Source organism: Rhipicephalus microplus, chromosome 3, assembly GCF_043290135.1.
Source record: "Rhipicephalus microplus isolate Deutch F79 chromosome 3, USDA_Rmic, whole genome shotgun sequence".
Lineage (NCBI taxonomy): Eukaryota > Metazoa > Arthropoda > Arachnida > Ixodida > Ixodidae > Rhipicephalus > Rhipicephalus microplus.
Window position 1 is genome coordinate 120,891,393 of NC_134702.1, and position 144,179 is coordinate 121,035,571.

The 144,179-nt window shown below is 45.9% G+C and overlaps 2 protein-coding genes and 2 long non-coding RNA genes across 4 annotated transcripts; 3 read left to right on the forward strand and 1 right to left on the reverse strand.

Moving 5' to 3' along the window:
• Positions 1-8,508: 8,508 nt before the first annotated feature.
• Positions 8,509-56,326, forward strand: LOC142803319 (uncharacterized). The gene is made up of 3 exons (XR_012894054.1): positions 8,509-8,729; positions 9,124-9,186; positions 56,128-56,326. It is a non-coding gene; the product is annotated as an uncharacterized LOC142803319 (long non-coding RNA).
• On the reverse strand, positions 16,952-20,814 carry LOC142803320 (uncharacterized). The gene is made up of 2 exons (XR_012894055.1): positions 20,621-20,814; positions 16,952-18,135 (listed from the first exon to the last, which is right to left on the reverse strand). It is a non-coding gene; the product is annotated as an uncharacterized LOC142803320 (long non-coding RNA).
• A 42,892-nt stretch (positions 56,327-99,218) lies between the features above and the next one.
• On the forward strand, positions 99,219-99,903 carry LOC142802931 (uncharacterized). The gene is made up of 2 exons (XM_075888015.1): positions 99,219-99,604; positions 99,663-99,903. Exons 1-2 carry the CDS (start codon positions 99,309-99,311, stop codon positions 99,901-99,903), a joined length of 537 nt encoding a protein of 178 aa, XP_075744130.1. The 5' UTR covers positions 99,219-99,308.
• Positions 99,904-100,138: 235 nt separating this feature from the next.
• On the forward strand, positions 100,139-101,472 carry LOC142803902 (uncharacterized). Its single transcript, XM_075890191.1, has 4 exons — positions 100,139-100,221; positions 100,303-100,344; positions 100,481-100,596; positions 101,035-101,472. The coding sequence occupies exons 1-4, from the start codon at positions 100,161-100,163 to the stop codon at positions 101,188-101,190; spliced, it is 375 nt and encodes a 124-aa protein (XP_075746306.1). The 5' UTR covers positions 100,139-100,160; the 3' UTR covers positions 101,191-101,472.
• Positions 101,473-144,179: the final 42,707 nt, after the last annotated feature.

The window sequence follows — 144,179 nt, forward strand, 5'->3', positions numbered from 1 at the left end:
TAACATCACTACATGCTACGCTCATGATGCGTTCGCGGCCGTTTCGCTGCTTCACATGTACCAAAATCGGTATTACGCGGCGCGAACGGACGACATAGGTAAATGACAGATCCAAACCTGATAATCACAATATGCGTGTCATGTAACAAATGACTACATGCCACACTCAGGATGCGCCCACGGCCGTTTCACTAGTTTCACATATGCCAAATTTCGTATTACGTCACGTCAATGGATGACGAAGGTATGTGAGTGGTGCAAACGTAATAATCATGAGATGCGATGCACGCCAACATGACTATGTAGTCAGGCCACAGCCAACGCGCCAATACATTTCGACGTGCACTTGCTCACTGGCGTTCCATTTCGACGCGTGTTGCCATCGTTGTCACGCCAGGCGCCAGTCCTGCCATGTACTAGCAGGCGCGCGCCGCGCTGCGTTGCTCTGACGCATGCGCGTTTCTGCGCGTCCAGCGTTTATCCATTACGAAATGAAGGAGACGCAATGTTTTTTTGGTGGTGGTGGTGGTAAAAACTTTATTTTACCAAGTGATTTGGGCACGTATGGCCCAGCATCCACGCACGACTCCACTGCTCTATGCGTTCATGAGTTTATGCGTGACTTCGGCGGCCCGGTCAGTGGCGGTCTTCTGCTTGACCGGGTCCATCGAGCGCCGCAGGGTCTCCCATTCCTCCTGTGTGGTTAGTGGCTGGGGGTCCCACGGCGAAGGGTCCACCGGGCATTCGAGGAGGATGTGGGTAAGAGAAGCGTCGGGGTGAGCGAATTAGCACAGGATGGGGAGGATGCTCCGTGGTTGATGCGGGAAAAAAAATAAGAGGAAAGAAGTACGTGGGTGTAGAGGCGACACCATACCATCTGGTGAAAATTGTCAGAGATCGGTGGGGTGGAGGGTATAGCTGGCGTTCAGGACGGTATACTTCAGTCGTCTCGCTGAAGGAATGCATGCGCTCCCTGGAAGAGCCCGACTGGGATTCTGCCGTCACCCGGTTGATGGGACCTCGGGCGTGGTCATTGGCGGCTTCGTTGCCGGGATTTCCAGAGTGAGCAGGCACACAGATCAGCTCCACATAGCGAGCTGAATGTTTGGGGGCGAGCTTAGTATACCGAAGGTGGTCTCATAGACTCAGCCTCACGCAAAATTTATAATTGCGGTTTTTGAGTCGGAAAGGACGTACCGGGAATCAGTGCAAGTGAGGGCAAGTGCGACCGCTGCTTCTTCCGAGGATTCCGGGTTGGATGCAGGCGTTATGCGGAGAGTTGTGATGGGCTGCAGTGTGCCATCAACGACTGCAACTTTCACGTCATCGCCCGTGTAAGATGCATTCATCCATACGGCATGCTCCTTCAAACCGCAGTATTTGTGGAGAGCTTTTGCGCGGGCCTTGCGGCGGGCCGGATGGTACGCCTGGTGAGTGTTTCTTGGGAGAGGCTTTATGGTGAACTGTGTTTGTGTGTCTAGTGACTGGTAGGAGTGAGGGGTCGGCTGCTGGTATGTGAATGTTGAGGGTGTCAAGTATGTGGCATCCAGTAAAAGTCTTAGCTAGACGAGTGTACTGGGCTTGTCTCTGGGCCTCTATCATTTCGTGTGTACTGTTATGAAGCCAAGTTGAAGAAGTGTAGTGGCTTGGGTGTTAGAAGGGAGATGTAAAGCCACCTTGTAATCATTTCGAAGCAAGGCATGTAGAGTGACTATTTCTTCTTGTCGAAGTAGGAGATATGGGACTGTATAAACGAAGCGCCTCAGTATGAAGACATCAATGAGTCGACACAAATTGTGTTCTTTCATGCCATAACGTGTGCCAGAAACACGGCGGACAATGTGGGAGAATGATTTCGTCACCTGCTCCAGTTTATTTATTATTTATTATTTATTTATTCCTTTATTTACTTATTGGTACTGCATTCCCCTGGAGGGATTTTAGCAGGTGGGTACAAAAGACGTAAACATCAGCATATAACACCAGGCAAACAGATAGAACAGCCTATCACATTTCACATAGTAGGCAGCCATATAACACAAGGCAAACAAATAACTATCACTTGCGTTTTACAACGTAAACAGACGTAAAAAATTTTTTACCGATGACACATCACTCTCATTTTAAGAAAAGAAAACAGAACTAGCACACAAGTAAAATTATTTTCTCTTTTGTTCAGACCAACGGCAAAGGACGTTAAAGACTGTGTTGTGACTTGAAGGTTATTTAAACTATTCCAATCCTGCACAGTTCTGGGAAAAAAAAATATTTGAAGCAGTTAATGCGGGTACGTATGGGAGTTATTGCACGATCATGGCGTTGTCTGGTGGCGTAACCTGAAGAAAATGAAATAATTTTTCCAATATCTATTTTGTAATTCCCAATAATTATTTGATATAAAAATTTTATTCGGGATATGCGGTTTCTTTCTGAAAGTGAAAGTGAGTTAGCTCTTACTAACAGTTCATTTACCGAGGTTCGTCCATAACTGTTATATATGAAGCGAACGGCTTTTCTTTGTACCTTTTCGACTTTATGAATGTTAGTTTGAGTAAATGGATCCCAGATCACTGCAGCATAATCAAGTATGGGGAGGACTATCAATTTGTAAGCAAGAACACGGACAGGTGGAGGGGAGAGTTTCAAAGTCCTTCGTAAAAAGAACATTTTCTGATTAGCCTTGAAAGTTATTATGTCAATATGTTTTGTCCAGTTAAGATCAGTTGTTATCCATAACCCAAGATACTTGTAGGATTGAACCTCGGAAAGAATGGCATTGTTTGTAAAGTATTGAAAATTTAATTTGTTTTTTTTATGAGAAATGGACATGTACAATTTTTTTCAAAATTGATGGACATTTTTCAAGCCTCGCACCAGGAAACAACCCTGTTAAACGACTAGTTTAACAAAATTTGGTCCTCTGAAGATTCAATTTCAAAATAAATAACACAATCGTCCGCGTAGAGCCTCATATTTATAGGTATACCGTTTACTATGTCATTAATATACAAAATAAATAGAAAAGGACCCAGAACCGACACTTGGGGAACGCCAGAGTCAATGGAAACCTTGTGAGAGGAATGATTGTTAAAATCTACAAACTATTCTCTGTTTTTCAAGTAGGTTAATAACCATTTATTAAGTTGATCATTCCCGAGAACTTTTTCTAATTTGTATACTAATTTATTGTGCGAAACCTTGTCAAAAGCTTTTGAAAAATCCATAAAAATTGCATCTGTTTGTTTTCCATTAATAATTGAAGTAGCGAAGTCGTGTATTGTGGATACCAATTGTGTTCTTGAAAATCCCTTCCTGAATCCATGCTGATGTTGGTTTGAGATACTATGTTCGTCCAGAAAACATGAAATACTATTGTGTTTAATGTGTTCCAAAAGTTTACAAACGGTTGAAGTTAGCGAGATGGGGCGATAATTTTTGACACTCTGCTTGTTGCCCGATTTATGGATAGGCTTGACTCTAGCTGTTTTCCAGTCGTCTGGAACCTGGCCCTCACGCAGCAATTTTGTAATAAGAACATGGAGGTATTTCGACATCCATTCAGCGTATCTCTTAAGGAACACGTTAGTGATATTGTCCGGTTCAGAGGACTTTCTGATATTAGGGTTCACAAGCATGTTCAATATGCCCTATTCACTAACAACAATATCGAGCATTCGCGGCGAAACAGTTTCATAGATCGTTAATACAGAGTTGTCAAAAGAAAAAACTAATTTGAAGTGATTGTTGGAAGCATTTGCAATTCGAACAATATCGTGCGTAAGAATACCATCGACATTAACAACGTCACACTCTTTCGAAGCGGGCGAAATGCTCCTCCAAAATTTCTTGGAACACGAGGTCAAGTAATGCGGCAAGAATTCCCCGATTCCCCAAAATAACGCTGCTTTATCTGTTTGAATTAGATTTTTCAGTTTTACTGAAAGCTTAACTGTTTGTTCTGAATACGCTACGTTCAGACTTCGTTTTTTCTTTAGACGCTTTATTTGCCCTTTTAGCCTCAGTGTTATCCGAGAAATCCACGGATTTTATCGCTTCAATTTTTTAATTACCAGAGGCACAAATGATTCAATGCATTCTTTGACAATGTCCTTAAACCAGTTCCATAAACTATGTATATCAGTTTCATTATTCGCAAAGTTATCAAAGTTGAATGAAAGGAGATTTATAATAGCAGTATCATCTGCACGATCGAAATAAGGGAAAGTAAAACAGGGCAATGTCTTATGGAACACTGTGTAGCTTAAAGTAAAAAGCACTGCATGATGAACGGAAATTTCCGGATATATCTCAGTCGTTGCTTTAGGAGTAATTGCCTGGTTAACGAAGGAAAGGTCTAGGGTTGACTGAGTGGTCCCTTGAATTCTTGTGTAGCCTTCAACTAGCTGAAGGAGGTCAGAAATGTAGCAAATATCAAGCATAACTTCACCCGAAGGGTCACACTGCTTCAGGGCAAATTTTTTCCAATCTACATTAGGTAAATTATAATCGCCTGTCATTATAATCCAGTCATCATGCTTAATATTCAGTTTCAAATAGTTTTTCAATTCATTCAGTACGTCAACAGGAGCGTTCGGGGGCCTATAAACACCTCCTATAATGTAACCGACATCGTTGTGATAAGCCTCACAAAAATACCTTCTACTCCTGGCACATCAGCTATTCTACATTCTAAGGTTATTTTTGAAAAGTACACAAACGCCGCCGCCTTTACTAGCCCGGTCATTTCTGTATGTGCTGTAGCCAGACGGAACAAATTCACTATCAAAAACCGAGTCGCTTAGACACGTTTCCGTCAAGACAGCAATAGCAGGATCATGAGAAAGTATTAATGCCTCTAATTCAGTGGCCTTATTAAGAACGCTCCTAGAATTTACATTTAGTATTCTTAGTGCGCCATAGTGCTTGTTTTTGTGTCAATTAGATTTTTTTCTTCAGCCGATAGCGTGACCCCTTTCCTTCGTCCCATGCAAACAACACGTCATCGACCTTAAGCTTATCATAAACTAGCTTTGTCTTACAGCCACGCAGCCTTTTCTCGTCTGAACGTTTCCACAATGGCTTCCGTATTTCTCGAACTCGTTTGGAAAAGTCTTCAGACAGGGACAATGTGCTTCACTTTAATTTTATTGCACTTGACAAAACGTCAGTTTTTTCACGGTAATCAAAATATTTTATGATCACAGGTCGTGGCCCGGCCTTTGTTTTTTTGCCAAACCTGTGACATCTTTCAATGCCGGTTACCGTTATTTCCAACTTCTGCTGAAAAATATCTTCCTCTATTTTAGCTTTCAGGTCCTCATACTTCTCGTCAGGGGCCTCCTCTAACCCGTAAATGATTAAGTTATTTCTGCGGTTTCTATTCTCAAGGTCATCTACTTTGTCAATAAGTGTTGATACCTGTTCTTCAAGCTTCGATGTTGACACCTTCATATTCTTAATGTCGGTAGACAAACTGCTAAGTTCATTCAATTTCTGTTCGAGGCTGTCTATACGATCTGATAAACTTGAAATTCTTTTTTCAATATTTACTTGCTATTCCTTAACGCGTTCAACGGCACAAGTAAGCTTCTTTTGTCCTTCCAACAACAGTTCCTTCAATATATCTTCGTTAGGAGGGCCTGGGTTTGATTCAATTTTCCCTAATGCCCAAATATCTCTTGATAACAGAACAACACTGTTAAGAAAGCAATGAACACACAGTGGGCAAGGCAGCAGCGCTAAAATCGGTCATCATTACGTATACAATAAGCAAGATGGTGATGACTAACCTGAAGCACAAAGCAAAAAGGATTGCTCAGCATGTTGCCCGTTGTGCTGCAGCCATGCCCACTGATGGATGGTGAAAGTGTTACGGCCATTGTTTTGGATGTGAAGGCTCAAGATCCGTATTGTGCCAACCTCCGGGATAACATGGCCGGTCAGGGTAATGGTGATAGGAGAAGTAACGCATCAGTGCGTAATGCAGCATGTCGCATGTAGCGCCGGTTCCGCTCGGGCCGCCCCGATGGACGCTGGTTGCGCCATTCGCACTTGGCATCAGAATATAGAGTGCTCGCGTTTTGCTAACATGGCATGGCTGTGCCCAGAGCGCGCGCACGTCAACGCCAGATTGGAGTATGTTGGGCCCTTTATGATGCGCACGCGGCCGTTTTGCTAGCTCTACATATACCAAATTTGCTGTTACGTGGCGTCAATGGATGACGAAAGTATATGACGTGTGCAAACATGATAATCCTGACAAACTGACAACATACCACGCTCGTAGCGTGCTCGCGGTCGTTTCGCTAGCTCCACATATACTAAATATGGTATCACGTGACTTGAATAGGTGAGGAAGGTAAACGTGACATCCAAACATAATAATCATCACACGTAAGTCATATACTATATCATTTACCTCCAGCTAGTAACATTGGGCTTATTTTAAAGTGACATATCAATCTTTCTCATTCGTGCTTCCCATATCATTGATTCCCACTGTACGTGGGATCTGCCAATCTCTTTGGTTGAGTGGGATTTTCCCAGCGAGTATAGCAATTTTAATAAACATCATACTCATCATGAGAGCGTTATTCATTCACTAGTACCGCGTGTGTTCATTACCTTAAGCAGATATGTAGTGACTTCAAACATATATTTGGGAAAGAAACAAGTAACCTAAAGCCTGCACCGACAAGGTGCATTAAACCGAAGAGAGACGACACCACAGATAGTGTTAAAAATGACCTTGTGCTTTCAATTTTGGCCACAGCTTCGCTGTAGAATTAAATATTCAGATTTTTGTACCTCTGCCTCATACTTTAGTGAGTTTTTTATGTAACTTAAGATATCATGAACACTCGGGAACTTCACAAAATTCCTGCTTCTCCTGGGTTTCCATTGTTGTAATTATTGGCGTGTTAGCTGGCTAGCATCTAGCAAGTGTGATGCCGTATTCAAAAAGTTACAAGACGCAGAACAACTCGCGCTTGCAGTTTTTGGTTCGTCATTCGACGAAAGCAGAGAGGAGTAGCCCTTTGCCGCGACTAAGCCAACTTTCAAACGTAACACGCGTCAGTGAGTATCGGCACGCGCCGACGATGCGAGGATTACAACACTCTGGCGAGTCATGCATCCTTCACCTAGCGGTAAGGTAATAACAACCATTGAATTCGGAGGCTTTAGTTATGGCAATCTAGCCAGTTAGGAGGCTGTGACTCCCGAGTAGATTTGGTCACTGGTCGAGGTAGAGTGCAGCTTCAATAACAATTAAATGACCTCAAAATAGAGCGGTTGTTGCGCACCACGTAATAGGTGAAGCCAGTGGCTTCGAATCGGTGAGTCTGAATCTGCACCTCCACGTAGTACATCACGGCAAACGTACGAGTGCCTTCGGATGTTCTCACGGCTAGGTGAAGAAGCTCAGGCTGCTGTATCTGGAGTTGGATGGTCCTTGGCTACATTGAGGGGAAAACATTGGTGGGAAAACATGCTCTTCAGTTGCTCCGAGTGTGAGCGCCTGGGTTATCTGCCCGTTGCTAAATATCCGGTGCGGGGAATGTGCCCCACAGGCTAAACCAGCCCGAGTCTGCAAGTGGTGTGGAAAGCCAGCGTGCTCTTTTTAACTGCACGCGGCGAACGCTGATGCTTAAGACGGTCAGTCTAGCTGCGTATGGGGATCAGTCTGTCAGTCTAGTTACGTCCCTACAAAGAGCGGGTAAACAAGCGGACACGCTTAGCGGCAATGACTCATCTGAGCCCTAACAATCGGGTTCGCTTCATTCATGGCTCTAATGCGAATCAAGACTATATATGACCTTCGTGTATGCCCCCCTATGTGCTCTGCTTCTATGCACGAACGTTGCTCATTGAGAAGTGAACCACGGATCGGAAAACACGTCAGCTTCAGGAGCTTAACAATAGACGCCCACTTACAATTTGCTGTGTTGTGATTGGTACATCATCCCAAGTAAACTATGTCAGGACTGTCACAACTAGCCAGCCTATTGTAGTTTGTGCTGTTTATGCTGCTTCTTTTGTGGTTAGCTGTAGAGCAAAGCGGAAAAACTGTGTGTTGACGAGATTTGTCGTGGTTATTTCCACAGGAAGGCTAAAGGAGGATGAAATACTGTTTTAGCTTCAGTGTGCTGTTAGGAAGAACGTCTGTTCACGACACGTCTGATCAATTATGTTTTGAAGGGACTCACTTACCCACCACAATGATAGACTACTTCAAGCGTTTGTCATGGCAATTAGGCACAACGCAATTTTCGAAAAGAGCCTTGTGTAGAGGCCCAGCCAGCACGTCTACTTAAGAGCAAGTTGTTATTGTCATATGCAGGAAAGTCTTAACGGTTGCAATCGTTCATACACCTGCAGAAGTCTTAGACAGATCAAAACGATTTCATTTTGCACACGTGGATTATACATATCACCTGATGGAGCATGTTTTCTTCACTGCGTTGACATGATTCATTGTTCCAGCAACAAACGAAAGGATGACTTCGACTACGTTTTTCCAAATTGTGTGCAGCGACAACGACATGCCTGACACAGGTGTAGTGGAGAGGGCGATCGTGGCTGTGGTGAGATTTAGAAAGTTTTCAGGTTTTTCGGAGTTCACAAGACATAGCACGCGAGATACTTGCCGGCTCTTTTCACGGGATGTAGAGATTTAGCGGTGTGCAGCACAGAAAGAGAGCCGCGGCCAGCAGTTAGTGGATCAGCAAGTACGTAACCACCTTGTCCATCGCACGTTGTTGTACCATTATCGCAACGGTAACATCCATGAAGTGTCGCTTAGATTGCACTTGTCATTTGTAGAAAGAACACTCGCGACAGATTTGCTTTATGCGACGGTGTACCATAACAGTTACACTTCGTAACTATGTATTCTTGCTCGACGCATTTGTATATTGTCTCAAAGAGCCTCTTCGGGAGGTGGGTCAGCCATTACTTTATTAGTTAGCAAAGTAAATATTATACGCGTGGCCTATACTGCTGCGACATCATTGACATTTCTCACTTGAGTAATATTGCCGCTTTTGAGGCACCTCATGTTTTGATGTGTTTCTCAAAGGCTAAAGTTACAGATTAACAAGGCTCTCTGTCTTCCTTTCACAGTTCCTCTCACAGCCACTGCAGTCTATGTGGCAGCCTCTGCTTTTAAACGTGTGGGAGGCGCTCGTAAGTAGTTTTTGCAAGTGCTGCAGAAGCTTTAACGTGATTTTAGAAGGTGGTTGCGAGAAGCCAGCTAGGCCGGCTGAGCATTGTCTACACGAGTCAATGTTTTCAGAAGGATTCTAAATGCAATGCCAGTGCCTGCATCACAACTGGGCAAAGGTGTAGTTTCGTTGTAAAAAAAATTAGCCGATTCCATGTACACTGGGAATCGATAATATGTGAAGCGTGAATGAGGACGGTTGAAAAGTCATTCTAAAATCAGCACAATTTTTTGAGGCAGACGTAAACCATTCCCTACATGACTTCGTTGTCATAATTATCATCTTTGGACGTGTCATTTACCTTAGTCGTCTATTCACGGTCACGTTATACTAAATTTGGTATATGTGAAGCTAGCGAAACGGCCGCGAGTGCGCATTGAGCGTAGCATGTAGTCATACTTCAAACGACGCGCATATCATGAGTATCATGTTTAGATGCATCATTTACCTTTGTCGGCCATTCACGTCACGCAATACCAATTTTGGTATATATGGAGCTAGCGAAACAGCCACGAGCACTCTATGAGCGTAGCATGCAGTTATGGTTTGAATGAGAAGCGTAACATTATTATCATGTTTGGCTGTGTCATTTACCTTCGTCACCTATTCACGTCACATGATACCAAATTTGGTATATATGGAGCTTGCGAAACGGCCGCGAGTGCGCATTGAGCGTAGCATGTAGTCATACTTCACACGACGCGCATATAGTGACTATCATGTTTAGACGCAACATTTACCTTTGTCATCTGTTTACGTCACGCAATACCAAATTTGGTATATATGGAGCTAGCGAAACGGCCGCGAGTGTGCATTGAGCGTAGCCTGTAGTCATACTTCACATGACGCGCATGTCATGAGTATCATGTTTCGACGCATCATTTACCTTTGTCGTCCATTCACGTCACGCAATACCGAATTTGGTATATGTGGAGCTAGCGAAACGGCTGCGAGCACGCTATGAGCGTAGCATGCAGTTATGTTTTTAATGAGAAGCTTAACATTATTATCATGTTTGGCTGTGTCAGTTACCTTGGTCACCTATTCACGTCACATGATACCAAATTTGGTATAGATAGAGCTTGCGAAACGGCTGCGAGTGCGCATTGTGCGTAGCACGTATACATACTTCACACGACGCGCATATAGTGAGTATCATGTTTAGACGCAACATTTACCTTTGTCATCTATTCACGTCACGCAATACCGAATTTGGTATATGTGGAGCTAGCGAAATGGCCGTGAGTGCACATTGAGCGTAGCATGTAGTCATACTTCACACGACGCGCATATAGTCAGTATCATGTTTAGACGCAACATTTACCTTTGTCATCTATTCACGTCACGCAATACCAAATTTGGTATGTATGGAGCTAGCGAAACGGCCGCGAGTGTGCATTGAGCGTAGCATGTAGTAATACTTCACATGACGCGCATATCATGAGTATCATGTTTAGACGCATCATTTACCTTTGTCGTCCATTCACGTCACGCAATACCAAATTTGGTATATGTGGAGCTAGCGAAACAGCCGCGAGCACGCTATGAGCGTAGCATGCAGTTATGTTTTGAATGAGAAGCGTAACATTATTATCATGTTTGGCTGTGTCATTTACCTTGGTCACCTATTCACGTCACATGATACCAAATTTGGTATATATAGAGCTTGCGAAACGGCTGCGAGTGCGCATTGAGCGTAGCATGTAGTCATACTTCACACGACGCGCATATAGTGAGTATCATGTTTAGACGCAACATTTACCTTTGTCATCTATTCACGTCACGCAATACCGGATTTGGTATATGTGGAGCTAGCGAAACGGCCGCGAGTGCGCATTGAGCGTAGCATGTAGTCATACTTCACATGACGCGCATGTCATGAGTATCATGTTTAGACGCATCATTTACCTTTGTCGTCCATTCACGTCACGCAATACCAAATTTGGTATATGTGGAGCTAGCCAAACGGCCACGAGCACGCTATGAGCGTAGCATGCAGGTATGTTTTTAATGACATGCGTAACATTATTGTCATGTTTGGCTTTGTCATTTACCTTGGTCACCTATTCACGTCACATGATACCAAATTTGGTGTTTATGGAGCTAGTGAAACGGCCGCGAGTGCGCATTGAGCGTAGCATGTAGTCATATTTCACATGACGCGAATATAGTGAGTATCATGTTAGGACGCATCATTTACCTTTGTCGTCCATTCACGTCACGCAATACCAAATTTGGTATATGTGGAGCTAGCCAAACGGCCACGAGCACGCTATGAGCGTAGCATGCACTTATGTTTTTAATGACAAGCGTAACATTATTATCATGTTTGGCTTTGTCATTTACCTTGGTCACCTATTCACGTCACATGATACCAAATTTGGTATAGATAGAGCTTGCGAAACGGCTGCGAGTGCGCATTGAGCGTAGCATGTATACATACTTCACACGACGCGCATATATTGTGCATCATGTTTAGACGCAACATTTACCTTTGTCATCTATTCACGTCACGCAATACCGAATTTGGTATATGTGGAGCTAGCGAAACGGCCGTGAGTGCGCATTGAGCGTAGTATGTAGTCATACTTCACACGACGCGCATATAGTCAGTATCATGTTTAGACGCAACATTTACCTTTGTCATCTATTCACGTCACGCATACCAAATTTGGTATGTATGGAGCTAGCGAAACGGCCGCGAGTGTGCATTGAGCGTAGCATGTCGTCATACTTCACATGACGCGCACATCATGAGTATCATGTTTAGACGCATCATTTACCTTTGTCGTCCATTCACGTCACGCAATACCAAATTTGGTATATGTGGAGCTAGCCAAACGGCCACGAGCACGCTATGAGCGTAGCATGCACTTATGTTTTTAATGACAAGCGTAACATTATTAACATGTTTGGCTGTGTCATTAACCTTGGTCACCTATTCACGTCACATGATACCAAGTTTGTTATATAGAGAACTAGCGAAACGGCCGCGAGTGCGCATTGAGCGTAGCATGTAGTCATACTTCACATGACGCGCATATCATGAGTATCATGTTTAGACGCATCATTTACCTTTGTCGTCCATTCACGTCACGCAATACCAAATTTGGTAAATGTGGAGCTAGCCAAACGGCCACGAGCATGCTATGAGCGTAGCATGCAGTTATGTTTTTAATGACAAGCGTAACATTATTATCATGTTTGGCTGTGTCATTTACCTTGGTCACCTGATCATGTCAAATGATACCAAATTTGGTATATAAGGAGCTAGCGAAACGGCCACGAGTGCGCATTGAGCGTAGCATGTAGTCATACTTCACATGACGCGCATATCATGATTATCATGTTTAGACGCATCATTTACCTTTTTCGTCCATTCACGTCACCCAATACCAAATTTGGTATATGTAGAGCTAGCGAAACGGTCACGAGCACGCTATGAGCGTAGCATGCAGTTATGTTTTTAATGACAAGCGTAACATTATAATCATGTTTGGCTGTGTCATTTACCTTGGTCACCTATTCACGTCACATGATACCAAATTTGGTATTTATGGAGCTAGCGAAACGGCCGCGAGTGCCCATTGAGCGTAGCATGTAGTCATACTTCACATGACGCGCATATCATGATCATCATGTTTAGACGCATCATTTACCTTTGTCGTCCATTCACGTCACGCAATACCAAATTTGGTATATATGGAGCTAGCGAAACGGCCGCGAGTGTGCATTTAGCGTAGCATGTAGTCATACTTCACATGACGCGCATATCATGAGTATCATGTTTCGACGCATCATTTACCTTTGTCGTCCATTCACGTCACGCAATACCGAATTTGGTATATGTGGAGCTAGCGAAACGGCCGCGAGCACGCTATGAGCGTAGCACGCAGTTATGTTTTTATTGGGAAGCTTAACATTATTATCATGTTTGGCTGTGTCATTTACCTTGGTCACCTATTCACGTCACATGATACCAAATTTGGTATAGATAGAGCTTGCGAAACGGCTGCGAGTGCGCATTGAGCGTAGCATGTATACATACTTCACACGACGCGCATATAGTGAGTATCATGTTTAGACGCAACATTTACCTTTGTCATCTATTCACGTCACGCAATACCGAATTTGGTATATGTGGAGCTAGCGAAACGGCCGTGAGTGCGCATTGTGCGTAGTATGTAGTCATAATTCACACGACGCGCATATAGTCAGTATCATGTTTAGACGCAACATTTACCTTTGTCATCTATTCACGTCACGCAATACCAAATTTGGTATGTATGGAGCTAGCGAATCGGCCGCGAGTGTGCATTGAGCGTAGCATGTCGTCATACTTCACATGACGCGCATATCATGAGTATCATGTTTAGACGCATCATTTACCTTTGTCGTCCATTCACGTCACGCAATACCAAATTTGGTATATGTGGAGCTAGCGAAACGGCCGCGAGCACGCTATGAGCGTAGCATGCAGTTGTTTTTAATGAGAAGCTTAACATTATTATCATGTTTGGCTGTGTCATTTACCTTGGTCACCTATTCACGTCACATGATACCAAATTTAGTATAGATAGAGCTTGCGAAACGGCTGCGAGTGCGCATTGAGCGTAGCATGTATACATACTTCACACGACGCGCATATAGTGAGTATCATGTTTAGACGCAACAATTACCTTTGTCATCTATTCACGTCACGCAATACCGAATTTGGTATATGTGGAGCTAGCGAAACGGCCGCGAGTGCGCATTGAGCGTAGCATGTAGTCATACTTCACACGACGCGCATATCATGAGTATCATGTTTAGACGCATCATTTACCTTTGTCGTCCATTCACGTCACGCAATACCAAATTTGGTATATGTGGAGCTGGCATAACGGCCACGAGCACGCTATGAGCTTAGCATGCAGTTATGTTTTTAATGACAAGCGTAACATTATTATCATGTTTGGCTGTGTCATTTACCTTGGTCACCTATTCACGTCACATGATACCGAATTTGGTATATAAGAAGGTAGCGAAACGGCCGCGAGTGCGCATTTAGCGTAGCATGTAGTCATACTTCACATGACGCGCATATCATGATTATCATGTTTAGACGCATCATTTACCTTTGTCGTCCATTCACGTCACTCAATACCAAATTTGGTATATGTGGAGCTGGCAAAATGGCCACGAGCACGCTATGAGCGTAGCATGCAGTTATGTTTTTAATGACAAGCGTAACATTATTATCATGTTTGGCTGTGTCATTTCCCTTGGTCACCTATTCACGTCACATGATACCAAATTTGGTATATAAGGAGGTAGCGAAACGGCCGCGAGTGCGCATTGAGCGTAGCATGTAGTCATACTTCACATGACGCGCATAACATGATTATCATGTTTAGACGCATCATTTACATTTTTCGTCCTTTCATGTCACCCTATACCAAATTTGGTATATGTAGAGCTAGCGAAACGGCCACGAGCACGCTATGAGCATAGCATGCTGTTATGTTTTTAATGACAAGCGTAATATTATTATCATGTCTGGCTGTGTCATTTACCTTGGTCACCTATTCACGTCACATGATACCAAATTTGGTATATAAGGAGCTAGCGAAACGGCCGCGAGTGCGCATTGAGCGTAGCATGTAGTCATACTTCACATGACGCGCATATTATGATTATCATGTTAATACACTTCATTTACCTTTGTCGTCCATTCACGTCACGCAATACCAAATTTGGTATATGTCGAGCTAGCAAAACGGCCACGAACACGCTAAGAGCGTAGCACGCAGTAATGTTTTATATGACACGCGTAACTTGATTATCATGTTTGGCCGTGTCAGTCACCTTCGGCGCCTATTCACGTCACGTGATACCTAATTTAGTATATGTGGAGCTAGCGAAACGGCCGTGGGTGCGCCAGTCATGTTTTACATGGCATGCATGTCATGATCATCGTGTGTGGGCGTGTCGTTTACCTTCGTCTTGCATTCACGTCACGTAACACCAAATATCGTATACGTGAACCTAGCTAACTGGCCGTGACCGCATCATAAACGTTGGGTTGAGCATGGAACTGCAGAGTCGAACCAGGCCAGGAACTCCGATGGTTACAGTGGCTGTGTTGCGTCGCGCCTGTCTTGGCCAGCTGCAGCGCTAAAAAAGAAGAGAGCCGTGTGGCTCGCATAGTTTTTGAAATAAAGAGTTTTTTATGGTGTGCAGCACTGTAGGTACTGGCAAAAAATATGCATGCCGTAGTCTACTGCGTAAATTAGCAAGCTTGATCAGGAGTAGAAAAAATAAAAAATAAATCCTGGTTATTTTACCTTGAATACTTAGGGACTGATGCAAATTTCGTGTTACTTATTTTCTTGTGGCTCTGTGTCACGATGAATTAAGCAGTGCGAATATTTTTGTGTCATAATCTTGTCCAAGTTAAAAGTAATATACAGAAATTTTACGCATACTTGAAGACACGTTCTCTATGTCTACTTTTGTTCTGTAGTTGTGCAGTGGTGTTCTCTCACCGCAGCTTCTTTACAATTCACGCGCCCGTAATAAATTAAGGTGAAATCGGCTTAGAAAACCGGTAAATAATATATGCTTCTAGATACAGCCAATTTTTTTATACTTTGTAGCCACCCTTCATAGCCACCGTGTCACAAGAAGCAAGCTGCAGCGTAGTCTTGGTAATTATTGGTGTCACATCTAGTAGAACGCCTAATTGTCACTACTGCTCCAGCTGCGCATCCGCAGCAGCGAGACACAAGAATATTAGGTCGGGAAAAGGCAGAAAAATACATAACTAGAAGACACACTCCAAGGCAAAGGGTGATAAAAGGATGTGTGGTTCGTCTTTTCAGAAAGATTCAGGCTGCCACAGCCATTACTTTATTTAAGGCGTGACGGCACTTCGTCCCACAGTTAGTTCCCACAGACCACATCAAAGTGCAAACATTTACACTTTAGAAGCCCGTTAGTCCACACAGATCATTCAAGATGCTAACATTCACTCCTCACGTACATGCCTTCCCGAGCAGCCATCTTTCCCCGCAGTTCTCCTCAAGACATTAACATTTTGTCCCCTTATTTACGCCTTAGCGTGCATCCGTTAGTCTTCAAATTTGCACTTTGCTGGATGACTGGATGGTTCACTAAAAAATCACAGGATATCCACGGAGTGAATGATGCTGAGTGGGGCGATGTGTCCGTCAGTCAGTCCGTGCTCCCGTCCATCCACGCGACATCCGTTTGTCCATCCATGAATCCCTTCGTTCTTCCGTCCGTCCATTCGTACGTTTGCACGTCCATCCATCCATACGTCCATCTGCTAATCTGCCTGTCCGTCTGTCCATGTGTCCATCTAGTGAACCCTCCAAGTATTGCCATCTCCCATCTCGCATCCCCTGTGACACATACCCGCTCTAGAGAGGGTATGTACCACCGGTGGCTACCTACTGTTATACATTTATCAGATCATGTACATACCAACACCTTTAGGAGCTTCGCCCCTAAAATACTCGATTCGGATGTTTTTATCCGCAGTCCAATTGGATCCTGCATCCCCACCGATAACTTTCTTGATTTACTCTCCGCAAGGCTTAATAGTTTTTCACCTCTCTTTCTCCGCAGTAAGCAAAAAACGCGCTGAAAAGGATACGTGTAAAAATACTTACTCAGTCGTATGTCACTGCTTCCGCACTCAATGCAACATCAAAACACGAAAGTGAGACAATAAATCTATTTTATTTTTTGTATAGGTATGTTGTTTCTGCATTCTCTCAGTGAATTCGCGCTTATGTGTCCAATACAAGTCCACCCGCGTTGTCAGATGTTGCGCAGTCTTCCTTGTGATGCTGCTCCGACGGAAGCGATAGCTAGAACGTTTTAGTGAGAATGACTTGAAATCCGTCTAGGATTTCGGAGGCAGTAATTTTGAGGTTACGTTTAAGAGTAAGGTCGCGGTCGATCGCTTCTTAGCTGATTCCGCGACCATTAAGGTCAAAGGATCCAGTCGGTGCTGTTGCGAATGATGAAATCATGCCTTTCAAATATATCCATTATCATTCTTCCTGTTATGTCATAGTTCTCTCATCAAACACGGAAGTAACTACCACAGAATTTTTATATATAAACCACAATAGCTATTCTATTTCAATAAATGTTATTGGTGTCAGATTTGATACTCTGCAGCTTGGCATTCCAACACATGTTTATTTTCTGATCGAACTATCTCAGTTCCCACAGTGGCAGTTGAATGATTCATGTTTATAGTACCTCGAAGTTGTCTGAGCTCGTCTAGGGCACTCCCTTTACATTTATATTGTTGTGCAATGTGATTTTCGTTTGTGCATTTTGTCTCGTAATATATAAATCGACTGGGGGGCGAGCAGTCTATTACAGCATTGTTAGTGCATAGGAAGTCTCATCCCAGTATGATAACATGAGAACAGTGCAGAAGCACGATGAATTCGGCCGTATAAAAACATCTTCGATGACCACCCGTGCTGTACACGCAGCGTAAAGCCGAATGTGTTGCGCATCAGTTAAAGAGTTCTTGAAATGTCGCTCCTAAAACCACAGGGCAGAACTGCTGGCAGCCAGGCCCACTAACTAGGTGACGTGAAGTAAAGAAAGTAGACCTGCATGGAAGCCACAATGAGCTTATCGAGCATGGAGGCTTTGTTTCGATTAGCGTCCACGCTCGGTACTTTGGCGGACGTCACCTAGTTAGTAGGTGTAGCTGCCGGCGGCATTCTCTCAGTAATTCGCGCTCATGTGTCCAGTACAAGTCCATCTGCGTTGTCATATATCGTGCAGTCTTTCTTGTGATGCTGCTCCAACGGAAGCGATCGATGAGTGCCATTACACGCACCAGCACCCACAGCCTTCCGTACGTTTCAGACCATGACTGCACAAAAAGATAGAAAAAATTGTCACGCGTCACAGAGAGGATTATGCACGCAAAATACAAATAGCAAGGTCCAATAAAAATATAGATATAAAAACATGGCATAAAAATAATTTCACTACCATATCTTACATCGTCAAAGTCGCGATTCGAGCCATATAGCCTAACGGCTGAAGTACGGGAGCCCCCCCCCCCCCCCCCCGCCGACAAGTCGACGAGTTTTAAGCGGGCGACAGCAAGTCGAACAAGCAAACGCGAGATCAAACATGGCGCCTCATGCGAAGCGTCTGCGCCAGAACGAGCGTATCTTGAACAGAAGAGCAAGCAAAATATGACCCAGCTGGCCTGCCACCGTGAATGGCGCTGAGCTGCTTCGGAGCTAGCGCTACAGTGGCTAGAATAAGAAAGCGTGCTGAACGCGCCGGCTAGGGCGTAACGCTTTCGGAGAAAAGCGCCAGGTGGCGCTGGCACACGTTTGTACGTCCCCCAAGCTGGTGGTTCCCCCAATAGTACTTCCAATAGCAATTTATTATATCGGATTCAATGTCGGATATCAAGACATATTATGCTGCAGGGTATACAAATAAAGCGGAACTGCAAATATTAGCACGACCTAAACAAGAAATCAAGCTCATTTGGGTTGCGGGCCACTGTGACAACCCGAGAAAAGAGGCCGCTCACCAGACAGCCTGAAGGAACATAAAACAGGCAGTGGTGCGCTCCCAGGAACCAAATCAGAATGACCTGGCGCTGAGCTACAGAGACCGGCTCAGCCAGCACAGAGAACAAAGAAGGCTTTATCCACCTCCAGATGATGCATTAACCCAGACCTAAGCAACTACACTGCGAAGGACTCAGACTCATTGTATACTCAGCCCGAGGAGGCTGGCCGCAATAGTGAAATTAAAAGCCACACAAGTGCATTATTTGTGGCCTAGCGCAGGCAGGACAAGACCACGTGCTGTGGGGTCACCCCACCCGAGGAGCTCCTGGAGCCATCTCCCTCACCCGAAGCCTGGGAGAGGTCCTTAAGGAGCCTGAATTTGCATATACAGGCCAAGCTGGTCGGCTGGTCTGCTAGTGTTACGGCCCCTTAGGCCCCAATCTAGCCCCCGGGAAACTTGGTTTCCCCCATTTCCCCTTCCCTTTACGAATAATGAAATTTATTCCTCCTCCTCCTCCAAGCCGGCGGGGCGCTGCGCAGAGACAGGAATCAACCACGCGAGTGGGCAACGTGATGATTTTAAACAAATTCGTTGCTCATACATGGTTTCAAATGATGACCGAGAAAATATGTTAGGTAGATTATGATATTAAATGATGCCTACGCGGGTGCGCGACTGAACTAAAATATTGACAGGGTGCCGAAAGTGAGCGCGTGACGACACTGAAACATTTAATCGATGTGAACTGGTAGAAGAGTGGAATGATGAACTAAGTTGTGAGCCATTGCTTGCAACACCTTCCACGGCGAACCATCATTTCCTAAAGCAATAATCTGTGAATAAAGCCCAATCATTCGTAACGTTAAACTCAGAGACAAGAGTGACAGTGATATCTGGGTGAAAACTTTTTATCTTCAGCACCCTGGTCATACAACGCATTTCCGAGTAGTGACTCCCAATCTGTTTACAACCATGCATTCCTAATATTGGTCGCGCGTCTTTAAAAAAAATTATATTTCACAAGCGCCCCACAGAACATTGTTTCCCTTGTGCTGCGAGCCTAGGTGACGCGCCTAATCTTCAGCTACTTCCTCTTTTCACGGGAAGATGCTCGCTTCTTGTGGAGTGCCTTTGTCTAATTATGCAAATGGGTCAGCAGAAAAACTTTTTCCCTCGACTGATGAGGCTCGGACCATGTTGTGCGCAGCCCAGTGTGACATCTTTTCTTTTTTTTTTCAGTCAAGAAACAAGTTCTTTCAAGATGCCACTGTGAAGCTTGTTTTAGCTAAATCACTTTGAAAAAGGGATTTCATGGGCGTTTACAAGTGTGGCGCTTTGGGCAAGTTGGTATGACATTACGAGAGTGATAGCGCGAGAACAGAACGACGACAAGTGTACAAGACGGAGACGAGCTGCTTTTTGTCCCTTTGTAGTCGTTCTGTTCTCGCGCTATAACTATCGTCTTGGTCTCTACAAAGGCGAAGAGCTTCTCTCAAACACCTACCCATCGGCGTCCGCACGAGGGGGGCAGAAGAGGCGTGTGCCCCTCCCCCCATAGTCACCTAGGAGGGCGGGGGGGGCGCTAAAGCTAAATCTGCTTTATACATTGACGAGGTGGCGGGGCACTCTTTTAGCCATCTAAAAGAGGGGGCGTGCGAAATCTGCCCTGCCTCATACTCTGAAATAATAGCGAGGGGGTGCCCTGCGATGACACCCCCCCCCCCCCCCGAAACGTCAAGCACGCCTATGGGTCTACCCCTTTCAATACGGACAATTTTACCGTTCACAGGGAGCGCGAAGTACCGATAGAATAAATGTACCTCTCCTCGAAGTGCCGCTTGCACACAGCCAAGTTTTCTTGAAGCAGCTTGTCAGCGCGCAGGATCGATCTCCGCCGCTGCACACTCTGGAACCCCGAACAACCTTACTTGTAGCCTCTAGTGCTCCCCGGGACGAAGTAATGACTTTGTTTTCGTGCCATGAGAGTGCATACAGAAGCACTGGTGTGAGAGTGCCACCGCAATAAAAAAAACGAGGACGAATGCGCCCAACGAACCTGCCAGAAACGTGCAAACTACGTGCAAATGCCTACATGCGCCCCCACGCGGCTCCTCCGGATGAGTGCGCTTTGTAGGAGCCGCCTGCCGCTTATCACACTTCCCTATTCTAGCCACTGTACTTTTGCTGAAGCCTGCTGTGATGGCGGCCCTTTCCCACAAACTTCCTGAAGCGAGCACACAGTAAAGCGAGTGACGCCTACGGGCCGCCGCAAACGGCTGGCACCGAGCTGTTGGCAACTGACTCACGGGGAAAGCAAGTGTAATGGCGACCACTGAGTTCCGGGGCACTTTTTAAGTAGGCTAGCGAAAGACCCCACCAGCCCATGCCGGTGCATTTTAAGCGCGTGATTATAACTAAGCTCGTAACCGGCAACCGCAACGCCATTTGGATGAGTCGCAGCGCACCGGTGGGGTATCCGCCCTATATCACGAGCCCGCAGCTCATCACGGCGGCGAACACAGGTGAACAGTCGATAAGCAGCCGATCTGGGCATTCCAAGTAGCCGACGATAATTGCTTCAATTTTCAGGCAGTCACGCCCTCTTTTTTATCAATGCCAGCAAGATGCGCCTAATCACGCCGTCCACCGCCCTCTCTTCTAGCCATTTCCTTTTCGCCACCTTCGCCTAGCCTTCGCGAGTGTTTCGCGGTCATCGGGAGAGAGCCCGTCATGAGTGCCTCGCGACGAAAATCCCACGAATTAATTTTTTTTGTGTACACATCCGTTTGGTGGCATTTTGCATTCTTTATGTTCATAAAGCTAACTGTCACGCTGGCTCCGTAAAAGATACGGTGGTGGTTTGAAGTAGCATGTCTTTGTGTCTTTGTTTGTGGGACTATGCGGGCAACGAATAGGGAAGCGTCACTTACTGCACGCGCCGACATAACGAGCGCTGTGATTGTGGCTATGTTGCAGCGGCGGCGTTGCTTCGAGCCAGAAAGGGGGAGCCCGAAAGAAGAAATCTCACAGACGTATGATATTGGAGTGGGAACACGTCGATTGATCGATTGATTTACGGGGTTTAGCGTTCCAAAACCACCATATGATTATGAGAGACGCCGTAGTGGAGGGCTCCGGAAATTTCAACCACCTGGGGTTCTTTAACGTGCACCCAAATCCGGGCACATGGGCTTACAACATTTCCGCCTCCATCGAAAATGCAGCCGCCGCAGCCGGGATTTGAACCCGTGACCTGCGGGTCAGCAGCGGCCTTGTGCGCAACCTTAGCCACTAGACCACCGTGGCGGGGCGAATGGGAACACGTCTCTCGTATCTTTGGGTGAAGCGCTCAGTCGCATGTGCTACGCGAACAGCGCTACGTGAAGTAACTGTATATGCTACCTTTAGACAGAAGAGCGTACAGTTTTATTCCGATGCCGCTAGTAACCATGCACTGTGGGGAAGCTGGTGCACAGGCCGCACCCCCAAAAGCAGTCACCGTTCACCTGTAATCTATCAAGTGACCGTCGTGTGCTCTGTACCTCGTTAGCTACAAAAACGTGTTTTATTTGTTTTCAGCTGATGTTCATACCCAATGATGGCAAAGTATTTACTTGGATTTGGGACAAAAAAAAACATACTGAAATAATTAATGCTGATTTGATTGATTGATATGTAGGGTTTAACGTCCCAAAACCACCATACGATTATGAGAGACGCCGTAGTGGAGGGCTCCGGAAATTTCTACCACCTGGGGTTCTTTAACGTGCACCCAAATCAGAGCACACGGGTCTACACCATTTCCGCCTCCATCGGAAATGCAGCCGCCGTAGCCGGGATTCGAACCCGCGACCTGCGGTGCAGCAGCCGAGTACTTTAGCCACTAGACACCCGCGGCGGGGTTGAAATAATTAATGCTGTAGGCTCAGTGTTGTATTGCTTGAATATGGGAAGACCTATATTTTGTGTTTGTGACTTGTTGCTTGTCGTCCATAGCTCGCACGACTTAAATATGCGGCAGCCGCAGTGCATGTTATTCGGCACTATGCAACGGCTTTGAGCTTTGCGTTAGCGGGCAGACTAAAAAATGCTTTTAAACTTGCTTGGCAGAGCCCCTAAATCAAGTGTTTATTCTTCTTTCGCTTGCCGTCAATACGCCAGGCACAATGACTGGCGATCGGCGACAATCTTGGGCAAGATGCCTGCCAAAACAGAGTACGGCTTCATCGCGTAAGTATGGTTGCTAACCAGGCAAGATGGCGTACCTATGCGCTACTCTTCTTCCTTAGGGAGCACATAGTTACTTTAGTATTTTAGCGCCACATCGCGAACACTCCCGCAATTGAGGCGGTCTGACGGCTCTCGCTGGGAAGTACGCGTTTGCACTGGAATTGAAAGAAAAAATGGAGGCGGAGAGAAAGCACAGGGAAGCTCATGCCCAAGACTACCTTCGTGGTGCATTTCGTGGGCGATCGAGTAGGTTGCTGGCAAGCGCCATCCGTATCACACACGGGTCGTGTAATGCGACAGAAGAAAAAAAAATTTCTTACTTGTAAAAGAATCCAGTGCACATTTCTTCTGAGAGTCGGACTAAAATATTTGAGCCGATAGGCATTCTGTCTTCTGAGCCGCCATTCCCAACCGGTGACAACGCAAGCTTGCCGTGACCGTCGCAACTGCTCCAGGTATATGAAGCGCAGCGTCGTGATTGGTTCAGCCGTGCTGATGACTTCAAAGGTAGGGCGAAACGTAAAAGTGACAGTGCACGCTCATCTAGGCGTACGTGCTGTAAATGAAAAGCACCGCGGCGTAGTACCTAGATCGTCTAAATCCTCGAGCACGACGCAACGCCAACCGTGACTAGGAGTAGAAGTGCAAAGACTGAGCCAGGAGTGAGGTACCTGTCAAGCGGTTCATTAATTTGGAGATTACCTGGCTTGCACATGGCAGGCATTGGTGTGTGGTTACTTCTAAACGGTCAATCTATAGACATCGCCCGCTGTTATTGGGCTTTGTCATTTCTTTTAAATGCGAAGTATTTCCTGGCAAACTTTGGTGACTTTGAGAGTATCTATCTATCTATCTATCTATCTATCTATCTATCTATCTATCTATCTATCTATCTATCTATCTATCTATCTATCTATCTATCTATCTATCTATCTATCTATCTATCTATCTATCTATCTATCTATCTATCTATTTATCTATCTATCTATCTATCTATCTATTTATCTATCTATCTATCTATCTATCTATCTATCTATCTATCTATCTATCTATCTATCTATCTATCTAGCCTCTCACGTTTGCGTGCTTTTGTGGTTAACCCCTTAACTTGGCGTGAACCAAAATTAGCATGGGAGGTTAAGATTGTTTGATGAATATGACGCCCTGGTGAAGACAAAAATATAGTCACAATCCCGTCACGTACGTCGTCAAACACTTCCCGCCAGACAGTGGCACAGATATACGGTGCGAGTATGTGCCGCAGGTATGTGGATATGTGCCACAGGAGATAGACACTTAGTATCTACCCAGCATTTTACAACAGAGCTAGGCCAGGTCTCGGGACTACTTTTCAAATAGGCGCTAATCTTCGTGAAACTGCATTACTGGTTGCTGTGCCGCCTATCCAATTTTATAAACATTACATATTCCCAGGCTGTGTTGGTGGCAGAAGACGAGAGCGAATAAGTGAATGGCAGCTGTGGCGGAGTAAAAAGTCCTCCACGTCGACTTAATGTCTACCGCTTCCTCTCGCGACTGACTGGTGGACGTGCTGGGTACCGTAATGCAATGTCTTATGCCTGCTGGCCCTGAACCAGAAGCAACCAACGCCAGTGCACCAGGGTCTGCTGATATCCTACGAAGCAGCCGCCGCCTTCAAGGACTACCACCACAGTACGGCCCCTTGGCAAGTTCCGTGAGGACAATGTTTGCCACATCTGCAACCCAAACCGAGCATGACCCATTCGCTAGCGTACCCTGTATCATCAACACGCCTCGCACATCCAACTCATTCCATGGTGATGCCAGTGAGGATGTCGAAGACTGGCTTGACCATTTCGACCGGGTCGCTGCCATCAACGACTGGGATAATCGCCGTAAGATGAATAACGTGCATATCTCCCTCTTAGACGTGGCACGTGTGTGGTATAAAACCACGAAACTTCATTCACAAGTTGGCAGGAGTTTCATCAGCAGCTTCGCGAGCCATTCAGTAAGCCCGAACGAAAAGAGAGAGCGGAGCAGGTACTTTCTTCGCGGTTTCAAATGCCGAACGAGAGCGTCGCCATGTTTGTCGAAGAGATGTCGCGATTGTTTTGACGGGCTGAACCCCACATGCCAGAAGACAAGTACGCCTGCTAATGGGAGGCGTATAAGAGCAACTTTTCGCGGGCCTTGTGCGCAACCCTCCTGTGACTGTATCGGAGTTCACACGTGAGCCCACACTTATGGAGCGCATGCTTCGGCAGTGGTTGTAACAGTATGAGTGTCAGACGGCCATGTCCGCTGCGTGCTTGCTTGTACCAGAGCGGATAACAGAGAGGTCCTCACAGAAATCATACAGCAAGTTGTACGCGAAGAACTCCGGAAATTTCATGCAGCGTCCCCTCCCAGTAGCGCTGCTCTTACTGACGTAGTTCGTAATGAAATCAGGCAGTTCGTTCACTCCTCACCACCATCGCAAGTCAAACCACCCGCGCTTTCCTACAATATTGCCCTACGCGTCTCTACGCCGTAGACGGCAGTTTTGCTCATCCACCTGCTGGGACCCCCAGATGCTTTCTAAGTCCAGCTCATTGCCTGCTTTCTCAGGCCGATTTTTGTCCTGGCCCACGAAAGCCCTCCGTCTGGCGTGCACCCGACAATCGTCCTTTGTGCTACCATTGTGGCAAAGTTGGACACATGTAGCGCGACTGTAAGTACCTACGAATAGGCCTACGCGGATTCCACCCAGATGCACGTCGTCCACGCTATGATGAGCGCCCACAAGAAGCTGCGGAATACTTGGAAGGTAATCATCATGCTCTTGTCCCGCCGTGATGACAGTCACGATCACCATCACCCCGTCCCTTCGCATCAACGCACCGCGCCCGACTCGCCTATTGGTCCTCTGTTGTCAGTGGCACAAGCCCACGCCGGGGAAACTGAAAACGACGACCTTCGGAGGTGAGGCCGCTGTCACGCGAACCGAGAAATACCCTCCACCACTGCCTTACGACATGCCGTTAAAGCCTGTTTCTGAAACCACCAACAGAACGTCCGCTGCCATTACCGTTTCCGTAGACTGTTATTCGGTGACTGCGCTTGTAGACACGGGAGCTGATTACTCGGTGATGAGTGCTTCATTGGCCACCCGTCTACGCAAGGTGCTCACAAAGTGGGATGGCCTTCAACTAATCACCGCTGGAGGACACCTCGTATTTCCTATAGGAAGGTGCACCGCCAGGCTTGAGATTTGTGCGTCAGCTTTTGTAGCGTCATTCCTTGTACTGCCCAATCATTCTCGGCCGGTCATTTCGGGCATAGGTTTTCTGCAGGAGTAGGGAGCGATAAGTAATTTGCGTGATTTGTTCTCAGTTTGCTAACTGTATTTCTCTAGATTCCGACATCGAGAATCAACATCGTGGCGTGGCCTTACGCGTAGTCGATTATTGCGTCCCGTTGCTCCCTCGCAGTAGTATCTTCGTGCTTGTTAAGTGTCAACGGGAAAAGTCGATTACAGGCATCGCCGAACGTAACCTGACGTTATTTCTTGATCTGGAAGTCGCCATTGCTCGAAGTAACGGTGTTAGTTACGAACTTCAGTGGCGAACACAGGAAATTTTCGAAACGCACAACCATGGCTTACTTCGAGGCATTGAATGATTTGGATGCCTTCCCTTTGATTACGACGATCTCGACTGAGAAAGCTGCGATACTGAAGTGACTAGTCACCTCATCGTCAATCGCCAGTTAGAACCTAAGAGGGCAAGGCTCCTCAGTCTCCTCTCATCCTTTCGTGACTGTTTTGCCACTACTTCGAAAGTCCGGCAGATTCCTATAATGAAGCACAGAATTATCACTGAGCCGAACGTCAATTCCGTGCGCCAACATGCTTACCACGTGCCGCAGAAGGAGTAGGATGCTATCCGTCATCAAGTGAATCAAATGCTCTATGACGGCGTAATTCAACCATCGACTAGTCCTTGGGCGTCACCAGTTGTTCTGGTTAAAAAGAAAGATGGTGCATTACGATTCTGCGTCAACTACCGCAAACTCAAAAAGATAACAAAAAGAAGACGTATATCCTCTTCCTCGTATTGATGACTCGGTGGATCACCTGCGACATGCCTGTTACTTCTCTTCCATGGATCTCCGTAGTGGATATTGGCAGATTGAAGTACATTAACAGTACTGAGAAAAAACAGCGCTCATTACAACTGGTGGTCTCTATGAAATTAAAGTTCTCCCTTTTGGCCTGTGCTCTACTCCAGCCACATTCTATAGAATGATGGACACAGTTTTATGTGACTTGAAGTGGCACTCTTGCTCAGTGTATTTCGACGACGTAGTCGTTTTTTCTACGACTTTTGAGCAGCACAATGAGCGGCTTGAGGTGCTTATTCAGGATATTCGCACTGCCGGCCTCTCTCTGAAAACAGCAAAGTGTTATTTTGTATATGAGAAACTCAAATTTCTTGGCCACATTGTCAGCTGCAGTGGTAGTCGCCCCGATCCGGAGAAGGGCATGGCAAGGCTATGGCAGTTGCTTTGTTCCCGATACTGAGAACAAAGCGTAATGTACGGCGCTTTCTGGGACTTTGCGCCTATTACTGCCGCTTCGTGCCGAACTTCTGAAAAATCGCCGAACCTCTACAACAACTCGTCAAGGACGACGTCGCCTTCGTCTAGGGCCCCAAACAATCCGACGCTTTCCGCGACCTTCAACAACGCCTACAAACGCCACCGATCCTTGATCACTTTGACACCAAACCAGACACAAAAGGCCGCACTGACGCGAGCAACCTTGGCCTCGGAGCTATTCTCCTGTAATATCAAGATGACATGGAATGCGTCATCGCCTGCGATAGCAGCACGTTGTCGTCTGCAGACAAGAACTACTCGACGACTGAAAAAGAATGTCTGGTGGTTGTATGAGACATAACGAAATTCAGGCCCTACTTGTACGGACGCCCCTTCCGAATCGTCAGTGAACACCACTCTCTCTGCTGGCTAGCGAATATGAAAGATCCTTCGGGCCGTCTCGCAAGATAGAGCCTTTGGTTACAGGAATTCAACATAACGATGGTTTACAAGTCTGGCCAGAAACACAGTGACGCTGACTGTATTTCCCGCGCACCCGTCGCGGTCACTGCAGAAGGCAAGGATGAAGACTTCAGCTGCCTTGCTATTCTCGCATCACTGAACGTGGCTGAGCAGCAACGCGAAGACTTAGAATTACAGCCACTGATCGAATACTTCAAAGAACGTCACCCACAACCCCCGAGTCAGTTCGCGCGTGATTCGTCATCTTTCTGTCTACGCCAAGACGTCCTCTACAAGCGCAACTTTCATACAACGAAAACTGTTTACCTCGTCATTGCTCTTGCTCCTCTCGGCGATGATATTTTGCGTGCTTGTCACGACGAGCCATCGCCAGGGCATCTTGGCTTCGCGCGTGTTCTGGCGCGGATCAAGGACCATTACTACTGGCGAAAACTTACGAAAACTGTACGGTAGTACGTCAAGACATGCACAGCCTGTCAGCGCCTCGAAAATCCAACGATGAAATCAGCCGGCCTGCTTCAGCTTTTGCGACCCCCTTGTGCACCTTTTGAAACGGTCGGCATGGATTTAATTGGACCATTTCCGAAGTTTACGGCTCGTAACCACTGAACTGTGGTAGCCACTTACTACTTGACCGATACTGTGAAACACAAGTCGCCTAGCGAGCAACTGCTTCAGAGGTGGCTGACTTTTTCATCAAGAACATCGTTCTCCGCCACGGGGCTCCTGCTGTCGTCATCACAGATCGTGGTACTGCTTTTACGGCACCGTTGCTCTGAGAGATTCCGTTGCTGAGCGGGACGACGCACCGAACAGCAACTGCGTACCACTGGCAGACTAACTGGTTAATCGAACGCCTTGACAAAACCATTGCAGATATGCTTTCGATATATGTCGCCAAGGATCAGAAGAATTGGGATGAAGTCCTCCCGTATATAACATTTGCCTACAATACGGCCCTGCAGAAAACCACCGGCTTTGCTCCTTTTCGTCTAGTTTACGGCTGCGACGCCACCACAATGCTTGACACCATGCTGCAACCAACTCTGCTGGACAAGATTACCCCGGACGCAGATGTATTTGTTCAGCGTGCCGAAGACGCCCGGCAGCTGGCGCGCTTTCGCCTTTTATTGAGGCAAAATCAAGATGCTCGCCGGTACAACATCAACCACAGAGCAGTAATATACGAACCCAGTGACCTAGTCTGGGTTTGGACTCTCATACGTCAATGTCGACGCTCAGAAAAAAAATGTTATGTCGACACTTAGGACCCTTCCGAGTTTTTCATCGCCTCGACAAAGGGAACTACAGAGTTGTCCCAGCAGACACGTCACACTGTTTTCGTAGACTACGCTCCTCGGAGGTGGTTCACGTCTCCAGGATGAAGCCTTACAATTCGCGTTGACTGCAAATCAAGAACTTTGTGATCTGGCAATAGCCTTCAAGACCATTGTACATTTTTTCTTGCTTCTTGTCCTTTTTATTTTCAACGAACACAGACATTTTTGAATATTTTTCATTGTTTTTTGGAGCCGCGGCATTCATGCGATGTTTCCTTTTCTTTTTTCTTTGGGGAGAGGGTAACGCCGCGCTGTGTTGGTGGCAGAAGACGAGAGCGAAGAAGTGAATGACAGCTGTGGCCGAGTAAACAGTCCTCCACTTCGACTTCCTGTCTATCGTTTCCTCTCGCGACAGTATGTACTTCTTTGATACAGCCGTCACGTCGTGTTAATGTGAATTGTGGCCAGTTTCCATGCGCTGAATTAGATTTATGTAGCAGTGTCCAGGACTAGCATTCGCGGGAGCATTAGCGCTTCATATCAGGTTCTGGTGTTGCTAATACGCATATTTCAGTTGGCTCGGTGCGCAAGTGCAAACTACTGGTTATATAAACATCTGCAACTCTTCCACATATATCTGTGCGTGAAGTATTTGTGCGTATGTTTTGAGTCTTTTTATGGTGTCACTCATTAAAAAAATTGCAACACGGTGATCTTCCCTCTGCATACTTCACATAGCGTCGATTCCCAGGTAAGTGTAATTTGTCGAACTTATTTTCAAATAATTTTGCCCTGAAAAGCACTGCCGATCACCGTGTGTCGAATGCTCCATTGATGCTAGCTCCACGTCAGGATTCATTTTATACCAAAAATTGAGTACGAGCGGCATTGAAAAAATTATCGACATGTCGTTCATTGTCAGTCTTTGTTTGTGCTTACTCAAAAGGTAAATTTTAATTGCTTTGAAATCTTGCGACTCTTTCGGCTATTCGATATGTAAAGTACAAACTAAAGAGCGTGTTCGTGTGTTCACTTGTCATTTCTCTGGAAGCAGAGCGTGCCTCTTGTGGCGCATTTGTAAAGTACTCGATGAGTATCGGAAGGCGGGTTGTTCAAATTCTCTTGAGAGGAGTTTTTTTGTTTCATTCCACTCAATTGCTTTTTAACATTCCAATAATGTTTTCGGCATCGCATTCTACACTCATAAGGAAACTGTTAAGCACTCAAAGGCAGGGACAATGAAAAGGGCACCCGGAGCACAATTTCGAATTGACGTAAGCAGCGCATTTACTGTCATTTTCAATGTTCCTGTTTTCTTATGATTACAGGTTTCAGCTTGTCACTTCGTCAACTAGATCAAACCGAGCCTCAAATTCCACAATCCTAATTCTTTGTGGCCGAAAGGCACTGTGGTTTTAACACTGTAAAGACTTTTGCGGTCAGTCATAAATTATCAGCATCCATCGCATACTAGCCTAATACAGCATACATCAAATGCCACGATCCATAAAAATATTGCACCATTATGATGGATCGTGGAGTCTACCGATCCGAATGAGGCAGATACATTTACAAGGGCAGTGAAGCCATTTCAAAACTGCGACGTACCTAAAGAAACGTATGGGTCGGTCTGGAAGCTCATCTCAAAAACGTATTCCATGGTTTAGTCCCCGGTGAGAGTGGCTTTCGCGATGCTTTCCACTGCGTGCAGAAAAATTATTACTAAGGTGAGAACTACACTTTTATTTTGCGACTTTCACATCGAGGACACAAAGCACCGAATGCAGTTTCGCAATAAGGCACCTTTGCATTGTAATATACGTTTTTTATTGAGTATTAAGCTCTTTTGGACCTAGCATGTCAATCTGCTGAGAGACAGCAACAGAGCTATGTCTGTTTTACCACTACTAACGACTGCCAGCAGCCCTACAACGCCCTGTAGAGCATTTGACCTTTTCACCAGGTCTGTGGTGCACCCACGTAATTAGGTACAAGGTGTGTTTCTTGTTATTTTTTTGTGCTAAGCACGGATCATGAACAGATAAAAGAGCGGCAAGCGCGAGCTCACTGTCCTGTCTTATGTTTCTTGGTCAGAGCCTTATCAACGTCACGCAAATTTCACAATTAGCGCCCACGCATATATGCAGGTCATTTAGGCACCAGCTTCGTTTTCTGGCTCATTAAAAACAAGTATTGTTTGCCAATGACTTTGACGAACAAAACATATATATATATTGAATGAAAGTTATACGATTTGTTATGTTATTAACGCTAAATTTCTGAACGTTAACAGCACCTGAGATATTGTTGCGCAAAGACTACATCTGTACTCCAAAAATTGTTAAACAGGTGAAACGCCTGTTTGGAAATTTTGGCTCCAGCAACACGCACTGTTCCAGGCATATTCATAGAACAATTGTGATCACTTCCATAATTCGACACTTTATTCAGTTACAGTAGGGTGCTTGATCTGTGATCGATTGCAAACCAGAGATTAGGGGCAATGGTAGATGTTTAAGATATATTCATTGCGATAAACGGTATTCCTTGAAGCAGAAAACGAAAGAAAGTAAGTGAAGCAAAAGTTAAGCAGCCGATAACAATGTTAACAGTTGTGGCCCATAGACACTACAATATCACAGCTTTACTGAAGCAATAGAAAGGGCCTTTTGCACTGATAATAGTCTCTTTAAGGGAAGAAAAACAAACGAATATGTCTCACACTGGTTTTCGTATCCGCGTAGTTTCGAGGCGAGGTCGTAGGCCAGATATGTTGTTGCACCAAACTCTGCCAAAAACAGTACGTAGTCATTCAAGCCGTGATTCTCGGATGGCCATAAATCTTGTTGTTTGCTGTAGTCCATCTGGTTAATGAGCAGGTGTTGCAAAAGGCTGTTAGGAGTATAAGGCTGTGAGGACAGTACAATGCGTATTGCTTCGCTGCAACTGCGCGGAATCAGATCTGATAGCTACAACTTGTAATGTCAGGCGAAATAAGGCTATTAACTCGCACTCTCGTACTTAACTCACGTAACTCATACTCAATTAGTTGAAGCCGTAGAACTCCGTGCAGCACGCTGCTGAGGGAGACCTCAGCGATCAACACGTGCAAGTCTCCAACTATTAGCTCCCCCCCATGACTCTAATTTTCTTTTCGCACTCCATATTATCCTATAGTGTGCATCGCTATGTCATGCTTTTGTCGTCTCCCTTCCTCCACTCCAGGTGGTCAAAATTTCCGGAACCCTCTACGACGGCGTCTCTCATAATCATATGAAGACGTTAAATTCCACACATATGTAGTGCATGATCATCATCAGCATTTCTCGATCACCGCGCCGCGCCTCTCGCGTCGCTGAAGCTAGCTCGAGCTGCGCGAGCTGCGCGAGGATTAGAACGATCTAATACCAGTGACACACGGGCAAAAGTAAAGTACTTTGAAGTAAACCCCTTTTGTGGCCTAAGGGGACCATTTGCAGAAAGGAGTGGTGCTGATGACACACGGCAACGGACTACTGCTTTAGGCGGTGCCTCAGAAGAACGCTGCAGAAAAAATGGCACTGTTTGTGGAAGCAGCAAGATTGGAAATATTAAAAAGAATATGCGCATGTACATCACATTCAGTGACGCCGGAACATAAAACTGTTTTTTTTTTATTTTCTGGTGTCTTGTAATGCACACACCTGTAATTTTCCCTCGCTTTTTTTGCGTTTTCAGCAGCAACTTAAGTTCGTCTTGCAACTATGAACAGTCGGTGTTTTGCTGTTTTTGTTTATAGGGGCGAAGCTCCTTATGGCGTGACTTGGGCGTCCCTCGTATGTAACCACCAGTGGCACATACCCGAAATAGGTATAACACTTGACCTCCAAGGTGGTGCCAGTGAGAGATTTCTTCTGTGCGTTGTTTAACAATAAAAAATAGTGCTCAATGTACATGCCAATGGCTGCTAATGGAGAATGAGAGACATGAGCATTCGGCTTTTAGTCAACGCGCACGCTGCGATCCCCATTAGCAGCCATTGGCATGTACATTGAGCACTATCGGACAAGAAAGGGATGCTACATTATACTCGCTGGGTGTAACCTCCTTAGTTTTAGAAAGGTTTAGCGAGCGTTGAGCCGCAGTGCCATGAAGGCAATGAACTAGTATATACCATGAATGAACTCAAGGTGGTTAAAAATGAGAAGTAGATACGAAGCGCAAGCCGTAAGAAAGTAAAAGCCGAATTCTCCTGTCTCTCATTTCTCATTAGCAGCCATTGGCATGTAAATTGAGCCCTATCTGACAGGGAAAGGTTGCTACGTTATACTCGCTGGGTGTAACCTCCTTGGTTTTCGAAAGGTTTAGCGAGCGTTTGGTCGCAGTGCCATGAATACAGTGAACTAGAATATACCATGAACTCGAGGTGGCTAAAGGTGGGAAGTGGACCCAAAGCGCAGGCCGTAAGAAAGTGTGCGTGTGCCACCTCTCGTTTAGTCCTTGCAATGTCCGCTGGATGGCGGTGCTTCTATATGGGGAATATATGATAAAAAGATGCGAGATGGTGGGACTTGGAGTGTTGAATAGATGAACGAACGGACACACAAACAGATGCATGGATGGACGCAGGAACGGACGCAGGGGCGGATGCATGAAAGAACGCAGGGACGGACGCACAAACAGACGCATGGACGGTCACACAGACGGACGCATGGACGGACGAATGCTTCGCCCCACTCTCCATCATTCCCTCCGTGGATATGCTGCCATTATTTGTCATTCATTTTACATGGCTGCGTTCAGCTGGGTCAGTGACGGCGTGCCACGTTTTATCGTGATCCTGCGATGTCTCAGTGCAGAGACAGAGATAAAGCAACAGTTGAGGTGGGCCTGACTCTTGTCACCCTCGGCTTCATCGAAGATGAGCCAAACGCTGCGAAGGCAAGAGTGATCAGCCTCAAACAAAGACTTGTCATGAAAAGCTTCATTTTGACTGCTTCCGCACTGTCCCCCCGAGCCATCAACCGCGAAAGGTGGGCCTATGTCCGCAACGAACGCTGGTTCGAAGACACATTGCTGTTATTAGGCGACGGTCACTTTAAGCAGTGTTTTCGAGTGAGCCAGACACAGCAACTGCCGCTGCCAAGCCTAACATGATCGCGCTAGTGACGTAATGCAGGCGTTTGAGAGTATGGACAGACTATAGGCCTTCACTTTTCAACAAATCGCACTGCTGCTGAAAATGAAAACAATTTCTCAGTGCGAAAAAATACTGACAGGGCACTGCAGTGTTGCGACACGTTTTCTTCTATTGATAAATTATGCACACTGTATGCGACAGTACTCCCTTCATGTCAGAAAAGTAGATGCGGGATCTGTTTTTGCGAAAAGGATCTTCGCCAGAAAGGAGTTACTCCTTTGTCGTGTGTCACTGCGCCCGAACGCTTTTCCGGAAGATGTCCCCTTGTCTAAAGGACTTCAGGGTGCCCGTGTGTCAGGGGCATAACACACCTGGCGTGTCGGACGCTGGCAGCCGCCACGGCTCCGCTTCAGGCGTGAAATAAAGTGGCGAGAACGGCCGCCTTTGAAGTCATCTCACGTCTCCTCTTCCGTCTCACCGCTACAGTGGTGACCCGGAGAACGCGCCCTTCGACGCGCCATCAGCTGCCACGTTTCAGCGACTCTGCCCACCAGAGCCGCCATTCCAATCTACCTACCCCAAGGTATGATTTATACACCTCCACGCCGCTCTTACGGTGAATGGCATCACGGACCAGCCGCTGATGCACGCCATTCTTCTCGCCGCCCTTCCGGTAGAGCTGCGCCAATCTCGCTGCCACTTCAAACACCAGCCCGCAGCCTTACGATGCCCTCTGCACTGCGGTACTCGCCCACAACGGCCACACGTACCACCCGCTTCCGTTTACCCGCACCTGGCAGGTTTCCCAGGCGTGGCAGAGCAAGGTACGACCCGGCCAGCAGCCCTGCATTGACCGCTACCTCGGTACCCGGCTTCGACTATTTCTACGCCTGATCCGGTCGCAGAAACATCCACCCCTGCACCTGACCACGACCACGAGGTAGAAGACGCCCCCACTGCGACTGACCTCCCCTCCGAGAGGCACATTCCCTCAGAGCCCCCGTGCGCAGCTTCGTCGCACGTGCCTGCCACCTGCACGTCTTCCGTGACACCGGCGGCACGCGACACCGTGGCCCTACCCGACTCCAAGGTGGCTACCTGGCCGCACTCCTCGGAATCACGCGCAGACATCCTTCCACCCGCTATTCACCTCCCGGTTGCAAAACCTTCTTCATCCCTATTGTCTGAAGGGGACTCTCTACCAGCCTCAACGCTCTGCACGTCCTGCCAGCATCGCTCTCAGTCTCCTGCAGCTGAAGTTAAAGCCACCAGCCATCAACCACGGTCAAACTTCCGAGACGCTGCGAGTATGAGCGACGCTCCTGAGGACGACGTGCCTGGTCCGCCTATGTCACAGCAGACCTAACATCTCACGCCTGCCATACAGGCACCCATCTTCCATACCGACCTGCGCATGAACCCACGTGCGCCGACTACAGAAGGTGCTTCCCCAAAACCAAGTACGCCCACCGAGCGTCCTTCAGAGTTCACATCTGCTGCATCACATGATATGCCTCCTGCTGAGTTCTTGACGGAAACTGTAGGCCAGCTGGCAGGTAACTGGAATGTAGCCACACCCATTTACAAGCCACATACGTCATACACCTCTACCTGACGTGTACAAAGCTTCTTACCCATTGCCAACGTACGTGGTCAAGTCTACTCATATTCAAATACCTCTCAAGTCACGACAGCTGTGTACCGACATCGGCGCCGGCGCTGTACACGCCTGGGAAAGCCTCATCAAAGCCATTGCTTGTCGATGGGTGGTCTGCAAGACTTCACTACGCCACTTCTACTTGCTTCTCGCGCAGGGGCCAAATCGGATTTTGTACACCCGCCCTCGCCTCACCCTGAACACACCTCTACCTGCAATGCTCACTCGCGACACCCTGTGCGCTCTCAGCTGGCCCCAGCTGGTCATCCTGTCACCCACTTGCGTGCAAACACAGCGACCGAACACTTACTGCTTTGTCCACTGCGCAACTCCCAGTGTCGCCCACCAGAGACCAACTGGTTCCCGATGGCCACTACACGTTGACAAACTGGACTTCCCAAACGGACACCTTGAGGGTTGTCGCTCACGTATATAGTCTATTTCTTTTTCTTTGTTATATACACTTCAAATCGCGCGAAGCGCTAGGGGGGGGGGAGCCCTGTAGTGCAGGATCATCGCCATCATTTCTCGATCACCGCGCCGCGCCTCTCCCGCAGCTGATGCTAGCTCGAGCTGCGCGAGGATTAGAACATGCTCACGCGCCTGGCGGTTTGGACGTGGCAGCCGCTGCCGCTCCACTTCGGCAATCGAATAAAGCAGCGAGTTCGACACGACCACGTTGGCCACCGTCCTGTCTTCCTTTCTCGCTACATTTCAATCAATCAATCCCTTCCTCCTCAGCTTTTCACGAGTTTTTTACCTCTTTCCCATGAAAAGTATACCTGCTAAACAATGCCCTGTGCCCTCCCTCTTATTTTCATGTTCCTCATCCTCATTTCTTCTCTCCCCTCTTCCTCTTCCAAGCATCTACTACCCTCTGGAACAGCTTTCTGTGGCAATGAAGTTAAGATTACAGAATAAAAGTGGCTTGTGTCCCCGCTGAAGAACATAGTCCCACACATGCGCTTGTGCTTTTGGCGTGAAATCTTGTGATTTTGGCGTGAAAAAGAAGACTATTCGCTACGGGTGCTGTTGATAAAGAGATGCTGCATGAACCGAGGAGTTATTAGTATTTGTTTTGCTTTATGAAGTGTCCTTTCGCGTTTTTGCACTTCTGAAAACATAGCACGCTATAGGTACACATGAGAGTCCAAATGGCAGGTGAGTGGTCGTCGCCCTCCAGCTATTTAGACGACTCACCGAAGAAGCTTCTGACATATTTCAATCACAAACAGCTTTGTGAGCAGACGTAGCAAATTCAATGCAACGACATTGTTCGAACGCGGCCGTCATCCAAAACACGAGCCGAATAGAACTACCTTGCCGAGGAATAATGTGCAGTAGCTCCACCGCCACAGCTTTCTTTTGATTGCCACAGAATGTTGTCCCACAGCATAGGAACTTCGCACGCCCGATTGAGCCCTACTACCTGCCCCGATGCTCGCCTTCTCAGCTTGACCTTGTGTTTGTCCCCGGCCTCTTACTTGCCTCTCTGCTCCATTCTCCTCTGCTATGTATATTGTACTACTAACCTCCGTCTTCGTTTACCTCGTCACTCTCACAACACTCAAGCTAACTTCCTTTTCTAATCCGTCGGTAAGCGTAAATATACATGGCTATGCAACGTTTCACCTTTTCTCATCTTTTCCAAGCTCCTGAGCCTCACGTCACAACTCATCACTCTGAGTTCTCGTTAAAGGGCCACTCACCAGGTTTGACAATTTTGAGCTGACAAGCGCAATGCGTAGATGAGGCTTTCATGATTACGTCTGCCAAAATTTGCATTTCGACGCGCCGCCGAAATAAGTAAAATTTCAACATGAACACTGCTCTCCCTTCCTTTCGCGTGCGCGCGCCCCAAGAGTGAGGGCATGAATTGCACGTATGAATGGCCCTACGCACACGGCAATGCAGTGAAGTTGGTCCTCTACGTCGACAACTGTGCTCTGAAGTTGCAAACAGGGGCATTTGACATGGCGAAAACTATTGAACACGACAAGCGTTTATATGTATTTGTTGCTTGAAGAGAATAATAAATCTCTAAATAAACAATGGGACGCAGTAAGTGAGCGTGAGCGTTTTTTTCCCGAGAATCGCAACGAAATGCGGGGCTAATGTGCCGGCGTTTCACATACGTTTGTGTCCCCGTGGTTAGCCCATCGAGCAGACAACATAGGTGCAACGCTTCGGCGTGTTCGCGCACTCATTGTGCTCGCCTATTATACCGCATCGAACGCAGCGTTTCGAAACCATCCCACAGAAACAAGCAGTACACCAATATTTACGCTGGTCAAGAAAACAACGCCGCTCACATGCTCGTGGGTTCAGCTTGTTCGAGCACGTCATGTCCACATGACCTATTGGTCGGATACCAGAGATAGTAGGGAAGAGATTTGGCTTGCGAAGGCTACGCGGAGAAGCGGCAAGGGTTTCGAGCTCACCTCCTACCAACCGCGTTTCACACCGCTTGAAAAAAAAACTGTTTCGTCAGCTTGTAAGTAACCGATTCAAAAAATTTTTGCGGCAAAAGATCCTCATCCGACACCTAACAACCTACACTCTCCAACTTAAATTTGCTGTGGGGCCTGTTGAGTGGCCCTTCAGCAAACTTTGCAGTGTTATTCTGTTTATGGCTATGCAAAGCTCTACTGCCTTCCCATTTAGCCACCTTCAACATAGGCTAGAGACAATATGATTCACTCTCGTCTCTCCGACACACCAGTCTTCACTGCGCTGCTGACAACACTTCGCATGGCGTGTTATTCGGCTAGTTGGTTAATAGAAACAGAAGTGAAGAAAGAAGGCAAAACGTATCAACAGAGAATCATGCCAGACGGGAAACGCACCGCCCGTGTGCGTGTGTCAACGTTCGTATGAGTGTTCTCCGCGCAGCGTAAACTTGTCTGCCGAATGTTTGCACGAGTCCTCCACTACGGCGTCTCTCATAATCATATGGTGGTTTCGGGACGTTAAACCCCACTTATCAATCATCAAATGTTTGCATGAAACGTCCAAACGATGCTGCTCTCCTTGCATGTTTGTATTTCTGCATTTTTACGTGCTTCCGTATTCACCCAGTTCAAACTAGTCAGCCAAATCAATGAATGAACTAGCCCAACATATTTCTGTGTGTCTTGCGTGGACCATTTTCCAGTTCTTACATGCCCCATTAGTGAAGTTTTCAGTTGTCTGTTGAATCTCTGAACCAACTAGCCCAAAGACGAGACTTACAGAGGCGTATCCTGTATAGGCGTATTTCTATGTTCTTACAAGTGGCCTTCAATGCCCAGCTTAAAATTTTCGGCTGGACAATACCTCACCCATTAGAGCTCGGCTTTACCAGCTCTGCTGTAAAGGGCTGGTGTAGAAATGCTGCCGCCCAGCGAATAGTAAGCGAGTTTCATACAACATGATCCAAACTGCGCTTTTTGAACACAGCACGTAGAAGGGTGTAGTGATGCTTGTCAAGATAGCGCGCACACGACAGATCCGAACCGCGCCCTTCTGGTAAGCGTTTACACTCGCTTCTCAATGTACAGAGCAGCGCCCCCCCCCCCCCCCTTGTCTCTTCTAAGGCACCCATGCTCCATCACCCCTGGAATTACAGGCTGGATGATTCCTCCCTCAGATTCAAAAGCACTGGACGGCAGGCCTTGCACGGTGGAGGATGCCACATATGCCCTCTGCGCTAGGGCAACGGCCCACTCATGCCTCCGCTGCTTCAGCCGCATTTCTCACGCTGCTGACGCCCTTCCACTTAATATAGAAAACGCGACACCAGCAGGAGATTATCAACTTGACAAGAAATAGACGGCGGCCGTGACACTTATGGCAGGATCCTGTTAAGAGAGTTTTTATAATTACTTTCGATGAAAAGAACAGCTCTGCGTTTAACGCCACTCTCATGGGAGGGCTTCGCTCGATGGGTGGCAAGCAGAAATAGGGCGCACGGCGGGTATTACAATATTTTCGCGAAGTCGATGTCTCGCGGAAAGCTTTTTCTATTTCAGCTACAGCTGGAGTTCGTTCTTTGCCAGATGCTCTTGTTAGAGGCGCTATTTAACGACTTGTCTCGAGGAGGGCGTCTCGACGAATAACGAGAGTCTAAACCGAAAAAGCTGCTTCCGGTCAGTCCCCATGCTTTTCGTTCCGAACCAGGCACTGTGCCGTGTTCCTAACCGGGCTGCAGTAATTCAGTGCCATTATCCTCTTCTAACCACTACGAACACCACCGCAAACGAGCGAGTCGCCACTTGCGTCCTCCGGGGTAATCGGCGGCCGATATTTGAGCACTTGTGTGTGCGTCAAGGCCGCTATAGGGGAGACCCACGCCGAGGGAGGCGCTGCGGAGCGTGGCGCTGTCATTCAATGCGGGGAGAAAACTGGTTACTCGAGTCTTCGCCCCTCCGCTGTCTCAATGAACCTGCCTTGAAAACGCGTTTCTTTGCTCGCGCGCTGCACGCGTTCTGCACGTGCTTTTGAGAGTTTCGCATCGCGTGCGGTTACGATGTACACGCTTCTGTCCGCGTTTAAGAGGATCCCCGCAATTGAGAATTTTTTTCGTAGGAGCAATTTGCTAAAAGGGCAGCGTCTGCTCAGCCATGTAGCCGATGTGAAGCAAATTGTAGCAGACGACGCCGCCCTCGTCAGAGCGAAGGGCGTTTCGCAAGTGAAAGACGACGCTGTTTGCGACGTTAGAGGTGAATAAAACTTTCTGTGCGTTCTTAATTATATACCTGTTTTATTTGGTTTACTCTGTGCACTATGCACTATGTCTGTTACTGGATGCATGAGTAAGGCCGCTTCTCAGCTTTAGGTTAAGCGGTTCTTGCGCTGTGACTGCTATTAGTTGGGATACCTTAATTTACTAGCGACCCGCAGGGCGCGGGTTCGAATCCCGGCTGCGGCGGCTGCATTTCCGATGGAGGCGGAAATGTTGTAGGCCCGTGTGCTCAGATTTGGGTGCACGTTAAAGAACACCAGGTGGTCTAAATTTCCGGAGCCCTCCACTACGGCGTCTCTCATAATCATATAGTGGTTTTGGGACGTTAAACCCCACATATCAATCAATCAATTAATTTACTAGCACCCACCCAAGTTATCGTGCGGTATATACACAGCACTTCAAAAATAAATGGTCTATTTGGGGCTTCTTTCTGACCCACAACGAAAATTGACATCTATCTTGCGTGTCTTTCTTTGTATTATCACCGTTCTCATCGTGGGTACCTCGAGTTCACGAACAGCGTGCGTGCCATCATGATGAGCGCCCAGCTTTCAGAGAAACTTTTTTGTTTGTGTCTAATCTGCAGGGGAAGAGGGCATTGCTGTAAAGGCATTTTATCTTGGTCACGTATCAAAAATGCACCGTGTTGTTCGGGCTACCCCTGCACACTCAGTAACAACTAGTTCACTGTATCTGCCAACGGACGTGCAACAACAACTAATGCATTTTTTGTTTTTTGTTTCATAGCTGTCCAAGCTTTTAGCAACCACACACTTCCGTCGGCGCTGCGTAGATTTAAAAATATATCACAACACATTACCAATACAACATGTGCACACAGCTTCAACTACTACGTCCCCAACAATATCGAATAATAGTAGCAGCATAAAATTTTTCTTCACTATTTTTTAACAGTGCTCTAAAGACGGGCGTTGAAAATTTATACCTTTAAGATGGGGACGTGCATCTCCCAGTAACTCGATAGAATAGAGGAACGGTGACGCAAAAATTAACACCCGTAATTTTGAATGCATTGTGCGCGTGCTAATTTTTATGAAAAAAAATTGTTTACATACATTTTCGGCGCACTGCTTTAATCCATTTCTGTCGTCTGCTTGTTTCGATCCATCGTTTTGGGAATCGATAGAATTTCACTGGTGGAGTCGACCTCTTCGTGTTTGCATGGTTATTGTGACAGTTGACGACGCAGCAATGTCCCCCCCCCTTTTCTGGTGGGGTGACATCGCGGAATGAGGGCCGTTTCACGTGCAGCGCGTGCTTCGCAAATGCGTGGAAGCCAAACGGAGAGGAAGGGTCAGAAGACTCTACTGTTGTGCGCTTTTTCTGGCAGGGAAAGGCAAGCGCTGGCGTCGCCGGGCAAACTTGAGCGGGTCTCCCCTATAGAGAATGTGCCCCTTTCAAAAAGCTGCTACAGTTTTGTTGCGAGGCAGGCGTCACGCGACCATGAAAGCTCGTGTTGGGATTGGTTATCCTCGGCTTGCCTGATGGTCCACGCAGCCGTGGATGCTAGAAAACCCTATTTAGGCAGCAACTCGGGCCTTTTTTGTGGTGAGAGGACTCGGGGTGAACAGCGCATCTCACCACCGGAGAACAGTCATGCTAGCCGAGGAGTATGCCATCATTTTTCAAGTTTTGTATTTGTCACTTAGTGCATTGTGTAAATTTAAGTTGTGTTAGATAAATATGCCCCCATTGAGTGCTCCCCAAAATCATCGTGTCGACTTGTCATCGCCTGCCTGTGCGGAATTGCTCCGACACTTCTTCGTCTGGATGGTCATCAGATGTGTCTAGCTTAAAAAACCCCGCAGTTTCACTACAATATCCTGAAGTCGTTGGCGCCTAGACGACCTGCCGAAATGCACCCCGTTAACGATTTCCATGCTTGAGTGCAAGCCGAATAGCTCGAACAGCCATGGTATCAATCATGGAGGAAGGAAAAATATAGAAGACGCATTACGTCAGATTCGTGAAGCCGCCGCATCGCAAACACCCGCACTGCGTCTGAGCGGAGAAGCAGGTAAACACTTCGCGATTTCGGGCGACCAGCCGCTGCAGCGGCCTTGGAAGCGGTGTTCTCTCCCGACAGAAAGTCAATCCACGAGTTTTGCTTATTTTGCGTGTTTTTTTAAATCTGTGCGATGCCCGGCTGTAGTGTATACTCGGTGCGAATCGCGTGCACCACCGGATGTACGTGGTGGCACTTCTTACGTATGTTCGCTTCACTGTTCATCAATAATGCATGGTATTTGCATGTGAAGCTCTCCGCTGTAAGACACGTTGGTTCTTACTCATTGTGTCAACCGAAAACACACGCGAACTTTCGTTTTTACTGTTGTAGGCATCGTATCGCGTTCCTTGAAATTTTGTCGTTGAAACAGAGGGCAATAAACTTCTTTTTACCGGACCAAGTGTGCATGCATTGAACGGTGTGCGCTCGCTGCATGTTAGTTTGGTGCGCACTAGAAATACACACTTTACGTGCACGATCAAGTATACAATAAAGCTGTGCCTTCTTATCGACGTGAAGTACGTCAAGTACTAGGCTGGTGTTGCACAGAATTGCTACAAAGCAAGCTCTCAAAATCGTGCATTGCCACACTGACACTACATACGAGCAAAGAACTGCTAATTGGCCCATAGATCAAGAAATATGGCTAAAAGAGAGAGAGAGAGAGAGAAAAGGCCTTGCGACGAGCCGAATGCGTAAGTCACTGCCGGGCAAGTGTGAATACGATGATGCATGGGCTAAAGGATTTTCCTTCCGACACGTACCGGTTCCTTCTGTGCCGTTGCACAAAAACACTCCACGAAGTATTTCAGCATGTCGCACTCGGGCCTGCCACGCACGAACTGTCTGGGAGAAGTGTGCTCGCAACATTTTACTGCATGAAAACCATACAATACGCGTTATGTTAACGCGGGGGCTATATAAGCGAAACAGCGCCGAGAGCATTCCGCGGAGCGTCTGCTGTTTTGTTTGCCCCATACCGGTTTGTTTGCACCATAAGTTTGACGTCACTTCCGCCACAGTTGTAGCAGTGCATTGGGATAGGTTAGGTCCTCTCAGTTTTTCCTTCCTCCATGGCACCAATATTACGGCCCTATGGTTTACAAACACAAAACTTTGGCTAAGGACTGCTTTGACAGAAAAGAAATTTATTATTGTTAGAAGGTCGCACCATGATAAAGGGTGAATGTTCAATCATAGCATCTGTTATGCGGTTTAATTGTGGTACGTTAAAAAATCTTCTGGTAAAATTTCAGCGTAACTGGTAGATTGCATAGGTTCTAATTGAATATTTTGAGCCACGCGCAAGTGGCCGGAGAGTCGGGAAACGCTGGTCGACAGGGGAGCACTCACGTATCAGAGAACTAAATGTGCGAGGGTCTGTATTCCCGCCAATGTTAGTGTTAAGTAGTGGGCGGCACGTAAAATTCACATAATTATAGCTTTCTTTGGCTTGCCACCAGAGTTTGAATATGACGGCTAACCTAATTGCTGCAAATGAAGTCACACATGTCATGTCAATAGCGCGGTTGCCAGTTTTGGCGGGTTTCACAACCAGCGACTTCCGGGGCTCGTTTGCACTGACATATTCCTATATCACCCATCATTTAGACATTCGAATACCTTAGAGACACTTTGTTGCTAGTTATCAATGCAAACTGCAAACTGTTGAGCGAGCATGTAAGGCTCCCTTTAACAAATTGGCTAACAAGTGCTCCAAAATTGAAGCTTCAAAGTAACGAGAAAGTTTAATGAAACCCCAGTCGGAAGTTTCAAGGCCAATTTCACGCCAAGTATGATATAGCATTTGCTAAAATGCACCTACCGTTTGAAATTTGTGTAAGACTATATTCTACGGTGTAAGACTATATTCTACAAAACACAGTCAACACTCCCGATTTTCCTTGAATCACCTAAACATGGATGCGGCCTCGTTATCAGAGGTGTATGGGAGACAACGATAGTATGATTCTGCACCTGCATTAGTCTCTTTCCGTCCTGGAAAGCCTTATCGTGGAAGGTGATGGAGATAACAGCCTCCACACCGAGGTCAAGAGAGCCGCGAACCATCATCTCAACCGGATCGACTGTCTCGAGTGCCTTACTGTTGAGTAAGTCCAGGCTCAACGATTTCATCCAAGTGACGAGGTCGGACGTCTGCGATAGGAAAAGCGCAAATTAATATAAACTGAAACGCACTCTTAACTAACATTCCGTGCAAATCAACGTCTGCTATCCTTACTGAATAACGGAATTTCAGGAACCACTTGAAGACAGTTGTTAACGGTATTTAACACCAATGTGCAACATAAGTTTGTAGTGCCATATCTTATTCTATATACCAGTTGCAGCAATTTGGAGGCTTGTGGGGCTTGTCGCAAAAAATGCACTCGCATCCACAAACAGTTGGGGATTTTTCGCCGCACAAAATAATGAATCAAGGTGTTTGGTTTTTATACATAAGCAAGCACAATTTCAAAGCTATTGATGACATGGCGCGCATAACTTAACACTTGTTTCGTTTCTGGGGGCTATTTTGGATATTGTCCGATTCCCCCATGTTGTCAGATTCCGCCATTGATTGATGCTGATTGGTCAAGTGAGCTGCTACGACCTCTCTGATTGGCCTAAAATACCGCCATGTGAAATTTGACAATATGGTGGATTTAGACAGTGTCCAGAATAGCATCCTATATTAAGGTACTTATTTCGCAAATGACTGCGTCGTCTCACGCAAAAAGTCTTGTGGGCTTGCATGGGCACTTGCAAACGCGAAAGCCAAATGCGAGATGGGCGGAAATGCGTACTTTCTCGCATTCTTCGCAGCCCATTAAATGCATCCACAGTTTTCAACGAACCACCATAAAGGCCACTTCACGTAACTTCATTTACTTACTGGAATTCTGAAATGAAACTAAGCAGACTAAGAAGAAAACATCGAGCCGCGGCTCTAGAAAGCGAAAAAAAAAACGCAACTGTGGCAACTCACTTCTGGCGCAATTTTTTTCGCATATTCACACAAGTGGGCCGCACATTAATAAGCTGTTTTACTTATTTTGCAGAGAAGAACTTAGCAGAAAAAATTACTAAAGCACGCGAGAAGCTCAACAGCAGGGAGGGTCATGGCTGTTTGTGAACGTTTCGGCTCCTATATGGGTGCATCTCCAGGTCGTTCCGGCTCCTCGAAAAGACTCGAATGCTTGTCAAGCGATAGTGTCATACTATAAACACTGCGAAGTTGCTTAAAATGGCCTCGGACTAGCGTGAGTACCTCATACACACTAGTATAGCCTTCTGTGAGCTCAGCCCAATTGGAATACTCAAATTGGAATTGGCCATTAAGAAGACATTTCAACTCAGTGAACACCATACTGCTACGAAGGCACTCAGTCCACCCACTGGAGTCCTGTTTACGACACCGGCAAACTTCTGCTCAATTCCTACGCAAAGCAGTGGCATCGCCCAAAACAAGCCAACAACGTCATTATAGCTTTAAAGTGCTCGTAAAGCCACCAACGTGCTGCTTTCGAACAACCATCGAAAAACTTTGTTTCCTACTCCACCCTGAAATAACGCACAGGAATCAACTGCATAATTCATTTCAAGTGGCCTAAGCTAATAACACGAAAGTGTTTTATGCCAGCGTCTAGCATGGCTCCATGATGCATTTAGGTCACGGATGTGATGATGTAAAACATTTACTAACAAAGTGCAAAAAAATGAGAAAGAAAAGGTCGGCAGCAGGGCGTTGAACCACCCCTTCGAGCTTCTAAGCGTGCGACGCCAACCCTCGAGCCACAAGGCAACCATTCCGTAACATGTTAACGTCAGGCCATTTATTGGCACCATATACCGCTGGCGATCGTCAGAGCTCGGCAACTTGAGCGCGTTTTCGTAATCACTAGCGATATGGCACGACGCGCGCATTGGACGCAGGCGCTTACAGTCGGCTTGCCGCGCCACTCCGCTCATCGCTGTGTGCGCGCGCCTCCACATGACGTGGTCAAAGTGCGTAATGTTCTCTATCGTTCTGGCTCACACTCGTGCGCTTATCTCAGGATTAGGGTGCTTAGCACCTCTTATGCTTCTACGGCAAGTTTGCTTTGAAACTAGAGTCTATTTTGTAGGCCCGTATGTTGAGATTCGCGTGCACGTTAAAGAACCCCAGGGGGTCAAACTTTCCAGAGCCCTCCACTACGGCATCTTTCATAATCATATGGTGGTTTGGGGAGGTGAACCTCACATATCATCATCATCATTAAAGCCGCAAAAATGAGCAAAACTGAAGTCCTTTACGTCCGTGGCAATTCGCAACGCAACAGTAGCGTCGACTGCGTTAAGTTTTGCAGAGCGTGGAGCTGTTGCGTCTGCTCTGGTTCTCGCGTTCGTTTTGGTAAGTGAATCCGCTAGGCTAGCACTTGATGGTGGTTCAGTGACGCGTCCGACTAGTGGTTCAGTGACGCGTCCGACTAGTGAATAGAAATTCGCGGCTTTTTTATAAATGTTCAACGAGCAAAAACACCTAACATTCAGTTGAATATTTGTTTCGTGCGCTGTAGTTGCACCTGGTTGCGCAGGAAACTGCGCAGGGGAGTCGGTTTTTGCATTACTCAAAACAGCGTCGACAGGTGGCACTGCGTGTCCGCAAAACTCTAGAGTCTGACATGAGCACAACCAGTGCGCGAACGCGTAGAGGGGTTCTAAGGCTGTCGTCTGCTAGATGCGTAACAGCGGGGACACGAAAGCATGCGAAACGCGGGCACATTACCCCTTAATATCGCTGCAATGCACGGGAAAAAAATTAAGAAGAGAACGCTCACATTGTATTTTGCGTCTCATTATTATACTAGAGATTTATTATTCTCTTCAACTAAAAAATACATAAACTACGCATGTTGTGTCAAATTATTTTCGCCTTGTCACGTGCAACTGTTGGCAACGTGAGAGCAAAGTCGTCTACGTAGAGGGCCAACGTCGCTGCTTTGCCATGTGTGTAAGGCCATTCATACGCGCACGTCATGCCTTGATTCTCTGGGCGCGCTCCCGCAAAGGAAGAGGAGCAGCGTTCATCTTGAACTTTGACTCGTTTCCGCGGCACGTAGCGTTGGAAGTTTTCGCAAACGTGATAGACGGGATGAGACGTGATAGCGCACGCCTCATCTACACATTGCGCTTCTGAACTCAAAAGTGTCAAACCTGGTGAGTGGCTCTTATGTGTCGAGCTGTGACAGTTGTCTGTCCGCACTCGTCCTGTATATGCTAATTTTCTGCGTGATTGTTGCTTGAGGTGTGCGCTGCTTGCTGTTCACTCTTTCGTCCCAATGGCGAAACAATGTTCAATGAATGCTCAACTACCTCTTCGAGAACACGTTTCACTTTCATGTTATACCGATTCTTTAAAATAGGAATCAAACACACTTTTTATTGCTCTAGGGATATTGTGAGATAGATCACAGCCGAATTCAGTAGTATGAGATGTGAAGCAGTTCTTTGACTAATCTGTCAAAAGCTGCATGTCCGTGTCTCCGTGCCTATGTGCCGCACCGCACTCCTCTCGCCGCAGATGTTGGGGTGGTGCCAAGGAGGTCACGCTTTTTCTCGCAGTGCACGGTCACGTCACTTTCTTCCTCGCCTGCCACGCGCCCGCCACCTGTCACCTTTCTTTCACTCCACCCTGTAAACCGCTCGCAACATTTTAGCGCACTTCGAGTGAACACAGTTTCGGATAGTTTATCTGCGATGTAGAGGTCGCCGGAAAACGAAGCTCTCTCGCCCGCCGGAACATGTGCCGAAGTGATTTAGCTTAACCCAACCGTTGTCGGCGTTGCGAGGGTATGGAGAGCCGATCACGTTTGCGAATGGTGGCGTCGTGCCTGCAACACCGACGCGGCACGAGCCAGGGAAGCAGATTGCACCGTTGGCAGTAGAATTTCATCGACACCGACGAGCGGCGAGTCGAGCACGCTGATCGAGCTCAGGCATGAAGACAGCGCATGGGTAACACCGACGAGACGCGAGCCATAGAAGCCGAGCGGAAACGCCAACAGCGGAAGGGCAACGCCGGCGAATCCTCGACGTCACCATCGTCAGCAACGTCTCGGAAGAACCCCGCGCCCTCCACGAAAGCACCTGCCCGCAAGCGCCGGGCTCCACCGGCCGATTGAGATGCGTCTGCCAGCCGCAACGCCGATCGCGCCTGCACATGGCGCGTAGCGGGAGCCTTGCGCGACGCCGCCAGAAATGCCGTGGCTGACGCCTGTTTCCAACGAGGGTTCCTCTAACAGCGTAGCTTCGGTCACAATAACCGCACGTGTGACCATCTGTTGTTCGACAATCACGTTGACAACGTGGGTTCCATCCGCAACTGCAAGCAGATAGAAGCAACAACCGAGGTGATTCGAGGCGAGTTTGGCGCGGACCAGTTCGACTTCGTGGTCTGTGTCACTTGCAAGGAGACGCTGACGTCACTCAGGGTTCGGATGACAAGCGCCACGCATGGTGCTTCCCTAGCTCAATGGTGCTTCTAGCCCCCTCGTCGACGCTCGTTTCAACCAGGTCAATGCCATGCGCACCACTGGTGCTTCGCATCCCGTCAGGGTTTCCTTGGAGAAGATGGTCCATAATTTTTCTTTCATGAAAGTTGCAGTGGTCGCTGTATTCTCGTTATTTCCTTTCATCCTCCCTGGCTTTATATTGCACAGCTCTTGTTTGACTGCGTACACATCACGCAGAACGTATGTACTACTATATATGGTACCATGTTTCCAGAGGTGTAGCTTTAAGAAAAAAAAAGTGCACGGAAGTTGTTGGTAACAGGCGTAATATGTGTCAATGAGTAATAACTGGATAGTTAACTATTGCACCGCATCTCGTATTAAGACCTGGTGAACGCTATTATGGACTAATTTGTAGCAGACATGAAGGGCATGAAAGTATCACCATAGCTTCCACTTCACATGTCTGTTTCTTCTTGGTGGGATAAAATGAGATAAACATGGGAAACTTGTGAGCATATTTCTTTATTGTACTTCTTACAAATATATGTAAAGTCACAAACTTTCGTTCAGTATAAGGTATATGCTACATAATTAGGACCACATTACCGCAGTTCGAAATTGTATTATAACAGTAAAGAAACATAAACCAGGTATCTCATTTTGCCCGAACATTTCAGCGAAACGAGTCATTGACAAAAAGGTTGACTTCCTGAGTTGTACCGATACAAGTCCTTAAATTTCACTCCGTGAGCCCTCACGCAGTCCTCACTAGCCTAGTTCGTGCACTCCACGCACAGGATCTATTGAATCCAGACAGACCCCGACGCTCTGCTGTTGCAAAACTTGTTGCACATCAAACACCGTCAGTATTTTTTCGTGCTAATGTTACATTTTTGCTACGCTTGCTCTTCATGGGAATCTTTTAAAAAGAAAATTAGACATGTTTTGACGCCTATTCTCCACCTCGTTTTGCTGCTTTGATGAAGAACTGTAAGAGCACTTCAAGGCTTTCAACTTCGTCAGCCGGGCTTTGTAAGGCAATGAATTTAGGATTTCTTCTAATTACTTGTTATTTTCAAAATTTTGGTATGAAAAATTCTCAATAAAACTCGATTCAAAATTGTGTCTATGAACCTCTTAAGTTCAATACGCTTTCAATTTTTCATGTGCCTCTTGAGAGCATTCTTTGGAACGCGGAGCAGCATCTACGTGCCACGAATAAAGCGAGTTTCGTCCTCAGCGGCACTCAGTGTCTTCTCATTTCATTTTCTTGCCAAGAAGGTTTGTATTGTATACTGATAAGATACTACTGATAAAACAATAGTGCCCCTTACTTCCGTTTCATAGGCCGAGGTGAAAGACATACATGCTTGGTACATCGCCGCTGCTTTCTGCCATGATAGTTGATTTGAAGCAGGAAATTGAGTACTGACGAGGTCTGTTAAGGTAGAAACATCGATCGCAGTTGCAACCTATGAAACAGAGAACAGACATATCATGGCGTATGCAAAAAACACCCCTTTCCTGCAATGAGCGTAGGGTTTCGTGAAGCCAGCCTTCCTAGATACTGCTATACCGCTGTTTGCACTAGAAGAGGTTCCTTCAAATAAAAATCTTGAATATAGTAACTGTGTATGTAAGTTGGCCCGTTTTACGTGTGCTTGGTTTGCTAGCGCGATCTTTTACTAAGCCCACACATTCTTCCTCGTATAGAAAGCAGGCCAACGTCTGCTGCAAAATAGCGGGAAAAGCACATGTGCACAAATGTCTTGGCGTGTGAATTTGAGCGATTGCTTGAGTGATTTCTTCGACATCCAGGGATTCGCGTTTTCCAGATACAAGTTGGTAGAATACAATATACATATAATACGCACATATGGAGCACACGTACCTGATGGACAAATAAGGTGTACACAAATTTGCAACTTACTTAAATATTGATACTGGTGTAAACTTCTCAATAACTTTCACTATATTGACATGAATCCTAGCATGCGCTATAGTTTTATTTGCAATATTCCTAAGATAGAGCCCACACCTTGCCTATTCTACGTAGAAAGGTATTAAAACGTATCGGCAGTAAGCGATAAACAAATTTTGCTTATTAAGATCTTGGTGAAGAAAAATTGCTGTGTATAATGCAGACGTTTTGTCGCAGCAAATGTTTTAGTTTGTGTGGATTTCAATATTTGTTTAACACGCGACTGTATGACTAGGGGACATTAGAATAATTATTTCTCTATTCCTTGCCACCCCAACGCCATGACGTCATTTGCTGACTGGCGACTGCACACGTAGCTTAGGTTATCTTATTTGTAAGGTTTACACTGTTGTAATTTTTAAGTACAACATGAAGCAAGAAATATAAATGAGCTGAAGTAGTGCCTACGTATATGTGAAAGTAGCTGTTCTCTCTTACGTGTCTGAACATGGTCTGGCCTCTGAAGCTCGCGCAGACGTACTTGTAGAAGTCGTCGCACGGGTCAACGGTGTAGTCGATGCTGTGCCGCAACCACTCTGCCAGGAATCGGCAAAGAGGTCCCGTGCATATATTTTTTCCTGAACGAGAGGTCGGCACCACTTGTCCCCGGTCCGGATATGTGACCGATGTATTTCTCAAGTGCGAAGGAGTCGTTCTCATTTGCGAGGTTATAATATGCATTCTAGTTCGCTTGGAGTAGAAAGAAGCCAAAGTGTCCACCTGGTGGTGAAGTGGAAAATTAGAGTTGGTATATGCACAAGCTGTCACTTGATTTCCTAATGAAGCGAAGCAGTTGACAGGAGTCCAGTTTATTTATCTAAAAGTGTCTTCCAAAGGAGATAATGCATAACCGATGGCTTTGAAAGTTTGCACACTATGTACATATTAGTTATTAATTAATATCGAAAACAAGCTGGTAAAACAAGAATATACATGTAATGAAGGCAATTCACATGGCAAGGCCGTTGCAGCTTGTGGCACTTCGTGAAAGGATTGAGACAAATAAGTGAGTATGTCACGTTCATGGACGTGGTCTCGGCTGCGGGTGACTAATGCGGTTAAAAATGTGGTTAGAGTGTACTACCGTTCCAGATTACGGTAGATACAAAATATCTTGGGAAAGATCACAAGGCTGCTAGTGCGTCGGGCATCGCAAAGCTCAAGGAAACCTTATGTGACCTAAATTGCCGAAATGGGACATTTAAGGAGTATTTTCTGTTAATAATAAATCTACAAGCGCGAGATCATGAACTAAATTTACAGTTAGTTTATGAGATACGAGTAGTGTGGGTTGTGTGTATAAATAAATAAATAAATAAATAAATATATATATATATATATAAATATATATATATATATATATATATATATATATATATATATATATATATATATATATATATATATATATTCAAACGTTAGTTAGCCTCTCAAGTCGAAAATACACCAGTAATTTATGTCGCATTTTTGTGCTCTCATGAAGATTGCCCTTGAGAATAACGTTTGGTTTCCTGATAACATGATATTGAGATAGGATTATGCCTGGATTACACTTTATACAGATTGACTCCTACTTATTTAGAGGAATCTACCTTCTGCAAAGGCAAGCCTTAAATTTTATAGAATGTTTTATGGGATTACAACTGAAAAAAACCTGATTTTGCATTTGAGGTCATTAGTCGATTGTCTCACCGAGTGTCTATGCTATCTAGATCGTTGTGAAGAGCAATGTCACTGTAGGTGTAGTCACGAAGATCACATCCAAAATCACGTTACTTGGGCGTATCACGTTTGGTGCCCATCTATTGCGTTAGCAAACTTCACATGTAGCCATGCTTACAAAATCTTAAGGCGAACGCCTTCAGTGTCTTGTTGCACGTTAACCTTGAGTGAAACTTGACAAGCTTATAATTGGTGAAGAAAATGCATGACTAGCATGTGGAGACGAAACACCGTGATGTGACGTTACAACATAATATCACCACTTAGTGGAAGGTGGGTCCAGCTGAGAGTTGATGATACACCTTGTGAGGTTCCCGAAGCTCCTGCAGGGCGAAACTGTACTTTTTAGCACCCAAAAACAGAACAACACACAGACAAGTGCTTTATCCTAAAAGGGCTTTCCAGATAAAATATTTCTGACCCACATGCAATCGGTAATTCTGAGGTGGTTGTCCAATATTTAAATTAAGAAAACGCAAAGGGAAATGGAGTTTTCAGTATTAAAGTACAAGATTTATTTTACTCCATTCCAAGCCCATAGTTTTTAAGAGAGCACTCAGCTGTCTCTTTCTTGTTCTGTTTTTTGTGCGTGCTAAAAAGTTATAATATGAATACATACCAACTCGCCCAGTTGTATGTTTTACTCCTATCGTGTGTTTATAACTAACCCCAAAGTCCAAAATTTCACATATAGTTGAGAAGCTTGAGGGTTTTACTTAGCGCTTCCCAGGCAGTTGTAGCCGCCGTAATCTACATTTTGATATAGAGTTTCTGCGCGAAGCTTACGTATTCCTCACCTTTATAGCATATTTATTAAATTTTGTATTACAATGGGCACACAATTCGTATTGAGAAGCGTAATAATTGATAGAAATGTGAGGTATAACGTCCCAAAACTACCATGATTATGAGAGACGCTGTAGTGGAGGGCTCGGAAAATTTTGACTACCTAGGATTTTTTGAAGGAGCCCTGAAACACTTTTTCAAGTAACCAAGAAATTAGCTCACTGGAAGAGCCCATTGCCTTACCTATTCAACACTGCAAAAATTTTAAGAATACACCTAGTGCCAGTGGAGTTACAAAGATTTGTCGCATGCTGCAATTGATTTCTCTCTTTTCTCGTCCTAACAAAAGCACAGGAAGCTAAGCAGGGAGGGATGACAGGGGTAAACAAACTACGTAACTCACGCCTCGTGACCTTGGGCACTTTTTTTCTTTTTTTTCTCCAAGTACGCGGCTTTCAATATAATCGCGCGCGCACGCGTGTGCTAGTAGAGGCCTCTCGTGGCCATCTTTTTAACAATAACTGAGCGCGATGTGGAAATCAGCCAATGGCTGATAAATGGGCTTGCTAAGTGTGATTTTCGAGCGTCTTCTGTCATTTGTCGAGAAAAGAGAGAGCAATTTTAGCTGAATTGATAATTTATTGTGACTTCCAAGACGTGTGCTGTGTTTTAATAATTGGCTCTCGTATTGTCGGGAGCCTCTACTACCGACCGGCAACGTTTTCTGAGCATGTTCAGAAAGGTGTTGCAGGGCCCCTTTAACGTGCACCCATATCTGAGCACACGGGCTTATATAATTTCCGCCTCTATGAAAAATGCAGCCGCTGCAGCCGGAATTCGACTCCGTGACTTTAGGGTCAGCATCCAAGTACCTTATTTCCTAGACCACCGCATCGGGGTAATAATAATAATAATAATAATAATAATAATAATAATAATAATAATAATAATAATAATAATAATAATAATAATAATAATAATAATAATAATAATAATAATAATAATAATAATGGTAATAATAATAATATTATTATTTTTAAGAAGAAGAAGAAACAAAACAATGATAACATTAATATAGATAAATGGGTCCTTACGGCCCAAAGCCACGATATGATTATGAGAGCCACTAGTGGAGGGCAGCGAAAATTTAGGCCATTTCGTGTTGTTTAACGTACACTAACATTGCACACTACACGTGCATATATGACTTCACCTCCATCAAAATGTGACTGACGCTGTCAGAATCAAACCCGCAACGATCGGGTAGCAGCAGAGCACCCCAGCCATTTTTCCACCGAGGTGGGTGTCTTCAGTATAAGGTAATGGTAAACACTTGATAAAATGGAAACATGACCCCACGGTTGCATGTTCATAGTGTTTCACACAATAAAACAGCCCTGACACGTGTGGACACCAAAATGTGTTGTAAAAATTTACGCAGAGAGTTTTTGTGTAAAACAAATTGTTGGTGATAGGCCTGAAAGCCCTCACCGTAGTACAGTCGGCTTTCGCTGACTGTTTGGAGAAATCATCACGAAGAGTAGCAGGCTGCAACACAGTCCTAGTACCACAGCACTCATGAGGACCAGGGTCGACATTATCCAATAGCGCCCAAGTCCTTCCTCCATGACATCCTCTGGCAATCGGTTTTTGTAAAGCACTTCTTCCTGTGACTCCTGCGTTATTGTTGACAGTGACAAAGAGAAGTGGTTACGAGGTAGCGAACAATATTACTGCGCTGGTGCTAGATTTGAGCAGTTAGTAAAGCTGAAAAGATTCAACCGACTAAGAAGTGACAAAGCTGAAGAATTAGACTCACGAAAAATCATGCTTGCAACGTGTATCTGAAAACAAAACGAGTTTAATTTCATATTCTTCATCCTTCAGTCGCTGCGTAATACTGTAACACAGAAAAAATGTGCCAATTCTGGCCAGACGCTCTGAACACTATGTGAACACCTATTATATAATTACAGAAAATTGAGCTTTTGTTACCTCTATTGTGAATATCATCGGTAACATTTGCTCGCAGCCTCAATTCAATTCGTTACCAGTCACCAGCATTGTCTAATCATCACAGTTACGCAATATGTCCAGCCGAATTTCTCACATATAAGAGCCAAACTAACCCGGAGTGAATTAGGAGTGAAATATTTGGTGAGTGAAGAGTAAATAACGTTTTGGTGAGCCTAAATTCTTGTTTCAGCAGCCTGAAATAATAACACCACGTTTATTCCGCTTTGTTCACTCCCAGGGTGCTGCGGTGGACAGAGACAGGACACCATAGCAGAGGTAGGGGGTAGAGCTCCCTGCGTTTTATGAATGGACGTCATGAAGGCAGCTAAGTGGGGGCCACTCGAATGGCTTGGATCTTGTGGCTGTTGTGAAGCAGGTAGCCGAACGATGGCGCGACCGGCTCCTGGAGGAACAAGATTAATGCTGGCCAGAGCTCGATGGCGCAATCATCTAGGGGCGAAGGCTCCGGTAGGCACAAGTCCGGAGAGAAAAAGGACATGGTCCGCATTTTATGGTGGCCAGGGCACGAAGTCTAGGTGGTTTGTATACAGGGCACTCCCAACACAAGTGGTTGACATCAGTCCGGCAGTTGCGCGTTGAGATATAACCCGTCAAGGGTGGTGGTGTGTTACACCTGTGAAAACAGTTCAGCAATAAAGAAGTAAGGAGTGTTCTCTCATGAATTCTGCGAAGCAGAACAGACTCTCGCCATGTGAATACTTTCAAAGGAAGCGATGGCAGTGAGAGTGGATTGCCCACTGCGGTGAGACAGACGGCACAACTTTGTTTGGTAATGTGCCTGTCTGCTATCGGATCTTCTTGCTCGGGTGGGGTAGCAGGAAGAGCGGAACAGGTATCGGAACCTCTGGCTTGGACAGTGGAGAGATGAACGCACGCTAATTTGTGAGCTTTCTCGTTTCCAAGGATACTGTAGTGCCCGGGCACCCAGCGTATCGTAACTTCAAGGCCGCATTCGTGGAGCAAGCGTGTCTGGTGTCGGATCTTCTGAAGTACAAGATCTCTGTATAGACCTTTAGCGCATGCCTAATGAGCGGCCTGGGAATTGGTGTAAGCTCGATGGTGAACAGAATCAGTTTGAGGTGACATCTCGGGAACCCGCTCTGAATATTCTGAGATGGCCACTAGCTCTGCTCGAGTGCTATACATCGCTTCTGCTGAAACATGATAAATCGGCTCTGATTTCCATTTTCTGGTCGTACCACGCAGTGACATAACAGGTGTTTATGGTACCGTCGGCAGGAGTACAGTCTCAGAGTATACAATGCGTTCATTCATGAGGAAGGAACTCGTATTCTTAGCACGTCTCTTCGCGTAGTGAAGGTGCCGCGCTCACTGACCGGGTTCAAAATCAACGGAAGTGTCTTGCCATCGGTGAGTATTATGATTTTCTAAGGCGGTGTTTTGTTGGGCAGCATTGGCAATGTGTTGATGCTGCCCGAGAAGCAAGAGCACGTATTGCCCGGCATTTGTTGTGTAATGCAATGTCTCCTGTGTGTGGATGTGCTTGTCGATGAACTCGGTCAGGTCATTGAGCTAGCTGCAGCTCATCAGTAGATTCAGGTGTGCGTACCTTAGAATTCTTGTAACCAAGCATTTGGCCTCGTTAAGTAGCCGGTCGTGCTTGATTATCTGCAAACGGTTTACCAGATAATATGACAGTCTATACATGATACGTGAGACGAAAAAAGCTTCAACAAACTGCCACATTGCACGTACGTTTACTCCACGTGTGCCCTTAGAGATTCTTTGTAAAGCATGAAGGTTTTCTTTGCTATTCATCATAACCCGTTGGAACCAAGTGCTTGCCGTGTGATTCTCGTCTAGTTGCATACCTAGTATTCGGACAGAGGATTACCATAATATAGCTTGGTTCTCTATGTGAAGTTTAAAACACCCGTTTTCTTTCTGCTTGACGAGCGCTGTTCGGCCACTGTGAATGACGACAAACTCTGTTTTGTCCAGACCGGTGTGCAAACCTGCTTCGATTGCGTATTCGTGAATAATGCTGAGGGCTCTTTGTGAAATAATCTCCTGCCGCCCGACAGATGCTTGATGGACCCACACAGTTACATCGTCGGCATACATCACATGTTTCAGGCCCGGTCCGCAAGGCGTCTTGGTAGCTGGTACAAGGCCATGTTAAAGAGGGTGGGTTAGATCACTGAGCTCTGAAGAACGCCTGCGTTGTTGGTTGATACAGTACTGGTGTCTTGGCTGCTTTCGACATGGTAGCTTCGCCCTTCCATTAAGCCTGCTCTGAATTTATACATTTTTCCTTTAATCCCAAGGGCACGTGCTTCCGTCATGGTGTTAGTGTGTTTTACGAATGCTGTTCGAATGCCTCGCGTATGTCCACTGCTACAACAGCCCGTGGGTGCATTGAATTAGGGTCGAAAATGCCTTTTTTAGGCAAAGAAATACATCTTGATAGGCCCACGCAGAATCTGTACATTGTCGTGACCGAAAAATCGCAATCTTCAAGGTACCGTGTAAAGGGTGTGTTAACCATGCTCTCCATTACTTTACAGACACGCGGGGTTAAACAGATCGAACGGCGGCTGTATAGGGTATGGAGTGGTTTACCAGGCTTCAGAATAGGCTTGACTAGAGAAAACTTCCATGAGGAGGGCAGTATTGCGGTATCCGAAACTCTTCAAGGAGAGCGCGTTTGTACTCAGGGGGCACAATGCGTAAATGAGCAACACATACTGCAATGGCTTCTGGAGCACTGCGTGCGTTAGCATGTGGCAAGGCATACTCCAGCTTGAGCATGGATGAAAGGGCTACAAAACGGCTCAGTGTCTTCAGCGCTTGCATTCTTCTGGTATGTAATCTCTTTGGGACGAGATGTCTGCTTTAAAGACACTTGTTGAGCGAGTTCCCGATTGCTAATGCCTTCCCGGAACACCACACGGGCCGTGTCGTTGTATCTCTTGCGTTGGCCAAAGAGAGAGTGCAGGATGGCGCAGACCTCTACCGTGTAGGTCTGCCCCTTGATGGTTTTACAAATTCTGATCCAGTGGTCTGATGCTAGCTTAGTCGTATATTCCCTTAGTGGAACACTGTATTTTACGCAGCCATGCTTCGTGATGCGCAGTGTGGCGAGATTGCCTGTACAGAGCCAGAATACATAGCCTTCTATTCGACAAAGTCAGAAGATGCCTATCAGGTTCTGGTTGGTCAAAAAGAACCCGTAGGTTCTTGATAGCTAGCCGCTTTGCTGCGCATAGCTGACATAATAATTGGTCAATGTTCTAGGCAGGAGGTTTTTGCTGTAGTAAATCGCGGTATTTGTCCCAGAGTGGTATTGGTCAACCGTGTACTGGTGCATGACTATATCTTCGTATCAGCGTCACCTAGCAAAATTGTATGGGTGGTCGCTTCCCATGCAATCAAGCGGCCCCTCCCACTACAATACCTGTGGGTGGGTTCTCCAGGTAAGAGATTGTGATGTGTTTCTTTGACAAACTGTCTGTCTCAGCCTCGTGTGCGTTTGGGGCGTATTCAGAAGCGTCAGCCAATACTCCAAGGCATCCTGCATGATGCACCTGCCATGTGGGCTGCCTTTGTTGTATCCCCAGGCGACATGCTGAAAGTTTGTCTCCGCACAACAATATAACATCTTGTTGATAAATCTTCCCGAAATGAGATATGGAGCTGAGACCAAGCGGCGTTTTGCTGACTTTATTCTCAGTGCTTCCAGGAACCACGTAATTGCAAAAGACAAGAATTGTACAATTCGGCGACATTCCCAGCCGGCAATCGACAACACTAAGAGTAGTGCTGCACCACTGATACGTATCTAACTGCACGTGCGTAGTTCTTTATCGCACATACAATGCAGTCTTCGTGGAAATAGCTCTTTCTTCAGTCGGGGCGTAGCCGTCATACCTTTATATTCAGCCCAGGGGCGTTAACAAGTGGCTTTGAAAAGAGGAAAAAGGAAGAAAAAAACCCAGTCCCGCTACTGCCTCTCTCAATTGGGGGCACCTCCACAGTCATGCGCAGGGAAGGGGGGAATGGGAATTAAAGAGACAGAAGAGAAGAAGTAAGAGTAGGGTGGTGAAAAGCATTCGATCACTCGTATCGCGCATGCGCACAAGAAACAAACGCGGCAGGCGCAATATACAAAAAGACCCCCGTGAAGCCGGGGGTGAGGAGATGCGCCCGTCAAGGGGAAGAAAGAAAAAAGAGAAAAAGAAAAGAAACCACTGGACAAGTGGAAAGTAGTTAGGGAGCTCCCGAACTGATAGTGAAGGGGAGAGAGCGACTGCTGCACAGGCTGAACGCACCCACGTGGAATAGGGAGGAAAGAAAAATAAGAAAAAAGAAGAGAAAAAAGAGAGAGAAAAAGCGGTCAAGCAGCTCAGAGCAGCCTATGTAATGAAGGACACATGGAACTCTCTGAGCAGGAAGAAGGCGTGGTGCGCAACGCGATCGAGAAGTAAGAGGAAGAAAAAAAACAGAAAAAGCGGAATAAGCGTACGCGCAAAGCTATGCCACTCGCAGTCGACTGGGACTACCACCAAGAAGGCCAGCGGTACAGTGATGTGCACGATTTATAACGGTCCAGGGCAGACTTCACGATAACCACCTGAGTCCTTCAGGTTGATGCCAAGCTGTTGGGCACGAGCCTCGAAGGTGAGGAGGGCCACAGAAGCGATATTGCGATCATGGCAGTCGGCTGGTAGGGCCCCGTGCGCTACTTGAAGTCCTATAGCAAGAGTGGTCAGGCGCTCGTTCTTTTTTTAGATTTCAAGTTGCTGCGAGGTTGCCGTAGCATGCTCCGTCGTCGTTCTTCTTGTGACGGTTACAGGAACCGGCGGTTGCGAAAAAAAGCGCTGTGTCTGCGTCACCGTCGAGCGCTTTTCGTCGACAAAAGCGGCCGACTGAGCTGTGAACGAGAGCGGGGCAGTTGTCGTTGTGGTGGGGACGACGGGCGCACTCATTGTAGGACAAGGGGCGGCCTCCGAGGTCATGTCACCGGTACCGTCGAGCGCATCCTGGAAGGAGCTACCCTTGATGACGGATGTGTTGCAGTCAGGGGTCCTTGCTTGCTGCAGGGCTTGGCGGCGAGTCACGGTGCCATCAGTTAAGGCCATGATGACCGGGGCCCTGCGATGGAGTTGCCAGGCTGGACAGTGGGGCTCGGTTGCAGGGTGTTTCCCGCTGTAGTTTATGCAATGAGGGTGTGCTGCACACGATCCTGGGGCGAGCTTGAAGCCGCAGCGCAGGCACCGTTCGTCCCGATAGCAGGTGGTGGTTGCCTGCACGAAGCGGCCAAAACGGGAGCACTGCAGGGGCCGGGGCTGACGGGGTCGAACTGGGCGCCTTGGTTTATAGAGCTTTATATCCGGCGCGACGGTAGTCCCAGCGAAGGTGAGGGTGAGGAAGTTGCCTCTGCGTACACCGGACACGAGGGGCACGAATAGAGCAATGTTGTCGGCGAGGTACTTGAAGAGGGTCGCTGGGTCTACTCCGAAAACCGTGCCAACACATGTGTTCATGTCGAGTTGTTTGGCTCGAACCTTGGTCGCACAGATCGTTCCAACCTGCAGTAGGGCAGTTCGATTGGTGGTTGGGTAGGTGTCGATAGCAACAAGGTTGCGCCGGAAATTCACCCGCACTCGCTGGGTGCCTAGGAACCGTGAAAGGAAGGCGGCGATCGCATCCCTCGAAGAAGCCAGGAAGTTAGCCTTCTTCCCGACAGACCGGGAGATGATGGTGGCCGCTCATACAATCGGAGGAAGGTCGTCAACAGCGTGGGGACCGTCAGAACACCGAGACGTGCTTGAAGGCACGCCGCGCACACTGGAGGTGGCGCCGTTTGCTCGGCGGCCGCAGTAGTTGAAGGAGGAGGTAAGGAGTAGGTGTTGCTGCCAGGGGGGTATCCCTCGCAGATAGCCATGGCCCTGGCAGGAGACTAACAAGCTCCGGTGTGCGCCTTCGCTTTGCTCGAAGCCGGGGAGACAGCAGTGGTGTGATGGCTGTTCACGTTCTGCGGCGGGGGTTTTTTGTAAAGCGTGCTGGCTTGGATTGGCCCTGCTGCTGCTGTGTTGGCACTGAAGATGATGCCGAGACTGCCGCGACGGCATCCTTCTGCGTTGTTTTTTCCGGGTGCCACGCTGAGGCACCATATGTAGCCCTTAAAAGGGCTCCACGCGAAGAGCGCGGAGCAAATATCAGGGACAGAGCAAATATCAAATATAGAAGGACGGGAGCGCAAAAACACGCGTCCTTTTTGGTTGAAATCTCTCGTCCGCGTCTCACACAAGGGCGTTGAAGAAGAACGACTATGCGGGCTAGTTGGTTAGAATCAATGGTAATAAGGGCTGCAGCGCGAGCACGAAGGTGCTAGAAGGGGTGTTGACTTCTTGAAGAGCATACCAATGAACTGGTACCGTCTATCTTGCTGGAAAGTCAAGTGGTCTTTTCAGCTCTCTTTCGGCGAAGTGAACGGCAATTTCAGTGCAAAACAGTTGTGCATGGCGATGATTTTGAAAAACTAGCCCTGGCGAGGCTTTTTTGTATGAGAGCAGTGGAGTTTGATGGTACCAAGGGTATACCTATCACAGCTGCTCCTGCGATTGTTAGCGAAGTTGTGCCAAGAGGGAGCATGTCGGAAAGCATAATGCGCTCCAGGGTAGTTTGAACGCATCTTTTCCACGGCCAGAGTAATGGGCTATTCAACATTTTCATAAATGGCCTTCTCTATTTGTGCCATACCATGTTCTAGTCACCGCTCTAATACTTGTAGTGTTGTTAGGGCGAGAGGACGTTAATAATCACTGGTAAGTGAAAGTGCCATTGGCTGAGCTATGCCCCCTTGAGGATACTTTGCCCCTCCACTCGAGGCAGGCTGTGGTGGACAAGACGTCAGTGTTGAGCTTGATAGATGTTGTATACTAGGACGAGTTAGCTGCATGTTCGCTTGTTGAACTATATCCGTGGAGTTGGTGCTCACGGCGCCTTCTTACTGTGCAGCTGGTGGTGTTGGCGGCCCATTTTGAAAACCCTGGCGTATTGGTTTGAGCGTGGGTCTCGCCAAACCTTGCGTTGTGGAGGAGCAGTGCTGATGGTTCTGCGTGTTCCCTTTCTTACATTGCCTTTTGGCAGCCGGCTTGCCTTTCCATTCCATTTTCTTGTTCAATTTATTCAAACCTTTTTCAGACAGTTCATGAATGCGACCAGGTGAGGACCACCACAGCTACAGCACTTCTGTTCGGTGTTCGGGCATTGCGTACCCTCTTCGTGTTGCTGCATAACGCACTTCGAGCATCTAGCTGCCGAAATAATGGGGAAATGCTCTTTGTGAAGCCCTCTTTTCTGGCATATGTCGCAAACAATCACTCGTGCATGATACAGAAAAATACGGATTGTAATTTACCGCAAGCCGCCCTAATAGGGTAAGCCGTTACCTTCAAATGTGAAAACGGCAGTGTCCTTGTCACCAAGTGGGCGTGCCTGCATAATTTTGCGCTTGCGGCAAAGCAATGAGTTCATTTCTTCCGCAGAAGTCATGTACCCAGCATTTCCAATGACGCCTCTGATTTGATTGCGATTATCTGCTTCGTATGCTTGGAAGGGTACCTCGTTTCCTCTGATTGGCTGGGATGCTATCGCTAGAAGGGCGCTGCACACCTCCGGTTCAGCCACGTCGACTGCTAGCTGGTCGCTATGGCCTAAATAGCAAACCCTCTACTCCGGTAGTGGGTCTTGTTCAGGGAGGCTGAGGTCACTCAAAATGCGGCGAGTTGTTACTCTATCCAATCATAAGAAAAGCTCATTCATTATCCAGCATGATCACTTAGGCCGAAGGATCACGGTGCGATGATAAAAGCGCAGGGCACCTGAGCTCAGCGTCAACGCGACTGCTGCATGGTGCTGCTAATTTCAGCGATAGCCAACTGGTATCCAATCAACCTCTTCGTTTAGGTAACGAGCGGAAGCAAGGAACGTGTGGCGTGTACTTCTCATGTGGGTGTGCTAGTGTGCTGTCGTTCGGGTGTCGGCAAAAGCGAGCATCACGCACGTTTCTCTCTATATGGTTTGGTAGAAATTATGCGATCTTGATGAAAAGCATTGTCAGCTTCCTTCATTGGTGTTCTGTTCCTCGAGTCCTCGGAGTGAGGCGAATGAGTTGCTGTCTGGCAGCAGCAGCACTCTTGAAGGAATGGTAGTGGCAGCCGAACCGTTCTTGGCAGTTAGCGGTGTCACGAAGGCCGTCAGGTCATCTGAAGCCTGTAGGTCTATATGCTCATTGCAGGTAGTGGCATGACAGTCGCACGCAGGGCTCCAGAGAGGTCATGAAAGCTGAAACCCTTCACAGGGGTGATACTAGTTTCAATGGCCGCCAGCAGGTAGCCGGGCGGCAGTGCCGCCGACGAGTTCGGAAAACAGCCTCCCAGTATGAGCTGCAGCCGGTAGATAACAAGCGAACAAGCACCCACCTCACGCAGCAACAGCTGGAGCGGTGGATTGACAGGGAAGCGCCGGCCATGTGTTGATAGCGTCGCAGCGCGCTCAAAACACGCCCGCTCACATCGAACGCTGGCCAGAGAATCCCTTCAGCTGCTTAGTGAGCCTATGAAGCACATAAGTCAAAGTGTGCTTTGAGATAGAGCTAGGATTTCTATATGATCCGGCCAAATTACTGATATTGTATGCCAGCATGCGTGGGGCCTGTTTTGCAAAATGAAGTGCATAGGCAATCGAATTGAGTAACCTCGCAAACATTTCCATTGGCTCCGCTCTCGTTAAATTAAAACTGAGTATAAACTAAGTAAGAAAAAAATGGGGAGAGGTCCAGCATGTAGTAACATTATGCCTTTGTAAACTATTCAGATAATTTGTCACTGATACCAATATAGTCTCATTGCTCACTTTTGACCTAATGAACTTTGGTGTTAAGCTTAGGTGCATGAGATGTTGCGGTACAAAATGCAGCTTAAGACACTAATAAAATTTGTTAGGCAGTCAAATCTGAGTGTTTTAATTGCAGCGTTTGACAACTACGTCAGTCAAGATACACGAAGAAACTATTACAATTTTTCTATGCTTTTGTTATGGTATTGAGCGCGAAGACTAGACAACATAAAAGGGAGATGACTTGGACGTCTTGTGCAGTGCTTGCGCTCAACACCATCATCAATGATATTCACACTCGGCCTACAAGCAAAGCTGTTGTGCCGTGCTTTTCTTGGGGTCGAATAATGTTACCAACAGCGCAAATATAGGAAGAAAACGGCAGCCTGTTCAGAATAGTCTAACCAAATGCTCTTTGTACTTTCCGCAATTCTATTTTTTTCTACTTTACAAAATAGTATGCTCCAAACACGCTTGATCACCATGCAGTACTGATGAGGTAATACTGAGCACTCTGATCACTACAGGAAGGAATGCACCTTTCGACTGTCCGACTGGTTCACTGCCCTTTAACAACCACACAGTGGGTCGCAGTGGTCGGAGCAGCTTGCAGCAAGGCGCTATAAAGGCGTGTGCCTTTGAAAGGACAGTTGAAGATTTGTTGTGGCGCGTTTGTACATCTTAGTGTTTCACTTGAAACGCCAGTTAAAAGCAAAGCAAGTGTGAGTAACCAATAACAAAATAATCTTTTGTTCACTTGGGAATACGGCCCCTTCTGGTTTTTGAGCGAAAGTATGCGCTCTGATTTGGGAGAAAATAGACATCACGCTACTAATGTTCACATTTTAATAATCATTGTTTCTCGAGAGGGCGTGCAATAGAAGGTATTTCAACAAAGAGTGAAAATGTCTGATAGCCCCTTAAAATTTTGGTGACGACGCATCAACAAAATAAATTATACTGTTACGCGCTACTGAATAGAATATAAGTGCTAATCATACCATAGGTCACATCTGTGACATTTCTTCTATCATGTAGCACACGAATGCTGCCTGAGTGCTGTCATGAAGGCCTAGTGAAAAATCTGGCATGGTTTTGCTAGAGCAGTGGTACTCACAATAATAGCTTAATACAGATGACATCCCTAGAAATAAATCAGGCAATTGCTCTGCTGCATATTCGTATGACGATGGAATTTATACATTAGGCGCGAATAGCTATGCACGCGAAGCCTGTGTTGTTTTTGCAGCCTATTTTTGGCCCACGAATCTCCATTGGTTTTAGTGTTATTTCAATTGGCTTATCACTGAAGATGGTAATATGAATCGTCATTATATGTGCTCTGCCTCACGACAACATGGCATGTAGTTCAAATACTAGTGCACAAGACAGTCCCACATGAAGATGAAAGCTCGACACCTCTTCAAGCACTACGTCTATTCCGCCCTTGAATAAAAAGCTCTCTTCAGGCGCGAAGTTTTACGAGCATACCACATACCCCAGAACCATTATATTATAATATACAATCGCTGCTGAGGTGTCACTATTTCAATAATTTTGAATAAATCTCCGACGGCTAGCCTAGAACCATTCAATAATATATCTGACATCACACATGGGTGTTCGTGAAACGCCCTGAAGATACCGTTTCAGCAGTAGCTTGCATACAACTGTGGGCCAGTGGTACAATTTTCACCACAATTATCTACTATCATTCGCGTACCATGGTCCAGAAAAAAATGCACGGATGTTTCATGAGAGCTTTTTATACGGCATTCCTAATATAGAACTGCTTTTTCTCGTGGGTGATAGCTATTATTTCTGTCTTTACCAAGCGTTGGTGTTTCAGGAGCATTTCATCAGTTTTTTTTCATGTTCAGCTTGGCATGTTCGGTATAAATACACTCAGAATACCGTAAGAAAGAATAAAAACGAGAAAACATGGAAGACTTGAATGGAACAGATATCGGGTGTCTAACTGTCAATTTATCTTCGTGCTATGGAATTGACGCTCCACTGACGTATTTAGACAACCCAAACTGTCGGAAGGAGATATTATGAATGTTTTCCATACATCCGGCTCACATAGTAAACCGTCTTAGAGGAACGATTTGGCCATCATTTCCGTAAACACTTACATGTATGATTCATCTTGCGTAGATAATATGTAAGTAAATAAAGTGCCAATAATGTCTAAAGCATTTCGAAGTTCTAATTTCATCGTTTCTTGCAGTGACTATGATCTGGTCGACATTAAGCGCATCAACTAAAGCAGTAAAATGTCAACATCACCATGTTTTAGCTCTGGCCTCCAGGAACTGAGGCGATGACCGTCTGCGTTGAACAATAAGGTTATTTTGTCGAGATGGAGCCGTCTGTTGATCTTGCTTGCTTGCTTGTTCCTTTCTTTTGTGGCTCTCACCCACTAAGGGGGATTGGCCAAGAAGCCTGTGGTTAATGCAAGTAAATACCTATAGATTTTCTAGATTAGGGGAATATGATTACTGTGGTTTGACTGTGAAATTAATTTGGCGCAATGTAAAAAAAAGAAAAAAAGGGGGGGGAGAAATAATAGAATTTGTTGAATATCTGTGGTGGAATCGTTATAAGAAATTCTCCTGAAAGTTGAATCATTGCAGTGTATCAGCTAAATAATAAGTGGTAGTGTGACTAGTAAAATTCGAGAGCTGATGGCTGACTGAGCAAGGTAATCTCCTTGTGTTATATATGAATTCGCAGAGAGCCCCGCAGATGTTCCTGTCGCTATGTCCCAATGAAATGGCCCCAAAAGACAAAATATATGGACTATTAAGTGATATTTCTAATTTTCTGAATAAAATTTCGAAGCAGTTTTTTCTTTGATTTTTGAATCGGTGACATGTGATAAGATAATGGTCGATATGTTCAGGTTCGTTACAGCTTGAGCACAGAGGGGATGGCACCAGACCAGACCTGTTTAAGTAGAAAGTAAGAGGTGGTACACGGCAACGTAATTTTGTTACCAAGACTTCCAATTTACGCGTGGGACACCATTTATTATTCCATGTGAAGTGAAGGTGCGAGAAATCTGGATTCGGTATGATGGTTTTTGATGAGTCTTCAAGAAGGGAAAGTTTTCTAAACCTCGCTGCTGTTACATAAGCTGTAGGAGGCATGATTGGCACAATCGGAAGATCAAGAGATGTTCGCGCAAGTTTGTCAGCCATCTCGTTTATAAATATACTACGATGGCCTGGCACCCATATCATTCGCACTAGATGAATGTTTGCTGGGATTAATGATTTAAAAGTCTCTAGTACTGCTGATGTCTACGACGATGATAAGAATGAACACACGGAATACGAGTCAGTCACTATCACAGCTGTCGAATGAGTCGCAGGAAGTTTACGAATAGCTAGTATAACGGCCGTTAATTCCGCTTCAAATATTGGTGTATAATCTGGGAGGCGTAATGAAAATGACCAGAATAATGAGAGAGAAAAAATACCCACACCTGCCTTCTCGCCACTCATAGATGCATCCGTTGCAATTACTGTATTAGTACCTAATTGAGACAGGTGTTGTTCTAATAAACCAATCAAATATTTAGAGGGCAAGTCTTTAGCGTTCATGGGGAAGATATCGTCAAATTCTATTTGCACTTGGCCGATTGGTTCGACAGATGGTGTGATCTCGAATATATTAACATTTAAAGCATCTAGAAGTGTTTGAACAAATAGCACTTGGGGTTTATATACACGGGACCAATGCTCATTGAAAAAGACACCAGGCTCGGCAAAGAATACAAATGGTCGCCTTCTTAAAGTGGATTCAGAAATTTTTAAATAGGTGTTTACTGTTAAAATACGAAATCTGCAAGCAAGGGTGGGTATCCGAGCTTCTTGATACAAAACATTGTTAGCTGTGAATTGTGGCACACCTAAACAACTACGTAGGGGTTCCCGCTCTAAGAGAATGAGGGGGTTTATTTTGTATGCTGGTCCACCAGAGAATAGTACACATCCGAATTCAAGAATCGGACGAACGTACATGCGATAAATCATGATCATCGTATCTCTGTGAAGACCGGAACGGAGGCGGCCAAGCCTACTTATCGTTCCAACAGCGCGTGTAGCCTTAATTTTAATAAATTCAATGTGGTCACGCCAGCTAAGTTTTTGATCGTACAGTACACCCAGTTATTTAATACAATTAACCTGGGGTATTATTTCTTGATGGTACTGAAGAGAAATAGTAACTGGTGCGTCCAACAGAAAAACTATTATAGCACTTTTAGTTACGTTCAGGTTCGTATGAATTTTCTGAAAGCAGGTTTCCAATGTTGCCAAATAACACTGTAAAGTCGAATGTAGTGAATAAATATCGTTGTCGGATGCAAAGAACGCGATATCATCTGCATATACATATACGTGTACCTTATCACTCTGTGGTATTGAACTTAACAAAATGTTAAATAGCATAGGCGATAGAACAGAGCCTTGAGGAACACCTCTCGTTTGGCTATACTTCGGCGTGGAAATACCTCGTTGGAAGCAATAAAATTTTCTGTCTTTTAAAAATTCGTATATCCAATTTGTTATGTACTGCGGGAACGTAAACTCTTTTAGGACATTGAGAAGAATAGCATGTTCAACACTGTCATATGCCTTGACTAAATCAAGGATTACTAGGGCCGCATATTGTCGTCTGTGCCGAGCAAGCTTTATACGAGCCTCTAAATCAACATGCGCCCACCATATAGAGTAACCTGGTCTAAATCCAATCTGGCACGCACTGAGTATCGCATTATCTGTTATGAACTTCATAACTCTAATGTAAAGTATTCTTTCTATTAACTTAACTACGTGTGATGTTAAAGCGATTGGCCTAATGTTATCTATCTGCATTCCTAGTCCCTGTTTTTTAAGAAGCGGTATTATTTTTGCAAGTCTCCAGTCAGGAGGTATCCAACTATTTTCAAGTGAATAGTTGACAACGTTAAGGAGGTCTTCAGGAGAGATGTCGAATAATATTTTTATCATTTCCGAAATGACGCCATCTGGTCCAGGACCTGTGTTCGGCAGAATACGAACGACGTGCGCAAGTTCATCCCTACTTACTTCAATAAAATCATTTCTGAGTGACGGTTTTGCACACTTTATTTTCATTTGTGATGTAAATCTCTTCTCCAATTCTATTGCAATTTCCGTTAATGTATTTTCCAAATCAGTTGGAGAAAAAATAACTGAGTCAATATTTACGTGGGCTGTAATAGCTTTGCGATTACGGAGAAATCTGAATAGAGCTTTCTTGTTGCCACTCTTGGATAAGTAGCTGTACCGTTTTTCTTCATAATCGTCTTTCGCTAATGAAACTGTTCTCCTAAAGGTAGCTTTAGCAAATAAATAATTTCTCCAATTAGTCGGACATTGGTTGGTGAGGAGTTTTTGCCATGCAGCGTTGCGGCGTCTATAATCTCTGGCGCAATCCGCATTCCACCAGGCAGATATGAATTTTCCCTTTGTTGAAGATATAGTGAACTGTGATTTTTTAATTGTACACTTTAGGGTGGAACAAAGGCTCATAGCTTTCATATTTGTTTCCATATTGGGCAAGGAAGACAGCGTTGACTGTAAGTTCTTTTCAAATTTAGAGTAGTTTACAAAACTTTGCACCTGGCGATCTACCGTCACTAAAGGAATGCTGACTTCAAATACCAGGGGGCAGTGATCACTACTTGTAGCAGTATCAAGAACAGTCCAAGACGATATTGTCACACTTGAGCTAGCAAATCTCAAGTCTAAGATGGATCTCGAATTACATCGAACGAATGTCGGAACTCTGGAGTTCCAACAAATAAGGTTATTCCGGTTAGTCCAGTCCCACAACCGTTTTCCTGATGAATCAGTGCGGAATCCCCATGAAACGTGATGGGAATTGAAGTCTCCCACAAATAGCATACTGTTTCTGCAAAAACTCGCAGTCACGTCAAGAGCTCTTTCATCTTGTATTCCAGCCGGAAAGTAGTTGTTGACTATAAATAGTGGCGCGCATCCGGGAAGTGAATTTCCAGAACCAATACTTCATAATCGTGTGATATTTGTTGGTAAACTAAGTGTGCTTTATGGCAAATTTTGGATGAAACGAAAAACATTAATCCTCCACCACGTGAGTCTCGGTCCAGTCAAAAGCACTGATAGTCTTTTAGATAGAAGTTTTGATCAGCAGACAGCCAAGTTTCTTGTAAAATTATGACGTCTGGAGATTGTTGAGAAATTAGGTATAATAAGTCTGTAGTTGCAGAGAGAATTGAACGGCAGTTCCACTGAAGTACTCTAAGGTACCCTATGATGATAAGCAAGCAGTAGCAACTGCTTGATCTAAGATACTATCTTTTAAGAAGTCCGCTTTAGTCCTAGGTTCCTTCACACTCTTTTTTGTTTTCGGATGAGAAGAATTATTAAGTTTGCTAGTGGGTGATCTGGTGCGTTTCAAAAGGCGAGCATCCATATCTACATCCCGATTAATTATTGATTCTGAATCAGATATACCTTCCTGCTCAGTTGTGTTAGGACTGGAAAGCATTGCCTCATTATCGATAGAGACATCTGACTGATGTTCGGCAGGTTTACTAATTGAGGCACTAGGAGGTTGGATACGCTTAGTTATTCGATCAGATGCACCCGACATCTGTGAATCCATAATACTATTGAGTGAGTCGGACAGATTGAGTAAAAATTTTTCTAATACTTTTCTACGGCCTTTTCTACCATAGCAGAAATGGACTGAGAAAGTGATGCATCCATAGAAAGAGGTGAACGAGCTGCTATACCGGCATAACCCTGACTCCTGCTTTGAATTTCTGCAATTGCTTCTCTACGAGAGCATCGTCTCCTTTCAATGATTTCGATCACCTGAAGTTCCTTTGATCTTGCAGGGCAGTTAGGATCGTCTGCAGCGTGATTTGCCTTGCACAAACAGCATGCCTTATTGTCTGATTGACACTCCTCAGTACTATGACCAGCCCCGTACATGGCTCCGCATATGCGGCATCGAGTCTCCGATCGACAACCTTTAGTACTGTGTCCAAAGCGCCAACATTTAGCACATTGCAGCGGACGGGGAGCCAAAGCTTCGACCTTATAGATAAGCGGCCATGCCTTGATCTCCGAAGGGCGATCTGTTCCAGCGAATGTGGCAATTACAGTTTCAGTGGGAACACTCTGTTGGTTTTCCTGTTTGGTACAACGGTAAACAGAAATAACACCTGCTGGGGAAAAGATGTCCAAGACTTCTGCTGGGCTTAGACTTGCGTCTACCCCCCGAACCAATCCTTTGCAGCAAGCTAGATGAGGTGGGATAAAAGAGCTCACCGGATGTGATGCAAAAGTAGTGCACTTCAGAAGGTCTTGGATGCAGGCCTTGTCTGGTGAGCAGCATAGTATCCCCCCGCGTCCAAACTGACGAACCTCTGTTATCAGTAGAGAGTGGGGAGTGATCGCACGAAGTTCCGTTTGGATTGTCTTGGGGTTTTTCATGCGGATGAACCCACCGGTGGTCGGCACCAAAGCGACAGGAACGCTACGGGTTCCATTGCGGAAAAACAACTCCAGAGGAAGATCTTGAGGGGGAATAGAGGCTGACCAGAGGGCAGGCCTCTGGCCCGGAGAAGAAACAGACATGAAATAAGTAGTTACACTTATCAATGCACTAAAACAGTTGCGGAACAAGAGGTAGATCTAATAAAATAAAATAAAATAAAAGTAACCGCCGGCTACTTGACCGCAACCCTGAGGATGGAACAAGGAACGCAGCCGCAGACACGAACGCAGTAGCTGAGGCGTCAGCCCATCTGCAACCGTTGTTTACCGTTCCCGGTGCCCGGTGTTGATCTACCAAAGCAAAATGATGATATTGGTGATGATGATCGCCTATATATGTATATGGCTGACACCCACTCAGGGGTATTGCAGGAATAACAGGAGAACGGCTCCTGAAACAAAGCTTGCAATTGATAGTGACGATGGTGCTCCTTTTTACACTTCTGGCACATACTTTATAAGGTACGTAGCTCTAGATTCGGCTGCTAAAGTAAAATATTACTCGAACCTACATCAGTAGGTTAACTGTTAGGTTGTGATATCTTTTTTCACGATTTCCCACTAAGGCGTCAATAATTGCTATGCTAGTGCTCCTAAGTTCAGCAGTGTTCATAGCAGCGTATGTTCTAGTTCTACAAACTTGTTTCCAGCCAACACGAAATGTTTGCAAAGTCATATTGAGCACGGCAGTAAGTGAAACCGTATTTTTGTCGCCTACTTTAACATGGCCTCTGTGATCTGGTCCTGCAATGCTGTGCCTCCGCAGCTAAATATTGAGACGAAAATATGTTGAAAATTAAAGCAATCTGGCGCAATGGCAGTGAGCTTCAGCTGACATTGAAGTAGCTTGGCTATACATTTTGAAGCTGTGGTACAACGTTTTACATACATACCCAATAAAAGTGGCTGGGGGATGGCTCTCGTGGTAGCTCAGTGGTAGAGTATCGAACGCGTTAATCGAAGGTCGCAGGCTCAGAGTCTGCCCACGGCAAATTACCTTTTTACCCACTTTTCTTTCTTCACATTCACATTACAATTAACCTAACACCTTCCCCAGTACTTTCCTTGGCATTATTGTCTTTCAGATCTCATATATATATATATATACCTTTGTGCGCCTGGTAACTACAACAGAATTGTTACAGTGAGAGCCAAAGGCCAGCCAAGATGTACAACCCTCCCCAACGCGAGATAAGGGCATGCGAGTGCACGTCCAAGGGCTTTACGTTTACCCTCTCCTCTCTGCAAGGCAAATTACGCGTGTGAGATAAGAGCACGCGCCGCGACGTCGTGACATTGTGGCAATGCGTGCTCATTGTACCATCTTGCTGGTAATGCTCAAAATGCGATAGTTCCCCCCAAAATGTCAGTCACTAGCGCTAAGTGGTAGATATAAATAGCTTGTCGTTTGAGCATTCAAGGACGTGCTGCTCCGTGGCTCAGTGCTTAACACCTCGCGCTCACGGTTCAGAGGTCATAAGTTCGATCCGGGCGCCGGAGTCTTTCTCTGCATTTTTTCCTTTCTTCCGTTTACGTATATATATATATATATATATATATATATATATATATATATATATATACGTAAATATATATATATATATATATATATGTGTGTGTGTGTGTGTGTGTGTATGTGTGTGTGTATGTGTGTGTGTGACGTAAGAAGGAAGGAATGGTTAGGAGAAGTACATGAGGAAGAAGTGCTTTCGAATAAACATGGCGTATGAGCCAGGCCACGTCTCCCATTCATCATAGCATCACACGAGTCGACAGGATGGAGACCTGCCTGCCCCTTCATCAGTCGCTCATTATCGACGCAGTTGCCCGCAAGACGCCCTGGCCATACATCGGCTACCGAATTATCTCCAACCAGGACACAATGACCAGCACCATGACAGATTCATCGGCCTACCTTGACATCCCCAAGTGCACCGGAGCAGCGAACAATGGACCCGTGCAGGACTGGTTCTACCTGTTCGAGCTGCACGCTACCGCTGCATCTTGGTCGGAACGGGAGATGATTACCAACTTCACTGACTAACTCAGGTGAGGAATTCAAATTTTACCTCACCCACATCTTCGAGAACGTTGAGTCTTGGAAAAAAACACCCGTTTCAAAGAATACAATGAAGATCTGTCCATACCTCATCAGCGGAAGGTTTTTCAACTCACCCATCACAGTTACGCGAAGTCTTCCCGAATAAAGCCTATTTCCCAAACGAGACCTCAGAGAAAACGTTGCACCATCATATGACTCTTCCCAAAAAACGTCACGCATTCGCACACTGCAACAGACAAAATCAAGCCTCCGTATACCTAAAGGAATCTAGACCATTTCGCCAAAAGACTAAACTTAAAGCCGGCTTTCCCAAGAGCAATGAAATCGGCAATTTCAACGTGTTTACTGCACCACAACAGTTCAGACGTTACTGAACCACCCGAAACCCATGATGCTTCGTGTCACACACAAGGCCCAGATAGCTTCGGACGTGTGACGGCATTTACGCGTGACGAGTTCATAAATCCTCACATTACCAGCGCACACCTTCAAGTTCCGGACCATAGTCTTTCGACTGACATTCTCAGCCTAATCACACTGCAAAAAGAAAAACATACGCTATCAGAACCACCTCAAGCCATGTCTGTTGTGCCCTCATTGTCAAGTGATAACACACATGTGAGTCAAAGCACTGCAGATATTTCGAATCTACCAACTCCGATGCATTGTCAACTGACAGAAGCACTTACAATCAGTAATGACTCACAATCATTTTGGAAGCTTTCTCATCAGTCTGTCATGCAGCTTTCATCACAAGACAGGCCCAGCAGTACAGTATCGACTACCAATCATCTACTGATCACATCATCGCGCCGAGAAAAGAAAACTCAAGTTTTTGAAAGATACCCATCTGATCAACTTTCACAACAAAACGAGCAATTTCAACAAAGGCATCTCCACGAACCCAGGACACTACAACGATAACTCGAATAAAAACTGCGAACAGGCGAAACCTCATCACGAGTACACTTGTGGCTTAATCGCAAACAACACCAACTAAATAAGCAAAAGCAGTCAATGCCTAAACCATCTTAACAGAAAGCGACGCCGACAAAGTTTTCTGCACCAGTTCTCAAGGCCGTGTCCGCGATTCAACTAACTGAGAGAAAGCCACAGAATGTTACGAAAGAGACATGCAGCTACCACGTGTACATTGAAGGAACACAGGCATCGTATCATCAGCTTCGGTTCTCGCACATGGAGGCTGCAAGCACGTGTACTGCCTCAGCCACGACACAGAAAGCAGCGTATACGACGGAGAACTCGGTGCCTACGACATTCGACCCTCACATGCTACAAGGACTTCCACCCTTGTTCGTTCCTCGCAAGAAGTGCTGTGTCATCAGTGATTCATACCTTCAATCCATGCTTCTGTTGGCCAGAACGCAACAGTCAAGCTCGCCCACCAGATCCGTCCTAAAAATCACCAGACTGCTTTCTCGGCCTTGAAGATTTAGTGTGATTGTGGAACTCCGTCGGGATGTGAAACTGTTAACTTGGCCATTATTTTGTTTTATCTCTTTTTCAATTTGTTGTAGTTTGTAACCAGTGCCATTTTTTGGAGAGGGGAAATCCTGTGACGTAAGAAGGCAGGAATGATTAGGAGAAGTAGATGAGGAAGAAGTACTTTCGAATAAACATGGCGTATGAGCCAGGCCACATCTCCCATTCATCATAGTGTCATATATATATATATATATATATATATTGTAACAGACTAGAAAAAGGTAGAGAAGAGAAGCAGACGAAGACGAAGAGTCTTGGCACGATCGCGGTTTGCTGCCGCAAACGACCATCGTTCACCTCCTGTAAATAAAACCATCTCATCACAGCTCGCTGTTACAGTTGTGGTGGACGTGCTAGGCAATCGACACCCGAAGACGGAAGGTGAACTACAAGTTCTTCGACGGAGCCGTCGCATTGCTGGACTTCCACCGAATCCATCTGGTCTGGACATGCTCCACAACGCAAATGAACAGCGACCCCTCTCGACTTCTGCGCCAACCAGTTCGGCTCGACAACTGAGAGAGGCTCGTCCCTTTGCCGGCAGAACAGATGAAGACGTCGAGGCTTGGCTCATCCATTACAAATGGGTGAGCGCCGCTAACAAATGGGATGCTGCTTCTCAGCTTTTGTACGTCGCGTTCTTTCTGACGGATACTGCATTAATGTGGTACGAGAATCGAGAGGAAACGCTAACGACGTGGGACAGATTTGTTTCTGAAATCAAAGAGCGTTTCGGCGACCCAACAACGATAAAGAAAAGAGCAGAACAGACGCTAATGCAACGTGCTCAAGTGCGAAGTGAAACTTGCACGACCTACATTGAGGAAGTCATAAAGCTATGTAGGACCATTGACTTCGGAATGTCTGAGGAAGACAAAGTCGGGCACATTCTAAAAGGAATCGCCGAGGATGTTTACAGTTACCTCATCGCGAAAGACACCTTGACATCTGTCACCAGTGTCATTCGTCATTGCCGCACTTTTTAGCAACTGAAGACGAGGCGCATCACGCCGAAGTTCGGCAGGCTACCCAATGTGACGACCATTGCGAGTATAGACAGCAACCAGGCGCTTGATCTTGCATCAACAATCCGGCAAATCGTACGTGAAGAACTCGGCCTGTACGCGCAAGTGGCTAACCGCCCAAGCACTCATCAACCCTACCAGCCACCAGAGTTCGAGCGAAACGTTGCTTTATTCTCCTAGCACCGAATGGCGGAGGGTTTTGAGGATTCTGATGCCACACCTCAGTATCAGCCACGTCTATACGATAGAGGCCCTGCCTATGACGCACGATCACGACGAGCACTGCCACATTCTTATACTCAGGGCTCTCAGCCGGACTACGTCCTGCTGCGGTAAGGACAGTACCAACCCTACTACCAAGATGTAACTTACGACGAATACAATGAATTTCAGAGAGTGGCAGAAACCCGTTCTTCGCGTGATAACGAACTTCCTCGCCGACAGCAGCGGCCCAGGATTCGTTCCATTGAATAAAGTACAAACCGTGACCCTCTCGTTTGCTACGACTGTGGTTTCACTGGGCATATCGCTTAGTATTGCCGTCAACAACGCCGCCAATCACGAAGGACACCAGCCATGTCTTCGCCACCAAGACACGGTGCTTCATATGACCTGCGGACAACCGACTTGTTTCCAAGGGACCGTTTTTCGCGCGAGACCAGACGCAGTGATTCGCCAGCATCCGAGCGGAGTTTGACACCACCATCCAACCGTTCTCGTCGCTCGCCGTCTCCTCTGCGTCGTTCTTCTCCGCCACCGGGAAACTAGCATCCGCGGCCAATGGAGGTGAGGTCGCCAGACGGTCTTTTCAAGATATACCTCTGCCTATTGTTATGATCAAAAACAAAGTGAATGTGTTGATTGATGGAATACCGACAATGGCATTAGTTGACACTGGGGCAACTGTGTCTGTGATGAGCCTCGCCTTCAGAAACCGCTTAGGTCGCAAAGTTATGTTTTCATGGGACGATACAATCATCTTTCGTGGTGTAGGAGGCGAGTGGCTTAATCCTCTTGGGGTATGTGTTGTCAGTGTTTCATTGGCTGGAAAAGCATTTGTATCGGAATTTCTGGTTCTATCTCGTTGTTCGCACGATGTCATTCTTGGTATCGATTTCCTGGAGCAATGCGGTGGTTCCGTTGACTGTGGTAGTTGGAAAATATCACTAAACAATTTGTTTCTACTGTCGCTTTCCGAAGAAGACTACCGTGGCGAAGACAGGAACACACTTATAGTGATTGATGAAGTGATAGCACCATCTTGGTGCCTGACACCCGTTCGAGTCTCTTACACAGCGGTTGATGATGCTTGTGTTGACCTCGTAGTGGGGCCTCTACGCAAGAACTGTTTTAAGAAGGACATACTTGTGCCTTGTTCTGTTGTGTGCATGACAAAAGGAGTAGCAACATTGTGGGCGCTGAACTGTTCTGCCACGCTGGTTGTGCTTCCTCGCGGAATGAAGATAGCTCTTTTTGATGAAGCCTCATGCAACTTGATAGCAGAAATAGCTACGGACCTCCCCACCTCTTCCTCTGCTTGATATACGCCGTAATGAAGATCTAATGCTCGCTATGATCAGCAACGCTCTCAGTACGACGGAATGGCAAGCGCTGGGGCAGGTCCTTTCCCGGCATGTTGCTGCTTTCGACTTCAAACATAGAGACGCACCCCTTCAGTTACCCTCGTCCCGCGCTCGTAACAGAATAGACACTGGCTCTGCACACCCTATCCGCCAAAAGCCCTACCAAGTGTCATCCGCTGAGCACAAAGTTATCGCCGCACATGTAAAGGACATGCTGAACAAAGGGGTCGTGCAAGAGTTGTCCAGCCCGTGGGCAGCCGCGGTAATTCTTGTCAGGAAAAAGGATGGTTCCTGGAGATTCTGCGTAGATTACAGGCGTCTAAACACTGTGAAGAAGAAAGATGTATATCCTTTACCACAGATTGATGACGTCATAGATTGCTTGCATGCCGCTTCCTATTTTTCAACGCTTCATTTGCGGTCAGGTTATTGGCAAATACCTATGGAACCTGTCGACAAAGAAAAGACTGCTTTCATAACTCCTGATGGCTTATTTGAATTTAATGTCATGCCTTTTGGCCTTTGTAATGCTCCAGCCACCTTTGAAAGATTTATGGACACAGTATTACGTGGTTTAAAATGGGAGATATGCATGTGCTACATTGACGATGTTGTGATCCTTGGCCGTCCGTTTGAGGAACATAACAACCATCTCAGTCTTGTTCTCGACTGCATCGAAAAAGCCAGGCTGGTTCTGAATGCTAAAAAATGTCGCTTTGGCGAACGTCAAACTCTCGTGCTGGGGCACTTGGTCGACAAGGATGGCGTCAGACCCGATCCTCGCAAGATAGAAGCAGTGAGCTCTTTTAAATCACCGCAGTCCGCACGAGAACTTCGTTCATTTGTCGGCCTATGCTCATATTTTCGTCGTTTTGTTCCACGATTTGCAGAGATCGTGTATCCGCTGACAAACGTCTTGCGACAGGATGCAACCTTCAACTGGACACCAGAGTGTGACGTAGCATTCTCGCAACTAAAGTTGTACTAACGTCAGCACCACTGTTGCGTCACTTCAATCCATCTTGCCCGACTGAGGTCCACACGGACGCTAGTGGTATCGGCGTAGGCGCGGTGCTTGTACAACGTCACAATGGCGCAGAGCATATCGTGGCATATGCCAGCCGTTGCCCGAGCAAATCAGAACGCAATTACACAGTAACGGAACAGGAATGTATGGCAGCTGTTTTCGCCGTACAGAAGTTTCGTTGTTATCTTTACGGGAGGCTATTTAAGATAATTACCGATCACCATTCGTTATGCTGGCTGGTCGGTTTGCGTGACCCCTCTGGCCCCCTCGCACGTTGGGCGCTGCGACTTCAGGAATATGACTTTACGGTGTCGTACAAGAGTGGCCGTCGTCACGCTGACGCAGACTGCCTCTCCCGGATTCTTCTTGCGACTACTCACTGCGATGCTGAGAATTTTGACGACTGCCTTGCTGCTGTTACAAGCACGTTCCCCAACGCGGCTGATTTCCAGAGAGAACAACGCAATGATCTCAACTTGGATCCTCTTTTTGCCGCCGCACGTGCCTCGCAACAAAGCGGCCGCTTTACTGTCCGAGACAAGTTGCTCTATAAAACTAACTACTCCAGACCTGGAGCACGTTTTCTTCTAGTTGTCCCCGAGAGTCTTCGCTCCGATGTTCTACGTGCCATGCATGACGATGCGACGTCCGGTCACTTCGGCTTCATACGAACGCTGAACCGCACGCAGGAACGCTTTTACTGACCCAAGATGTACGAAACGGCGAAGCGTTACGTCGCTAGCTGCGAGACGTGCCAACGTCACAAGCGCCCAGCCACCGCTACACCAGGTCCCCTTCAGCCATTAACACCACCCAGCACACCTTTTGAACAAGTAGGAATTGACATTATGGGTCCATTTTCGTTATCTAACAATAAGAAGCGTTGGATAATCGTCTGCGTAGATCCTTTTACGTGGTATGCCGAAACCGCAGCTATTTCCTCTTCTACCGCTGCATCCGTGGCAGACTTCTTGCTTCACTCCGTGGTCCTTCGCCATGGCCCACCGCATGTCATTATCAGTGACCATGGCTGCCAGTTCACTGCCAATGCCGTTGAAGAATTACTACGCATGTGCACGGCACAGTTCCGTCATTCCACACCGTATCACCCGCAGACGATTGGCCTCGTTGAACGGACAAACAGAACGCTGACCAACATGCTTGCCATGTACGTTTCTTCCAATCACAAGAACTGGGATGACGTGCTGCCTTTTATCACGTACGCGTACAACATGGCAAAACATGAAACAACGAACTTCAGCCCATTTCATCTGTTTTATGCCAGGTTGCCACTAAGCCCTCTAGACACTTTCTTACCCTTCATTCTACACAATGACGACTCTGTATCAAACACCCTGAGCCTCGCGGAAGAAGCCTGTCGAATCGCTCGTCTTCGTACTCTGTTAATTGACGTAGCGCGTTTAGAATCAAAGGACAAGGGTAGGGACAGAAGGGAGCGCTTACTTTCAACAAAATTTTATTTCGAGGAGCGCACATATATATGCTCACAAAATTCGAATACAACAGACAAACAGATGAAAACCCTCTATTGCCATGCGCAAAAAACCTATGATCTCAAAAACAATTCTTTTTCACAAAGACCGAGAGAAAGAGTGCTGACGCAGTTCAGCCCTAATCTACTAATCTTTTTTGCTTCAATAATCTCCCTTGTCACTTTATTTCTGTTTTTCCTATGATTACCGTACCATGAAAAAATGGTTTGCAGCCACACGTGCTGCAATGTAGTGCCAAAAAACCATCTCGACCATTTCTTACGTTGCAAGCGTGTTCGCGGAGCTGGTCATTAATGCACCTGCCAGTTTATCCTATGTAGTGTTTACCGCATGAAAGAGGTATCTGATAGATTACAAATTGCGCGCATGTGACAAACAGTGTTAGGTGCTTTTTAGAGCATCCCGGTTTTGCATGTGAAACAACTTTCATACACAAGTACGAGAGCTTTTTCGGGGCAGAAAACACCACCTTTACATTGGCCCGCTCCCCAACCTTTTTCAAGTTGTGGGAGATTCCATGCAGATAAGGCACTACGGCAAGCTTATGACGTCTCACTGGCTCAACATGAGGGAGAGCTTGCTGCAATGACTGAAGCTTCTTGACCAGAATACCCGCGACGGAAACCTGTACGTGAGAGGGGTTGCCAGCGTCCAGAAGTCGTTCTGCTTGTTCCTTGAAACTATCTGCCATCAGATGTGGACAAGACCTCTGTAAGGCGTTACTAAAGCATATGTTTACAATGCGTCGTTTTACGAGCTTAGTATGGGCGGAATGGTACGGAAGCAAGGGTTTGTTACTCCTCGGCTTGTACATCCAACAAATGTGGTCTAGGTGAAAAATGAGAGCGATATCTAAAAATCTGAGATTGTTATTAACAGGCAACTCATGGGTTAAAACAAGGGGTCTAAACCGCACTTTGATAAAGTTGAAAATATCTAGGGCACAAAAAGTGGGGTCACAGTCAAGAAGAATGAGGAAGTCGTCAACAAATCTAAAGATGCGCATGATTCGGTTGTCACTAAGTTCACCGGAAACGGTTCTATCGAGCTTGGCTAAAAACAAATCACTTAAGATTGGAGCAATACATGATCCAGTACAATGCGTCAGCACTCCTTCTCTCGGTCTTTGTGAAAAAGAATTGTCGTTTTTGAGATCATAAGTTTTTTGCGCATGGCAATAGAGGGTTTTCATCTGTTTGTCTGTTGTATTCGAATTTCATGAGCATATATATGTGCGCTCCTCGAAATAAAATTTTGTTGGAAGTAAGCGCTCCCTTCTGTCCCTTCCCTTGTCCTTTGATTCTAAACGCGCTACGTCGATTAATTATTTCTTACCAACATGCCCAACTTTATACTCTATTCGTACTCTGGCCTCTCAACGTCGTTCGAAGGAACGATTCGACGACCGTCACGAACCGGTTTTATTCGAAAAAAGTGACTTCGAATAGGAGTTCGGGACTAGTCCCCTCGGGGACGACTACGTCGAAGGCTAGCGCCTTCTTCGGGGGCTGGCTTGCCATTATGGGCGTCCGCCAGCCCAGGGACGCCCTGAGACGCAAACAACGACAACGAGGGAACACGGCCGAAGCTCCTTAAAGCGGCACCCGTTCGTCCCGCGTCCCGCATGTGATGTCCCACGGGAAAAAAACGAATGGAGTGTTAGGCTCCGGCGTAACTTCACTTTATTTTCAACCCTAATAGCTTGTTTGGTTTTTTTGTTCTAAATTTATTCTATTTTTCTTCATGTTTTACCGATGCGTTTCTTTTTAAAAATGTCTAAATGCGTTCAGCTAGTACAACATTTTTATATTTAAAATAATGTACCATCCATTTAATGGCTGATATCTTGTGGGGTTTTGCGCCAGAACGTTAAAGAACGACCATTCAACCGAACACCTAGACGATTAGCTCAAGGCATCTGCATGCGCCCATGAACTGACGTAGAAGATATCGCCCTGGAAATTGATGTCACCTCATTCGGGCTCTCTCTAGAAATGTTGGCTTGTTGAAAAACAAAATTTTGGTATTCATCCTACGCGGAAAAACTAATATGACCCATCTATTACTATGTTTAAAGCCATGACAATTTGTAGCCTCCCAGCGTTCTCATACTTGAAAGAAACCGTTATCTGCTGGTCAATTAAAAGTATGCTGCAATTAATTGACTGCTGTCAATTAAAACTTTATTTGCATCGTCAAACGCGAAAACTGGCTGCCATATGGTGTCGGCATCTGCCATGGGGATCCACATGAGCGATGCAAAAATAGTCACTTAAGGACTTCACCATGTCTCAAATTGGTCTAGAAATTATCAACAACCATACATGCACTATAGCCCGATATGGCTACTTTGCACCACTTTCTTCACCTTTTAGTACAGGTGGTCTTAGAAAGGCCATTTGACTGTTAGGCTACTTTTTGGGTAGAGTTTTGTGGCTATGTTTCAAGTAAAATATCTCCTCATGGGGCGTTTCAGCCATTCGTGATAATTCAGTTCGGACTGGCACAGTGGATGGACGTGTTTTTGAGCACTCTCAATCAACTGGCGGATAAGTGGTGTTGCATGTTTCGAGCTTGCTTTTATTATTAATAAGGCAGAGGTAAAAACCTTTGTAGCACTGACTACATTTTACGGCTTTTTTGGGGGCCAGTCACCAGGTATTAGCTATATTGTGTGTGTGTGTGTGTGTGTGTGTGTGTACTTGTTTTCTTCTATTTTTTTTCTCTTGCCACCCTGTGGGGGAGGTAACGTCCACCGAACACGCATATAATTGTAGTAGACCTTAGAGTTTTTTTCGTAGGGCAGGGTTCGTCGTACGCCGTATTTTGTAATACTTGAGTGGAACAAGTAATAAGGAGAATGGGCGTATATAAACATGTTTAAAAAGGCTGAAAAATGATCAGGGTGCGGAGTGGGTCTGACAATGAACCCAAGTACAGACGCGAGTAGAGAGGAGGCATTGTGAGATTGAAGAAAAAATTGGAGAAAATGATGGTTGGTCAGAATGAACTGCTGATGAGAATAACCGAGCTTGAGAGTGCGTTGGGGAGAGAGTAAGAGAAACCTCCCAAGACGTATTGACACACTCATTCATCGCCTACGACTCAGAACTGCTTACACAAAGCACTTCCTCCTTCGTTTTCATCGTGCAACATCGTCAGCATGTTCATGCGGCCATGACGACGAGAATATTTGTCACCTTTTGCTCGACTGTCCGAAACACGACACACACCGAAGGCGACTAGAACAAGAACTGCATAGGTTAGATCCTGAGCGACCATTCAGGTTGAATAAAATACTAGGTCCATGGCCATCCAAAACAAACGGCAAAGCAATGAAGGTGCTGCAACAGTTTTTCGATGAAACGAAAATTTGTGACGAATACTGAGCGGACAAAAGTTAAAACTGAGCGTGTGGTCTACGTGTTTGTTTTGCCCATATAGGAGAACTTTTGGTCTCACCCATGTAGGACTGTATATATGTACATATGCTATTGTTTCTTTCATATTTTTATTTGTACCAATTAAGTGGAAAGGGGTAGCCGTCACCAAGTAACGGTGACAGAAACTCCTTCGTTTATTTTCTATTTCAATAAAAAAATTAAATGAAGGCTACGGGAGAAAGGCTCAAATCCGCCGAGGAGGCACTAGCGAAGGTGAACAAAGAAGCGACCAACGGAGAGAATTGCAGGGCACCGGCAACCAGAACGGTGGAGAAGAAAAAAACAAGAAAATTGGTAAAAAAAACTGGTTCAGCCGGTTTATAGGTCGCAAGACCAAGCTTCAGCGAAGTGGTGATGGGGCTGCGAGGGAAACAAAGCAGCCGGTGTCACAAGTGCAAGTAACTTTCAGGTGCAGGATGCTCGAGCTGAAAAGTCATGGCACGTGATAATTGCCGGTGACTTCATTTTATATCGATGCGCAGAGTCAATCAAAGAGAGGGTAAGAGGTGACAAGAGGGTTGCAGTAGGGACGAACCAAGGACTAAAGCTGGAAGCAGTCATGAGGCAAGTGAGCGTGAAACTCAAAACTACAGCTGATGAACGGAACCTCGTGTTAATTGCAGACGGTTTGAATGATGTCCTAAATAAAGATACAGTAGGACTAGTGACCACACTGGCTAAAGGGGTCGATGACATGCGCGCCATTAGTCTTCAGGTACAGGTAGAGATACGCACGATGCTGGAGCTTCCAGTACGTGACGTCAACCTGCAAAGAGCGGTTGTCAACGCAAACCCAGAGATATGGCGGATGAGTCGAGGTAAAGGCTTTGAGGTGGTGGAAATAAACAGAGGTGCATAATGGGGTGGTTTTCAATGAGACAGAATTCACTTTGATGGAAGGCTAGATCATGAGGTGAGTTGGCGACTTGCAGGACGCGCAGTAGATTTTTGGGGGGACCACGCGGGCCCTTCGGAGTTCAGTATAGCTAGTAACGAGGAAAAGAACGAGGGGGACTCTTTAAAATGTGATATAGACAGATACAACTCCAAAGTGGCCCCATTATTCAAGACACGTATAGTCCGGGCAGAAATCAACGTAGCCACGAGGTCCAAGCAATTCAGACGTGTGGTTTAACATCCAGGGTGGCAGGAATAGGCTGGAGTGGGAAAAGATAGAAGAACAGCTAAGGGAGAAGAGGCCGATGGTATAGGGTTTTGTAAAAGAATGGCAGCATAATCACGCAGGGAATGATAGATAGTGGGGCGAAACATCCGTCCGTCCATTCGTTCTTGCTTCCGTCCATTCATGCGTGCGTCTGTATGGTCGTTCATGCGTCCATCCGCCCGTCCGTGGGTGCATCTGTTCGTGCGTCCGCACGTTCATCTGTGCGTCCATCCCTGCTTTTGTCCATGCATCCGCTCCTGCGTCCATCCATGCGTCCATCCGTTCGTGCCGCCATACGTGCGTCCGTCCATGCATCTGTCTGTGTGTTTGTTCGTCCACCCATTCAACACTCCAAGTACCCCCATCTCACGACTTTTCATCACATATTCCTCATATAGAAGCACCGCCATCCAGTGGGCATTCCAAGGACTGAATGAGAGGAGGCACACGCACACTTTCTTATGGCTTGCGCTTCGTGTCTACTTCCCACCTTTAACCACCTAGAGTTCATAATATATACTAGTTCACTGTATTTATGGCACTGCGGCCCAACGCTCGCAAAACCTTTCTAAAACTAGGAGGTTACGCCAAGCAAGTATAACGTAGCAATCCTTTCTTGTCTTCTGTGCGTTGTTGAACAATAAAAAATTTGCAGCAGACGCGTCAACTAAAAGACGAATTCTCCCGTCTCTCATTCTCCCTTAGCAGCCATTGGCATGTACATAGAGCATTATCTTTTATTGTTCAACAACGCACAGAAGAAATCTCTCACCGGCACCACCTTGGAGGTCAAAATGTAATACTGGTTACACACAACGACTACTACTATGGCTACGAGGGATTAACGGATGCCGCTATAAGGAGCTTCGCCCCTAAAACACATCTTAGGGACATGCAACAACCTCCTAACAATCTGAACTACGCGTGCAAAAATTGTAATAGAACACAAGGCAGCCGAAAAGGGGGTGATATTTGGGTATTTATTTATAAAAGAGAAGACTGACAAAGGGTCAAGCAGGAGTGCAAGGAACATTTATGATGGAAGGGGAAAGTGGCAGGGCTAATGACGTTCCTGGGTTTTGTATGCTTGTGAACAGGGAAAATATCTATAGAGGAAAATCTACAAACGTTTCAGTGCGTAGGAAATGACATTGACGAACTAGGAGAACGGTGCGAGGTAATTGTATTAGGAGATATGAATGCGCTCATAAAAGAAATGGTGGATATACTGACCCAACAGGCAGAATAATAATGAATGTGTGTGAAAGGCATGATTTAATTGTTTGTAACAGCACCGTGAAATGCGAAGGGCAGATAACAAGTGAGGTGGGAAGTCTGCAGTCGAATATAGATTACGCAATAATGTCACATAAGAGGGTCATCGTCTACGGGTGATGAACATAACTGAACGTGGGTCCAGAAACTTAGGTAGTGATCACAAACGTATGAAGCTGAGTTTTGGCAGAGAAATTAAGTTAAGCCGGCATAACGAGCAACCACATGGTAATGATTATTCAGAAAGGCAAATAGAAATAGCAGCTAAAGAGATTGAGAAAATAAGCACCGAGGATACGAAAACAGAGTAGAAGTATACAAATATAATTTGATTATTTGAGTTAGAGCTTGCTAAGGGTTGAGTGAAATCAACCGGGAAAAGCAGACACAAACTCAAAAGCTGGTGGAATGAGGAAGTTTAGGGAGCCATAGTAAGGCGTCAGAAAGCTCCCAGGAAACCCACGTATGCTAAACAAAGGGTTGAAAAGGAAGATGATGTCAAAAGAAAATGGGACAACTTTGTGAGCTGCAGAAGGAAAACGTCTGACTAGATCAGTTAAAATATTAGAAGGGGGCCTAGTGGATTGCGGAAGTAAACAAAGAAGATAGAAAGGCAGCTGCAAAGTGTTAGAACCATCTCAAATACCTGAGCAATAAGACAAGCATGAGACAGAGATTTATAACTACAGTTCAAGGGGCCACACTAGAAAGGGATGAGGCAATGGAATATATAAAAACAATGATGACAGAAATATTTAAACACCAAGAAAGCGTTGCATGCACCTTACCAGATGAGGATGGACCAATTAAGTTAGTTCAGTGGCTTTAATGGGACAAAGAGAGTGGGAAAGGGCAGAAAAAAGTGTTCCTAATAGCACATCAAGAGGGTCTGATGGCATCCCAATCATACTAATAAAGAAACTAGTACCACTCTCTAAGCAAACATTAAGAGAGGCAGCGAGCAAAGCAATAATGGATGGTGAAGTTCCCAATGGGTGGAAACTAAGCAGGATCAGCATGATCTATGAAGCAAAGGGGGACAAAGCCGATATAAAGAACTATGGTTTTATAACAGTGACATCAGTAGTTTACAGGCTGGTGATGCAGATAGTAATGGAAAGACTACGGACATGGGTGGATAATGAGGAAAGCTGGGAGAACTACAAAATGGTTTCCGTAATCAAAGGAGGTTGGAGAAACATCTGTTTTCATTTATGCAGTGCATTAAAATAGCGAAAAAAACACAGCTCCCTGTGGCTGGCATTTCTAGATATCAAGGAAGCTTACGATAGTGTGATTCAAAAATACTTGTGTGGATTACTGGACACACTAGCTGTGAAAGATGGGGTAACTAATTTTCTAGAGAATATCTTTAAAAGTAACAAGGTGGTTCTCAAATGGGAAGAAGAGGTATGTGAACCTATAGAGATACAACGTGGGCTTTCACAGGGATGTCCGTTGTCACATTTTTGTTTTTGCTGTATCTCCGGGGACTAGAAGCCAAATTAGTGGGTAGTCGACTCGGATTCCGGCTCTTTTTTGCCAAGCAAGGAAAACACATTGAACAGTAATTACCAGCATTGGCGTATGCAGATGATATATTAGTAATAGCTGACAGGAAGGGAGTTCTGCAGGCACTGATAGACATCTGTGGTAATGAGGAAGATAGGTTAAATTTAAAGTTCGACAGGGAAAGATCGGCAATCATGATTTTTGATAATCACAAAGGCAGTGAGTATAAGATAAAGGAAGTCAAGCTAGAAATATTGGATAAATACGTATACTTGGGCGTATGGATAAATATGGGGATGAGTATCTAAGAGAGCGCGAAAGATAGTAATGACCAAAGCCACCAAGAATGCAGCTGTAATGAAAAATAGGTCTCTGTGCAACTACAATAGGTACGACGTTGTGAGAGGGATTTGGAAAGGTGTCACGGCACCAGGTGTGACGTTCCGCACTGCGGTCTTGTGCATGAAATCAGAAGTTCAAGCAAGATTGGAAATTAAACAAGATCACATAGGTAGACTTGCTTTAGGAGCACACGGGAATACCCCATATCGGGGGGTACAGGCAGACATGGGATGGGCATTGTTTCAGTGCAGGGAAGCTAGCAGCAAGATAGAAATTGAGGAGCGATTGAGAAAAGTGGGAGAGAAGCGTTGGGCTAGAAAAGTTTTCGGTTACTTGTACATGAAGAATGTCGGTACCTAGTGGAGGAAACGAACTCGAAATTTGTCAAACAAGTATTTAGACAACAGCAGAATACCAAGCCACTGGAAAACTTCAGTGAAGAAGAAGGTGGAGGAAACAGAGAGGGACATGTGGAAGATGGAAATGCTTACGAAATCATCACTGGAGACCTACGGAACTTTTAAACAGGAAATTGCGAGGAAAAATATCTACGATGATTCTCGTGGTAGTTCTTTGCTCTTCGAGGCTAGAACGGGAGTATTTCACACCATGACGTACCGAGCAAAATACGAAGGCACAGAAACGGTATGTAGCGCGTGTGGAGAGGAGGGGGAAACAGCTGAGCATTCGATAATGTTCTGTGAAGGGCTTCACCCTGTAGTCGAAGATAATGGCGCCGAATTTCTCAAAGCATTGGGGTTTAGAGACAGTAAATGCAAAATAGAATCTAAACGGGTAGAAATAACCAGGAGGAGGCAAAGTGACTGGAGGCTACAATCGAGGCGCGAGTGAAGTGCAATCCTTAAACACACAGACAATCGAGGCGCGAGTGAAATGCAATTCCTAAACACACAGTGAGCGTACATAAATTGATGGCTAGGTGGCGTGAGCCACCACCCGATCTAAAGAGCACAGCCGGATACATTCAATCATTCAACGAGTATGATGTGTCGAAATTTGTGACCACGGTGTGTCTGCAGCTCTCAGAATTGAATTTAGCACTGACATTGCAACAAGAAAGCTTTTAAAATATAGGCTGGGAATCGGAGTGGCCTGGGGGGGGGGGGTATTGTTGCAGGGCGCCAAATTTTATTAGACCAGGTATTGGCCAATGTGCCTAAATTGAAATAGGAAATCAACTGGACCACAAAAAGCGCTCTGCATCCACAACTAAATATTGTATAAACGGTTAGGTTGTATCTGCGGATAAGATAGAGACCACTCCTGAAAAACATTCCTTTTTTAGACTTGTCATCACGTCAGACAATTGTGTAAGTTACTATAATTCATGCACCCTTCACATCTACTGTGAATTCTAGTACGCTTCTGCAGTACTAATTTGTATTTTTACTGGTACTTGTAGCCATCTAAGAAAAGAGACGAAATAGGCGTGAACGAAATTTCAATTCTACAACAGAAGACATTTCGTCGTTGTGCACAAAAGAATGGCGAAGGACAGGAATTCATGTTTGTGTCTCAGCAATCATTGTTAAGCGTTTTTGCTGTATCCACACTGAATTAGTTCATTTGAATAACAACGTTGCATGTGTTTTCGCACAAGGAACCACTTTCACCTACTTCTGCTGCAGTTCGCTATACTCGCGGCAATTTTGGGGCTTTTTTGTCTTGGTTTTTCGATATTTTGCGTCTGCAACTTGGCAAACCTGCTTCACGCAACACCATCAACAAAAATGAGACAGGTCTCAATCTGCTGATTCTTTTTTGCGAATGCTAAAAGACTCATATCTCACTGCCCTCCTTGTTTAAGAGAGGCATGCGTGGCGGCTACATCCTTATACGATTCCTAATATGCCATCATAGCAGTAACGTGTGGGTTATACATACTTACAAAATGTAATTGAATCCCATGATAACAGACATGAGCACCCTTCCTATCCTTACACCGTCCTTATTGAACACTGCTGCAGCATACCCCCTTTATAATTTCCATTCTTTTCAATACAGCGTTAGGTGTACTTTTAAGCCTGTGCATTTATTTTTTGTTTAGAAATGTGTCATAATAAGTACCTTACGGTCATGGGCGCTGTGTCTTGTACATACTTCTCATATACTGTTCTTTTTATGGATGTCATACTGTTATCTTAAAGTTTTTTTTGTAATGACGTTTCTCTAACAATACATTACTGGTTATCAAGGAGGGAGAGAGATTACGGTGTCTTCAAGAAGAATTACACTGAGATGCGCAAATTGTGTTTGTATGCTGGCGTTCACTAAGAACTATGTAAGGATGAATACATTACACATAACTGCAATGATGATGCATTACGAATTCTCTTAGAATGTAGTGTCCCCGCTTGTTTTTTTTCAACGAAAGGGGGGGGGGGCTGATGTGGTGTCGGGTGAGTTTTCGGTTCTGACTTTTTTCATATAGGCTTGCCTCCTTAGGGCGCGCTGTACTGCTCTCTAAACCATCTTTAATATAAACAAATTCCCCTGGACCTTGGATGTGCAAGACTGCACTGTTCAGAAAGCATTTGACGGGGCGCTTGAAGAGAAACGCGTTGACCGCGCGTTGGAGTATTTTTCCCGCTTGCAAGTCGATGTCGTTACGTTGCGGCCAGCTTAGCATGGCTGCTTCTCTCCGGCTGCGGGTACCTCCTTTCCTGGCGTTGGTGCTGTCATATTTTTTCGGTGTGCACGTAGGCACAAGAGGGTACTGCGGATTGTCGCTAAACTGGGCTGACTAGGACTAGTGCCAGAAACCCGGACACTTCCCAAGGGTATACCGAATAACCAAGAATATATCTGGTTACAGTCCGGGTACTTCAACTGTGACCAATACAACTAAATTCCAACAAAGAAACGATTCTGCTAAAGCGGTTTACTGATGCGGACACCTGTTCTCATGGACACATTGTGGCACATATGCTCATCAGCACCGCTGCTGTGGTATCACCGCTGAATTGGCACGATTACCAGAAGTTTTTCTCATTCCATCCTTGTTACGAGGTGCTGTATCGACGCGGCCGTACATAAAGCCGACGTAGAATAATGGGCCCTGTGCCCAAAATGCTGGTCGCAGAAGAAGGAGCAGCAACAGAGGCTCAGAGGGAAACACTTTATTCACCACGAGGTGTGTGAATTTAAATTGTAGTACAGTGCTTACTAAGGACACCATTCCTACGTGAGAGATTGCAACCAAATCTCCAGCGATAAGACACTTACCTTTTGCTCTAATCACTCCGCCGTTAAGTGGACAACAGCTACAACTAAGTGACATGCGCAGGTGCCTTTCTATAAAATAAAAAAGTAATTCAGCAATGCAACAGGAAATGAGGTGAACACCTTACCTAATCGCTAATAAGCACGAAGAATTTTTACCCTGATTGGTGATGGTACACTTGCAATTTGGCTGGCCATGAAAAATAGCCTCAAACAATCACAACAATAGTTACCACCTCTTGCACAGGCGCGTGAAATGATGGGTTCAAGTAAAGCTGGCTAATGAGCTCTGGTTTTCCTTGGCTTTCTCCCTATCACCACATGGAAGTCACTAACTCGGCTTTTTCAAACCAATGCCCCACGGTGGGTGTGATCCCCTGTAGAAGGCGAAAAAACAAACAAGCCTATTCCTCTAATTATTCGTTTCTTAGCCAAACCCTTAGAGTGTGTGTGGTCCATACATATAGGGCATTATCATCATCGCCTTTCCCCCAGAGTGGGTCTAGGCCACACATATTGGCCGCTGTCATCATGAACACCAGTGCTCTGCCAGCTCTGGGTGGGTGCCATATACCGCAAGGAACGACAGCAGCCAATGATCATCGCCTTTGCTCCTGGAAGGTCTTCACGGATTCCACTTAAACATGGTGATGTGATCTATTTTCTGGCGGATTTTTAGAGAATCATGTGTGCTAGCACTCCACTCTACATGGTGGCGGCTGTAACTGAAGTGCTTCTGATTATTCCCGATACTGTCATTTTAGCCTTGTATATTGAAAGGAAATTAAAAAGATATTATGCAATAAAGAAGAGGATTTTCAGTGCTTATAGCTCGTTTCTTTTTTTTTTCGTGGAAGGAAAAGATATTTATAGAGCAGTGCATGGGCTGCTAGCGTCTTAAGTCTTAAACTTCTGTCACAGTGAAAAACCACGCCTGCTTGAGTTTTCTTCGGGTAATGTTCCATTCACCTCGCGCCGCCGTTATCTTCTTCAATTTGGATGGCGATGTTGCTGAAAAAAAACACTCATAATTAATCAGCCGCACAATAGAACACGCTTAGACGTGCTAAAAACGAGAAGATTACTGTCTACATGTAGATGTCCTCAAGCAGTAATTATTGGTGTCATCGCGCAAACCAGTGAGACAGTGAAACGTGTTGTATTTAGAACACACAGGAACGATGTATCTGATGCGTTAACATCAGCCTCCGCTAGCGTCATCTATCCAAGCGATTAAAGAAACTCTGGCACCTTGAAACATAAACAAACTTCGTTCCCTGCTTGACGTGGCGGAATTTTACTCCAAGTTCGTTCCCCATTTTTTAGTAGTTGAGGAAAATCTATGGGCCTTGCTTCGAGGCGACGAACCATTCACTTGGACGTCATCAGCCGAATAGACTTTTGACTGTCAGAAATCGCTGATGACAGCTTGCAAGGTTCTGGATTTGTTTGACCCGAACCTTCCTATTATCGTCACGGCCGATGCCTCCTGATATGGGCTAGGCGCTGTGCTACAACAAGACAGCCAGGGAATTATACAGACGGTTGCCTTTGCCTTCCGGACCTTGAGCCCACAAGAACGGAAATATTCTGCAAGTGACGTGAAGCCTAACATAACCATGGGCTTGTGATCATTGGCACGTATACCTTTGGGGTCGCCCCTTAGTTTTTTGAACTAACCACAGTGTCCTTGTTACCTTGTTGTGTACTAAGGTGTTGTACATCGGCCACTGAGCGTTTTATGTTGGTCGGCGCGGCTGCTTTGCTACAACTACACTGTAGAGTACCGCAAAGAAAGTCATATCGTGGTAGGCAATGCACTCTCCCGACTCCCTTTACCAGGAAAAACTGGTCACATTACTGACGATCAGTTTGTTTCCCTTCTTTCTCCGATAGTCACCATGGCAGAATTAAAAGCAGTGAGTGTTTCTGACAAGATAATCGCAAAAGACATAAGCATCGTTTTGTCATCTTGGCCTAAAAAATCTTTGGAAGCGAAGCTAGCGCCATATTTTCATGTCCGTGCGCAGCTATTCAACGTGCATGACTTCCTTTGCCTTGGTGAAAGGATGGTAGTTCAAGTAGCCTTTCTCGTCGTTTGATAGAAGTCACACTGAAATCGCATTCGGGGATCAGTGGTACAAAAAGTCGACTTCAATAGTTGTAGTGGTGGCCTAAAATGAACGACCATGTGAAGAACTCGGTAAAGCATGTCTTCTTTGCAAGTCATGTGAAAAATTGGCATGGCCCACTGCAGTTCCTATGTAGCCAGTAACTTTCCCCGGCAAGCCTTAGCGGAAAATTGCCATGAATATTATCGGCCCACTTCAGCGAGCTCTCATCATTGGCCGTTATGCAGTGACGCTTATTGGTTATCACAGCAAATGGCCAGAAAATTGTTTTTTCCAAACAAGTTTCTACGGTGATGGTCAAGACCATCCTGTTACAAGTGTTTGCTCGTTATGGCTACCCTAATGAAATAGTGTGTGATCACGGACCACAATTAAGCTCATCTGAATTTCAGGACTACGTTCGGGAACGTGGCATACGTCATTGCCATTCTTTTGTTTACCACCCGCCAGCAAAAAGTTTTAAAGAAAAGTTCAACAGAGTCCTCAAGTCTGCTGTCCAGGTGGCAGTATACGAGTGGAGTGATATCCGTGTCGTCGTGACGAACTATTTGGGTGTCTACCACTGCACACCTCATGCCACAAAGGAAGTGGCACCCACCGTTCTCGTGCATGGACGACTGCCACGAACTCGCTTGAGCATTGTTGGACTGCCGGATTCTTCATTTCACGAAAATTCAGCAGAGTCGATAAAACGGGTGCGTCAGCGTGTCCAACAAAAACAAGCTGCTTTTGAACTTTACACTGATTGCCGTCATGGAGCCCGGACTAGAAACTTTGCCGCCGGCGACTACGTTCTTCTGATAAAGTCGTCTGCTCACGGGAAAACATTCTCGCAGTTTTCTGAGCCGAAAAAATCATTGAGTAATGAGAGCCAGGCTGGTCCCATTTTCTTTGGTAGGTGGTCTCGTATAGAACGCTTCCTAATTTCAAGCAATACACCCAGAAGCCGCGAGAAAGATGACAAGCAGTCGGTCTCCAATTTTAGATCAGAATCTGCTCTCATCGGACGAGCCTTTTCAAGGTATTGCATCTTCGAGTGAGCAACACGACAACTTTACACTTATGCCACGCGAAGGGAAAGCAGCCCAAACTAATGAGCCATCTTCAGTGCAGTCAGCATCATCTTCACTTCAGTTGAAACCATCTTCACTGCCGAACAAATAGTCCGGCCAGCAATTACGGAAGAGCCGACAAGGAAAAAAAATCCATTGAAGCTCAGGAACTACGTGCTCTGCGAGCGGTAGTTCTTTTCTATCAGCCGGGGAAGTGTTGTATTCAGAATAGAAGATGACGATGACAGCGTGAGATCATGTATAGAAGAGGATGATACTACGGCATCAGATACATTGTTACTGTATGTTCTAAACACAACAAAAACAGAAGCGTTTATTTATTTACTGATGCATTCAGCGGTGACTGGTGCCCAGCGATAATGCGTGTGGCCGTTTTATGAGGTAAGAAACTGTCGCAGTGAAAAAAATAGTAAGTACACAAGGTAATCTTATTCAATAAAATGGTCCAACATTAAGTGAGATGTTTATGTATGCGCCCGTCAAAAGTGTTGCTCACGTCTTCGAAGTGTTTTTAAGACAGATATTAAAAGAGCTGATTATGAACAACACCTGTTCAAAAAACAATTCATGTATACAGTGAGAATCGATGATGTGTGAAGCACGAATGAGGAAGGTTAATATGTAGCTTTGAAATGAGAACAACGTGATGAGTCGGATGTAATTTACACCGTACATGACTTTCTTGTAATGATTATCAAGTTTGCGCCTCACTATTGTGTTCGTCGTCCCTTCATATTACGTAAAAGCGAACTTTATACATGTGAAGCAAGAAAATGGTCGCGAGCGCGCTATGAACATAGTATTTCATGAATATCATTTTGAACAAGTCGTATACACTCATCATCCGCTAATGTCACGTATTACCAAATTTGTTTTCCGCGAAGCGAGCGAAACGACCGCGAGCGCACCATTAGTGTGCCGTCTAGTCATAACTTACACGACATGCATGTCATGATTTATACTCGTCACTTATACTTGGCATACAGTCATAATATGTCATACCAATTTTAGTTTAAATCACATCGAAACGGCGACGAGAGCTCAAAGTTGTAGGCGGCTAAATATATACGGCTAAGATCACCGAAGTTCGCCAAGAAATGCTTCGCATTTTAAAGCAGACAGCAGTGAGTAATAATTAGGTTAGTGTAGCGACAGAAAAGCGGCTTAGGTTGTTCGAATGAAACGACGAAATTCTTTTTAAAAAGCGTGATAATGAAAGAACACAGATGCGCTTCAGTTAGTCATGAATAACAAACGCGTTTTAGTCGCTGCTTTCGAAAAGAGCACCACACTGTATCCCTAATTATACAGACTCATCAAGCCTATGTCTACAAAACGCAAGCGTGTGTGACATCACCTATAGCACACAATTTTTTACAAGAAGGTCGCGGAATCAAATCCCTGTCGCGGTGGCTGTTTTTAGATGGACGCAAAATGCTAGAGAACCGTGTAACTGATTTCAGTGCATGATTGGGAACAACAAATGGACAAAAAATGATGAGCAATTCACTGCGGTGACCCTAGAATCTTATGATGGCTTTGGAACATAATACGCGAGTAATAAGTGTAATTATTAGTACTGCGAATGCTTCGTGTTTCTCTGTTCTGGAGGAAGCGTAGAACGCATGACGTCATAACACAATTATTCTACTCATCAAATCAATAAATAAAACAAAACATCGAAACTCTGAAATCGCCGTTATGCAAAAAAGTACAACAGTAGGTCAACAACGCAAAAGCAACACGAATATCTAATGGTCAACAACGCAAAAGCAACACGAATATCTAATTTGGTCAAAAGTAGTGTAATTCTATATTTCTTTACTTTCGATGTCCGTACGTCATTTGAATGTCTATAATTTGCAGCCTTTGGAATTTCGAGCCGGTATTTTTCAATTGTTGTCTCTTTGCATGGTAGTGAAAATGAATTCATATACGCGTCGTGCCTCAAACTCTTTTTCACGACAATAACAAAGCCGGCGTTGTCCTCCTCGATGTGCGTAACGTCACACGTCACCCAATCTCAAGCCGTCATATTGTCGTACGATGACGTGCATTTGACAGGTAGGCTTACACGTTACACCACTGCTTAGCCAAAGTTCTAAACAATATTCGTTGCAGCACCAGGACTTTCAATATTGTAGTTGCCGGCTTGCTTCAGAAAGCTGATCACTGAAGTTACACCATGGCCAGTCTAGTCGTCGCAGCTAGTGAGACCTAGTTGAAGATAGCTCAATTTTGTCTAGCTCACAGTCCTTCTCCTCCTAACTGGTCGCAAATGGTTCATGAAGTCTGGGCCAGAAAGTTCACTCGAACGACGTCAAGATCAACAGGCACACCAGGAAACTTTTGCGTCGCCGGCTTCCGACACGAACGGCTGCCGCTCCCGTCGTAAGTACGCATTCGGCGGAATAACGTTCTGCAGCCGCGCCCACTTATACCATGTGAAGTAATCACCGAAATCGTCTCGTCGCTTGATTCACGGAGCATGGCTCTAGCAACGCTACCTTTATTTTACCAATGACAGCCAGATGCGCTCGATCCAGCTGTTGAACACCTCCTCCTCTAGCCCTTTCCGATCGTCTTGACTTTTCGTGTGCTTTGCGGTCATGGGGAAGACTAGCCCCTCACAAAGTGCCTCATGACGAAAGTCATAGGCAGTAATTTTTTTTTCAGTTGTGTACAGATCCGTGGTGTGGCATCTTGCATTCCTCGTGTTCACAATATGGACAGTCATGCTGGCTCTGTGAAGTATACCTTTTGAGATAGCATGTCGCCGTTGGTGGCGTGGTTTCTGCAATCGCTGCTCTGTGACGTGGCGGTGGCGTGGTCTCAAGCCAGAAAGAAGCGGCGTGAAGGAGCGAATCTGGCAGACGTGTGATATAGATGCGATAAACACGTTTGTCGCATATTCGGGGGAAAGTGGTCGAACGCACGTGTGACGCGAACAGCATCACCTAGAGTGATGAGACAGCATCACCACGCTCTCTCAACGTCCGACCCGGATGATGAGGGAGCGTGTCGGCGGCGTTGCTTGCAGGCGCCTGATGGAAAGCTGACCGTTAAGATCGCAGTGCAGGTGGTGCAGTAGTAGAACTACAGTCAACGCGTGCGGCGGCACAGTTGCACTTCGTCGGTTGCATGAACACTTGTTCATCGCGGAAGGCGGAGTGGGTAGCCGCAAAGCTCAAGTCTGCGCCGTCTGGGCTTCGTCTTTGTTCGCTCTGTATGTAAGGTGTTTGTGAGGAGAGAAGCCCGCGAGTGCTGGGCGCCATTGCTCTCTGAAATTGACGGTCGAACTTGCACTTTGTGAGCTTCACTTCCAAGCAGAGAACTTCATAACGACATTGTCATGTCGAGATGAACGAACCGGAAGGATAATAGAAGTAGAACTGAAGAAACGGAAGCTGAAGCATAATGTTGTACCTTCTGTCTTTCTAAACTGTCTAAAATACTTGTCCTTGAAGCCAACACGTCGTGAATCGCCAGCGAGGAAGATCGCAAGACGGGAGAGCGCTGCTTTGCAAGAAGCTGTGCAAGAAGTGTGGACACGGGAGCAGCATCAAATCAAGTTTTCCTAATCTACTGCTCAACATGCAGGAATTACCATTACTCCTGTGGCGCAATTATGTAAAAATTCCAAATCCGGACGGAGGCGGTCTGTCGGTGACGTCAAAAAATGGGCGGTCTGCAGCGGTCGCGAGGACGAGAGGAAGTGAACAGCCAATGAGGGAAATGGAGGCTTGCGTCATCATTTTGACGTTGACTTGGGGGCCGTATAGCAAAGTGAAAAGTGTTTGTAACATGTTCAGAAGTGTTTGACTATTATTGCGCACTATTAAAATGTGTTGGCACTAGTTTTCAATTGTTTAATAAGGAATACAATACAATCCAAACGTATTTTTTCTGTTATTGTTCTAAACAACGCTAAATTTAGCGGGACGAATTGTGGTGGCGCTAGGTACAACTTTGTTTCAAGCAGTTACTGTTTTCAAAACTCCACTACTAAACGGCGCAACTTTCGAAGTCGTTGGCTCGGTCGAGCGCAGTCATGGCGGAGGGCAACGGCACCGCTAGCCACCAGCAGCAGCGGCTCATCCGCGTTTCCGAGGGTCAGCGCGCGCTGGTGCTCGCCTTTATGAGCGAACATCCGCAGCTCGCGGCGAAAGCCATTGAGCTGCAGCATGGCGTCACGGTCGCCGACCGGCGGCGGCTGTGGCAAGAGCTCAGCGACGCGCTGAACCTTGAAGGCCCTGCGCAGAAAAGCGCGGATGACTGGCAGGCTTGGTGGCGCAGGCAGGTGCACGAGGCCCGCCGTGACGCCGCCGCCATCAAAGAGGCACAAACGTGAGTGACCGTTGAATGTGCGGGCGATTTGTTCTTTGACATTGGTGTATATTTCCAGGGGCACTGGAGGGGGTCGTCTGCCAGGCTTCCGGGGTCGCGTGTTGCAACTCACCGGGTTGGCGCGCTTCGGTGGTGTCTTCGGTTCCCTCGAATATCAACAGGTAAGCACTCTGCCGCCGCAGTATCACGGGTTCCTGAGCGGTGCCATGACAGAGTTTGCCCATTTTGTAAGGGGTGCCTTTAGGGGAACCTTGTTGAACAGTAAGATAGTGCAGGAAAAAGAATTCAAAAGCAGGTAGGTTTGTCAACTGAAATCTCGCTTTGCAGCCCTTGCAGTAAAAGGCGTATTTATTTATCAAACAGACACGAAATGCCTGCGGGCAAGTGCATGCACTAAAATGGTAATACTTGATATCATTGACCACTGAATAGCTGCAGAACGTTTCCGCAGATGTTTAGTAGGTAAGGTTGTAAAATAGCCAGAGTAACGAATACCCTTTTTCTGAAAGATTATGCCCACGACACTTTCCAGCAGGCGGATGTTCCCGCTCCTGCAATGGAGGTCGAGGTGGAAGCCACTGAAGCGGCTGCAGCAGCTGACAGTGACACAGCCACACGTAAGCATCTGAGAACTTAGTGTTTTATTGATTATAGGACGTATGTGCGCCCAGTTCGTGAACTTTTTTTTTACTCCACAGAAGCCCCCCCAAGTTACCTGGAAAGCGGCCCCGCTGCACCGGGTAAGTTATTGATCATCAAAGTGTTTTGAGAAAATAACCTCTCGTATGTTATTCGAATTGCCCAATTATCCACAACATGGCCATAGACTTAAAGCCTACCACAGCATGCGGTGACGAAAATGCTGCATGTTTGCAGTGCCTCAGCCTCCTGTGCGGCCTCGCCGTCAACAGAGGCCACGGCGCACCGACACCTTGTTGCGGGTGTCTTCCCAGTGCGACCAGAGCCTCGAGCTGACTGAGAAGTTGCTTGATGTGAGTAGACCGTTTGTTTAAGTTTTACGTAAAGGGTGTGAACATTTTTGATGCTCTGTTATGATGACTGAAACCAACTTGGGCTGTAAATAAGAAACATGCATTGTATTGAGGGCACGGTATCTGACATCTGCAATGATAAACTGCCGGGCAAAAGGTTGGTTAGCCCTGAAAAGGGCTGTTTGATTGTAAGAGATGCATTTGAGGAGATGAATGAAGAGTAGTTCCAGCAATTGTTTGTTGATCCAAACGAAGAGGGCATAGCTTGTACACGAAGCTTCACACTTTCAAAGGATGCCACCAGGCCAATGAATTTTCAACTGAGGGGAAATTGTTGTTCACGTTGCAATTCTCCGCAGCAGCAGCTTCGAGCCACGAGATGGTCGAGAGTTCTTCAGCAGCTCATGCAAACATTTCCACCATGATGATTCACTGCAGGAGGTGCGGGGGATCAGAAGATCAGCCTTGCACTTAACTTCTCTGGCGCGGCGTATGGTAGCAGCACTGGAACGGGCGGCCGCAGCACAGGAGCGGGCGGCCGCAGCACAGGAGCGGGCCGTGGCTGAGGGCCCTCTGCGGGAAAGAGATACATAGTTATCTATTTTGATGTTCGATATATGCGTTTATTTTAAGTTTTGCATCATGTTTTTAATGTTTTAAATGTTTATCATGCATTATTGGTTTATTAGTTTTTATATGTTTACGTGTTGCAGTCAGCGTACCATTTCATACGTTGTTTTTTACATTTAATACATATTACTACCTTTAAGTTAGCATTTACTTTGTACAAGGAGTACAGCATTTTTTTCTTCACATGTCTTTCATCTATTTTGATGTTCGATATATGCGTTTATTTTAAGTTTTACATCATGTTTTTAATGTTTATCATGCATTATTGGTTTATACTACCTTTAAGTTAGCATTTACTTTGTACAAGGAGTACAGCGTTTTTTTCTTCACGTGTCTTTCATCTTTTTTGATGTTCGATATATGCGTTTCTCAATTTATGTTCGACCTACTCGTGAGGCAGCGTCTCCCCCCTCCCCCCACCATCTTAAAGGTGTCTAGTCATCCACACAAAGACCAAGAGCGTATAGTTGACATTTTTTGTGAATGTTTTTAGCACTGTGATATTTGTGTTGCCTCACTGTTTTCTAGCTCACTGCGCTTTTTATGCAGCATTACCACATAGTGTTGGACTGTGATATTTTTTAGCCTCACACTGTTTCGCAGCTCGCTGCATTCTTTATGAAGCATGTTTACCTGCCGAAAATTGCTTACACTGTGATATTGTCATTTCAGCGCAATGAGGCTAAGGTACAACTACAACCAAGTCTTTTTTGAGATCACTAAACTAGCAAGTGGGTATGTCGCACAGTTTCACTAATGAAAAGGGTCATCATCACAGCAACATTCCAGCGACTGTTTTCATTGTAAATTACTCATTGCAGGAATTCATTTTGAACGTGGTATGCTTTGGGAGCAGCGAGATTGCTGAGCCAAATATTCATGCCGTGTGTCATTAAAACAACCCACATGTTATTTGCTGCTTTGATTTACGTATTTTGTAGCATTGCAGTATAACTGTAGTCGGGAATTCAAATCAAATGAAATATTATATAAATATTTATACAATGTTGAGGACAATGAACAAAAAGCCGGCACGGCATTGTGCTCGGCAAGCCTAAATGTGTACAATTGAATGCTTGCAGTCAATGACTATGAGAAGAGACGGACATACGTATCATCCGTTCTTGCAACATGTTTTTAATGTAACTGCAATTTTTATGCGTTTTCGTGAAAGAAGTTGTGTGACGTTGCTGCATTGTTCCCACAATCTTTTGATGGCAACAGTCAGCACAGGGTGCCCCTCATATGCGCTTGATCCAATCTAGTCTGTTGTGACTGTGATCACTGATATAGAAAAGGGTGTTTCCGTTGCCTAATTCATGTGACATTTAAAAAAAATGCAGCATTTTTCTATTGCCACCATGCATAATGTTGAAGCACGAGTAAGTACTTTGTGTTGTGGCAAACACAGCCCTCTCTTGCCTGGGTGCACTGGAATTAGTATGAATAAATTATGTGTGTGATATGACAGCTTACCGCGTTCCTGTGCACTTCAAAAAAGGCCCACGACAGCGCTGCGCTGCTGCTGTCCTCTGAGCAGCACGTTGCGGGGTGTGAGCACATGGCTCTCTCCTGGCTCCTTATCGTCATCCTCAACTGGTGGCATGTCCCCAACATACTCATCCAAGGTCCAGTCCCCCGCGTCCAATGCAATGTTGTGGAGAGCAGCGCAGGCATAAATAATTCGCCCTGCTCAATCGGGGTTGTAGAGCATCGTTCGAAAGTGCTGCAAGCAGCGGAACTTGCTCTTCAACACTCCGATACATCTTTCCACAACATTGCGCATGGATGCGTGCTCCTTGTTGAATCGGCCTTCGGAGGTGTTGCCGGGGTGACTGCCAGGAACTGGAACGAGGAGCCATGGCTCGAGGGGATACCCTGCGTCTCCTGCAATAGATAAATGGCGGCTGAGTGCTCTGCCCCAGTTAGTTCACATTAATACTTACCAAGCAGATATTCGCCAGGCTGCAGCTGTGCAGCTAGGCGTGAACGCAAAGGGTTGTGTTCCCAAACCCAGGAGTCGTGGCACGAACCTGGGAATCGTGGGTCCACGACAAGGATGCGCAGCCGTGCGTTGCACACCTGTAATGAGTGATACAAAATAGTACTGCATCTATGCTCCAAACAAACCCCTTCTTTCTACACATAAGCCGGAAACAATGCATACTAGTACAGTCATTGGTACATGCAGTTTCACCTAGAGGGGAACACAGGGACAGGGTGTAGCAACTGAGGAGGGAAGGGGGCAATGACCATTCCCCTGTACACATGGCTAGGACTTCCACTGAATGATCGATAAATGAAAACCTACGCCATGCTATTGGGAAAGAACACTCGTACATACCACAGCTAGCCTATGCAATTGTGGTTATAAGTACTTTCGTGTTTGAAATACTTCCCTATCGTGTGTATAGTTCTGCTACGACTACAGCCCATATTCTTATTACCTTCAAAATGCTCAACTTCATTGCGCATGCATGCCAGAACGAAGACAAAAAATACGACAACTGGCTCACTTACACAAACACTTGCCACTTATGATAACCGAGGCCATGAGAGCCACCAACTAGCACGCACCCGTTTATCCGCATGTTCTCCCTTATTCTTTGAATTGGTACTTTTCCCAGCTCCGACGTCAAAACTGAACAGCTACTCCAATGGGCGAGTAAGAAAGGATCCGAACGGTACTTACGATCATGACGTTCAGGGCATAATAGCCCTTTCTGGACATGATACTCGCCGTGTCGGCCAGGCTGTATCCCTCTGGCTTGCGAATGGCGACCAACATGCCGTCGACACACGCCAGCACGCCTGGGATGCAACCACGTCGTGCAAACTCCGCCTTCGCCTCATCCTTGGCAGCTGTGGTCAATGGGAAGTCCACCACCCTTTTTCTGGCAGCCACGGTAATAATCGCCTCCGTCACCTCATGGATGGTGTTGCTCACCGCCGGCTGAGACATGCCGATGTGTTCGTCGCGACCAATGCTCAGCTGGAAGCTACCGGTGGCGAAAAATCGCAGCGCGCACAACACCTTTCTCTCTGTGGAAAGGCCACTGGCTCGCTGGCATCCGATGATAGGGTCAAGTTCGTCGCACAAGCTACGCACTGTTCGTTTGGACAGACGAAAACATTGCCGGAACTCTTCTTCGCTGAACTCTTCAAATGCATCTTTTACCTCGCGTTGTCGCCTCTGCTCGGTTGAAGCTACCGCACAGGCAAGGCGAAGTACCATGTCAGTGGGAAACGCCATGTTGTCTAAGTGCCCCGGTGCCAAAGTCGCGCTTTTTTTTCCATTTCAATCCAATCCAGGCCACCTTGCAGCCATTTCAATCCCTCCGGTTGCTTTCGGACAGTCTCTCCGACCGTTCCATCGCCTTTCTCCGAAAACCGTAAAAAAAGAGTCACGTGACACCCCAGTCCACGTCACTCATAACGTCACAGCATTCGTCACAGCTTGTATGGGCCAATCGCGTGCGACTCAATGGAAGAGACCGCCTTTGTCCGGATTTGGAATTTTTACATAATAGCACCACTGCTGTCATGGTCAGCGGTTGCCTTTGCCAGCCCGATAACCGCCCCTGCTGCGCCGATGGTGCCGATAGTGCTTTCGTCCGGCATCGACTCCGGGCATGTGCACTTGCCGGCAAAGCTTTCTTCGGTTGTTGAATACGGACTGCCAACCGCATCGACCCTGACATCATGCCCAGAAAAGAACTTAAGCTGCTGCTTTCACCGAGCTTCCTTCAGTGGCACGGGAACAGCATCACATCAAGTTTTCCTAATCTACTGTTCAGCATGCAGGTGTGTAAACCATTACCACTATTTGCTAGGAAACCAGATGACGCCTTTCTGCTAGTGTTCCCGTGTCCACAATTGTTATGTGAAATTGTATGAGACTCTTTTTGAGTGGCATTGCTTTTATTACGCTCTGGTGACATTGAAGCAAATCCGGGACCAACTACGCGCTCAGAAAATCTATTAGATATCGAATTTCTGCCTGAAAACCCAACTGAGCAAATGTCTTTTCTTTTTAATTTGATCAAGGATATTCATACAAGATCATTAAAAAGTGCAAAGGTTCAGAACGAATTAGCAGCTGATATGAAGTCAATTAAATGTGGCCAGAAGAACATAGAGGCAAAGATTATCGTCGTACAAAAGCGCCTCGACGACCTCGAGCAAAAATCGGAAGTCCTTGAAAAAGTTAATGAAGAGCTATCTGAAGTGCATGCTTCGGTCAACAACCTCAAAGCACGCAATTTTTCACTCCAGACATGACTTGATGACTTGGAAGATCGCTCACGCGAAACAATCTTCTCTTCTATGGTTTTCCCGATTGCAGAGAAACATGGCAGGAGACAGAAGCCAAACTAACCTCTGAAATAAAGTCAGTTTTAAGTACCTTCACAGGCAGCACGATTGAGAGGGCACACAGGCTAGGTTCCTTTTCTCCTACCAAGTGCCGCCCGACAATTGTCGAGCTTACCGACTTCAAATCTAAAGAGCAACTTTTTTCGCTCCGAGGCCAATTAAAACAAAGAAACATCGGTGTATCGGAAGATTTTTCAGCAACCACCCGCCTCGCCCGCAAGAGCTAACTGAATTTCGTAACAATCAGCCTAATGCTGCATCCTTTAAACTTCGCTACAATAAGATGCTAGGTAACGGCAAGTGTTATATCTACAATACTAACTATGGCATCGTCGAAGAATCGCAATCAAAAGCTTCTTACGCAGGCTACGCTCGACATCAACCTACAAACAGTTCACAATAGGGAAGCAAAAGGGGAGATGGTTTATTACCTGCTTCTACAGCGAAGCTATCTTTCCTTTATTCAAACACAAGAAGCATTGCTAACAAGTCTGACTCCTTATCATCCGCGATAGACTCATGCGGCACTCATGTGATTGCACTTACTGAAACGTGGCTTTCTCCAAATACGCATGACAATGAATTGTTTGATAATGCGCATGACTTTACTATTTATCGCTGTGATCGCACACTGCGCCGAGGGGAAAGCGTACTCTTAGCTATATCCAAATGCCTTCCATCGTCATGTATACAGATTAATCACTACATTGAAATAGTATGGGTTCTGCTAACAATTCATCACTTAAAAATCATCCTAGGGGCATGCTATCGGTCGCCTTCATCTTTGGAAACGTTCATAAGTGAACTCCACGATTCCATAAACATGGTCGCTTCGCGCTTTCCTTTCACGCCTCTGTTTCTACTAGGCTATTTTAACCTGCCCAACTTAAATTGGAACACTCATCCACCGAGCTTATCACCTTTTTGAGCACAAGCCAAGTATTTCGTAGATATGTGTTCTGTTTTTGGCATGTGTCAACTGCTGACCCAACCTACAAAAATAACCATTACCTTTTCAAGTACCCTTGACCTTATCTTGACCAACTCGCCTGATCTAGCCTCTGAAATCACTTATATGCCTGGTATCAGTGATCATTTTATGCTTGCTTTTCACCTTAAAATGCCACCCCAAAACGAACCAAAGTGAAAACTCATAGTCGATTACCGTAATGCAAACTTCGATGCCATTAATGACGAACTATCAAACTTCGTTGCTTTCTTTTTTATCCAGTTCAGCAATCGCTCTGTCCAATCGAACTGGAATATTTTTGCTGCAAAAGTAGGCGAACTTACCAAGAAATACATTCTTAACCAAACCATCATTTCTTATCAGCAGGCACCATGGTACAACACCTACATCAAACGCCTATCTAACCGTAAAAAAACGATTTTACAGATCAGCAAAACTAGCGCCTTCTGAAGACCGTTGGGTGATTTACAAAGCAGCGCACAACGCTTACCTTACCGCCTTAAAATCCTCTAAATTACATTTCCTTTCTCGAACTCTCCCAGATATGCTTGCAAATGATGTACGTAAATTTTGACGCTTAATTAACCCTTTACCAGATAACACCATAGTTCTAGTAGATGATTTAGACAATCCAGTTCCTACTGACATGTGCGCCGATCTACTTAATGACACTTTTAAAAACAACTTTTATCGAGTTCTTAATGACATCCAACCCCATGTGCAAAACTTCAATTATATAGCCATGCCACCAATTTTCATTGAACATTGCGGTATCGCTAAACTCATAGATAACTTGCCCATTCACTCATCCCCTGGCCATGACAATATTGGTACCAAATTTCTGAAAAGCACTGTTACTTACGGTTCAGTGATACTAACGAAAATCTTTCAACAGTCCTTCGATACATCAACCATTCCTACACAATGGAAAATCGGGAGGGTGGTCCCAATCTTTAAGTCAGGCAATAAACACTCTCCGAAAAATTATCGCCCAATATAGTTAACAAGTACTTCCTGTAAATTATTAGAACATGTCATTTTCACCAACCTCATGAACTTCCTTGAATCAAACTCTTTTTTTACACCAGCACAACATGGTTTTCGCAAACATTTTTCATGCGAAACACAGCTCATATATTTCACTCACAAACTGCATCACATTTTAGACCGTTCATTATGTGCTGATTGTGTTTTTCTAGACTTCAGTAAGGCTTTCGATAAAGTCTGTCACCAACTACTACTGTTCAAACTGAGCCTACTAAATATTGACAATAGTTTACTCAAGTGGATTGAGTGTTTTTTGTTTAACCGTGTTCAATATGTTACTGCTAACAATCACAATTCGTCATCTGCTGCGGTCCACTCAGGTGTACCGCAAGGGTCAGTTCTTGGTCCACTTTTGTTTCTAATTTATATTAATGACCTCACATCTTCACTTTCTTCTAACATTCATCTTTTTGCAGATGACTGCGTCATTTTTCGTGAAATAACTAGTAATAATGACAGTTTAAGCCTCCAATCTGATCTTAACAAAGTAACAGCTTGGTGCAGCACATGGGGAATGGACTTAAACATCGCTAATTGTAAGGTAATGCGCGTAACTAGATCGACTAACACCCCACCTAAATACTACTTAAGCGACTTCCCGCTTGATCCAGTCTTCTCGTATAAATACCTGGGCATTCTTATCACATCTAACTTATCTTGGGCACCCCACATCGCATACATTACTAATAATGCTAATGGCATGTTAGGCTGCATACGTCGTAACTTTTCAAAAGCACCTTCTGCACTGAAACTTCTGTTGTACAAAACGTTAATACGTTCCAAACTTGAATATGCATCATCAGTGTGGGATCCTTACCAAGATAACCTGGTTACTTCACTTGAGTGCGTACAAAATAACTCCGCCCGTTTCATACTTTCTAACTACAATCGCATCCCCAGTATCAGTTCAATGAAATCCAGCCTAGGCCTTCCCTCCCGTGCATCCCGTCGGAAAATATCTCGTTTGAGTACATTTCACAAATTATTCCATCATCCCACCCTACATAACGAATTAATCCTAAATCCTCAATACATATCCTCTCGCATCGACCATCGTCATAAGGTTCGAATCGCATCCTGCAACTCCCAGTGTTTTTCTCGATCATTTATATCTCGTACATTAGTAGATTAAAACCACCTTCCCGAATACATCGTCACTATTACTAATAACAATATTTTCTGTCAAACCTTACTCAGTATTGTATGAGCTAAACGTTACTCAAAATTGTATTATGGTCACTGTCATTGCACAGCTACTATTGCGTAATCAGGAGTTTTTCTTTACATTTTTATTTTTATATTTGTTGCATTGTTTATTCTCATGCTTTATTTTCTCTGCTGTACATTCTTTTGTATAATATGTATTTTCTATGCTGTATATTCGCATGCTGTATTTTCTTTTTCCTTGTAAACTTTATTTCCACTCCCCACTATAATGCCACATGGCCCTGAGGGTAAAGAAAATGAAATGAATTGAATGAGTTACTGTATATGCTACCTTTAAGTAGCAAAGTTACGCCACCGTCATCCGGGCGCCCCTCGCTCCGCCTACAGGAGCTCAGCGCCCCTGTTCGCCGAGCACCATCACGTGGCCAAAGGTGGTTCATTTGCATTGCGAAGAAGCCAACGCTACGCAAATTCCGGGCAGATCAGGTGGGGTTGACAACGGCTGTTGCTATTCTCACTGGGCTTCTTCGCTAATATAGCTATGTTGCCTGTTGGTCAATATAAATACGGCAGCAAATGCATTCTGTGTTGAATCGTACTATGTAGAGCCCATGTGATTAGACGCGGTTGCAGCGGGTGTGGCTATAGAAATATTAGTGTTCAGTCGGAAGAAATAAACGCTTGGCCATGGTCGTCGGCAGTATCTTCTCTTGCGAATGCAAGCCGTTGTTGCATCGTGGCTCAGGGAGAGTGAGTGCACTGTCTAGCTTATAGGTGAGATTAAGTGCTGTTGTGGCTTTAGGGGGGCAAGTGCCCCTTTTCCCCTTCTCTGCTGACGCCTATGCACTTATGCCCTTTTTTTTAATCTATCCAAGGCCCTGCAAAACTTGCTCTATATGCATTAACCACACATGTAGTAGGGAATACGTTATACATGCAGAGTTGGTCAGCGCGTGTCATCTGCATACTTCTAAATTGGTCTGGCGGCTAAAACGCTAAAAATAAAGGGAAAATTGAAACTAGAACAATTTTAATCGGCAAGATGTTGCTGCTAGCGCGTGAATTGAATGCAGCTTTGAAACCTTAAGCGAAAAAATGTTGGACATGACAGGGTTGTTGAACAACAATTCACATCCATTGTCGTGAGCGACGATTGTAATACGAGCGCAATACGAGGGCCACGCGTAACGCGGGCGTCACACGGCTACTTTCGATCGCTATCAAGCTCGATCTAGTTGAAGACTACAAAGCTTCAGTTGGTTAACTCACACAGTTAACGAATGAACCCAACGCTATGAAAATATTCCATCCCTAAGTGGCTCGATAGCGATCAAGAGTGAAAATAGTTTTATATAGGCAATGGGAAAAAAACGAAAAAGAAGCCGAAGCTAATGTGTGGCCTACTATAAATATACATATGTATCACAAGTACAACGAGCTGACGCACTCTGTTTTTTTAATACACACCAAAGACGTTAACCTAAAATCATGAATTGCAGGCGTGACAAGAGCAACTGAGTTTTTATTGTACATTTATAAGCATTAAAAAGAAAAAAAGCGAAGAAAATAAATAAAGCAACGCTGGTACTCTGAAGTGCAGCACTGTTCCTACACGGGTGGTCAGTGGCTTTCCCGCAAAAGTTTTGAACCCAAGATGGCATACCTTGGTGCAACTCTGCTCCGTAAAGGTAGCATATACAGTACCTCTAGCATGACCCCTTATATGGCGCCTCATCACGACCACTCTCTGAATTTAGGCGGATTGACTACTGTGTCTAAAAATATACTGCCTAGTGTGCTGAGCACGGGCTAGGAGACGGCCCCACTGCTGATAACTGCTGGCAGCACCCGCATGATGCGCTGCTGTGCGAGTGGGTGCATTTACGTTCAATCCTTGCGCTCCGCAAGCGCTGCGAAGCCTGTAGAAGAGGCCGAGCCGCGCGAGACCAACTAATATTTTCCTGCATTTTCGCAGTGTTTTTACATAATGGATTATTGTATAAGAACTACTAGATTGCTTTCACAGTACTGGCGCTTTGCAACACCAAATGAAGATCATTTCGTGGCATACATTTCGCCATCCGCTACTGCCCGCAAAAAAAAACACAGATCCCACGTAACTAGGGAATCAATGCTATGCAAGGTGACTCTGTTGTATTTTTTATTAAGTGAAACATTATGAAGTGGCGCTAAATATACGCAAGAATTTGGATAGTCAACACTGGAACCAGCATTTACGTTTCACGAACATTTGGCTCTTCTTGCAAAGTATTTCGAAGACCCTAAGCTAAGGGGTTGATCGTGAGGGCCCCCAGACGTAGGCGATTCGAAAGATAAATATATAAATAGATAGATAGATAGATTGATTGATTGATTGATGGATAGATAGATAGACAGACAGACAGAGAGACAGACGGACGAACGGATGGATAGACAGACTGACAGACAGATGGATGGAGTTACAGACAGACAGACAGACAGAGATTGACAGATGGACGGACGGACAGAGAGGTAGACGGACGGACAGACAGATGGACAGACAGACAGATGGACGGAGAGGCAGACTGACAGACAGACGGACGGATGGACGGACAGACGGAAGGATGAACAGACAGACGGATGGCCAGCCAATCAGACACACGGACTGACAGACAGACAGACGGTCGGACGGTCGGATAGACGCACGGATAGACAGAGCGATAGATGGACACACGGATGAACGGCCAGATGGATGAACGGACAGATGGACAGACAGACAGACGAATGAACAGGCACACGGACGTACAGACGGATGCACAAATAGACAGATAGAGACAGACGGACAGATGGACGGATGGGCAGACAGGCAGATAGACGGACGGACGGACGGACAGACAGACAGACGGATGGACGGATAGACGGACAGACAGACAGACGGACGGATGGACAGACGGATGGACAGACGGATGGACAGATAGACAGACGGACGGACAGGGAGACACAGGCAGACGGATATACGGACGGATGGACGCACAGATAGATGGACGAACAGACAAACAGATGGACAGACAGACGGATGGACGGACAGAAAGACGGACGGGCGTATGGATGGACAGACAGGCATACAGACAGACAGATGGTTGGACAGATGGAAGGACGGAGAGGTGGACGGACAGACAGACAGACAAACAGACGGACGGACAGATGGAAAGACCAACTGACGGACAGACAGATAGATAGATAGATAGATAGATAGATAGATAGATAGATAGACAGACAGACAGACAGACAGACGGACAGACGGACGGACGGACGGACAGACGGATAGACGGATAGATAGATAGGCAGACAGACAGACGGACGGATGGCGTTACAGACAGACAGAGAGACAGACAGGCAGACAGACAGACGGACGCACGGACAGATAGACGGATGGACAGGTGGACAGATGGACGGACAGGCAGACCGACAGACAGACGGACGGATGGACGGACAGACGGGCGGACAGACGGAAGGATGGACAGACAGACGGATGGCCAGGCAGACGGATGGCCAGACAGACAGACGGACGGATAGAGAGGCAGACACACAGATGGACGGATAGACGGACAGACAGATGGACGGATGGACGGATGGACGCACGGATAGACAGAGGGATGGACGGACAGAAGGGTGGATGGACAGATGGACAGACAGCCAGACGAATGGACAGACAGACGGACGGACAGACGGATGCACAGATAGACGGACAGAGAGACAGATGGACGGATGGGCGGACAGGCAGACTATTAAGACCATCGAGACCAGGGACTGCTTCGAACGAATACGGTTTATTAGAAGAAGTGAAGTAGCGCGCGCTCGCTCCAGGCAGCAGTCTTCTTTCTTCTTCTTCCGGCGTTTGATGATGATATTTTATAGGCTCCCGCCCGCCCAAGTTGAAATGTGATAATCTCTCGCAGGTTATTTGAAACAACCTTCCATTGGGTATATGTGGTTCACCGATCTTCTTAGATGCGATTTTTTGCCTGTGCGAAGGAGACAAGCTCTTGTTATTCCGTCTCTCCCAGGGTAGAGTTTTTCAATCCGGCACATTTTCAAAAATGTTCTTGGAGCCTTGTCCTCAACCAACACGACGTCACCCTGTGAGAGTGGTTTTGCTTGCCGTGTCTTGGCTTTGACCGTAGCTCCTATTTCCTTGATATATTCTTGATGCCATCTTTTCCACCAAGCGCGCGCGAGTTTGCATCCGTGTCACCATGCATCTTCAATGTCACCGTTGTACAGACTTGTTTGTCCGTCGTGAAGGTGTCGCCGTCCACCTATGATGTCTGCCGGCGTTAGTGGCATTGGCTCGTCAGGCTCTCCATATACGTAAGTGAATGATCGATTGTTGAGTGTTCCTTCAACTTCTGCTACAATAGTGCGTAGTTCCTCTACCGAAGCTGTGCTTTTAGATATTATTTTCCGCATCAACGTCTTCAAGCTTCTTATGAGGCGCTCGTAAAATCCTCCCCACCATGGCACGCACTCGGCTATTGTTCTCCATAGAATTTGTTGGCCACTGCAGTAATTCTTTAAGACCTCGTTTTTAATTGTTTCGAGCATTCTGTTGATTTCCTTTCCAGCTTTTATAATGTTTTGGCGTTGTCCGAGTATATTACTGCTGGTATTCCCCGTCGAGCTGTATATCGTCGGAATGCTTGTAGAAAACTTGGCGATGACAAATCGTTGGTAATTTCCAAGTGTACTCCTCTTGTTAACGCGCAGGTGAATATCAGTACATATTGCTTCACAATCTGGTACTTGTCCTTTGCGTAAAGAGGTCCTGTGAAATCAACTCCCGTAACTTTGAATGGCTCTGCTTCAGTGACTCTGTCTGCCGGAAGTGGAGGTATGTCTTGAGTCGCTGGTCTGGAGTTATGCCTCTTGCAGACGACACATTTGTTTAGAACTCTTTTCACTGCTTGTCTACCCTGCAATATCCAGAACTTAGTTCAAAGTTGCGCTAGCGTCACTTGAACTCCTCCGTGTGATACCATTTTATGCACGTGACGTATTAGCTGTTCCGTGAAATGCTCATCCTTTGGAATTACTATTACGTGCTTGTTGAATTTTTGGCTGCACTGCAATCGTCCTTTCTGTCTGTGATTCCATCGTCATCAAGGTAGACTTCGTGTCCATTAATTTCAAATGATCGATTGTTTGAATAGGCCTCACCCTTTGTTTGTCTCAGTGATATTTGGGTCTGTCTTATCAAGTATTTCTCTGCATTTGTTACCTCTTTTCCTGTCAACGGCCCTTTGTGATTTTCCTTTCTTGTGTTGTTTATGAATCTGAACACCCACGCTGTCACTCTTATAAGCCGTCCGTATGATGAATACCTTTCGATTCCCAAGATTGGCGCAATTTCGGCTCTCCCCATGCATTGGTGACATTGTGTTTTATGCTGGTCTTCCACGTCTGTATGTGTGCCAATTATGCTTACTAAATTCTTTTCCAGTGATGTTATCCATTCGGGACCGTTCCACCATGACTTTGACGTTATCAATGCCCTTGCGCTTATTCCTCGTGTAAGCAGGGTTGTCGTCACTTTGAACGAATGACCAGCTTGCTTGAAGTGTTTCTTCTATAATTTCTGCGATTCTGTTGGCAACAAACGGATCTATTTTGCTTGTTTCCTTGATACAGTGCAGCACAATCATCGAGTCCGTCCAGCAGTGTATTTCCTGAAAACTTTTGTTGAAGTGACCTTTGTGTAGTCGCACAATCTTGATGCTACCACCGCTTCCATCAGTTCAAGTCGCGCCAATGTCAGCTCTTTAATTGGAGCTACGCGGCTTTTTGCTGTTACCAGCCTTGATTCTTTGCTTCCATCTTGGTATACTGCTATCAAGTATGCTGCCGCTCCGTATGCTAATGGGCTCGCGTCGGCAAATACATGCAGCTTGTATGCTTGTACTGGTTGATTCCTGCTTGCGTAGCATCGTGGGATTTCTAGAACTTGAAAGTCTTCCCATAAGGTTCTTCCATTTGTCGCATTCATCTTTAGGAAGCTGGTTGTCCCATGTGACGTTCGTTTTCCACAGTCTCTGCAGTCCTATTGTCACGCGTACTGTGAATGGCGACAACAAACCGAGTGGGTCGAATATGCTCGCTGTGGTTTGTAACACAGCCCTTTTTGTCAAGTACGTTGTATCTTTTAATAAATTCCACTTTTCTATAGGGAAGCAAATCATGTCCTTTGAGTGTTTCCATATGAAGCCCAGAAGCATTGTAAATCCTCTAGATCGAATATGTATGTGAGAATCGTCCCTTTCGTTTTCATCAATTATTTTGTTTAATCGCTATTCATTGGATGTCCATTTTCTCAAATTCATCGCTGCCTCTCTGAACACTTGCTTTGCCTCTTTGTACAACTTGACTCCTTCATCAAGCGTTGCTGCTCCCAAAATGACATCAACCACGTAGATCGCTAACTGCAGTGTCCTTGTCGTATCAGGAAACTGGTCTTCCACTTGTTTCAAATGGTGTTTAATTGTAGCTGCCAGTATAAACGTACTTAGTGTTGTTAAGTACGTTACTCTTGTCATGCGCCTTGTTTGCACTTCATTCATTAATCTCCCTTCAGTGTCATGCTTCCACCACAGAAATCTCATTGCATCTCTATCCTCTTCATGTATAGAGATTTGTCGAAATGCCTTTTCAACATCTCCAACTAATGCGACCTTTTCTTTTCGGAAATTAATGAGCAGCGATAGCATGTCCTCATTCAAATTGGGTCCTGCCTCTAGGTTCATGTTTAAAGACACGCCTTTTGGAGAATGTGACGAGGCGTCAAACACTACTCGGACCTTTGTTGTGGCTCGGTCCTCTGTAATGATCGTATGATGTGGCATGTAGTAGCAAAGTGCGTTTGGCTGTTCCGATGGCTCTTGGACCACCTCTGTGACTCCAAATGCCATATACTCTGATATAGCTTTGTCGTAGCGATAGAGCATGTCTTCAATTTTCTGCAGCCTTTTAGTCAGTTGCTGTAGTCTTTTTATTGCATTTTCCTTGTTGCTTTCCAAGTTTACGTCCTGTTTCCGTGGCAAGCTGACTTGATAGCGACAGTTTTGTTGTACAATCTTGCGCACGAATTCTTCGACCACTTCATTTCCGGTGTTATCCAAACTATTTCTTGTGATCCCCATTGACTCCAGGCTCCAGAACTTCTGTAGCTCTTGCTGGAGTTCTGTCTCCGCAGCTTCGACCTTCAGAAACATGACTGCTTGATTATGTGTTAGTTTTGTCTTGCTTTGCTCTGACGGCCCTTGCAGTACCCATCCCAGTATAGTTTTTACAGCCATCAGTCTGTCCTCGATTATTTAATTTCTACCACTAAAGAATTCCCAATAATAATCTGAGCCGATCAGTAGTTCTACAGAGTCTGTTGCAGTCGTCTTGGTCCTGTGATCAGCCACTTGCATATTCAACTGTTTCATTTTCTCGCTGAGTTCCTTAGTTGGAGTGGGTATACAACTGTGCGAGATAACGTCGACTTGTAACGCTTCAATCACTGTTGTCGTGCTTGTTTCTCGTGATCCTACCGTCACTTTCACCACGTTCATTAGTTTGACCTTTTCGTCTCCTTCAAATGCTACAATCGTCAGCCTTTCCTGTCGCAACACCTTCGCACCTATTTCTTTCGCTAATCCTGCTTCAATAAATGAACGTTGACTTCCGCTGTCTAATAACAAACGGCAATGTCGGCCACATGTTTCTCCTTCTACGCACGCTACAGCCGTTTGCAAAAGCACAAACTTATGCTTGATATTTTCGGTTGCGTGTAGCGTAGACGTCATCGCTTCGGCTTGCGCTGTTGAGACCAGCTCTGCCCTTGTTTTTTGCATCACCGTTCTACACACTGACGTGGCATGTCGTCCGTTGCATTGCTTGCAGTTTACTTGGGCCTTGCCAATACGTGCAGTGTGGTTTGGTCGCGTGCATCTGAAGCATGCTCTATTTTCGGTAAGCATAGGTTTCTTTTCGTCCATTGGAATGCTTCTACAACAGTTTTCGGTTGCGTGGTTTTTCTGCTTGCAGAATAAGCATATTCTGTCCGCTGAGCTAGAGAAGCTTGAAGTTGTGCGCATCTGTGCGTGGGCCTTTCCTGGTTTTGCAGTTATCCTCTCTTGTTCACGTTGTGTTTCTTCACGAAAAGCCGCTTGCTCTCTTAAGAATAACATAAGCCTGTCCAGCTTTTCCTCGCACGCTTTTCCCGTTGCGTTGTTTTGCTCGCCGTTTTCTGAAGCTGAGCTGTTTCTCATAGCCTCTTTTGACTTGAACTGCACTGATAATCCTGGTGGAATTGCTCTTTTCAATACCGGTAACAACATCGGCGCATAAATTTCGGTTTCCACTTTTAGTGACTTGAGTGCCAATATTTTAACTTGCACTCTTTGTACTAGCCTATTTAACTCATCGGTATCTTGAACAGACCTCACTTTCTCTAAACTCAATAGCTCATTCATGTGCATTTCAATGAAATGTTCTCGATTGCCGAACGTTTTTTGCAGTATTTTGATTGCGTCATCATAATTTTCTTCTGCCGAGTACTGAAGTCCTTCAATATCAGCCGCCGCTTTTCCGGTTAGTGATGCTAAAAAGTAATTGAACTTCTGTCCCTTGCTCATGTTCGGTCTCAGGTGAACTGCCCACTCGTACTGAGACCAAAAGCAGTTCCACTCCAAAGTTTTTCCGCCAAACTTTATCAATTCAAGCTTTGGCAGCTTAACTAGTTCCGTTGCTTCTTGTGCTGTACTTGAGGGCGTCACCTGCCTTGTCCTATCGCTTGAATTCGATTGTTCAGCCTGTGGAAGTCTGAATTATATTGCAGACAAGATCGTCGTTAATTTCATGTCGTACACTATGACGCTTTCGAATTCAGCTTCGGCATTGTCTTCTGTTAGAAACGTTTTCATTTTCTTGTTCGCGCTCTTGAGGCTGTCGCTTATTGCTTTAATCTGCGCCTGCGTTGTAAGCAGCTGCTCCCGGTTAGCTCCATCATTAATTGGCTGCTCGGCTGAGTTAATCAGTCGAGTGATCTGGGAGCGAAGCGCTTCCCTTTTCTTCGTTATCACTTCTTTGCTCATATCGAGGCGGTTAACTATGACTCCTTACTTGTCAATCGTTCGTTCTGATGCTCGTACTGTCCACCGTGGTCTCGTCGCTCAATCCAGGTCGATCCTCTGCTCCTCCGCCGTTTTCTTCTCTGCTGCTCTGTGGCAGGTTGACCTTTCTTGCCGGCGAGGAGGTAGTATCCTGGTCACGGCACCATTATTAAGACCATCGAGACCAGGGACTGCTTCGAACGAATACGGTTTATTAGAAGTGAAGTAGTGCGCGCTCGCTCCAGGCAGCAGTCTTCTTTCTTCTTCTTCCGGCGTTTGATGATGATATTTTATACAGACAAACGGACGGACAGACGGACGGACGGATGGACGGATAGACGGACAGACAGATGGACGGACGGACAGACAGATGGACAGACAGATAGACGGACGGACAGGCAGACACAGGCAGACGGACGGACGGACAAATAGACGCACAGACAGACGGACAAACAGACAGACAGACAGACGGACAGATAGACAGGCGGACGGACGGACGGACGGACGGACGGACAGACGGACGGACAGAGAGACGGACGGACGGACGGACGGACGGACAGACGGACAGACGGACAGACGGACAGATAGATGCTCAAAGTGGTTGCAGTACGCAAAGAAATTAATTTTAAAGACCATTGACAGTGAACCACCACAGTTATTTTTTAAAATGTGCTTTGTTCTTGAGAGCAAGAATTGTCACTGAAGACCCTAAAACCTTTACCTCTTAGTCTGCATTCCATTAGGATTCGACTGAAAACAAATGATAACATGCCAATCAATAATCTGACAGTCGCCGCATATGCTACACAAAACGTTGTTGGAAAGGGAGTCCGACGTTGACATGGGAGAAAAACTGTGTGAATGAAATTCGAAAGGGTATTTTTAATCCTTAGATAAATATTGATATTTTATATTTTGCCTAAACGGCAATTTCATTCTCGACACCGTTCACCCTAGTCCGAAAATATAGTTCGATGGAGTCACTCTCAGAATGCTTTTCTCACACGACAGCCTTCGGATTCAGCCTTCTGTCTGCCCTCTTGATCCTACTTTTTCATTCAGGAAACCATGCTGGCCGTTAATGCGGTGAACAGGACACCTTTTCCTTGTTCGACCGATAACGTTTTTGATACGGCGGCACAATACGCGTACTTTCTTTACATTGCTGCTTAGTTTTAACATCTCAGGGTGTTCCAGTGTACATATGGTGCCATAAAACTTCACAGTAAATCAGATGGCAGCTGTCACACAGTGATTTTAAACGTGGCGAGGCCCTAGCAGCAACAGGACGAGAGGAATTTCGCGCGTTCATGCACCCTCTGGACACGCAGCGCCACTTGTGGCATCTGAGTGCAGTCATCACATGCGCGGCCACCCTCTCTCGTACGGAATGCGCGTGCTCAGCACACTAGACAGTATCTTTCTAGACACTGTAGATTCACGGCTCCAATCAAGAAGCGCGCGTTTGCACTGGCATTGAAATAAAGGAGGCGTTGGCTCGTGGCACGCATCTCAGCTTATCCATGCGTTTGCTCGTGCTTATCCGAACATTCATCGGCGCCTCGGTGTTGCACTTTTCCTCTTTATAGTTCATATTTTTAGTCACAATTATGGCAAGACTGTCTATTTAAAAATTAGTAGTAGGATAAGCAGTTCACTGAACGCTGAACACAGGTTAATCAGCTGTCGATAGCTGCCACCTACATATTCATTTTCTTCTATACAAGCGGAGTAGCAGCTTAGTCGGAGAAAAAAGCTTCTGAACGTAGGTTTGATCGATGTTCTAGCTCATAACTTGTATTGTTCATAGGGAATTCCGAAGGATTTGAGTACGTACTGTAATGACACAGGTCCCAATTGTGGTCACTGTCGCTTGCCAGAAACGCTCGAACATATATTTTGCGACTGTCCAGCATATGCAATCGAATGTCAGCAACTGATGTCTTTGATTAGCCGATATATTAGTCGACCATTAACCGATGAGGCTGTGTCGAGTCTTTGGACTGACGCCAGCAGCACACATGGGGTTATACGAGCCGTCACCGCTTTCTTGGAAGCCACTGGAATGGATGCACGTCTGTAGAGTTACCCAGCCTAGTAGGAACATATTGAAATGAAGATGCGCAAGCCTACGGGGCGCGGAAAAAGAAAAAGAGTAGTGGAGCGGCACCTGGACTGTGTGGTTAGGTGGAAGCGTTCTAGGCCTGTCTCAGAAGTACGCTGCTATTTCACAACGCCATTTCACCTCATCTGTAACTACACAGTCACTCGTAACAGTTTGGTGGAAGGCGCCGGGTACATCGATCTGGACGACCAAGCTCTACCGATTTTGCGACGGAGCAGACGCTTGGCAGGCTTGCCACCACAGCTACCAGACATGGAGGGCGCGGGAGCAGGCCATAACAACCTCGTTGCTGATGAGCAACACGCTCACCCGCCAGGCCAAGATCGCTGCGGCATGCCGGAACGTCAGCCGAGGACCTTTCGGGGCAGCCGGATGACGATGTTGACGACTGGCTCAAGCACTACCAAATTGTGAGTCGCAGCAACCGCTGGAGCACTGCTAAGCAGCTCGAGAACGTGGTGTTTTTTCTCGTTGGCACCGCGTCTCTTTGGTTCGACAACCATGAGAGTGCAGTGACCACATGGGACATTTTCGTGGACGAGCTGAAGAGGTGTTTTGGTGACTCAACAGCTAAGGTCAAGCAGGCGGAGCAAACGCTTTCACGCAGAGCTCAGTTACCTGGCGAAACATGCACCACCTACATCGAGGCCGTCTTGAACCTTTGCGGAATCGTGAGTGCGACCATGTGTGACGAGGATAAGGTAGGACATTTGCTCAAGGGGATCGCGGAAAACGTGTACAATTTCCTTATCACTAAGGAAGACTTACGCACACCTTCCGACCTAAGGAGGCACCGCCGAGCGTTTGAAGCGCTAAAGAAGAGGAGAATCCTACCAAAATTTGGACGTCTTGAGAATGTGCCCACGATTGCAAGTGTCAACCTTCCATCGCAGGACGACATCTCTTCTCTTATAAGACGAGTGGTTAAGGAAGAACTTGCTCAACTGCGAGCTGTGGACACCGCTGGTGTCTGCCATCAGTGTGCATTCGACCAACGGCCCCATGAACCACTGGTACCTCGGATGTGACAGAGCTGCATTGAGCCTCGTCCGAATTACACCGATCGGTTCGAACGAAGGAGTGAACGACCACTCGAAAACCAGGAACGCAGGCGAGCTGCGTCACAGTGATTCACTCCTCGACCACCATCGCCCAGCTTTTATCAACCGACGAGGTTTACTTCGCCGGGGACGACTAGACGCGACACCCGTACTTGCTACAACTGCGGGCTACCTGGACACATCGCTAGGTACTGCTACCGTCGCCAGCAGCGAGCTCCACGATTCAACGTGTACACGCCCTATGTACCTGCTGGTGAGTCTCGACCATTTCAGGGCTCTTTCCAACAGCAACACGCAGCACGTACTGACTCGCCTTGCTCCGACCGCAGCGTTACCCCACCACCCGCACGCCAACAGCAATCCCCGTCTCCGCGTCGCCGCTCGGGGACGCCACCACCACTGGGAAACTAACTGGTGCGACCAAAGGGGGCGAAGCCGCAAAATCATCTTCCGCAAGACCCCCTTGTGTTGTGATGGTTGAAAACAAAGTGAGTGTTTTTGTAGACAATGTGAGTACTGTTGCACTAGTTTATACTGGTGCTGCCGTTTCCATAATGAGCATGTCTTTTAAAAATCGCCTTGGGACGAAAGTAATGTTTGCTTGGAATCGGAGTGCTACGTTCCGCGGCGTAGGGGGAAAAACGTTGAGCCCGGTTGGAGTTTGTTCTGTTTTACTTTCTGTAGGAAATCAAACGTTTCGAGCTGAACTAACGGTGCTTGCACGAGCAACCCACGACGTCATTCTAGGTATAGATTTTTTGCGGGAATGTGGTGCAACTCTAGATTGTGGTAGTGGTGGGATTATTTTTCGTCCCGTGTTGCCGTCTCCATTGACAAAAGATACCGTTGATGACTGCTTGGAAGTGTTTTCTGTGTGTGAAGACGTCCACTTGGCCCCACATACCGCAATGTTTGTGCGTGTAAACTCTTCGCGTTCTTGTGCGGGTTCTTACTACGGTTTAGCCGAGCCGAACTTCAGTAACGCACTTAAAAAAAACGTTATTCTGCCTCGTTGCCTCGTGCTAGCAGTCGATGGTTGTGCCGATTTGTGGACTGTGAACGTTTCCGCGCAGCCCATATATCTGCCTGTAAAACTTAAATTGGCAAGCTTTCAAGAGCAAAGTACTCTTACCATACGGTCACTCCAACTGTCGGTGGATGTAAAGAAACCCCACGGCAACTCGTACCCCGACTATTCTGCCAGCATTGACCGTATGATTAACAAGTCACTTCCATCAACTGAACGATCGCTGCTGCAGGAGGTGATCGCACGCTACACCTCAGTCTTTGACTTTGCCCAAGACGAGACGTCTACAGTTACGCCACCGTCTTCACGTACGCAACACCGCATCTATACAGGCCAAGCACCACCAATACGCCAGAAGCCCTATCGCGTATCGCCGTCTGAAAGGAAAGTCATCGCCGAGCAAGTTGAAGACATGTTAAAGAAGGGCGTCATACAAGAATCGTTTAGTCCATGGGCAGCTCCTGTCATTGTAGTGAGGAAAAAGGATAATTCATGAAGATTATGCGTAGACTATCGTCGCCTAAATGTCATCACAAAAAAGACGTCTACCCTTTGCCACGTATAGATGACGCCGTGGACTGCCTGCATTGTGCCTCCTATTTTTCTTCTGTTGACTTGCGTTCTGGGTATTGGCAATTTTTTATGCATCCCGGAGATAAAGAGAAGACGGCCTTCGTAACACCAGACGGTCTCTTTGAGTTCAACGTTATGCCCTTTGGTTTGTGCAATGCTCCAGCGACATTCGAGAGATTTATGGATACAGTACTCCGTGGACTAAAATGGGAAATTTGCATGTGCTATTTAGAAGACGTGATTATCTACGGCAAGACTTTTCAAGAGCATAAGCACCGCTTGTCGCTTGTGTTTGAATGCTTACGCGAAGCTGGCCTTGTTTCAAACTCAAAGAAGTGTCATTTTGGAGAACGTCAAGCCCTCGTATTAGGCTTTCTCGTGGATAAAGAAGGCGTGCGACCAGACCCACATAAGACCGCAGTGGTTTACAACTTTGAACCACCACGAACAGTGAACGACCTGCGAAGTTTTCTGGGTCTGTGCTCATATTTCCGCCGATTTATTAAGAACTTCGCACAACTTGCCTCACCACTGACGTCCCTTCTTCATAAAGACACATCGTACTTGTGGGATGATAAATGTGAGCCACTTCAACAGCATTTCAACAGCTAAAGTTTTTATTGACTTCAGGACTCATCCTAATGCATTTTAATCCTGATGCTTTGACTGAAATTCATACTGATGCTAGTGGGCTAGGTGTTGGTGCTGTGCTGGTCCAACTCTGCAACAGCCGCCAGCACGTCGTAGCATATGCCAGTCGGACACTGACCCGAGCAGAGACGAACTACACCATCACCGAGCTCGAGTGCTTAGCAGTCGTCTTCGCCATTCAGAAGTTCCGACCGTATCTACATGGCCGCGAGTTCACAATAGTGACCGATCACCACTCACTATGTTGGCTTGCGGGACTTCGTGACTCGTCTGGCCAGCTGGCTCGTTGGGCGTTGCGCCTTCAAGAGTACAGCTTTTCTGTTACGTATAAGAGCGGACGATGTCACACAGATGCTGACTGCTTATCCTGCCTTCCTTCAATACACACCAATGCTGACGACAATGACATTGATGACTGTTTAGTTTCTGTCTCGTCCGACTTCCCAGATACCAGGAGCTTCAAACGTGAGCAGCAGCGCGACCCTACCCTGAAACCCTTGCTCGAAGCTGCAAATAACTCCGTCGACAAGCACTTCAAATGGCTTGCTGTATGAAAGAAACTATTCAGCCGATGGCCTCCCCTTGCTTCTGGTGGTGCCGGAAAGCCTGCGCCAGGTCGTCCTTCGTTCTGCGCACGATGACATAACATCCGGTCATCTCGGCTTGACACGTACGCTACATCGACTACGCGAGAGGCTCTACTGGCCGAAAATGTGCACGACCACAAAACAGTACGTCACCAGCTGCGCTATATGTCAGCGCTACAAGCGATTTACCACTGCCCGGGCAGGTTATTTGCAGCCCATCCCTCCACCGACATCCCCTTTTGGAAAAGTCGGCATCGATTTGCTCGGACTCCTTCCTAAGACCCCATCGGGCCACCGATATGTTATAGTGTGCGTGCATTATTTAACGCGTTATACGGAAACGGACGCACTGACATCGGCCACAGCAGCCGCTGTTTCTTCTTTTCTGTTACAATGGGTCATACTGCGTCACGGTGCTCCACGGGTTGTCATCAGTGACCGTGGACGACAATTTATGGCCAATGTGGTTGAAGAAATTTTGCGCCTCTGTGGCTCCTCTTATCGCCACTCCACCCCTTACCATCCGCAAACTAACGGTCTCACAGAGAGAACAAATCGAACTCTCACGAATATGCTATCGATATACGTTGATGCTGACCACAGGAACTGGGAAGCCATCTTACCGTTTGTTACTTACGCGTATAACACCGCCAAGCATGAAGTTACTGGACATTCGCCCTTCTTTCTGCTTTACGCACGAAATCCACAGAGTTTTCTGGACACTCTATTACCTTTCTCGCACCAGGAAGATCTGTCCATCGCTCAGACGTTGTGTCGCGCTGAAGAAGCACGTCAACTAGCGCGCCTTCGAACATTGTCTTCGCAAGAACACAGCAAGAGTCGCTACGATGCCAAGCATATCCCCGTAGAGTTTTCTCCTGGTGACTACGTGTGGCTGTGGACTCCTGTCTGTAAAAAAGGATTGTACCGGAAGTTTCTAGCAAACTATTTCGGCCCATTCGTGATAGTCACTCGTCTCAGTGACGTGAATTACGTTGTCGCCCGAGTCACAGCCAATAACCGGCGTTCGCGCACTACGCAAATTGTTCACGTAGCCCGCCTCAAGCAGTACCATCATAGGCCTGTTTAACTCGCTCGGCGAGCTTCGCCTGCCGCCGGGGGAAATGAAACGAAGATGCGCAAGCCTACGGGGCGCGGAAGAAGAAGAAGAGTAGTGGAGTGGCACCTGGACTGTGTGGTTAGGTGGAAGCGTTCTAGGCCTGTCTCAGAAGTACGCTGCTATTTCACAACGCCATTTCACCTCATCTGTAACTAAACACAGTCACTCGTAACAATATCATCTCTCTACCTTACCATCGTCATTCATCACCATTTCACTCCCCAGTCACCCTTCCCCAGTGTAGAGTAGCAGGCCATAGCAAACTATATATAGCTCAGGCTGACCCCTCAACCTTTCTGTAAATAAATTCTCTCTCTCTCTCTCCTGAATACGTAAACACACATTGCTCTCTGTGGCCTTGTATGTCAGAAATGAAATACATTGAACAAACATACTAGTATTCTGTGCATATATCATTTGTTATGGCGTTTATTATCAGGCACACAGCGAGTATACACAATGGCGACAGTAACGGCCAAGCACGGACTCTCAGCGTGAGCGGCGTTCTTTTTGGGTAGACCCACTAGAGAACACTTGAAAGTTTGATCCACTTCATTGTTCGGCGGCTTCTCTACAATTACCCCGGGGTCGAAGAGGGAGCCGCCTGGCGGCCTAACAGCTTGTCACTACGAGCGGGTCATAGTAAGCCTCCAGGCGCTCCACGTTCACTATGTCGCACCCGTGAAAGCGCATGTCCGAAGATTGTTCAATTGGCCCGACAAGATAGTTGACTGGAGATGTGCGCTCGATCACACGGTAGGGACCTTCATATTTCGGGAGTAGTTTGGAAGAAAGGCCAGCTACAGAGGTCGGGATTGAGAGCCATACAAGGGAACCAGTAAGGAACGTGAGTTCAGAAGTGGCGGAGCCATCACAAATACTCTCCTACCGCTCCTGCTCATGCGTCGTAAATGGTTTGGCCAGCTCGCGACACTTTTCAGCAAGCCTGGCTGTCTCGGAAATAGGTGCATACTCAGATATATCCGGCGTGTACGGGAGAATCGTGTCGATGTTGTGTGACGGGTGCCTTCCGTACAGCAAAAAGAAAGGTCAAAAACAGGTCGTGCTCTGAGGGGCGGTGTTGTAGCCGTAGGTGACGAAGGGCAGTATAGTATCCCAATTCGTGTGGTTGGCGGCGACGTACATCGAAAGCATGTCGCCGAGGGTGTGGTTAAAGCGTTCGGTCAGACCATTCGTCTGCGGGTGGTAAGCAGTTGTTTTGCGGTGGACAGAATGGCACTCCCTGAGAATGGCTTCGACGACTTCTGACAAGAAGACACGGCCTCGATCGCTGAGAAGCTCCTGAGGTGGACCGTGGCGCAGTATGAATCGATGCAGTAGGAAGGACGCAACATCACGCGCAGTAGCCGCAGGGATAGCGGCGGTTTCGGCGTATCGCGTTAAATGATCTACGGCGACAATGTCCCAGCGGTTACCAGCCGACGTCAGAGAAAGTGCGCCATACAAATCGATACCTTTGCGCCCAAACGGACGCTCAAGGCAACGTAACGGTTGCAGACTGGCTGGCGACACATGTGCTGACGGTTTGCGGCGTTGACAAGCGAGGCAGGAGCGAACAAACTGCTGCACGTAGCGGTACATCCCGCGCCAGAAGTAACGTTGTCGAATGCGATGGTAGGTTTTGAATACCCCAGAGTGCGCGCATTGCGGATCAGAATGGAAGGATTCACATATCTCTGACCGCAGACTGTGGGGTATCACGAGTAACCACTGCCGGCCATCGGCGTCGTAATTGCGTCGGTGTAGAAGGCCGTCACGGATGGCGAAATGGCGAGCTCGACGACGCAAAGTACGCGTGGATGGCGTTGCGGATGGATCAGAGAGCAAGTCGATGAGCGGGCCGATCCAATTATCCTTTCGCTGTTCGGTAGCGATGATGTCAACATCAATAGCAGAAACAGCAGCCGAGGATACTGAGCAGAGCACATCACCTTCAGGCAGAGGGGAGCGCGAGAGGGCGTCGGCGTCAGCATGCTGGCGTCCGTTGCGGTACAGCACGCGGTTGTCGTAGTCTTGTAAGCGAAGAGCCCAACGGGCGAGACGGCCTGAGGGATCCTTCAATGATGAAATCCAGCATAGTGCATGATGGTCGGCAACGACATCGAATGTGCGACCATACAAATAAGGTCGAAACTTTGTAGGGGCCCAGACGATCGCCAGGCACTCTTTCTCCGTGACGGTGTAGTTTGTCTCGGCTCTCGTGAGCGTACGGCTTGCATATGCTACGACATATTCAGGGAATCCAGGTTTGCGCTGCGCCAGGACAGCGCCGAGGCCTACACCGCTGGCGTCTGTGTGCACCTCCGTCGGGGCCGTAGGGTCGTAGTGGCGTAGAATGGGAGGAGACGTGAGCAAATCGCGAAGCTTCGCGAACGCGTCGTCGCACTCAGACGACCACGGATTGAGGGGCCCGTTACTTACAAGGAGCTTCGTCAGCGGTGATATAATCGTAGCAAAGTTTCGTACGAAGCGTCGGAAGTACGAGCACAGGCCCACGAAACTACGCAGTTCTTTGACGGACGCAGGTTTGGGGAATTTAGCCTTGGCCCGAAGCTTGGCTGGGTAAGGAAGAATGCCATCCTTAGACACGACGTACCCTAGGATGGTAGTTGCCGCGCTGCAAAGCGGCACTTCTTCAGATTTAGTTGCAAGCCGGCATTGCTCACACGTGCGAAAACTGCTTTCAGACGTTGGAGATGCGTGGAGAAATCTGGGGCGAACACAACAACGTCATCGAGGTAACACAAGCACGTGTGCCATTTCAAGTTGCGCAGAACGGTGTCCATCTTGTGCTCAAAGGTCGCAGGTGCATTACGTAGACCAAACGGCATGACGTTGAATTCGTACAAGCCGTCGGGTGTGATGAACGCAGTCTTCGGTCGAGCGCCATCAGCCATGAGTACTTGCCAGTACCCCGAGCGCAGATCGAGAGAAGAAAAAAATTGCCCGCAGCTCCCCTCGGGGGAACACTGAGGAGGATGCGGAGCATATAACTGGTTAACGGGGTGTTAAAGTGTGACTTACTTGGGTCGATGGCTAAATTGCGCCCAAGCGATGGCTAAATTGGTTAACGTGGTTGTGAAATGGGGTGTTAAATTGCGACTTACTTGGGTCGCTGGCTAAATTGGTTAACGTGGTTGTAGGAGGGGTGTTAAATGAGTGAACACGTACGACACGTATGCGAAAGGGCGGTGTTTATTTATTGCGACGAACTTTGAGCACGATGGATTTTTGGTCGGTAAAGCGAAGAGTGAGTGGATCGGGTTGCAGCGGTCGTAGGTCGAAATTTGCAAAGACGTGGTCGATGCAGGTTCCGCGAATGGTGGTCGGCTGGTGGTGTTTGCAGTCGTCGTGCGTTGCGCGTTTCAGCGAGTGTCGCGACGCCATGTATTCGACTATCCACCCGCTCCGTCGCAGTGAGTTCGCTTACGACGCGCGAACGCCCTTCGGGACCCACACGCAGACGCTCGAGCGTTTCGAGCAATCGATCCCAGTGCAGTTCGGAAGCGGACAGCGTGAGGAAGACGTGGGGCCTGCCTAGTTGGCGAATCATTGCAAAGAGTTCTTTGCGCCGCTCTTGCCAGTACTGAATCGTGTTTGGCATTCCGCGCATGAAGCCGAGATCCCGGTTGAGCACGTCGTCGAGAAACTCGCGTCCGCCGCTCTCGAGCTGTTGGCGGGTGAACGAGTCGGTGGTCGCGTTCATTGGGAACGTCATGGTCTTTTCGGCCACGTTGAAGCGCATAACCTTGGCGGCCATGTACAGAGGAGAAGCGCACGCGGTGTGTAGAGGAGGAAGGGTGCACAGATGGTGGGGGAGTGAAGCGCGCGCGGTGTGTAGAGGAGGAAGGGATGCACAGATGGTGGAAGAAGGAGGAGGAAGCTTGCGGACAGCGCCGCACTACAAGCCTCGAGTATTAGATGCTCCGCATCTAAAAAATTCGGCTCCGTGAAGGTTGTCAATTGCGTCATCGATGCGCGGCAGTGGGTAAAAATCCTTGCGAGTGATCTTATTGAGCCGTCTGTAGTCCACACAGAACCGCACAGAACGATCTTTCTTCGCAACAAGAACAACAGGAGACGCCCATGGACTGTCCGAGGGCCGAATAACGTCGCGTCTGAGCATATCATCAACCTGCTCGTTAATTTCTCTACGTTCAGCAGGCGACACGCGGTAGGGACGTTGCCGTAATGGTGGATGGGCACCAGTGTCGATACGATGCGTAACAGTAGACGCGCGACCGAAAGAACTTCGCCCGACATCGAAAGAAGAATGATATTCTCGCAGCAGGTCCAGAAGCTGGGAACGCTGTACCGACGTAAAATTGTCATCAATGTAGGGGCCAAATACATCAGGAGATGATGAATCATAAGTGGAAACAGCACTGATGGTACGCGAATTGGAACAACGCGAGTCATCAGGTACGTCCAGGACTTGTGAGTTATGCACTGGTTCCACTCTGCCGAGACATTCCCCTTGAACCAAGGTAACAGTGTACGGGGATGGGTTGGTCACAAAAATAGCGGCGTTGCTCTGGGTGATTTGGACGGTCGCGAAAGGTAATAGCAACCCTTTCCTTCGGCAAGCACGGTCGGATGGCAAAAAAACGTTGGTGATAGCGGTCTTGAAATCAGACCAGGTTGTGAAATCGGACGCGTGGTTGTTGTACCACAAGCTTGCAACGCCCGCAAGGTAGAACACCAAGTTTGTCAACTTGCCATCCTCGTCCCATCTGTTGGGGACGCTCACGAGCTCGTAAATAGCGAACCAGTCCTCCACGTCAGTGCCATCGGTGCCCTTGAAGATGGATGGATCTCGTATCCTGGGGACACCGGGACAAGGGGGTGGCATGGGAGGAGGCGTTTGCTGAGAAATATTTCAGCACTTCTTATTTTCCCGCACACCTTGTGTTCAATACAATATTATTGTGTTAAAAAACGGGCTTCTGCCAGTGATGGTACTCTGTTAATTGACACTACAAATACTAATAAATATTCTAGAATCGCGGTGCAACTAAACATTCTCGAAAGTTCCGCAAATAATTTTATTCCCTGCTGCAGCTTAAAGCAGTTCTTACCAACTAAGCTTGGATATGTGTTAGGTTCGAACTAGACTATGCGAAAGCAATCACTATTCCTATCAAAAAACTCATTCAGCGACACTGTGCCAGAGCCATACCTGATCACTAGCCTAGTGTGGTGCTGGAAAATTGGAGAATGGCATGCTGCACGAAGCATGCTGGATGCTGGTGCGCTGGAAACTGCGACACCCATTATCGGTTGAAATTGTGATTTAAAATAAAAAAAGTTATCGTACCCACATAATAATTAGGACGCAATCACACGAACTAGGAACAAGGAAAAACGAATAATAAAACTAAAAAATGAGTGCGTGTATGTCTGACCTGCTACCTTGAATCTACGCGTGCATAGGCCGACAGGCTACCTATAACATGACACTTGCAAGCCATTTTTGCACGTATTCTTTGTTTATGTTAGAATCGTTCTCGGCATGCAGTATCTGTATTTTGTTGCTTAGAAGCGCAGGTTTTACCTTCTTCGTGCTCACGCCAACCTAACAAGGGGCTGGTATTTTGTGCCTTACGGGCGGCCGTTTAATGTAACCTCTAGCTGGCACGTTTTGCTGCAAAACTTGTGAAAATGTCCCCACAGGTGTGAAGCGGATATTCAAATAACTAGTCAAGCGGCTAATCATGCATCCGTAAAAAATGTCGAGCATCTGAACTGCTCACCGAAAACTATTGTTTTCACCAAACGTTTGGAAGTATGTTTGGTGCTTCTTGTTTACGTACCACGTAGTAAAGCTGCAGTAGTTCCGCCTAGCCGAAACGACCATAAGGCTTAGAGCTGCAGTTTGTTTGCCACGGTCTTTGTGAAGATCGGAAACGGACCCAAGAGAAGTTATATTCTCACCTTCGATCATACAAATGAGAGGCTGAAAACAGAGATTGGGCGTTGCAGTGGCTAACAGCTGCCAGAGACCTGCGGCTTTCAACGGTATGAGCTGGAATAAATGACTGCTAGAGTATGTATCTTTGTTTTCAGAATAATAATATTCTCGTACTTTGTTGTAGATGATCGGGCCTTTTGATGGGGTTTACGAAGTGCATTGACGACACTCGATCACATCTGAGGGAAGCGTGTGCGCGCGCTCAACCGCTGATTGCTGTACCGCACACAAGCATACGTCACCTAACTACAACTAAAGCTACGTATGTGTAGCACATAGTATAAAATTACAGTTTTAAAATATTCAGCAGATTTTACGCTGGAGATCTCGCGATCCAATATAAAGTCTTACAGAATGACCACCGTGTGCGCCCAGTTTCTTTCTATGTACTCCCAGTGCTCTCCGTGTGTGGGCAGACCCTGTACAGCGTGACGAGTGCCTTCCAGCGTGCTGTAAGAGACTGGTCCACGTTGTACAATGGGGCCCAGCACCATTCAGCGCACTTCGCTACTCGGGCAACGCTGTACAGCATGTCCCAGTGGTTCCCAGCACTCTGTAGTACACTGGGGTACAGTGTACAGCGTTTCCAGTGTCATCAAGCACGCTCAAATGCACTGCGAGACACTAAATACGCTGTTTTTTCTTTCGATAGAGATATGCTTTTTTGGGTTATGGACTGATTTTGAACTCTACTTCTGATATGCTTGCTAGACTTTATCTCTCCAATTTGTGCGAGCGGGTGCGAGCTGTAGTATTACCTCATTCCTTCAGTGTTTATCACTTTCAGACAATATTGTCGTCTTTCCTTAGGCCACCTTCTTTGGCTGCCCAAAAATGCTGCAATGTGGCACCACTCTTCCACAGACGGCATAGTTCAAGTGCCCGTACGCTTGCAAGTTACGACACGATCTGGTAGTGGTAGTACTTTTGGTGTATCTGCTGCACTATTTTGTTCTGACAGCTGAAATATGGCTGGGGCACGACGATGTCAAACACGTTTATCATGCTGGTACAGGTGTTTGTTTTTAAAAGGGTATACAAAAAGCACGTTTCGTTTAACGAGTAACAAGGAACAGTGCCCATTATAAAATTGCGCTCTACCACTGAAAGAGAGTGGTAATTGCAATTTTGAATCGACTAGCACACTTATGTACACATAGCACATTTACACCTAGAGCATTTTCGCTGGCTGCAGTTTTAATTTCAACGACCTAAGACAGAGGTCTGCTAGCTTTTGGCGTGGAGCCCCGAGCTGCATGAAACGGAAACGATGAAATCCGCATGACGAATAGTGGAAGGGGGGGTTGCGTGGCTGGCTAAGGCTAAGATAAATTTATGTTGAATGACAAATTTATGTTGACGAGATAATGGCAAGAAGAATAAATGTACACCAAGGTGCTGACTCTCCACTAACACTTCACTTGAAGGTCAGTCGCTTGATGTACAATTCTCCTTTCCTTGTCTGTGTTATATTTTAAATAACTAAAACCTTGATACCTTTCAACTTGTAATCTTGCTGAAAAGAAAAAAATTGGTTAATTTACAACGTCCCAAACAAGAATAATAATGAAGTATACATTTAGCACACATATCCTAATGTTGAGGTATTTAAACATCAACTACAAGCGAGAATACCTGACACGGCGACTTTTGCAGCTGAGCAATCTTTGCCAACTCCAACATATCTAGAATAAGGTCACTCACTTGCTGACATAGAAAGCCGAGGAAGTGTTTATTGGTTCATTCTTCATTATACACTTTTGTTCTGTTCTATAGGTAAAGCGCTGTTGAATGTTTTTTTCACGAAATCGTGTCAACTCATCTGATATGCCAGCATTCTCGGCTAGTTGGTTAGAAGGAGGTGCGGTTTATGACACGGTTCCAGGGGCCCGACAATACTGCACACCAGGCCACATGTTACGGTAGCCTTGTCTAAATTATGTGCAGAAATGCCATCGTATCGGTGAAAATTGAACAGCTGGTGACTAACCTCACTTTAATGTCATCTTTATTAAGCTAATTCACTCTACAGAAGCACTGAAGCATTGACTGAGTTATATTTTTTTAAATTACCTATTGAAGTTCAACGAAAAAACGGGCTGAGTGTAAAGAACAATGGACTCTCAGCGCAATAAGTAGGTCGCTATTTCACATGGGTGAGTGTAGGTAAAGAGCCTTTAGTTTGTCTCGTCACAAGGTACGGCACTCGGGCCAGGTTTCGAATGGGTAGTAGTTATATTGGTCTAATCATTTAAAGTGTAGACATGGAGACTTACGACTGTCACAGATCATAGCGGCCGCATTTCGGTAGGGATGAAAAAAAAAGAGCATGAGCATGACCATGTAAGTTCTATGGTTCAGGGCCTGAGACGATCGAAAATGCTATCTGGAGACTTCCTTTCCTTCATGTTCTGTAACTATGACATCATTGTTTGTGCTTTAGGCAGGAACTACTGTGAGCTGCACATTTAGAGCTGCTACCTCCTTCGGACGCTGATTTAAAGACATGCGACCGCACGAAGCACTTGTTTACGCACTCCGTGTGTTGAAATTAGCAACGTGGAAGTAAAGTGACCACCACAAAAGTCCGGAAAGCAAAAACGCTGTGGCTTTTCCAAAGACTTAAGCTATAGAAGCGTAAGCGTACCCTCTCATTCACAGCTGCACTGAGATGGCAGCCTCTCACTGTATATCAAACTGAGCTGGCAGTCTCGCGATGATAAGAAATAATAAAGTAGTCTGGTAATAAAGATTCCTATTTTATTATTAAATTTTGCCATTTAAACACGATCCAGGACCAGGGAAGACACCTGCTTTACGCACGCCAGCTTCCCGATTATGGAAAGGAGAAGAGAAATGGATGCTACTGGATCAACCTGTGCCTTGTATCAACGCTCATTGTCAGTATTGTACTGTTTTGCTGCTTAGTTTTGCTGGGATTTACGTCTTCCAGCTGGTCAGAAGACGTTACTACGAAAGTAAGCGTCCTGAAAGCGTCTAAATTGGTCACTTATTTTCGTTTCTCGGTGAGGGCAGGATTCGTAGCTCCTGATTATGCGAACACCAACTCCTGGAACGTTCACGTAAAAAAAAAAACGCTGGACAAATGGAAAGTATTATACATGCTGCGCCCATTGTGTACTTACTATTTTCAAAGCAATGACAGCGCATTAAAACAAGGACGCAGTGAGAACAAAAAAAGTGCTAGCGTTGAACCAGCAACATTTTATTCATAGCACAAATTCAATAAAAGGCCATGAAAACAAGATTCACCCAAGTGCGACGTCATACAATCCCTTGTAAGCAATATGAGAGCATTTTTGGAGCCTTTTAGATATATTATTTATCTTTTTTGTCAGAGATATGGAAGGCGTGCAGTCACACAATAAACCTTTTTTGACGATGGCAGAAGCTTCTTCTATCAAGATAATGGCGTGTCCCGATGCCCGATTGCCGCACAACAAGTGCGCAAGCCTGAGGAGCATCCCCGGGCTGCACACTGAAGCGCCGAATCACTTTCGCTGCCATGGACAAAATTGGCAAAGATAGTTGTCGTGCTGTTTGAGACAAGTGCTGAGGCATTGACTGAACAGGGCAATGTACGTTTTCCTGCATAACAACGGAGCATCCCAGACTGCACAATTCATATTAAAAGAAAAGCGGCGCACAAAAAGACGGAGACAAAGAAGAGAACCACACACAGCGCTGCACTCACAACTGAAAGTTTAATCCGAGCAACAAGACTTTAAAAAGTCTTGTTGCTCGGATTGCGCATGACAAGTGAGGTACAACGAGATTAAGAGATACGCTCATCAATAAAAGTGAACTCTTTTTTGTGCAATGTAACCGAGGTCTGGCTTACGCAAGCATCACGTGACTTGTTATTATGATAGGCTTCCGACACCTCACGGGTGAATTGATCGTGGTGCTTAAAAATAATAACAGTGTTAGACAGAACAGGTGTGCACCCACACGTGGCACAATGCGAAGCCAAATGGGAAAGCGTGCCGTTATGCAAAGAGAGATAGTGCTCCCGCAACCTTTTATTGATACAGCGGCCCGTCTGTCCCACATAATGAAGGCCACAAGATAAAGGAATGCGGTACACCACCCCCACAGCACAAGGCACACACTTATTTTTATGGTTTACGGCACATTTCTTTACATCTGGCTTGTCCTTCTTGTCTAGCTGATTTGACACCAAAGCACATATCTTTCCCAATTTATTGGGTGCCCTGAAAACCACATCAACTCTGTAGCGGGAACCAACATTTTTTAACCCATGTGCCAGTTTATGAATATAAGGAATTGCTGCAAACTTCATTTTTTCCCGATTGATTTTCCTAGCTGCACGTTCTTTTAAACCACCAATTAACTTATCGCAAACAGCCACAATTATGTTAGGGGGGAATCCTGTTTCCTCTAGTCTTGCAACTTGCTTAGCAAAACCCGATCCCAACACATGCCTGCACAATTTTTCTAGAGCGGATTTAAGGCAGGTGAAAGCGATGCCCCTCTTTACCACCTTTGAGTGGGCTGATCCAAATTTAATTTTGGATCAGCCCACTCACCATTTTCTATGTTCGTGAAATGAGTGCCCACAAAGAGACGCAGTATGCTGAGCACATTAATACGTGATTGGGCACACAGGATGAATTCTGGTTGAATAGATTATCACGGAACATAATAGACGGATACTCTATGACTTTGTTCATAGGAACAAAGGCTGTGCCAAAAGGCTGCCACAGCATTTGTCAACCATTTTATTGTTATTAGCATCGTCCTTCAACACGTAGTGCCCGCTGTCATCATTATTTATGGTGCGGCAGCATTCAAGCAAAGTTTCTACAAGAAGGGTTCAGACTGAAGCAGAATTGTGTTCAGACTGTGTGGTACTCTATACCCAAAAAGAATGGATTACCATCGATTGATTGATGGATATGTGAAGTTTAATGACCCAGAACAACTATACGATTTTGAGAGACGCCACAGTGGAGGGCTCCGGGAATTTCGACAACCTGGGGTTCTTTAAAATGCACCCAAATCTCAGCCCACGGGGCTACAGCATTTTTGCTTCCATCTAAAATGCAGCCGCCGCCGCCGGGAGTTGATTTTGCGACATACGGGTCAGCGGCCGAGTACCTTAGGCACTAGAACACCGTGGCGGGGCGAAGAGGTTACAATCCTCAAACTGACGGGTTCACTTAACGAGTAAACACGTTTGCGAAAACACGTTTATTGAATGTAGCCATCGACAACATCAACTGGGATGATATACTTCATTTCAATACTTGTTTCCTCACCGAAACGGGTTACCATTCCCAAAGCAGCAGGCTGACTTGACGAGTGAACAAGATGATTGCAAGCATGCGTTTATTGAATGCAGTCATTGAGGACATTCACTGGGACAATTTTCATTTAGATGCTTTTTGTTACTCTAGGCAGGTTATCACTACTTTGGACTTTTGGGCCACCGGCTGTTTATTTTTGTCATCGCATTCATCGCAAGAGATAGACACGTGACGAAATGTAGAACTAGCCTTTCAAAGCAGAGCAACAGACAATTCACAACTGATATTCTTTGTATGTACTGCAATCGAAACCCTGTATCCTCATATAGCAATACGTGACTTCGCGTGAGATATCGCGTGAGGGCGCTCCTGTGATGAACTGGTCGAAAAAAAGAGATCAAGAGAAAAAAATGCCATTGTTCTTTTTCTTTTTGCAGGCTTTTTGGGCGACCGCCGATTCACTACACGTTGCATAAGTGTTATAGCTTGCTTGTATGGATTTAATTTTTAGGTTTACCGGTTGTTTTATTTCTTTGTACAATAACAGCCAAGCAGCCTTATTTATACTTCACTGTGCATGGCTTTCAAAAAATGTTAGACGTGATTACCCAGTAGATTACACGGAAGTATTTCTTCGTTTTATTTTCCATGCAATAGGGTAACAAATATTTTCGGCACAGCAGTTGTAACCTGTGCATTTCAAAAAGTTCATGTTTTACATTTCTCTCGAAATTGCTGCTGTCACGTTTGTACTTCGTTTCGTCTCATTACAAGAGGCCTCAGATATCATAGTAGGTTTTACGGAGTGTGCAGTGTCCTTAACAGCCAAAAAAGTGAATAAATGGAAGTGGTATATAAATCTCTAAAACAAACACCCCTTGCAAGTATGCACCGTGGCCCCAAGGTGAGTTACGCCACTGACCAGATCAAAGCAAATTTAGCTGTTTATATATAGCGTATCGACGGAGTATAATACACTGTTGTGTGTCAAAAATACTAACCAAACTTTGTATCAACATTAGGCAGTTAATCACAGCACTTCATTACGACAGCTTGACACTACCGCAGTGACGTTATCTGCCTTGTCTGTATTTTTATTGTTTCTAGAGCAGTGGAGTGGCTTCATTTCCTTGTACACCAATATTACATATACGGCTGCAGACCACATTTACTACCGAGAAGCTGCACTTCGAATTCTCGCGAGAGCCTACAAGATTGTGGGCGAAGAGAAGCTCCGATATCTGGTCGAAGAGAAGCTCCGAATTCTTTTCGCATCTGGTCCGATTCACGGACCCTTACTTATTCCTTCAGGATAGACATCTCAGTGATGCCAGCGATGTTTGTTACGATCACATCCGAAGAGTCATGGGTCTGGCGGTCATTAGCCCCTTCTTACAGTCGGGTAAGTATACTTGGTTGTGCACATTCAATAGCGCTCAAATAAGCGCCATTCTTGCCAAAATGTTCAAATACTATCCTTCACAGCGATGGCGCTCGAGCCATGATATGCTGCATCTGTCCAAGTCACAGCGACGTCGGTGCGACCCACCAATACGTGAGCAACTCGACTTGTCCTCCTCAAGGCTGGAACTAATTTCATTAACATTAGTTTGCATATGTTTGGAACCCCTTCTCTCAGTCCAAACGTGGGAAGAGAAAAAGGCAGGTGTGAATGTGGGGTCGTTTGAGAGAAAAAAGGCGCCGTGACTACTTGCGTGAGTTAACAAAAAAAAGGTATTCCTTGAACAAAATGAAATGAAAGAAAAATAAGAGAATTGGTGGTGGCTAGACATCGCCTTTATGCACAATTTTGATGCAAGCACCACTTAACAATGGTACACTATAAATTCCTCAGAAGGCTTTATTCTCATTGGTTTTTGTTGCATATGTGTCATATTGAATGGTTTGAAAAGACCACTTAAAACACTCGACTACCAAAAGGTGCGAATTTATGACATACCGAAAAAATCGGGGGACCCTTTAAAGGGACACTAAAGTCAACTATTAAGTCGACGTTGATTCTTCAAATGGTGGTCCAGAAACCTCTTAGTGTTACTTTAGTGTCAAGAAAGGGCCTATTTTAAAATAAATAACCTTTTAGAGCTCCACGTCAGGTAAGCAAACTTCACATTACCAGCTTCAAGAAGCGGAATGAACGTCTCACGTCACTGTTTCCGGGGACAACATTGCCCGGCTATACTGCGCTAGTAGCAGCAGACTGAAAGAAGCGCAAGCCATAGCAGCAGCAACGACCATCGATAAATTTCCCGCCATTGGCTTCGAGATTGCAGACCCTTTTGTTTAAACTGCGCCCCGCTAGATAGCATCACCTGTCCCGCGTAACCACGCGAAAATAGAATTTTTGAACCACTAGTGCCATCCCCCATAGTAACGTCCAGCGGTTCTTTTTTTTTTTGTGAATCAAACAGAAATGAACAAGTAGCGTTTTATTGCTCTCCGAATGTGAATGCATGGAACGTTCTTTATCTAGTACATTCAAATCGATTACCAGTGAATAATTGTAGGTGGTCTGCCTGAAATCATAGGAATCATTTTTAAAATGTCCTACTAAGGCAATTGTATTCTTGTGCTTTTACAGTAATTTCTCGATAAGTAGGGCACTGTTAATAATACTGTGGTTTCAGACGTTGTCACACATTAAGCTCTTACTCTGACGTAAATTGTTATTTGACTTTAGGGCCTCTTTAGCAGTTGAACGCTATAGCAGAATCCGGCCCCTAGTGCGCCCTTCAACTGCTAAGTGCATACTTATTATATATTTGTTTCACACACACACACGGACGAACACACACGCACGCGCCTGCAAGCGCGACGAATCTATAGTAATACAGTGACTGTGAGGTGCGGCCACATCCCTCTGTTAGAATGGCGCTCTGCTGTAGTCAAGACAACTTTTTCGCTGTGTTAGAGATAGAACGCAGACACACTCACACGAATGCGTGAGTGCGAATGGGATACAGGTTTTTGATCTAAAGCTGGAGTCGCATGGCTTTCAACATACACGCCACGCGCTCGCCATCTCGGAGGTCATAAAGAGTCTCATAATGCCTCACGAATTCCAGCACATTATCGAGCGTTTGCTGTTTGCTTGATCAACAGCTCTGGAAAGGCATATGTTTTCCGCTAGATGAACACATTTGTGCAATTTTAAAGCTGTTTGAAAGTTGCTGTGTGTTTTTAGCAGCAACGGCTGCACTATCCTGGTCTTTTTTTTTTTTTTGACGTAGTTTGTTTACCTCCCAAATGCGCCTACAAATCGCCGATTAGGCTCGTCTTCGTCGTGGCACCTATCGAATAAAATGCCTCAAGGAGACTTTTTCCATTCCAAGGCACCTATGTAGTTTTTTTTTTTTTTGCCTAAGCCGCAGCAAGAAAAATTCTGGCTCTGGTTGAACACCTGCTTGCCACGTGAACGGGCGGGTTTGATCCTCAATGGGACCGGAAATTTCATTCTTCATTTTGTTAGCTTTTTTTTCCCCAAACTTGTCGCTCACGGGTGATTTTTCGCTCACAGAACACGGTGCCGACGTCAACGGCGGAATATCTGCAACACGAGCTCTCTAACGCTATCGCGTTAAAAACTTCGAGCAAGCAAGTACCGGAATGCGTGCCACCTTTACTGTCAGCTGTCAATTATTGACGAGGAACATAGCTTTCAGCATCAGAAGTGTTGCACCATCTTGTGTAAGATATTGTATGCTAGAAACAATTGTAGCTGCCTTTGGAGAGTGTGAAGCCGGTGCAACACCTCTCAGTCCTTGGTGCATCTTCACCTGTGTGACGTAAGTTCAATCGAGAATAATTTTGTTTATTTGGCGTGTGTGCACCCGTGAAGTAGAACACAATACTTTAAGCAGTTCTAATGTACAATTTTCATTGTATGTTCCTGTATGTTATGCTTCTGTGGCATCTGCTGAGTTCGGAGCTTACTTCAAAGTATGCAAAAGAGATGCATTTTAAATGATTCAACTGCCAATTCAATTAAAAGTTGTTACTTAAAAATGAAAACTGGAAAAAATGTTCTGGTTTTGTTTTCTGGTTTCGCAATTCTGGCATTAAATTGTTTGAAACGGTAATACCTGCTGTCTAGAATGTATTAGACTTCTTAGTAGAGTATCAGTCTAAATCCGCATACAGATTCATCATTTTTATCTACGAGAGCTCGCGTTGGTGAACAATCCCTCGTCCTTTTCGTCCAAGCACCGGCACGTTATGTAGCATATCTGCGCTTTGCGAATTCAGCTACTTTCAGATTAAATTAATATAATAAATCATTACGAATAAGGAAGTGCTGTACATGGAGGAGCATGCCTGAGTGTGAGAGTGTTTCGCGAGTGAAGCAGTTGCAATATGTATTTAAGTGAGGCCACCCAGAAAGCTTTAAAGCCAAAGCTTTACTGGCATAGTTAGGTGAGCTTCGCTGTGTATCGCCACACGACCTTGAAGTGAAAAATGCATACCCCGTGACAAGCTACCCGAAATTTAGTTGTGGCACTGCAGTTATGCACGAGCCTAAAGTCACAACCGTGATATAATTGATGCGGCCCAATCAACGCTTTTTTGTGTTGGTTTGAGCGCTAGTTCTTGCCTCCACAACCACAGCATTGAAGAATAATTAAGGGAAACTGCTCTCTCAGGCCGCCAGCATGCTGCGCTCATTCGTTTCAGTGGGCAGGTTAGCCATTTGACCTTCACCTGTCATTCTATAACGACTATTTATGTGCAAGATACGTCAAGTGGCATCTCAGTATAGTCGTGTGTGCGGTTATTGCTACTATAGTTCTTGTGAAAACAGACTAACAAGCGTGTGGTGGTCCATCATTGCCAAAAATGTGGTAATGCAGAACTAAACGGAACAATCGTTTTTTGCTTTCTTCGGCTTGGAACAAAAGTGATCCACTGCTGTTCGATGATGTTCCCACACGTCTGAAAGCTGTATCTTTTTGTTATCTGCGAGAAAGATTTCTTTATTGCGGAGGGAGGAGGAGGGTTGTTTTAATAGGTGCGTAAATTGCGTTCATCAAAATACACTAGTGTGACTTGAAATATCAGCCTCGTATGTTTTGACCTATTATAGTCCATAATGCTTTTTAGCTCAAAACGACACCGCAAAATGAATACAAGACAAAGAGCTATTCTCAACTGACAAGATTTACTGCGCCGCTTCACTCTTTACACCAACCAGATATTGCTAGATTATGCATACTCAACACCAAGATCACAATCACCACAACTTGGTGCCCCCATTGCACTCACGATAGCACATCGAGAACTCTGAATTCAGAGCCAAAAAAAGTTAGGATGCACCAGTTACCTAAAATGCACGTTTCTCTTGAGATAATTGTTTACTGAACCATCAGCCGAAGGTTATTCATCTCTGCAGACGCATGTTGCAAAATTTCGTGTTTTCTGGGGCAGGACACGCTGAAATCATGGGGATGTATGCTGGATGACTGCAGCCACTGACATCATATAATTTCAGTAGACTGAATACCTTGCTGCTTCGGCAGCTCAGAAGTTTCTAAGGAAAAAAGTGGCATCTACGTGATTACGTTGCGCAGTCTTTTCATTAGGCTTTTTATAGGCCATTAGGAGACGACAACAAAGAAACATAAGAATAGTCTTAGGGAATGCCATGTTGCCATCATCATCATCACCGTGACTACGTCAACTGAGGGACAAAGGCCTCTCCCATGTTCCATCAACTCGGTCCTGTGCTTGCTACTGTTACTTTTATACCCACAAAATTTCTAATCACATCTGTTCCTCTAACTTTCTGTTTCCCCCTAGCCCGCTTGCCTTATAGGGAAATCCAGTCAGTTACCCTCAATAACCAGTAGTTATTCTACATGTCGATGGTTATTCTACATGACCAGCGGTTATTCTACTACGCGCTATATGTCCTGGCTACATTCTTTTTGACTTCAACTGTCACATACTTTACCCTTGTGTGTTCCCAGATGAACTCTGCTGTCTCATTGTCTCTAATGGTTACACGTATCGTTTTTCTTTCCATCACTTGCTGCGTCGTCCTCAATTTAAGCAGAACCCTCCTAGTAAGCCTCCACGATTCAGCTCCGTAGGTAAGTATTGGCAAGATGCAGCTGTTATAGTCCTTCCTCTTCAGGAATAGTGGCAATCGACTAGGCTTGATTTGAGAGTGCTTGCATAATGCGCTACACCCTATTCCTATTCTTCTAGTTACTTCAATCTCATGGTTCGGCTCCACGAATATAACCTGTCCTAAGTAAACGTAGTCCTTTACAACTTCAAGTGCACTCTAACCTATCTCGAAGCACTATTCTCTTCAGAGATTGTTGTACAATACTTCTGTTTCCTGCAGTATCATTTTAAAATCTACCTATCCGCTCTCCTTCTCTAATTCGGTAATCATGAGTTGCAATTCTTTACCTTAGTTACTCAGCAATCCGATTTCATCAACGAAGCGCTGGTTACTATGGTACTCCTCAATATTCTTACCACCATCTCCTCCTAGGCTAGGAATCTGAAAGCCTCTTGCAAGCACGCGGTAAATAGCGTTGAAGATTGCAACCCTTTGTCTTACACCGTTCTTCATTATTATTCTGTCCCTCTCTTCATGGAGCACTATAGTGAGAGTTGATGTTTATACATAATTTGAGGACGCCCTGTTTCAGCAGTGTCAGCATGACTGCTGATATTTCCATATAATCAAATACAGGGTCATACTCTATCAAGGCTATGTGTAGTGGTTGGTTGTATTCTGAGCATTTCTCTATTACCTGATTGATAGTATGAGTGTGATCAACCTCTCCATTACCAGCAGCTTTGCCTCTTTCCATCCTCTGCAAGGCTTTTCTGACTTCTTCGGTCTATACTTGTGGGGTGTCGTCTGGGGTACTGCTAGTTCCAACAATAAGGTCATGGTTGTCCCGGTTACTGCGCAGATCTCTGTAAAACTCCTCCACTAATATAACTATCCTATCTATATCGGTTGTTACTTTGCCTTCACGTCCCTTAGTGCATACACCTAGTTTTTACCCATTCCAGGTTTCCTTTTTACTGCTGTGATGCTTCCTCGGTTCCTTGAATCGTGTTAAATTTTCTCCATGTTATAAATTCTTACAACGGATACTTTGTGCTTATTGATTAACTTCGAAAGCTACCAGTTCTAATATTTTTGTTGTGTTTGAGGCTTTCGTGCCATGACATTTATTCATAAGGTTCTTCGTATCTGGAGTGAGCTTGCCAGTGTCTTGTTGAACTACCGTACCTCCAACTTCTACTGCGCACTCCATAATCATTCTCGTCAGGTTCATTGCGTCAACATTAAGGCTGGTTTCCCCAATAAAAGCAGAGTATCTGTTTTGAAGCGACACCCTGAATTCCTGTACTTTCCTTCTAAGTGCTAGCCCATTCATTGGCTTCTTGTATATCGGTTTATGTTGACCCTTCTTCAAGTCTAGGCTGAATCAAGACTTTACCATTCTATGGTCACTGCATCATACCTTGCCAAGTACTCCCACACCCTGCACTATGCCAGAGTGCGCACTGAATATAGGGTGTATTTCGCTCCTACTTTCGCCATTACGGCTTCTCCATGTTCACCTATAGTTCCGTCGTTTTTGGTAGAAGGTATTCAAGATCCGTAAGATCTTGCGTCCTTCGAATTCTACTAATAGTTTTCCTGTGGCATTTCTAGTACCGATGCCATAACATTCCACTGCCTAGTCTCTAGCTTGCTTCTTCCCTACCTTGGTATTGAAACCACCCATCAGTACGGTTTACAGTGTTTTTACTCTACTCATGACCGATTCTCCGTCTACATAAATGCTTT

Coding starts and splice junctions, on each gene's coding strand:
- LOC142802931 (XM_075888015.1), top strand. CDS start 99,309: ATGGCGGAGGGCAACGGCACCGCTAGCCACCAGCAGCAGCGGCTCATC. Junction 99,605..99,662: donor GCCATCAAAGAGGCACAAAC/GTGAGTGACCGT, acceptor GTATATTTCCAG/GGGCACTGGAGGGGGTCGTC.
- LOC142803902 (XM_075890191.1), top strand. CDS start 100,161: ATGGAGGTCGAGGTGGAAGCCACTGAAGCGGCTGCAGCAGCTGACAGT. Junction 100,222..100,302: donor TGACAGTGACACAGCCACAC/GTAAGCATCTGA, acceptor TTTACTCCACAG/AAGCCCCCCCAAGTTACCTG. Junction 100,345..100,480: donor AAGCGGCCCCGCTGCACCGG/GTAAGTTATTGA, acceptor GCATGTTTGCAG/TGCCTCAGCCTCCTGTGCGG.